We start from the raw sequence: 138139 nt of genomic DNA on the forward strand, positions 1-138139 counted from the left end.
AGAGAGTTGGGCATTCATCCTGTGTTTATATCATGACCCACAGCCTTATTTCATTACCAGCAGGGATCTCTTAAGGCTATATTTAGTTTACAAGTGTTAGATTCAGCAGAATATGTAGAACAGCAACTTTAAAAGAGCCATCACATTTAAAAAAAAAGAAAAAACTACTTAAGAAAGTCCAGACAATTTGTCAGCTACCCAGAGGTATAAAATCACATGAATAAATGACAGGTCTATAAAATTTCCTTGGCATTTTCGGACCCTGGACATTTAATTTATTAAGAGCGTTAGGAACCTTCAACGTATGATGAACCTTCTTTTATCTTTCAGTGATTTAAAGATGTTGTCCTTGAAGGATTCTTTCATTACAGGTTACATGACTATAACTGTGTTTGTTTCCTAAAAAATGCAGCATATTTCATTTCAGTTGTATCCTTCAGCTTTCAAATACATTATTACTAGCACACAAAAAATGATACATCGTCAATGTTACAGATAACAAATACCAAAACTGCCTTTTCTTCATAATTAATTCTTTTCTTCATTTTGTGATGACTAACAAACCATTCGATCTAAGGACTTTAGATGGAAATCATAGCCTATATATTGCTAAAATACTGGCTTGCGCCTTATGAAAACAGTTTGCAATGTCCTTTATCTCTAATTTTTATGTAATAGGACTTGCATCCTGTGATTTTTGGTTTCTAATCACCATCCTTGAGATTTCTGGTATTAATTAGATCATAATTCTCCACAGAAATGAACAGTGAAAAAAATAGCTTTGGTTGTATGAAGAATATGCTATAATCACCAAGTCGTACATCCAGAAGAAAGGTTGAACTTGGCTTCTCTACTGCCTACTGGTACATAACCATAGGTTTGGTGGGCCCCTTTCTTCCCTAGGGATGGTATTATGTACAAAGTTGAGCTAAGCTTCTGACCCCCAGTCAGACCCTATAGGCTTATGAAGTCTTTCTTAGGATTCCAGCATGGAAAGTGCCTGGATGTGCACCTGGAAACATCTGCTTCTTTGTTAACAGATATTTTGTGACCATTGCACTCAAAGCTAAAACACAGGTTCCTTCATCTTCCCACGACAACCCAGCAACTGAGCCCCAACATCTGCAAAGTATACAGACCAGACCAGAAGATCTCCATATTCATCTATAACTGCTTTGTGTATTATTTTCCTGTTTCCTTTACACCTACCATATGTGACATTATCTTAATGATTGTTTTTATTTGGCACAATTTATGTCATGCTCATCTTCTCTTTTTGTAACTTCTAATCTCCTAAATCTACCCTCCTACTGCCCCTATCGAGTAGTATATTTCACACTCTCTCCTACAGCCTTCTTAAAGCCTGCAACATATTCCTCCATCTTCCCACAATTCTGTTTACAAGTTTAAAATTAAAAAGGGAGGAATTGTGGCTGTAGGAGGCCAGGGGGGGTTGGATCAGGAATGTGCAAATATGTAAATAATAGGTTATAAGAAACTATGTCCCTAAAATACATATTTGGTACATATTCATGGCATATACAGGAAAACGTGTATAATTATACAAAACGTGAATTAAGAAACTTGCTTGGAGATCTGGCATAGTGGTCCAAATAAGTTTGAATACTTTTTCTTTCTTGCAAGAGCTTGGCTTTAGATGGCAGTAAGCATGTCTCTAATCCAGTAGAGGGCAGAAGAGGGCAGTAAGCATGTCTCTAATCCAGTAGAGGGCAGTAAGCATGTCTCTAATCCAGTAGAGGGCAGTAAGCATGTCTCTAATCCAGTAGAGGGCAGTAGAGGGCAGTAAGCATGTCTCTAATCCAGTAGAGGGCAGTAGAGGGCAGTAAGCATGTCTCTAATCCAGTAGAGGGCAGTAGAGGGCAGTAAGCATGTCTCTAATCCAGTAGAGGGCACCATCCCTTGGTATCCCTTCACTGCACACTATGCTCAATTGGACTAGTCCAATTCTTTCTTCACCTCTCTTTCTGTTGTTTTCTTCTGCGGAAGATCCTGGTCCATCACGTGTTTCTCTCCGTTTCCACATCAATCTACAGTACTATGTACTGTACTATCTGTACTATCTCTCCCTTCCCCTATACCTTTTGTTTATCTATCTTCTATTCCTTCTAGATTGTAAGCTTGCGAGCAGGGCCCCCTATACATAATGCATCGGTTTGTTTTAGTCTGCCAGATTTAGTTTTGTCATAGCCCTTGAATATATGGACTGTAAGAAGTCCTACATACATTGTTAGTGCTACATAAAAGATAATAATAATAATAACAACCAGGCACTGCCACCAAGCTGAGATGCTAGGGTTGCTCTTTATTACTTTATTGCTAAAGACGACTGCCTGGTTTCTCTGTTCTTAAATCTAACCGTGTCATTGTACCTCATCTTTATCCAGTGCTACACAGACTCACCACCATCTATTTATTACAATGACCAATAATCAAGCATGTGTTTCTGAAACACATTTATAAAGACACAAGGTGTTTACAGTTGTGGCTCTTTGCAAATAGCATCTCATGGAATGTAGCAAATCTAATGGCCATTTACCAGGATTCCGCTTTGTATTATTTTGTTGAGTGATATGGACTTTTTCTTCCTACTTGTTTTTTGTTGGGTTCAGTATTGTTACTGATTGGCACCAAGTATGAACAGGGCTCAGGCTGCTTTTCTATAATTCTGGGGAAATGGGCATGGGAAAGAGCAGAATTAATTTTGTGATGATCTACAGTGCAGCCTCTGTGTGTCTCGATAAAGAGAAAAAGTAGAAATAAATTCACCATCAATAGGAAGCCTTTGGTAAAAAGAGTTGGGGATGAAAACTGAAAAAATGTCATGCGGGGCTTTCTAACCAAATAATAAAGCTCACAGTATCGCATATACGGTTCAGGCTAAATTTGTTTCAAATTGACAAATGAAGGTGACAGTAAATGTGTAGGCGCCTGGCTGCTAGTCACAAGCTGGAAATGTCACACACATAGCTGGTAGGCCAAACATAATGTAATTTAGACTCCCATACTTACAGAATAGGATACAATATACTCAATATTTTAGTGGACCACATATAATTAATTTTTGCATACATATATCATTTTCACATATTGCTGCCTAGCTGACAAATATATGGGTAAACGGGAAAAAACAAGATACCCCTACAAAAACTGAGGTGCTGCTTTACCCGGCCGGGTACACTATAAAGGTACATACATTTTTATTTATTCTCTAATCTTATTCTCTTGTTTTTTTTAGTACATATTTACTTTTTACACCTGGAAACATTTCCTTAAGTGGTATACATACTTATGCAAGTGTTTTTCTACTTGAATCGACCTAACATATATGTTGCTTGTCTTTTTATTATTTCCTTATATATATTTAATTTGTTTAATTAATCAATAAATTACATACAGTATGGTTTTCCTAATATATATATATATATGTCCATTTTTGTTGACATTTCTTTTTTATATACTAGTATATGACATTTTACTTCCTGGTTTTTATGCTGGATGCTTAACTTAAGGATATGCTGCTTTTTTTCACTATTTTGATATGAATTTATACATGTTTTTCCCCAAGGGGTTCGTATAATTAATTTTTCAATTTTCACCGTGGTGTTTGTTACTTTGTAGCGCTGCACACTTTTTTCTTTATTATGCAATAATAAGGAAATCTTTTATATAAGGAAGTCATTATATTTAAAAAATCCCCAGAAGAACAAAATAAAAAGACCCACTACATAGCAGAATAGTGTGAAACTGCTTGCAGGGTTGCTTAAAAGGCCATTATTATTTAGAATGACTATATGCAATGCCTCAGAATAAAAGATATATTCTACTTTCACTAGCCTCGGGAACATGAAAATGGCCAAGAGGTAAAATGCTTGAACTCTAGTGTGAAACCGTAACTCATGATATTGTCTTAGTGAGGCATACGCTTGCAAGGCAATTAATTAAAACCCAGTTGGGCTAATAATGAAATAGGTAAAATGGAGTATAATAAAGTACTATAGTTAACTCTTTTGAGCTCTCACAATGTATGAATTATACATACTTCCTTGATCCTATAGATGGGTAAATGTTTGCAGGCACTCCCTTCCTTCTCTTTATTTCTAAAGCAGTAACCACAATAGGTAGCAATGTATTTGTTGTTTCAGTGTCTATGGCCTTAAATTATGCATTTCAAACTATGGTTGCATCCACCTCTCCCTTAGATACTAAATGGTTGCATGTTTGGGGTTGTGGTCATGCTGCAGTATAAATTTGGGGCAAAATAGATGCTTCCCTGATGGGGTTGCATGATGGATAAGTATCTGCTTGTACTTCTCAGCATTGATGACAATTGACATGCCAGGAATGTCACGGACATACATCCCTTTAACGACAATGGGGTTGAACAAGTGTAGAAAGCAATAAAAGATTGCAGATGTCAAAATTCCAATTTGAAAAATGCACACCTCCCAAAATTGGCCTTTTACCCCCAAACAACCAGACAAACCCATGCATGGGTGGTACTCACTGTACTGAGATGTCTCTGAACACATATTGGTGTGTTGTTTGACAATAACATATACCAGGAGCTGTAAATTCATACTTGAATTACAATGTGTGTGGGGGGAGAAAAAAAAAATACTACCACATATATGGTTTGATGGGGTAAATTAAACTGACTGGCTTCAAAGATGTCCCAAATAGGACATGCCAGCACAATGACCACATGCCCTATTCCCAATTTGAAAAACTGAATTGCGCTTGTCCCAAATGTGGCCTTTTACCAGCCAAACAACCTGACCAACTCGTGCATGAATAGTATCACTGTACTCAGAAGATCTTGCTGAACAAGTATAGGGTGCTGTTTGACAGTAACATATACCATGATCTGTAAATTCATACTTAAAGTACAATGTGTGTGGAAAAAACACCACAAATACATTGCTACCACAAATTTTGACAAAGGATGGTAGTAGAATTAGTGCATCACAACTAGCACATGGGGGCAGAGTGACCGGTTTGAAACAAAAAAATGGTTTTAAAATAGCAATATGCCAATATACTTATTGCCCTATAACTTGCATAAAAAAGCAAAAGATTTTACATATAAAGGTAAATAAAAGTGCTTTTTCACTATATTTTATATTTTTTATAGTAAATTAGATGATATGATCAAAGTAATGGTATCTGTAGCAAGCCTTTCTTGTCCTGAAAACAACAATAAATAAGTGTGGGTTGACTAAATGAGAGAGAAGAAATTTAGAGCTAAACACGAGCAATGCAGAAATGTCAAAAAGTCATTGTCACAAACAAACAACAGCTCTGTCCTTAAGGGGTTAATTCTGACCAACTTACAAGCTCTATTCGGAGAACTGCAGTCCCAAACTTGCATGCTTCAGGATTGCCTGTAAACCCTCATTCTATGTCTATTTTATCTCCACGGTTGACAAAACACTGATTCAAGAGGTTTTTTTTACTTGTATAAACTACAGGAGAATTACAGATGTTCTTAGTATCATGCAAGTGATTTTCAAGAATTTTCCTCCTCATTACATTAGATCTCCTTTTTGTTAAGTTACTGGCATTCTTTGGTGGTAGTTGATTAGATCCGGCAGCCATTGTAGGTGTGGAGAAAAAGAGAGAGGACTTCTGGACAGAAAATGTTCCTACATAGGCTACTATGCTGTTTTACTGGTTTGCGTTCCACTGCGTTCTTTGCTTAATCCAATTGCCAGTTGGAATACATAATAATAATAATAATTACATTAAAACCATTGGTTTCCTGCATTCATTGGCATTTCTTGCTGGTTAAATGAGATTCTCAAAGTAGACCGTTCTTTGAGACGTCCTCTCTTTCCTCCACTGATGTTCTCCACTAGGAGCTCAGAATGTTAGCTGGGTGTGAGTGTATCACAGTGTTCCACCCTCTAAACTTAAACCTTGTTGGCGTTGGGAGGTAAGGAACCTGGTGATATTGGACAAGAAGACAAGAATAGCTACCTCTACCACCCTCTACGACCACAACATCTACGGTTTCTGGAAAGCATCAAATTCCCTAAAGCCCAAAGGTTTTGAGAGTCGTCGAATAACTTCTACCAAAGCTGTGTAGTGGCTGCGCCTGTTCTAAATAAAAGTTACTTCCTGGTATTTAACGTTATACTGTGGATGATAACTCCCACCATCACTGGCCATCATTTGGCTGGCTGAACACGAAGATATTTGGAATTCACAACGACTGGAAACCCTGCAACATTGTTCAGCAACTTTATTTGTCCTGAAAACATAATTTTAATAAGCGATATAAAAAATGGCTATATTTAGCATAATTACAGGAAGTAACAATAGCAATAAAGGCAGGGACCGGATGGCACACAAGAGTTTAACTTTAACCCTTGTGTACCCAGATGACACGCAAGTCTGTATAAGTAATATACTATTATTGTGATTATTTCGATGCAAGCATGGCTAAAGTTTGAATATTATCTGTGGGCAGAAATATCTTTGATGGTCTGGACCATCTAGTTTGTCTTTTTTTCCCCTAGTTTAAAGACTCATACCTTAATCGGTCCTTGGTCTTGTCTTGGATTCAGTAGCCATATGCTTTCATCTTTAAATTCCCTTAATGCGTTAACTATTACAGCTTCTGCTGAGAAGCATTTCCACTTCTCTACCACAGTTTCAGTAAAGTGAATTTCAATTAAAGCCGCTGTTCTCCGAGACTCTCTTTCCAGCGGCTGTAGCATTTGACATTTGGATATTCTTGATATTATTTATTACAACTGTCCAATTTTACTGAGACTGACTGCATACAAGCCAATAATAGGAGCACAGAAAGGATCAGGTCATGCCGTATATGCTGTCAAAACACATGTTGTTCTAAAGCCCAACATCTGTGCGAGGAAATAAAAACGATTTAAAAATGAGGGACTCTGGTCATTCTGGCTCCAAATCTTCATACCAGAGCACACCTGCCATGTATCAGGAGTTTTCATATGAGTGCTAGCCTGCAAAATAATATAGTGGTTAAAAAAGAGATAATACATTATTTTTACATTATTCATATTATATGTGTATATATCTATATCATGATTATATGTGTACATTTTTGTTATAATTATATATATATGTATATGTGTTTATTATGATTTTATGTGTATATATGTTTATTATGATCATATGTGTATATGTTTGTTATAATTATATTTGTGTATACATGGTTAATATCATTATATTTGTGTATGTGCTTATGTGTTTATTTTGATTATATGTGTATGTTTATTATAATAACATATGTGTATACATGTTTATTTTCATATTTGTGTATATGTTTATTATAATTTTATGTGTGTATATGTGTTTATTATGATTGTGTGTATATGTTATTATGATTATAGTTGTGTTTATTATTATTAGATCTCTGTATATGTCTCTCTTGTGATTATATCGGTGTATATATCTTTATATTATTATTAGATCTCTGTATATGTCTCTCTTGTGATTATATCGGTGTATATATCTTTATATTATTATTAGATCTCTGTATATGTCTCTCTTGTTATTATATCGGTGTAATCCCCTGCTCTCCTCCAAGGGATCGCTCCGGTATAACATAAAATACCCCCGCCCCCCCCCCCCCGCCATTCACCAGGGGCAGAGGGCGCCCGGTTAACGCTTTCACTGCCAGCAGGCGTGTAGCACACAGTGGGTGAGCCCGATGCTCGCTCAGTGATCGCTGCCGAGTGCGATGCCCGGTGGGCTGTGAGAGGGTTGCAGCTGCAGCAGCAGGGCTTGTCCCCGCGTACAGTCACAGTGAGCATGTGCAGATCAGCCCCACTCCCGCTGCCTGATACAGAGGCTTGTCTGTGCCATGTTTGTGTAATGTGTGCCTCTGCTGAACGCGATTCACACGCAGCCGGCTCGCCCCACTCACCCGTCTGATGTTTTCTTGCTTCTGTTTCAGTCTTCAGGATAATTCCTTCAGCAGCACAGCTGTAGCGGAGTAAGTGCAACACCGCCGTATTAACGAAGCCATTAATGTGCTTAGTAAACAACGGGGGGCGGCTTAGGCTGCCTTCCCGGTAGCCGTGTTCACATGCATGATGCTGCGTACACGGGTGTTACATGCTACACGGGTATTACATGCTACATGCTAGATGTGTGTGTGTCATGCATCGTGTGATAACTGCCTTTGTTGGGCGGCAGGATCTGTGCTGCATCCTCTGTCTAGTTCAGCAGACAGCAGGTTGTGTACAGCAGGAAGTCAGCGTTACCGGCTCGGTACAGATTAGTCAATTACATTCATATTTCATCTATCTATCTATCTATCTATCTATCTATCTACCACTAAGTATCTATCTATCTACCACTATCTATCTATCTATCTATCTATCTATCTATCTATCTATCTATCTATCTATCACTATCTATCTATCTATCTATCTATCTATCTATCACTATCTATCTATCGATCTATCTATCTATCTATCTATCTATCTATCTATCTATCTATCTATCTATCTATCTATCACTATCTATCTATCGATCTATCTATCTATCTATCTATCTATCTATCTACCACTATCTATCTATCTATCTATCTATCTATCTATCTATCTATCTATCTACCACTATCTCTCTCTCTCTACCTCTATTTATCTATCGATCTATCATTGATCTATGGCATACATGTATATATGGTACATATGCATGTATATGTGTGTGTATATATATATATATATATATGTGTGTGTTTGAGTATATGTGTGTGTATATATATATATATATATATATATATATGTGTGTGTTTGAGTATATGTGTGTATATATATATATATATATATATGTGTTTGTGTGTCTGTGTGCGGACATATATTATAGTCCCCATGCATAATTCACCCATGCTTGTGCCATTTAACCCCCTGCAGTGTTTCTCTGTCACTATCTTTTTGTGTCACTGGAAAAAAGAAAAAAACTTGACTAAGATAAAAATATTCATTATCCACCCACGTCACTATTTTTATTTCATTATAACCTTAGGTAAAATTAGAACTGACAGGTATTATCTTACTATGTGAATATTGCCAAATGTGTTATTACTTGTTTGCTGTGAAAGGTTATATATATATATATATATATATATATATATATATATATATATATATATATATATATATATATATATATATATATATATATATATGCTTAAAAAGAATACATATACACTGTTTATATATATATATATATATATATATATATATTTATTTATTTTTTAAGCTTTATGCATGTGTATTGTATATAACATATTTGGTCCTCATGCCAAAATGTGAATGATCACTAGGCATCACATGGCTTATTTGCATGGGGTTTACCTGGTGCTTTATCATATTAGTTGACAGGTATATCTTTTTTGTGTGATTATATTTCTCACAAATAATTAGATATATATAATACACCTGCTGATATATTTGTTTATGTTTTACAATATTGTAAGCGCCTTTATCCAATATGGGCCAAAGGGATTTCAAAAGTCAATATTCACAAGTCATTAACTGCATTGATGGACCGGTTAATGTCCCAGTCTTCTGACAGTAGAATTGGTAGCTCTGTCATTTGGACTGATCTACCTGTGCCAAAGGAAAAAAAACAATGCAGTGTTCCCTTGCTAGACAGTGGTTCGTAACAGGTGTCGGATTGACCAACTCAACAGCTGGCATGTAGAAATATGAAAGAATAGCTCTGGCAGAAGATGTGCATGAAGATCAGAGTTTATAACCACTGGTCTAGGGAAGCCCTTACCATGACGAGCTGGATCTTTGAAAATATATAATGTATATGAGGCCTTCATTCTTTGATGACACAAGGACTCTAATGCTCAGCCACTCCATGCTTAGTTTTAGAGGTGACCTGTTCTTCATTTGTGGCAGAGGACAAGTCCACTACCAGTCTGAGGCTCCTAATTATTCTTTTGGAATGGATGGAAAATAATCTCAGTAATCCCTCCTGGTTGGACGTAGTAAAGTAGACAGATCAATACTTGTGATACAGATCTTTACTTCTCTGTAGGCTCTCATGGCTTTTATATACATAGTGGATTTGGGTATCACGTCATGATGCTGTATCCTGGTTCTCTCGTTCCTTACAATAGCCTGTTAGCAAAAGGAACAGAGGAAGAGCGATCTGTGTTGGCTATCTTCGTTCTATTAGCGGGATCCCATAACATCTGGGACGTTGGTGAAGCCTCTCTGGCTTAGTGTGATTTTCCTACTGAATTATAGACACACAAATAAACATTTTCCTCCTGTATACAATGTTATATACAGTGATGTAGATTTTCATTGACAAAATGAAAATCCATGTGATATTTTGGGTGACTTTCCCCCGTTCCATAAACATTTATTAGGCTGGGTAGTTAAGACTGAGCAATTCTATTTTTTTACAACAATATTTGCAGTATGATAAGGAGTCAGGGTGGGTAACAAAGCTAGAACACATTCTAATGACTATGTAGTCTATGAACACTTAATTCAGCAAGACTTTTGTTACCATGTTGAGTGATATATTCCCTAAAGACTTTATTAGTGTGTATTAGACCTTGATATACTAAAACAAAAATATTTAAGTTATATGTTTTATTTTGGTTGCTTTTATTTAGAAACAAATCTTAGCAAAGACGTAGCAGAAATATATATTTTCCATTCAGACCCTAAGTAGGTCGTTGCGATCCAAAAAAAAAAAACCCCTAATAATTTTCAGACCATAAAACAAAGCACTTCTCTTTTATGGAATATATTTGGCGTAAGAAGGAAAGTTTATTTTCCAATATTATCCTGTAAAACTAACGTCCTAAAGGTACCCTGTAGTGAAGGGTTGTGCGTAAGCATTTCCCACTTATAATAATTAATAAAGAAATATCTAAGGAAGCGTCATCATGGAATTCTTTTACAACCCATTTGCCTTTGTTGAATGCTGCTGTATATGTAACATATTTACATCTAGCATGCTCTGTGAATAGTTGGCTATTAAAGTAACCCCCCCACTTAGAATCCTACTTTTAAACCTTGGTTCTCCTGGCAATAGATCAGAAATCTCAAGAGCAATTACATCAATCATCCTAAATAGAAAATAGTCTTGGCCCAATAACAGGCAGTTATATCTGAAACCCTTAACTGCATATTTTGTTCCACGTAAACTATATTTCATGTTCTTCTTAGTTCTGATCAGTGCTCCCTTTAAGCTTTTTTAGAGAGCGCACACGTCCAAAAATTGTGCGCACAAGTTTTTCCCAAAAAAGAAAAAAATAATAATTTTTTTGAAACTTTATGCGGCGCAGATATTGTGCGCACAAAATTTTTGATCTGTGAAAATTTTTGCACAAGAGAAATTTTCTGCGCACGCCAACTAAGAAAAATTAGATGGAACATTGGTTCTGATATGTATAAATACACTGCTCAAAATAATAAAGGGAACACTAAGATTACACATCCTAGATCTGAATGAATGACCTAATCGTATGACATACTTGCGTCTTTACATAGTTGAATGTGCTTACAACAAAATCACACAAAAATCCTCAATGGAAATCAAATTTATCAACCCATGGAGGTCTGGATATGAATTCACACTCAAAATCAAAATGGAGCACCACACTACAGGCTTATTCAACTTTGATGTAATGTCCTTAAAACAAGTCACAATGAGGCTCAGTAGTGTGTGTGGCCTGCACGTGCCCGTATGACCTCCCTACAACGCCTGGGCATGCTCCTGATGCGTTTGAGGATGGTCTCCTGAGGGATGTCCTCCCAGACCTGGACTAAAGCATCCGCCAACTGCTGGACAGTCTGTGGTGCAACGTGGCGTTGGTGGATGGAGCGAGACATGATGTCCCAGATGTGCTCAATCGGATTCAGGTCTGGGGAACGGGCGGGCCAGTCCATAGCATCGATGCCTTCCTCTTGCAGGAACTGCTGACACACTCCAGCCACATGAGGTCTAGCATTGTCTTGCATTAGGAGGAACCCAGGGCCAACCGCACCAGCATATGGTCTCACAAGGGGTCTGAAGATCTCATCTCAGTACCTAATGGCAGTCAGGCTACCTCTGGCAAGTACATGGAGGGCTGTGCGGCCCCCCAAAGAAATGCCACCCCACACCATTACTGATCCACCGCCAAACCGGTCATGCTGGAGGATGTTGCAGGCAGCAGAATGTTCTCCACGGCGTCTCCAGACTCTGTCACGTCTGTCACATGTGCTCAGTGTGAACCTGCTTTCATCTGTGAAGAGCACAGGGCGCCAGTGGCGAATATGCCAATCCTGGTGTTCTCTGGCAAATGCCAAACGTCCTGCACGGTGTTGGGCTGTAAGCACAACCCCCACCTGTGGACGTCGGGCCCTCATACCACCCTCATGGAGTCTGTTTCTGACCGTTTGAGTGGACACATGCACATTTGTGGCCTGCCTGAGGTCATTTTGCAGGGCTCTGGCAATGCTCCTCCTGCTCCTCCTTGCACAAAGACAGAGGTAGCGGTCCTGCTGCTGGGTTGTTGCCCTCCTACGGCCATCTCCATGTTTCCTGATGTACTGGCCTGTCTCCTGGTAGCGCCTCCATGCTCTGGACACTACGCTGACAGACGCAGCAAACCTTCTTGCCACAGCTCGCATTGATGTGCCATCCTGGATGAGCTGCACTACCTGAGCCACTTGTGTGGGTTGTAGACTCCGTCTCATGCTACCACTAGAGTGAAATCACCGCCAGCATTCAACAGTGACCAAAACATCAGCCCGGAAGCATAGGAACTGAGAAGTGGTCTGTGGCCACCACCTGCAGAACCACTCCTTTATTGGGGGTGTCTTGCTAATTGCCTATAATCCCCACCTGTTGTCTGTTCCATTTGCACAACAGCATGTGAAATTGATTGTCCATCAGTGTGGATTCCTGAGTGGACAGTGTGATTTCACAGATGTGCGATTGACTTCGAGTTACATTGTGTTGTTTAAGTGTTCCCTTTATTATTTTGAGCAGTGTATATATATATATATATATATATATATATATATATAGTCCAGAAATTGAGATTTGCATTCATGTGTCCCCAAATAATACTTTATTTAACAACCAATTAGCATAATAAGAAGGACCATGATATTGTCCAAAATGTTGATTCAAGTTTTCTTATCATTCTTCTTGTTTTTTTTTAAAACATATTATTTGTAGACCTTTGAGTGCAAATCTCCATCTCTGAACTTTGTATGCATCTGGTAGCAAGCAGCATTTGGGGAAGACGTTATTATTGATTTATAAAAGCTGAGAGCAAGCCTTGTGGATTTTGTATGCATAGATATGTCTATTTACAATATATATATATATATTTATAAATACATAAATCGTAGAAGTAGTTGTAACTTGTTATAATTTGATATTTTCTTGCAGGCAGTGTTTCTGAATCCCGATTGTTACTATAAGCAGCAAATTGCAAATTTTGCCCAGACTCACGTAAACATGGGTTTAGCTTGGTATTTAATTCGTTTTTCAGACTTGTCAGGCGTTTTGTTCTACTATAATAAGATTTAATTTTGGCATGTTTAAGTGAATTATTTATTAGACATTTTTCCTTAACTGAAGGCTGACGTTGCATTATTCAACCAGACAAGATTAAAAGACAAGCCTAAGATTGAGTATTTGCGTATTTGACGTTTTATCCCATTCACTTCTATGGCCGATGAATTTAATCAATAAGTCTAGAGTAGAGGCTATCCCTGTGTATGGAGAAACTGCGTATGTGATAAACAGGACCGGACTGGGGATGACTTAACGGCTCTGGGACTTTAATGCCAGCGGCTACCAAATGATGTACGTGCGGCATACATTCTTATTCTCTTGCACATGCCCGGTGGGCTGGTGGATGATAGGGCTGCATTCTTACCGATACTTCTACTTCAGTCCTGCAGTGTGCGGCCACTGGTTGGATATGGTTGGCCACACACTGCAGGGCTGAAGTAGCAGTATTGGTAAGAATGCAGCCCTATCATCCACCAGCCCACTGGGCATGTGGCCCAGTGTGCCCAGTGGCAAATTGGCACAGGTCTTTAAGCACAGTATACACACTAATTTACAGGATACAGCATAGCACTTTACATCTCCATACTGTTCCCCCTTGCCAATGCATGGGGGACTCTGCCCGATTCTACCTATGCATTTGCCCCTAGGTGAATGCTGCACATGCACAGAAAGTGTTCTCATTGATTTCAACACTCTTCAGACTAAGACAGAGGGCGGGAGCTACAGCTCTGTAGCTGCAGCTTCTACCCCAGATAAGTACTATATTTTTCCATTTTCTTAGGTTCTGATCTTCTTTACTGGGGCTGTCAGGGGTGATTTTTGGCTAGATTTCAACCACCAAAACATATTTATTTCTCTGTTTTATTTTTTTCCCATCTGTTTGTGTATCAACACAACTTAGAGGCGTTATGGTCCCAAAAGAATATTTTTTTTAATATTTTTTTTTGCTTTTTTCTTCTTGTCTGATTGGAAGTTTGATTCATAATTATTTGTAACTGTGAAGGTGTTATTCGGCACTGGGTCTTTTGGGGAGATAAGACATTTGCCTTTTAACCAGCCCATTAAGCAGAAGTGGGCCTGGTTTAGTACCAGAGTTGCCAAGGCCACAATAGACCTCAGAATATGTAAGGGACTAAGATCATAAAAAGCGCCCTTCATCTTTCTTTCTAACACAGTTGGGGCAGTATTGTGTAAAACATACAACAATTGCATTATTAAAAAGGGAAACGGGGGAATTTTGATGTTATTTATAAAAGTAAACCCATTGTATTTGGTTTTATGTTTTATGGCATGCATAAAACAATGGAATAATTGAACAATTCAATTAGCAATCAACAGATATAGTCTGTTTTTGTACATACCCTCATCTGAAGCATGTACCTCATCAGCGTCTTAATTATCCAAACTTTAGCTGATTGCATTCGGCATTTTGTTATACATATTCAACACAGCAACCATATTATGAAATCATAATTCAGTCCCTTTCTGTTTTGGCTCAGCTGTTTCAAAGGTGCCTTTTTCCAGAATTAATCATTTTACACATTTTGCACAGATGCCGATTGTGTAGAACATACATTAATTCTGCAACCAAAACCATTCTAAATAAGTCATAGCAGATTCCTATTAGCTACACCCTGTGTTTGTGATCATTGTTCCATTATTTACATATATATATATATATATATTGGAATGATTATGTCTGTGTGTATATATATATATATATATATATATATCAGGGCTTGACAAATTTGTTATAAATCTAGGAGCCAGCTAAAAAAGTTAGGAGCCAGGACTTTTTTTTGCCCCTGCACCCGCACCCACACTTTGCCCAGCACTCAGTCTCACACTTTGCCCCAGCACTTTGCCCTGCACCCACACTTTGCCCCAGCACCCACACTTTGCCCCAGCACTTTGCCCTGCACCCACACTTTGCCCCAGCACTTTGCCCTGCACTCACACTTTGCCCCAGCACTCAGTCTCACACTTTGCCCCAGCACTCAGTCTCACACTTTGCCCCAGTCTCGAGTTATTGATTGTTAACACTAATCACAGTCCTGCCCAGACATACCCAGGTTCCAGCATGTACTGGCTGACTTGGCATGATAGGAGTACATGCTTAAACCTGGCTTGCTGCCCCCCCTTGTGTATTGATGCTGCACATCACTTAGAGCTCCTCCCCCCACTTACACAACCATGCTATCACACACACTCATTCATAAACTCACTCATGCACCCTCCTTCACCCCTTACCTGCACTGCAGATCTCTCACACGCAGACTTCCATAGGGGCCCTGCTGCTTCTATCTCTGTCTCTCTGCGCGAACTTCTCTTGTCCCGCCCACTGGGAGGAGGAACAGAGCAGTCATGTGACTCCTCTGGTTTCCTGCTTCCTGTGGCCACTCCAGCACAAGAGACGCTGCTTGCACATTAAGAGCAACGCACAGCTAAGCAGTGCGGCCCCTGCAGGGATTATTTTCGGCCGTTTTTTTTTTTTATTTCGGCATTTTGCCGAATGTGTGTTTCGGCCACCGGTTTGGCTCACAAACACCTAGGCGCCCTATGGTGCCCAGGCGCCTGGGATTTGTCGAGCCCTGATATATATATATATATATATATATATATATATAGAATTATAATGTGTGTGTGTGTGTGTGTATATATATATATATATACCGTATTTGCTCGATTATAAGACAAGGTTTTTTCCAGAGCAAATGCTCTGAGAAATACCCCTCGTCTTATAATCGAGGTCGTCTTCTAATCAGACCTCATTCTGCTGGGGCCAGGCTGCTTACCGGGCTTTGGTTGCGAGCAGCGTCGCTCCTACTAGCTGCAGGAGAACAGGAAGCTAGCACAGTCTTCACATAACTCTGCCTCCCCCCTCCTTCCTCTGGGGGCGGGGCCAGAGAAGTTGCTCGCACAGCCGGACCCCTGCAGAAGTCTGCGAGTGGGAGATCTGCAGCTCAGGTAAGGGGGTGGGGGAGTATGTGTGATTAATGGAATGAATGAGTATTTAAATGTTTGTGAATGAGTGTGTGTGTGTGATAGCATGGATGTGTAAGGGGGGTGGTGGTGGTAGCATGGCATAGGGAGGCTGTAATCACACTACTGTCCCCAGGTTCCAGCATGTACTGGCTGCCTTGGCTTGATAGGAGTGTGATTGCTGTTAGCAGTTATATATATATATATATATATATATATATATATATATACCTCCAGAAATGCATTTTAACCCCCTATATGCCACTCAGCCCCATGATATGCCTTTTAACCACCTATATGCCAGAGTGGCATATAGGGGTATAAGGCATATCATGGGGCAGAGGGGCATATAGGGGGTTAAAAGGCATATCATGGGGCACAGTGGCATATAGGAGGGTAGAAGACATTTCTGGAGGCAGAGTGGCATACAGAGGGTTAAAAGGCACCTCAAGGGGCAGAGTGGCAAATAGGGGGGTATACAGCATTTCTGGGGGCAGAGTGGCAAGCCTGGGGGCAGATGTGCATAACTGGGGGGGACAGGTTGGCAAATAAAAGGAAATAAAAATATATATTTTTCTCAATCATAGCTTTTATTAAATATGAAAAAATAGTTTACATTAATATTTACTAGTAAAACGTTTTTCCTATAGGGTAGTCTTATATTCAGGCTTTTTGTTTTGTTCCTAAATTAATATTTTGATTTTGGGGCGTCGTCTTATAATCGAGCAAATACGTTTTATATATATATATATATATATATATGTGCTTTTTGATACCCCATCATGCCCTATTGGATGCATTTACACATCTTGTCAATTAAATAAATCATAAGCACATGCTATATTTTTAAATGCATTTTACTTTGTATTCTGTATTAGTTCGGCAATACATACTAGTCATGTTTGTAAGCCATTTGTAGGACTAAGACAGGAGCCAGCAAACAAGTGGTAAGAGCAAAGATCCTTACACTGATTCATTCATTGACAGCAGTCAAGCTTCTTGCTCGAAATATTGAGTTCTAGATACGTTTCTGTGAATTGGTGAGCTGCTACATAGAAACATAGAATTCGACAGCAGATAACAACCATTTGGCCCATCCAGTCTGTCCATTTTTTCCACATGTAACAACTTAATCAGCCCTTGCTCTTGTCTTATTATTCAGGACAGCCATATTCCTATCTTATATGTGTTTACATTCTCTCATTGTATTAACCTCTACCACTTTTGCTGGGACACTATACCACTTACTTACCACCTTCTCAGTAAAGGAAAATGCCCTGCATTACATCTAACCCTCTAGTTTAAGATGATAACCTATTATTCTGACATTTATCGTGGAATCTGCAAAAAAAAAATCGGCAGGGTGGATATTGTGAAAATCTGCCGCTCACCGAAACAAAATATACTGCGTGACTGATATCTTTCAGCTATTTATAACATTACGTAATTAGTTTTACTTAGAAGGTGAAGCTTTCTCCTCGATGTGAAAGTCATTAGTTGCTGGGGGGTACAAGGAAGCTGTAAAGCTAAAAAGTACAGTTGTTCTGTTGGAAGTGTTTAATGAAACGCACTTAACATGAGAGCGAATTTCTATATGAATTGAATGCAAGGATTAATTAGAAACACAATGGCCCTGTGACATTATCGCAAAAGTCTTATAAAAGTGCCTTTCAGGAGAGCGTTTAGTTCTACCAACAGCTAAAACAATCAAGTGGAAATTGTAACATTTGGACTGTGAGTCACGCGTGCTATGATAACGAATTTCCATTCTATACCCCAAAGAGAGGTTTCGATACTTAGGACCCCATAGGGAGGAGAATTAGTACGTAACAGAAATGAAGTGGAGTACCTTTCCATCAAAACAGCTGGGATTCATCTACTTTCAGATCATCCTTCTACATAATAAAACTTTTTTTTTTACTTAAATCTGTTTTTTTTTCCCCTCTCAAGGAGCGAAGGTGAAGCAACTTCTCTACATGAGGACCAAACTGTGTGTTCCAAGCTCAGGTGAGCTGTCCATGCTAATTATTTCATTGTTAGATGAATATTCATGGATAACCTTCATATACACATTTGATTAAGCAGACTCATTGTACACACGCTGTACACTATATACACATACATTGTACATCTCTTGTATATACATTATACATCTTTCACGCATGTTAAACCTTTGATAAGTCACACATTGTAAGCTTGGTGACCCTTTAATCTAAAACCTATTTGTTACTGTTAAACTAAGCATTGGTCTATCGGACTCAGAACCCACAATAAACCTGGGTTTATTCTCCATTAGTTCCTCCGACAATGTTTCTGGCTGGAGATGGCCAATGCCCTTTACAATAAGTCAGAAATAAAGAAAGCAGATTTAATGGTTGGATCCGTGATCCAGGCAAACGGATGATTCAGTGCTGTATGCACAGGGATAAAGCAATGCTCGTTCTTGGGACTATATCACTTTAATATTAAATATGACAAGGGAATGGATTTGCAAAACAGTAAGCTGTAATGGGGCATGGAAATCCAGATACGTGGTACAGCGCATGTGAAATCATTAATACACAAATGTGAAGAGGGGATAACTGTATCAGAGAAACACAGCCATCAATGGTGCGGTGCAGGTTCCTTCAAACTACTGGGTGTCCCTGGCACATGGCTGTTTCTGCATCTGTGACACATGCGGAAATTCCATTAATATCTCTTGTGATCATGATAGTATCGTACAAGGCTAGATCTTTGATTGGATGAGTTTTTTTATTAGGATAACAAATAATCATAAATTACTTATGCTAGTGTAGGGCTTTAAAATGTACATTTGATTTAAATATTGATTTAAGGAGTATTACAAATAAGTTTTAATTCTATGCAAAAACATATGTATATTTCTTATTAAGGTAAGTTTCTAAAATATCAAACTGCAGAAAGATCAATCATCAATATGCATGAAATTATTGTCAGTATGAAAAAATTCATTGATTCTTTTTTTTGACGAACACTGCTTAGCTGATGTTTCCTAAGGCAGTCTGGTATCCTTGCATGCCCTTCATAAAGTGTGATTTATTGTTTTATAGAACTAGTGTCAGTCACATCTTTTCATATTACGGTATATAAGCCGGTAAATTAGTATGCTTGGTAACTTTGTCAGCGTTCTCCCATTTGTAACACTGTATCACTGGGCCACTTGGCTGGTCATGAGTTTACATGATGCTATTTCAATGGATCACAGGGAATATACATTTGAAGAACACTCACAATAAGAAGGAAACATTTTCCTTGAAATACGAAACGGTCTGTGCCGTAAAGGTGCTTATTTAACTCTTTTCTACAGTGCAGTAGTAGAAGAATCATTCTGCCTAATGCCAAAACTCTTCCCAGAGTGAATTCATCATTTAAAATTGTCCTCATTCATAATTTTTGTTGGAAACCTTGATTGCTGTGTGACCGAAAAGTAGGGATTGATAGAATGTGGCCATAGAAAGTTAAAATGCTTCTTAAAAGTTGCTGTGTTGTGATAAAACCTTCAATAGGAAGAATAAAATGTTTAGTGTAGTAGTATTGTTTAACATACTAGAGAGTGCAACTAACTGGGCCAGCATCTTCAAAAAACTTGACGTTGGTCACTGGTGGATAAAAACTGCCGTTAAAATTTTTAGTTTTATGGCAAATCTCTAAAAACCTGTTATATACTATGTTAAATATTAATATCACACTGGCAGTTTTAATGTATAATTTTTGTGTCAGACCCGCTTTTAAGTCTGTCTCTCGATTACTTAAATAGAGTACATAGCGCGTTGTTGTGTTGGTTCTTATTGAAGCTGTACTAAGTTGTACCTTTTCGTCTGGGCTCATTTCCAGTCATACATCAAGAGACAGGTCCTAAAAATAAAGTATGTTATCAACAATAACATATTGAAGTGTTACATGTTTTTCAAATACAAAATTCAAGCCTTCTTACAGTTATGAAGCAGAAGTAGCTTATCGGACATCTGTTTCTGTCCTGTGTGCACACTTGAGTGGTCAGTAATGGTTAACTGGACTATAGATGTATGCATTTACATGTTAACACGAGCAGAACAACACACGTTTAGTAAAATGCAAGTTGTTTCCATGCAGGCGCCTGTGAGTTACAATTGTGTGAGTTTCATGCAAGGGCATGTGAGTTCAATGGAAACTTCCATATCCGCACTTGAAACTAGGAGACCCGCTTACCCCTGCAATACAGATAAATAACAATTTATCTTAAAAATTGGAACAGGATCCCCAGGTTTTACAAGGGATAGTCTAATGTCCCGGACATCCCCTCTAAAGAATAATGAATATTAAGGTACTCTTCTCCAAAAACAAAAGTGCCAGTATATAAGCCATACGTACTGCTTTTATTATCACATAACGCAAGGTACTTCCTAGTTGTGACAATGAAAAAAAGCACATATCTGACCTCGAAGTTGCAGCCCTGCTGCAGCAGCTGCCCGCCTTGTCCTTGGTCTGATATTTGGAAATCACTCCCATTGAAATCACGTCTGTACATGGGTGTCTGAATAGATCCCGTCCAGAGCATTGGCTGGGCAGCCCTGGAGCTGACTGGAGGTGAGTATATCACATGCATGGAGATGTGTTTGGCCAAATACATCCCTAGCTGGAGGCAGGGGAAAGGCCAAATGTATAACGGAGGATTCTGCATAATCCTCTATTTACTCATTATCCCCTATTTGTCTCCATAACGCTTAAAAGTATAAGACTGGAGAATAATGTTTTAGGCTATATGGCTCTAATTTGCTGTAACCTCCTGGAAAAAGGTAACTACATTTTTAATATTTTGCAGTTTTTTCTCAAGGTGTAAATACTATGAAATCGCACATAGCTGTGAATGTTACTAAGTGCTTCCTCGTAAAAGAGGAAGCCCGGTCTAACCCTTTAAGTGCCAGAGTGGAGGACAGCACATAGCGGTGTGGAGACCTTCTCGTGGCCAGTATAGGTAGAATTTCTATTTAACGCCCCAGTTTTACGTCCCGAGCCAACACCAGCTGAGCAGGAGACCGAGACAGCGAGCCAAAACAGAGCACTGTCTCTGGAAATCTGACACCGATTGGAAGGCATGTAATTGGTTCACTAGAACCTGTTTACTGTATCTCCGACATTCACTTTTTATTTACAGCCAAGAGTAGCCAGAACATTTTATAAAGAAACTTACTTGAAATGTTCTTGCTATGTAATTAGATTTCGTACAAGGTTTCGGTTCTCTATTTTCCACATTTGGGAATTGCCTTTGCATCAATTATGAGCCCAGACGAGACTTGGAGACAAAAAATCCATCAGGAGGAAACCTTCCAAGGAGCCTTGTTGGAAAACTCCTGTAAAAGATTCAAAACATATTCATCACTGAGCACAGCTTTGTCAGAGATAGCTGTGTTTTTAGGGAGACAGAAATAGTCAACATTAACCCTGAAATGATATTTATCACATCTGAAAATTCACTGAGAAGATCATGTGTACCTACAATGTCCTTCTCGCTCACATTTTCATTCAATTTTTGTAGGAATACAGAGAGAGACTTTGTGCGCTAAATATATAAACATTTTCTAAAAATTGGATTCCTCTTTGATTTTTTAAAATTGCTTGAAATTGTGCTACGTTGCCATAGTTACCAAGCCAGTCTTCCAGGAAACAGTGTGTTTACATGGATTTTTCAGTGCCGCTAGAAATAATTGTTAATAGAAGCCATAGAATCCACTCATGGGCAGATGGGATGGGCAGAATGGTTCTTACCTGCCGTCAAATTGTATGTTTCTATATTTTTTAGTAACTCCTCCTTTAATAATATATGAAATTAAAACTAAATTGAAGTTTTAGTAATTTGAAAACTTAAAAGAACAAAGTGAGTAGTAAACTGGCTAAAAATGTGATAAAAGTAATGACTGTTTTCCATGATCCCAAAATGCATGTAGATGTTTAATTCAGACATTATCCTTTTACAGGTTTTCTGTATGATGTTTGGTGTTTTAGGTTTCAGTCCTATTTATTTATATATTTTTAATGGCAGAGATGAAAATAATAAAGAGAATTACCCTCAAAGAACAGCAGAACTGGAAGAACATGCTTCACCGTCGTGGGATGCACAACCTCATGTGGAAAAGAAGGTGTTTGATGGCGCTTCCAGACACGCTGTTGGCATCCTGCAAATAAAAAAGTCGTGGTCAAGCGTCAAGTCGGAAAACGGGAAGGGACATGAAGGAAGTCAGGTAAGAAAACACCATGAAATCTGTCATTTTGTCATGAAACTTCTGTCAAACTTAAAATGTTTGATATAGAAAACTATAAATACACAGTGCTACAGTGCACACACACCTCCACCAAATAAAGAAAATTGCATATAAACACAAAGGGTTAAAATAATAATTAATAGGGTAATACAGCTGCTAGGCTCCTGCCACCACTGTTTTTATTTTGATTTATTTATTATAAATGCATTAAATAAAATGTATTTTTATATAAGCATATTGTGACATTGAGTAATTTTAGCGCTGCCTATTCCTTTTTGTGTATCTTAATTGTTAAACAATAACTTTCTTAATTTTTGGAAGGAAACTAAAATGATTTCGTAATTGGTAAGGTCACTTAATGTCTGTTTAATAGTTCCCTTTTGCTTTGACTTGCATAGTTTTGATTCACGTATTGATTTACAGATCCCGTTTGCATAGTGACAGTGAGCTTAACCCCAAAGGGTACTCTGTTGGCGTTGATTGATTGATAACTTCTTTATGGATATATTTATTTTCTCCGTAATTATCCCTAAGCTTTTACTTTTTGTTATTCCTGCACCTCTACACCTGTAGCTTGTGGCCCATCTAGTGATGGTGATGCAAATCTCACACACAAAAATATATGCAAATTCTTTATACAGGAACCTTTTTGGGTTATTCTACATATTCTGCGATATGCACATGTAACTATACAGTCTCAAATCGTGATGTACTGTGTAGCCTGGGACTGACAACATACAAATATACACACATACATACGCAAGGGCTGCACAAATCCAGTCCTTGAAGGCCGTAAGAGGATAACCCAGCTTGGACATAGACTTCTTACTTCCTCAGTTGAATATGATTAGCTGCGTCTGCATTTAACGTGGCAGAGGCTGAATAAACTAAAATGGAGGACACTGAGTCATTTTAATTGTTCAGGCAAAAGCAGCGTACAGAGAAATAAGCTTTGATTTCACAGAGAAGAAATCATACAGTGATTTAGTGCACCGTACTTAATGCTGCGTACATATTAAAACAAGTAATAGAAACATACTAAAGACGTAGGAGCATAGATTGTGATAACAGAACAGAACCCATTGCCCCATCTAGAAATACTTTATACTTATTTATTCTTAAGGATAACGTAATTCACATCCAAAGCTTCTTCAATCCCCTTACTGTGTTTGCCTATAATGCTTTCACTGGAACGATATTCCACATATCTACTACCAGTGAGGTAGAATTTTCTCACATTAGAGTATAACTCAATAACTCAATAACGCTTGCTCTAGATAAGCTTTGTTATTTTCTTCCAGAAGGGTTTCCATTAATTTATCCAATACAGAAGTAAGAATTACAGGGCTGTAGTACAGTGGCACGACATAGGCCATTTTACAGAATCTACACATGATAATGAATGTGTGAAGAGTTTTTATTTTTTGACAAAACCGTCAAAACTTAATTTTCTGTCAAGTGAGACATGTTTATTGTATTATGTGAAGTTGTCCCATTCAGGGGTTTGTTCTCAGCTAAACTAGCTTTAATAATTATCCAGCAGAAATAATTATCATTAAGAAATAATTTTTTAATTCCTCCCTGTTTTGTTATGTATCCCTATTGTTGAGTTGCTGATTGTTGTTGATTGGTTAAGGCAGTCTTTGCATGGGTTGGTGAGGAGTACAAAGTAGAGCCCTGCGCGGGACTGCTTTTTTAATCCCGCTCCCGCTGATTTTTTGACCAATCCCGCCCGCTTCCGCAATGTGGGTGTTCCACTACCGCCCGCTCCCGCCACATTTGTGGCCAATCCCGCCCACCTCCTTACCTGAACTGCAGATTTCCCGCGCAGTCCCGCAAGGCTGCCCTCGAGCTGCTCCCTCACAGCATCTCTTCTCTTGCTCCGCCCAGGAACAAGGCGGAGTCACGGGAAGTGACGTCACATCAAATGACTCCATTTTGTTCCTGGGCGGAGCAAGAGAGGAGACACTGTAAGGGAGCAGCGAGAAGGCAGCCTTGCGGGAGTACCATGGACGACGGTAGCAAAGCTTTCTGGGAGCTTTTTGTAGTGTCGGCATGGACGATCATGCCACATCACGCTCTGCATAATGTCATACTGGCCATGATCACATATCATGTAAACCATTATGAAAATATGTACCAACAAAAGAGTAAACAAAATAAACAGTGTAAGCATTCACCTGTGATAAAGAGGTGAAACTAGAAGTTTGTGCTTTTCCTATCTTGGTTATTCAAATAAAAAATTAATAAATTATTAATTATTTCTATAATTGGATAGTCCAATCAACCCTAATATCAGACTCGTTGTAGACCAACCAATAGACCAATAATATCTTGTTGACGTTGGTATTTGTCATATGTGATGAGTGGAGTAACGGTGAGAATGTTGTCAAATTAGTTAACAATTATTTATGTAATCATTTCAACTATTTCTCTGTGACCCGTTTGTAAAGACAGCAAAAACTGTAACAGTGGCAAGGAAAAAAAGAATCAAAATAGTATTTTTCTTGATGTGCAAAAATTGCCTATTTTTTTGTGGTTTGCTCATTAAAAACTAAAAAGGTTTGAATTCAGCAGCTGTACGGTTTGCCATTATAAATACGATTTGAAAGGATCCTTGCAGCTGTGTTCTATTTTGCCCTCCAGTATGATTTTCTAAAAAACACACACGGTGTTTCACATCGAAAAAAAAATCTGCTAATTTGATGCTAATCAACCATGAAGAAACAAGAAAATCCCTCCCTAATGCGTCTGCATCCTGAGGGTTGAATTTGGTACCAAGTGATTCATAGAGGAATTTTTTCCGGTTTGACACAGCTTTTCCTTTGAGAAATGCCTATTGATGTGTGTTCTGAGATTTTGTTTTCTTTTGTAAATTTGCACCTGTTTCGTGATTCCACTGAACAAATTCTGTTTAGATACACGCATAGGCAAATCTTCATGGGGTAAAGACAGGGATGAACAAAATGGAGCTAAGGATCCATGCCTTCCCTGACTTGGAGAGGCGCTATCACCATCACATTTTATAGCACAATTACATTTATTTATTAGCACTGCAGACAGAGAGTGTTTTCTGTTTGCCAATCAGTGTAATTATTTTGGAGATAACTAGTTTCAAAGCTTACGTTGAGGAAGTTGACTTCTGTGGCATAAGGTGGCCAGGCTAGCATCCGTTTCCTGTACTAATATTATAATATTCCTTATAATATATTTCTGGGTTTGCATGTATATTATATTAGTATTCTAGCCGTGACTTCCAACGCTATGGTGGGGCTGATTTGGCCAAGTGTGACCAGCCACCTTGCAATAGCCATGGAAGAAGGAGCGTGGGCAGAACCTAGGTGGCAGTGGCCTGAGCCACGCGTCTCTCTTCCCATCTAACGACCAAATACTCTTCTGGAGTCCCGGTAATCAGCTCTTATTCCTGGAGTCTCTGGTCCAGACCGGTAGAGATCACAGGTATGACTATATGACTTGAATGAATGGAGTCGATCTGGTTCCCATTTGAATTTTTCCATTTGCTTATGGAAATTACTGGGGGGAGAGGCAAATATAAGACCAGTGTGTCTAGTTTTTTTTTGTATATCGTACATCTCCTACTCGTTTTATGATAAAACCCCATCGTAAAATAAAGCTCCATCAAAATCCACATTAAATGCTACGGGATCAGTTCTTCCTCTACCGACTTTAACAAGTATGAAAACTGCACCAAAGGAAGTTAAGAAAAAAGTAGCCACTCACAGCCTAAAATACATGAAATAAAATAGGAAAAAGGCATTCACTATTCACATACTTTAAATAAACACTAATCACCCATGACCCGTGAACCAGGTTGGTGCTGACAATTGCTCCTCTGTCTCCAATTGCCCAACGAGCTGTGAAGTGAGGAGGATTTAATAAACCAAGCTTGAGGCTCCAGACTTACAGGCATAGCATCCTCACATTGCCTTTGATAAGAAATGCTGCCCTAATCATCACCCCTTTATTAAAACACTCATTAAACCTTGAACATGTATTAGTTTCTGAAATCTAATCCCACACACTGGACATATTGATATTCTTTCACACATAAAATAAATATCATTATGGAACACAAAATTATCAGCTCCTCACAGCTGTGTTTGCAACAAGATATTACAGTTCCACAGCTTTATTTTAGTTGCCATGAATTCCAAGTGGGAATTACACATATATCAATTAGCCAGTTCAATAGCCTGTAATCAGATTGTACACCCAAAGAATGAGTTAAATACTGAAATATTGCACCTGTGTATACATACTAGTCTAATCTTAGGAGACGTGAACGTGTCCTCTCATCTCATGGTTACTACAATAGAACAGCTGACACTCCTGGACTGGCCATCAAGCACACTGGGCATATACCCGATGGGCTGATGGTCAACAGTGCAACACACTCACCTGATGGGGTGCTGCGCATGTACGTCATCAGGCTGGCCTTATAGTGTCAAAGTCACCCCGTCATCGCCAGTCTTCACCAAACAGTTGATCAGTTTTCATGGGGTGTTTTTTTTTTGCTCTGTTTGGTTTTCTGGCATTACGGTTGCCTTTTTAAATATAAGGGACCAACGTTTTGCTGCAGTATATATTTTTAGAGATTTAAGTTGATCTGTCATCCGCTTGTTTTCTTTTTTTTCTTGGAAGCAAAATAAAATACACTTCTGCCAATGTGGATGTATCTTTTTTTTTTGTCATTTGTCACCCATAGTTTGATTTTGTTCTCTTGTTTGTCTAAGGCTACTTTTTTAGACACAGCTTTAGAGAACAGCATAAGGTTGGAACGCATGAACCTGACCTTTCCGCATAAATACAGGTGTTCATCCACTGTGTGCAGCGCCGTTTTTCTGGGTCTCCGGGTAACTATGGGGAAACTCAGGGTTGCAGGAGCCCACTCCACGCCCACTTCCAATCCAACAATGGTATGTGTCCCATGATGCCAGCGGGACATCAACGGGACAACCCACCAACATCAGAGGGACCTCCTACCCGCATCCCGCAAGGAGGAACTCTAGGTAGTCTCATTTTCCAAGTATAATACGTTTGCATGCATTAAAGCGCACTTGAATCCATGCAGAACTAACTCAAAAATGCATTTGACATAAAAATAGCATTCAAGTAGACCTTTAATGGAATTGAGATGTTTGTGTGCTGTTTTTTTTATTAGTTACTTCTCCTTCACTACTCTTACTTATGACGCAAACCAACTGGCCCCCAAACACATTGGATATATTTAAGCTAGCCCAATTTCCTTTATATTTTATCTTTGCTAGGATGGTTATGGTGAAAACAAGTTCAGTTTCTTAATGCTTCACGATATGTGACTCATGATGTAGGCCAGTGAACGTAAGCAGTTCTCCATCGATCCCAGGAGATCCTGCTCTATACGGAGCTTTGGATGATTTGTTTGGAAAATGTGTTATGACTCATACCAACTATTTATCAAATTATGCAAATTCCACTGGTTAACGAACAGCAAGCAATAATACGCACAGATCCAACTGTAAAAAAAAAGATTATAAAAGACGATAATTTCAAAAGATATTTAATTATTTATTTAGAAACATGTTATCTGAACATGTGCCTAATGCCCTTAGGGGGCAAAAAGGTATTTCCAAATCTGTTTAATTTAAAGTAATTATACTTGGTAGCAAACCATGGCTTTTATTTTGCATATAAATATGGTCTATTCATGTTCAAAGCTTAATTATACTTAAGGATGCTGTGTATTAAGTAAAAATCGATGGTATTCCAGGTAGTGTGGACTTTTCCAGGTAGTGTGGACTTTTCGTCATAGTCGGCTGAGCTGGTTGGAGAGAGGATTTTGCCGTGGCTGGTGTTGCGTCGTTGCGGAGTGTGTTTTCTGTGATTTAATGTGCATTGTAAGTGCCTGGATGGACATTATGTGTCCATTAGAAAGAAACTTCTCTCTTTGAAATTATAGCACATTAGCTGCAAAGCTTCCGGATTCACAATTGATATGCGGAAACATTCTAATTGTTTGACTTTTAATATTTCTTTCTTTTGGTTGCAAATAAGCAATTTGACTGCTTAGGCCATGACAATTTAAGTGTGTAGTTTGTATGACACCATATATATATATATATATATGTATATATGTATATATATGTATATATATACAGATCTTCAGCTATTTCCTACCTTATATTGCAAGATTTGCCCAACCAGGCAACCTCAATATCAACCATTTTTCCCACAAAGACTTATCCACCTCCATTTCTTTATATACCATTACATTTTGCTATTATGTAGGTTATTACCCCCAGTCCCAGTTAGATGTACCCTGTGGGGTTATTAACAGCTTACATCGATACCCCTTGCATAAAATGGTTAACACTACATATAACATCTATGCTTTTACTGAATTAATGAGTCACGTAAACAACCATTCAAAGTGAGTTCATGTTCAAAGTGAGTGGTAATATCACATAGCTGCCAGCTGTCCTGAATTTGTAAGTATAGATTATGGTTGCGAAAATCTGAATATCATGCTGTTATATTGACACCAATATCCTACCATGATGACTTTAACGTTACAGATTCCTTAAATGCATCTTCACGAGTTCACTGTGTTATAGCTTGGTATGTAACGGAGCTCAGATACCTTGCTCAGTAACGTCTGAAAGAAGAACGTGCAAGACGTATTTGTGCAGTTGCTCCCTGCAGGAGTTATTATGCATTTTTGATAAATAATCAGGTTATATTTTTTATACATTCCTGTAGTAGTAGTATTAGACTACTTAACATATGTTAATTGACACTTGTATGTGATGGACCTTCCATCCCTTACGAAAAATTACTGCGGTTTTTTCTGAAGTAATACTGCAGTTTTTTGGACATGAAAAAACTGCAATACTGCACTTTTACTGCAGTATTACTGCACATTTACTGCACTTTTTTTATATTGCAAACCTACAGTTGTACTTCAATGTACCGCAGCTTTATTGCATTTGTACTTCCGTACAAAAATACCTGCAGTACAGTGAAGTACAAATGCAGTAAAAGTGCAGTAAATGTGCAGTAATGTCCAAAAAACTGCAGTATTACTTCAGAAAAACTGCAGTAATTTTGTCGTAAGGGATATGCACTACAGTGGCCAGAAAGGTTCTGATGGAATAAAATGTACAGGACACTATACATATTTACAGAGGACTTCATGGCACTGGTCTTTAATATATATACTATGATGGACTGTCAACAGAGAATAACAGATTTTGGGCACAAAGGGAAAACTTGAGTCACCGGTAATATGTGATGGAAGTCTTTCCCATCTCTGGTGAGTCTCTCTCACTGCCCACATGGTTTTTGTCTATCTCTGTGAGATGTAACACATATTCACTATGTATTCTTCAGGATAGATGCCTGTAATGGACTGTTATTGTATATCAGATTGTTCCTTTGGTGTCTACCTGTTGTCCCTAGAATTTGTTAGATTTGCTGACCCCCTGCTTTCCAATAACTATATAGTGCTTTGAACCCCTGTTTAGAATGCATCTGCCATGCACATATGTTTAAGTAGACACCTTGAACTAAATATTGTGCGACTCAAATAACATAGATCACATTAAATGCGTAGAGGCTTTCTATGTTGTGTGAACCCTATCCTGGTGTCATGTAACCTTATTGCAGATGAAAGAGACTCCTTGCTTTCCTTTTACATTCATTCCTTTCTTTCCAACCACCCGGTTTCTTATACTTCATTCATTTTGATTGACCCCGACTATATTCCAGCTTCTTAAAGTGTCTGGCAGGTTCGTTTGGCAAAGTTCTGTAGCAAAGGCCTCACGTTCCTTCTTTTTCTGGATGACCTTCCTCGTGCTCAGCATTCACAGCTACATAATAATGTGTTTGTGGTCACATTCTCCTGCCGCCCTTGTTATTCCTTCTTACAAGTGCGATGATAATGGTAGGCATATTGTTGGTCAGGCATGCTTACTTGCTGTATTTAGCACTTTAAATGGCAGAGTTTTCCGTCAAGGTGGGAGAATGTATGTATGCTTCCTAAAATAGCTCCAGGCGCCAGAAGTTTTATACGGCTCAGTGACAGGCTTTATTAAATAACCAAAATGTTGGAACAGTTGGAGTGGATAAGCAGGTGCAGCTTCTCTTTAGTACAAATAAATGATGGGTGTTTATTGCATTCTATAAAGAGTGGAGAGTAGAGCCCTGCTCGGGATTGTGAACATGCGGGCAGATCATAGATCATAGAATTATCAGTAACTGGATTACAAGACGAAGCTGCTGTGAGCCTCTTCGCGGTCACCCGGTTATAGGCTGTGGATATAGCCCATGGATAGTAAGCCTTTACTGGCTTACATCATGAAGGAATTGTGATCTGGCCACTGAAAGGGTTAAGATGCATTAAATTCTTTCTGAAGTATGCAAAAGTCTTATCCTTTCATTAAGAAGTTGATTGTCCTTTGCTGTAGGGGAAATTGTAACTAATGTCCCATTAAATTGAAATACAGATATTGCAACGGGGGGGCTAAAGCTTTTACTATTCCTGTAAATCCAGGACAGTTGGCGGATATGAAAGGCCATTTGCAGTCACGTTTTAATTATTTTGAGGTAGCAGAATTACTCGCTGGATACCTCTCTCTCATAGGTGCAGTGTTCCATCTGTTTCCAGATTATCATTGTGGCTGCTATCCAGAGAGATCGTCTTACATCAGCAGCTAAATAAACGTGTGTTTTTGTTCCACTTGCTCCGGCATCGCAAAGCTCATTATTTATCAATCTTTTAGCGAGGAATGTTTCAAACCTGTTTGTTTCTGCAGGAAATCGAGAATGTAATTCCAAGCCTTCCCGAAAGTCGGACTACAAAAGGAATGACATCTAACAATCACCCTCATCATGTAACCGTAAGAGGCACAGCCGATTTCCCGCAGAGGTAAGTAGTTTCCTGTCTCTATTAATCCAAGTTCCAAACCGGATCACAACGCTGTGGGACTGTGGAAGGTGATAAAGTGGACAGATTGCTTTGTTTGTGTGTTCTCCGTCTGAAATGCCAGAAAGACCAGCAAGTAATCAAACTCTCAGAGCTAAGTGTCCTCCACTTGCTTTAGGATTCCGTTTACACAGGAGCCACTGTATAAGTTGCCAGCTGGCTAATTGCATCCTCAAGAGCAGAAAATCGGTTTCAAGGAGGCATGGACCGGAGTACGAATGACAGAGACTGTCTAATAAAATTTGCAATAACAAAAGAACTTGGTGACATCTTTAATTAGATCTATTGGGAAGCAGGTATGAGTTTTGGTATAACCCTGGTCTAATTAACAAATTGATTGGAAGATACCTAGACTCTGGGGTTTATTCGCTAAAGGAAGAGATTGCGGGAGAGTTGTATTCCAGTTCCTTGACTTCACTATACATTATGAACTCCAGCTTCAGGAAGAGGCTGGCTGGCCCTATATAATGTATAGGTATATCACTGAGATTTTTTCTTCTTTCCCGTTGGATTATGCATTATACAGGGGGAACTCAACCCTTCGTGCTGGAGGAACTTTACAGTATTGACCCCTCATAATGAATAGTCAGGTGAGAAAGTGAGAAACCACAACTCTCCTGCAAACTCTGCCTTTAGCGAATAAACTCTATTAAAAAGAAATGTCAGTAATTATGACATTTCTGTGATCAGTGGGATTATTAGTTTCATACCTGTCGATATTTTTACTACTTTTGAGGAAATCCTAAATTATTTCAATTTTTAACCCTAAGAAAATGATTAAGCAAGCCTTATTTACTTATTAAACACATGTTTACCAAAATAGTTCCTTTAAGTGTTTCTCAGAAAGAAAAACTGTGTTTACCTGCCATTGCTCTCTCCTCCATGCCAGAGTTTTTATGTTCTGAACTAGTAAGGGACCTCTGTTAAAATGAGTGGAAATAGAATGGTGTATATGTTGTATGTTTGAAAACAGATGCTCTGTGAGTGGAGATCGTTGCGTCCGGTGTTCTGTAAGAACAAAAATGCTATTACGCTTACACTCGTAAGTTGAGACTCAGGAGAAATAAAGAAAACTAAAAAAAAGTATTGAGTGCATCCATGTTACTCCTTTTACCACTTACAGCAAGGACAAATGGAGGATTGAGGACCCCCAGGGGAAAGGGTATTGCACACATTACTCTGAAGGTGGATCTTTTGCAGAGTGATAAAAATGCATTTCAGATCATCCCACTCCAAAACCCCACTTACTGAAATGAAACACCTGCGTGGGAGAAATATTTAAAGCGCAGAGGGACACATTTTTACAATGTTGTCATTTTTGCTGTATACCAAACTCAAGTGTTTCCCCGTTCACTGCCCCCACAGAATGTACATGAAATGCAGAATATTTATTTGGGTTATTTGAGCCTATAATGGAATTTGAAGTTCCATGAAACCTGTTTTCTCCATGTTAATATGTTCTTTATTGTATTTAGCTGATCTGGATTTTTGCTTATTTGGAAGAAGGGTATCAAAATTATCAGCCATTGTATACATAAAATTATGTTCCAATCTAAATATGTTATTTACTGTTGAAGATTCTGTTTTGTGGACTAGCTGATTCAGGAATTCGTTTGAATCCTCCTCCTACACCATTGTACAGCATGTACGAGGATGCCTACTCACAAAGTTGTCATCCTTGTGGATTGTAGAGTAAACAGCTGAACTTTTTCCAGACAAAGATATCTTAAAGTTTATCATGTGAGTGGCTATGTAGATCACTGTACCTCATTCGCCATGCTTCCTCTTCTGGCTTCCTCGCCATCCCGACGCATGCCCACTTTTCATCTAAGTCTACCATCTTCTCTTCATCATAGTAAGAGGATGTAGGTGTCATTCATATAAACCACTGACCAAGCACTGTTGTTAGGTATACTCAATATCACAGATATGTTTAAAAAGCCTGTACGGGCTCAAAATACATTGTTTTCAATGGGTTTAGGGACCGCCCATTGTCCTTAAGGGGTTAAGCCAAAGCCATTTTAATATGGGATATTTCATATTTAAGTTGAAGTTCATGACTTCAATGACAAGTTTTAGTGCTCTACTGTTTTCAACCAAAACATGTCTATGGAATGTAATAGTGCTGTTTCCAAAATAAAATAGTGTAAAATCTGATAAGAATGACTACCTCGACAAGACAGGTTTTGAATCAATAAACACAGGAGGAGCAGAATGTATTGTTGAATTTTCATACAGAACATGGCCCATTGTAGAGAGAGTGAAATGGGTTCACAGAATTTGGTAAACGACCAGGCCAATGGAATGATGAAAAGAAATAATAAAGAGATACAATGTAATGCAGCATTTGAAGTAAGGATGATAACATCTGGTAGTATCTGTTTATATATTTAGCACTGATGTGCCTTTTAATGGGGAATGGAGTGGCAGGTTATGAGTGGTGTCTTCATGATTCTTGGTGATGACAACATAAAAAATAGGGAAAATAATAAAATATATATCTATAAAAGGATATACTGATATATGAGGAACATTTCCACATCTGAATGCGGTAGAAATAACTCTCAGAAATACTAATTAACCCTTATCGTCCTTCCTTAGTATTAAGAGCACCTAGAGATACGGAAAGGGTTGATGCTGGTTAGCTCTAGCGAGCACTTAATCCTCTGCCTGTGCTTTGCAGATCTAAATTGTATAACGTGCTACACATTTGTTTGCTCCGTATATTTCAAATAATGGATTAGGTTCAGTAAACCAAATAGTGGATTAGGGTTATTTAAACATCTTAAGTAGCTAATGGAATGCTGACTAAGAGAGAGAGAGAATTCCCATGGTGAGCAGTCTAAAGGAATGTATAACTGTGCATTATCAGACTGAATCATCACTAGCGCTGAGCCCATTCAATGTTTACATCCATTTTTTCTCTCCACCACTTATTGTGTTCAGATCCAGACAATTTCCAAGAGTTAGAGAGCTGCATCTCCTGAAATTTTTTTCTGGCCCCCAACTTTTCATTCTACTTAAATGGAAATCTATGGCTGCATCCTAGGTGACACCTAAAAAACATATTTCTGGCTCCTATATCCCATTAGATTTGTCCCTGTATACCAAACATAGTATGACCATAGGTGCATTCTAGAGAATCAATAGTTAAATACCAGATTTTATCTAGAAAAATGGGACAAATAAGGCATTTAATGCCACCAATGAAACTGACTTATGCTAATGTGATTAACAGAAAGACCTAATATAGAAGAAATTAAGACAATATATTTATTTAGAGGGATTTTTGAAGTCTTTATATTCTAAGACCCATTGCGCCTTTGAAAATATTTCTGGGACCAATCGGGGAATATGCCATTGCAATATAAAAGCAGCATATATACATCCAAAATGGGGAACCAATTCTAAATTGTGCTTATTTTCATTAACTGAAGGATGTCATTATTTTATCTGTTGAATTTATAATCTAGTTCCTGAAATATACTTTTGATTCAATTGCAAATGTCTTTGTATTTAAGATTAGAATTTAAACCACCAAACTATCAGATTGTAAACCTTGTGGAAGCAACATCCTTAATACTTCTGTCTTCTTCTGGCTTAGCCATCATCATGTCCCCAGTCTGCATCCACACAAAGGCTCCTATTGACCGCATCATTGATTTGGAGGTATGCCAATCTGCAAAGTTATTTAAAAAGAAACCAGGGATCTGGAATTGAGCATTAAAAATGCCCCCCCCACCTCCAAGTAAAAAGCCCTACTGCATAATAAGATCTTGTCTGGATTGACGGACGGTTCCCTGTCCTTTGAGTTGATTTGTTATCTTTGTTAAAAGTAAACAGGTAGAACATTAACCTTTCACTAAGCAAGGAACTTCACGTTCTATATTGCTATAAACACACATACTCAATCACCACTACCAACAAGTGTGTTGACACCAAACAACATGTGACCACAGTTCAAGCAAATAAGTATTGGATCTGGTTGGAATGCGAGACCTAAGTTTAAGATTAGGATTTACTTTTGTATGCCCTACTATTCTCTCCTGTGACATCCGATGAAGCGAGCGGGATCTCAGCTGTATGTAATCCTTGTAACCCTATAAAATCAATATTCTCTTCAAATAAAGGGCATGCCAGGGTATAACGAAGAAACATGAGCTAATGCTCTTTATCTTATATGAGGACTGTTGTAACTGTTCAAATAAGACTTGTTTTACATTTCTGGTTGGGGAAGGACCGCGTTTGTTTTGAGTATGACATGAAGAACTTGGGGGGATCTGATGCACAAAGCTAAGTAAGGTGTTGTTGGTTTTGTTTTAGTAACCTAAGTAGTTTGAGCTAATCTTAATTAAATTCAGTCAATTTAGTGTCTACTTTCTTACCTCTTTGCATCAAATGAATTATTTATTAAAACATTTGTATATAAATGCTTAAATTATTAACTCGTTTAAGTGCAGTAGCTTTTCTGTTAACGGTCTTTTAGCTGGACCTTCTATTTAGATGTTTTTGTTGGAGGAACCTCTGGTGAAATTAATATAAATGTACTAAATATTTATATGTGATAGCAAATTTATTATCACTAAGGGAACATAATGAGTTTTTTTGAAAGTCCAAAAGTAGTTGAGTTTAAACATTTATTTTGATAATTGTATATATTTTATACAGATATTCTGAGACACCTAGGAGTAGGAACACACCTGGTTGATTTTGGAATTACCTTATCTATGTACATTGCTGGTCTACTACCTTGTAATGTTCCCCTTCTACAGTATACTTTTACCCCTGAGTGTGTCCCAGCTGGTCAGCGCCTACAGCATTGAGTGTTAGTGTTACTCTCAGTTATTTTATACAGATTAACCAGCTGATGGTTAGACCCACATATTGTTTGAACAGTAGCGCTTGAGAAATGTTTTACCGTCCATCTCTTAAGAAGAGCAAAGACAGGTTAATGTATCTAAAATCAGTGACTGCTCATAATTAAACCTAATCTTTTGCTACTCTCATTATTCTTAACCTTTTAATGCAGAGAGCAGTTGATGGTTTCATAGACTGATTAGATTGGGGGGCCACCGATGCCACCAAAGATACCCTAGAAAACTGCTCTGCCAAATCTGTTTGGCCCATTTCCCCTTCTATTTCTAAACCGCCACAAAAAATCTTATAAAATGAGATCTTTTCATCTAACGCCCTGTAATGTTTTGCTTTATGATTTAATTCATAAAATTATTAGTGATGTTTAAATCAGCTGCCATGAGTCCTTTTCTTGCCTCAGTTCCTGAGCTTCTGCAAACAAGTCTGTCCAGTTTTCTCTATATCAGTGCAGCCCAAGTAAATCATGTGTCATGGTTATTCCAGGGATATTTAGATTAAAGCCTTAAGCAACAATGAATGGAGGATCTGGTTACCCTGAGTGTAGAAAATAAAGCCGTACTATGGTGTACTGTTTGAATGAGCAGACTCATTATGACATTAGCATTTTCAGTTTTTCCTCTCCTAAAAAAAGGGAGAATTTTTGGGTGTTATGGTAACTCAGATGTCACATGAGATCACACATTGAACATTATATAATTCTTCCTTGTTTTATTTTTTGATATGATGACTCGGCCAATTCATTCTTTTGCAATAGGCTTATTTTTTAATTGTCCTCGTGGTTATCTTACAGTGTTCCCAGGCGTATCCATTTAACGTACATCTAGCGGTAGACAGGTGTAGCCAGTCTCAGCAATAACACATTCTGGAGAAAGAAACTTAAATATACTAAATATAATTGGTATTTTACATAATTTGTATTGATATATATCAATGTGTACACGGCTAACTTTTTTTTAACAAACTTCCAATTCTGGTGCAAAATTGATTGACTTAATTCTGTATGGGTTATAGGAACAGCCCTGTTATGAGGATCCAGTCAAAAGAAGCTGCTGAACATTTCCAAAATGAGGTAAGAATATCCTACATTGAAAATGTATTTCTGTAGATTATTCTTGCTATATATTAATGTGTTAGTGATTTAAATGGGGGGGGTATGATAAAGAGGAGTTTAGCTTTATGTGATAGATGTTTGGGACATCTGTCTGTTATTTTTTTTATGTTAAGAAGTTATAAAGATTACATTAATGTATTAACATAGGATATTAAAGCTCCTTTTCACGCCGGTGGTTTGGAGGCAGCGAAGCTGTGTTCTCAGTGGATCTCTGTATCCAGTGGCTAGGGGTAAATGTACTTGGAGAGTGTGAATGTGCCCTCCCTGACACCTGCTGCCTGGCTGACCTGCCCTGGTAGTTACCAGGAAATGCAAACACTAATGCCAAGTTGCCAACCAGGGTCTCCATTAACGCAGGTCACTTTTGGGCCTACACAAGTTCACTGGAGGTCTGTGTGGCTGCCAGCACAGACCTCCCCTAAAGCTAAGTCCCTTGTGTCCTGTGCACCCCCTGCTTTTGGAGAGCGCTTGGATATGATGTCATATCCTGTGGCCCAGCAGCAGGTGGCTTGTAGACTGCGTAGGAAATCTTAGAAGAACAGACCTACACTGGGAATGGGTGCTCTGGAGATCTTGTCCCAGGTCTCATTGCCCCTGATGCACACATAGGCTACTTCGTTGGCCCCTTTAAAGCATCATAAAGCCAGCTTGATGTTAGTTACACAGCACTGGCCAGAACCTTTCTGTGCTTTTTCTGTAGCTGTGCTATTGTGTATCAGCAGTTTGTACTGTGCTTGGTATTGTGATAACAGATCTAGAATAATGTTTGTTCACCTGGTTGATAAGGTGGCTGAATGATGTCATTGCACAATTGTTATCAGAGCGCATATTGCCACATTTAAAAATAAAATTCAAAAAACCAACAAACGTCATTCGCCGCTCTCTCCTGTCCTCCTAGCTGTAAAAAAAGATTTCCAAGATGTCCCTAGGTGCCACAGTGTATCAGTTTAGTGAGGTTCAGATGATAATCATGACATCATAAACATACCGTAGCCCATATTACTTAAAGAAAGTGTTATTTATACGTTTAGATCTCGTGATCTTAACACAGTAAAATAGACTGATTTGTGGTCGGATACGTGTTGCCGTTTCTCAATGGCTTAATTTCATTGTGAGACACACGCTCTACCCTAAGCTGTTGAGTCTTTTTGCTCGCTTGGATCAAACAGCGGCTTTGTGATTTTCTGTGGCAGCTGACATTAAACTGAACCCCCCGCTGTGGCACCCTAACCCTACTCCCCGTGATCACAAGCGCTTACACGCAGAGTCGATTGAGAGCTAATGTATAACAATATTGTGAATGGATGCGTAGCGAAGCTGTTACAGAAGTCACACTGCTCTCGTTCCCTCCTGGGCTATTAATGCCATGTAGAGCTTTTATGCTCAGCTATGTTTTCATCTTGCGCTTTTTAAGCAACCATAGGTTGTTAGATGTCAGCATTCTCTGTATTGTGCATGCCTATAAAATATGTGTTTATTTTTTATTTATTTTTTTAGCTTCAACCTTTCATTAACTGGAATGTAATTACAATTTTCCCGGTTTACAAGGAAAGCTAATTTACAATTGAGTATTAATGAAATACCATATTGTTCTTGTCTGATGCGCTCAATGGCTGTAAAACAAAAGAAGCGTTGCATTACGTAATGCAGAAGACCTTACCCTTTTCTTTTCCTGGGCCATGTTTTTTTCCAAACGATGTGTTGTAAACTACAAATCCCATCTTGCTCATCCAGCCTAGAGATGATTAGATGGAAGTGGTAGTCTGGAACACCTGCCAGTACAAAAGGTTGTCTGTGCCTGCAGGTTGTTCTGGTCCCCGGAGTGGAAGGTAATTGGTGACCCTCAGAGGTTTGCATTGAGTCACTGCTCTTGGTGAGGTGTTCCAGATGTACCACGCAGTGTTCTGCATCAAAGAGATGTCCGTGTTACATGGCACGACCGAGCCTGGCTGCCGATGACTGATTGCCTAATAACAAGGAGCAGCCACAGTATGTTATGGCTACAGGCAATGATCAGCGCGCACAGAGCCAAAAGCATTATGCAGCGGATGATTTATTTATGTGATTTGTTGGTAACGTGAGGGGAAGCAGCACAAATATCAGTACTAGGAACAATGTCCATTGTGATCAGTTACTTTGACAGTGGTGTTTTTCTGTTCCCTGTGGTGAAAGCCAAATAGATCGCCTGCTCATTTAACCCTTGGCAGCGTCTCCTGCTGCATCTTGTGAATGTAAAGGTATGGGGCTTTTTCATGAATGGATTTGCAGGCGGGGTCAGTTGTCAGGACATCGTGATGTGACAGGCAATGAATGAAAGGCTGGCGGGGAGAATACAAACCATTGATCAGCCCATTTACTCTCCTTGCCCCCCTCACTATATCAGCTGCATTGATCTGGAAGAAAATGAGGTCATTTTGACGGAATCACCGACTCTCGGTGTCATAAATAATCCATGCACATGAGGAGTCTCAGAGCTGCAGAGCCCACGTGTCGCATTTGCGTAGGAGCTCTCTGGTGGTTCCCTGTTTAAAGGGACGTGCCTGTACCATATACGCAGTAAGAAGCCTGGCTGTATCGTCGCAGGGATTGATTTCCTCTCGGAATATACCTACAGCCAGCCTGATGTTCTGCTTTTGCTTGCAAAATTCATTCTTGAAGCTCCAGGCCTTAGAAACTGATCTGTGTTCTGCTTTCTTGCCAACCCAGGAGGAGGTGGTTCAAGCTCATGGATCAAAAGAGGCAACCAGCTCATTAGTTCAAAATGTGCCAAGCGAAGGTGCCAACCATACAGGTAAGGACCAGAAATATGCTTTATCAGTCATTGTACGTATTTGAGTTGTCTACAATGATCTGTACTTATGTACCAAATTAAACATGATCACAATGGTTCTGAAAATTTCCCTTAAGTCTGAATACAGCAAACCATGGTATACCTGCCAGGAGCATGATAAAAACATTACACCTGGCTGATTTGAAAATGTCAATGATGCCACACTCTGCTATTCTTGGCCCCTTTGTATAATTTGGGGTAACTATAAGAAAGTAATGTGATTAGATCAGCAATTATTAGAACCCACAAATTGTGAATGTATTGCAATGCATTAGAATCACACATATTGCGATTGTGGCTGATAAATAAAAAATGACTTGCCATTTAACTCTGTGGTGACTATGCATAGCTTACCATCGAGGAAGAGTTAAATTACACTTTTAATCCACTTTATAAATAAATATTTCAATGTATTTTAAAACCCTGCCAAAATAAATAGGGTGAAAATATGTAATAGAAACACTCCCAGTTAATATTGATTTTGAATAAAAATATCATGTAGCTGAGAGTGCCCCTTGGTGCAGTTCCACTTGTACACTCAATTAATAGCCATATGAGTATTGTATTATAATTAATATTTATTTATTTGTATGAACTGTACTTCAGATGTTAATTTCTGTGTGTTCTGTGTGTGCCTCAGTCATCCTTCTCGTGTGAAATATGGAATTCTTTTACATTCTAGATGGGAATTTCTAAGAATTACACATTGAATAGCTGAATAGTGCTTTAAGGGTTAATCGTTCATTTAAAAAAAACTATTTACATATGATTGTTCATTTAGCTAAGTTTCACTGACAAGTTTGTTATTCAAATATCACATTTTCCATAATAATAATAATGATTTCTTTTTTACATGTATTTTTGGAAATTAACACATTAAGTTTTCACAGCTAAGAAGTGATATTTTATATTTGAATAACCAAAACAGATGATTTGGTTAAAATACATTTTGGCTTAATGTGCAACAGACATCATGTATTGAGAAGAAGCCGATACAGGCATATTGGGGCCTGCTTTAATAGGAGAATGCATGGGTTCTCGTTGACTATTTTTTCAGCCAGGGATAAAATGGACATGTTTCTTGATACCATTTCTTTAACACAAGAACACTAATTATTAAAATAAATATTAACTAAACAAAATCTTGGACTCAATTTCTGTAGAGTATTTTTGAATTCTGCATGGAGTTTACCTTTTCTGCTTCATCTTGTAGAGTCTTCCCATTTCTCTTGTTTTCATTCAGTGGTAGTCCCCAAGTATTACCCTTGTCTTCCACCCAGTATACCAAATGTACGCTAAAGAAATATGGACTCCCACTAACGAAACTCAGTAGGCCTTCATATCCTTCTGCTGATCTAGAGGAAATGACTAATGCGTATTATCTTCAGATCAAAGCACGTTATCTGTATGATGAAAGCAGGTGAAAATAAGTGTATATCAATAATTGAATAGCTCCTAATGGCTGCAGTCATTAGATTAACGCTGACAAATTATCTGCTATCTTCATACATTTCCTTTGTTCTTGTGGAAATGTATGGTTGATGGAGACTTCTTGTCTTTAATGCCTGGTATGTATCAATGCAGAACAGTTTCAAGTGTCTGTAAGTTACTATTTCAGTGGTTTCTTGGGGTCCTTTCTCTTGAGATGTGGAGCTGGGATCACACTTGTACCTCTGTGTCTCTTAAAATGTATCATTCAGGTTTTAGGTTAACAGTGTGGACAATATGGTCCTTTAGGATACTGTCAGGGAATTCACTACCCACTTCTCGGTTAAGCTTGTTTTCATCTTAAGAGTAACTTGATGAACCCACATTTACCTTCTCTTAGATTTTAATGTGATACTAGCTTCAGTGAAGATTGCTTTGGAATACTGCTGACCGATCATGTAGAAAGCTGTAACACAGTTCCTAGGTTCAGATCAATTATTACAAAGTAACAGTTATTTGCATCTTGCAGTAACTAGCATCTAAATCAATTCGATTTTCTGCAATCTGGGAAGGAGAATACAATGTAGATCCCAACACTTCAACTCTGGGTTGGTAGAATATTATCCTTGAATTAACAGAAACAAATAAAGAATATTATCCAACCCAAAAGGTGGAAAAATGTACAGAAAGGGAATCTTTATCTTAATGGCAGCAATGTATACATTTATACGAAACACTTTCCAGAATCAAAGAAGATTTAATCGAGTTGGAATCTTTAAGAAATTGGATGTATCCAAAAAGAAGGATGAAGCCAAATTATATGGAACAGCGCAAACATATCTAATACTGCAGAGAAGCTAGAGGTGTTATAGACGCACTAAATACATTTAATTGTTGTACATAGCAGCTTCATCAAGGTAAAAACAAGTTGGGTGCTTTATAAAGAGCCACCTCTATCTTACCTGCAGCTTTGTTACAGAATCTTCATATATCTTTTATATCTTTTTCCGGTTTATTCTTTATAGCTGTGTGACAGTGTTCATTTTGGATGGATCCAATTACTTAATAGGTTATGTTTGATGCTTGATTGTTTGTCTTTGTTTCTGTAAAAAGTGTTAGGAATATGTCTGCTGTTGCCATAGATATAGAGATTTCCTCTGTGCAGCTGAACAGGTCATAACGAACATGGATTGAAAATTAATTGAAATGACAATGACCAGACCATAACCGCGGTCAGGAAATACAGTGCTCACAGTGGCATTAAAGAATATCAAGAATACAGCTAGATATTTCATACTTTAATAAAAGCATATTTATATAACTCAAATGGGAGAATTATCATTCTTCATGCCTAGGTAAACTGTAAATAAATTGCATTAAACAGGCGGCAAAACCCAAGGGTCCAAGAGAACAATTACTAGTTACAGTAGTAGTTTTAGGGCGGATTGTGCTGCATAACTAGGGTTTGTTCAGCTCAATGCCAGTAAGACAACAGAAGAAACAAAGTGGCTATTTTTTACCTAGATTGTAAACACTGTTATGTTGGATGTGACAAATATATATAATATGAATTGTTTCTATGTCCCCGTCTGTCTATTGGATCACATTTTCCATACATTATCACTTTATGAGGACCCTTTTAGTCACTGTCTTGTTCTATTCATGTTTTATGCACTTAAAGGGGAAGTGCGTTGAAAAAAGGTTTGATAACAATGCTGTACACAGTAACGTAGTTTAGGATTAAAGAAAACTGGAGGTTGCCTTTGTAGACATTCCCATGATATTTGGGAGACTTCCCCTGCTCAAAGATCACATCGAGCCAATCATTTACGGCAATGCTAATGAGGCCCTGTTTATCTAAAGATGTTCTTTCTTCCATAGACATTTGTGAGTCAGGGAGTCCCTCTGAGAGATTAGGATTGAGGGATTCTATTGTTTACCGCTAGGGAGTATAATAAGGAATCAGGGTGTAGTAGATCTATGTTAACATACAAATGACTAATATGCAGCTGTTTGAAAATGTTATGCAAACAAACTAGCACACAAAAAAGAAAAACAGCACAATATTCTATTAACTCATTTTTTATTTTATGCTACTAATAGGAAATGGTGGGAGTTTAACTTTGAGATTGCATATTCTTCAGTCTGCCATTCCTTCTTAAGAACAGTCCTCTAATGTCCCAAACACTTGCGACTCATCCTAATCTATGTTGGCCCAATACTGTAAATAGTACCACCTTTGACTAAAGACTCAATCACAATCCTTTTCCTTGTATAACACGATTTATATAAAGGGGGAAGCGGAAAAGTGTCCAACGCATGTCTTGGACACATTAGAAGGCCACAGGCTCATGGAGGAGATGTCTGATACGCTCTCTGATACGTAACACAACCATGAAACATGGTCAATATGGCTACTGGGAGCATTTTCATGATTAGATCCAGTTTGAATGATAGCCCATCCCCTCGATTTGGGGGTTTCTTATATCTAATTGTTGACACTTATATGGCACTTTTTAAAAAATCTATTAAAGTATACGTGCCATAAATGATTGTTTAAGAACCGCACGTGAATGCCCCTTCACAAGGTAATGGAATTGAGTGCTCTCTTTTGCGACGTGTTATATTTTATGTCTTGCCAGAAATTCTATATTTTTTTCAAATGTATACAATGGAGATATTTTGCAGGTTAAATAGTTCATTACCAGATAGGTCCCGGTGTCTTTTTATATCTACAGATCCTGTCCTCACAGGTGATAATGTTTTATCAAGCGAGTGAGAGGTGTTAGACGGCTGTAGAAATGGATGCATAAGTTATTTTACAAGCAGAAAATCATTAAATATCCCCAAATGAACAACCATGGAGGATGGTGAATCTTTATAAACTGTAAAACCTTTTAAAAAAACGACCAGTAAGTGGCAACAATGAATCACAGCACCGTACTTTTAAACCTCTTGAGTAGATTTATACTCAGAAACCAGATGAGAACTCAGACGATAATAACGTCCTTTCTGAACTTAAAATAATTGTGTGCCTGTCACAGAAAGTCTTTTTTTTTGTTGACTTGGTCATGCGCTAGATTGTGATTACCTCGATTTCCACTTAGTAACTTTAGTCAAGTGGAGAAATGTAGACTTGTAAGACCTCAGAGTTCCCTTTCAGGGTCAATGGAGGCTCTGAGGACTTCGAAGTATATCTGATACCGCATGTCCTGCCCTGCGTGGCGGCCCACTAGACAGCATCACAAACTGCAACATTTCAAACAAATAACTTTATTTTAGCATTTTGGGTGACCTAATCGAATCTCTCATTGCATGTTTTATGTATTTACCCATAATGTCATGGAAAGAATGGTACATACGTATAAATCCATACAATTCTGCCAACATGACTACTAGACCACAGGTTATTGGCAACATACAGTATTATGAAGAAGCTCAGCAATCAGCCATTAGACCATTTATGCTACATATTCCCGTATGCATGTAACTGAATTGATATACAAGTTTATTAACTTATTATGTCAAACAAGTGCATATTTTGTGTTCTAATATTTTAGAATCAGCCCATCGAGACTCTCAGAGTGATACCGATCACGGCCCCGATGATTCCCGCAGCCTTGGGACCAGCCGTCTGCTGTTTCACATTACAGATGGTGACAATCCCCTCCTGTCACCTCGCTGCTCTATCTTCAGTCAAAGCCAGAGATACAACCTGGATCCTGAATCCGCGCCTTCTCCACCCAGCACTCAGCAGTTTATGATGTAAGCTGCGATTTGTCATTACGCCATATAAATGTTACTGTTTGGGGTTTCAAATGAGACGATAAAGTGATGCAAACATAAGCGCCACATTTCAAAGCACCATTAACATTCCCAAACAATGAATGTCAGCAAATATTAACGTCCAAAAATAATGTAATGTATTAGAAATCTCTAGAAACAAGATCCGAATGAGTAAATGATCAGAGGTCCCTGACGTATAAAGCGTCAGTATACTACACCTGATAAAGTTGGTATTTTTATACATCTGTTTCCTGTGCCCCCACAGTTTAGGTTAATAACTGTATTACAAGAATGACATTTATTTTCAACCAGGTACAGCATTTTGACTCGGGTGTAAAATAACCCATTGCAGCGTAAAATATAGGTAATACTTATTTTAGATATTTGATATAAAATCATATAAAATAGTTTTTTCGATATGATATATGATCTTTGTTTTTCATTGATAATTTTGACTGTGTAGCCACCATTGTACCTACACAGCCAACATATTGAAGCAGTTGTGCGTGTAGTTTTAATGTTAGTTTTAATGATATTGTGATTATATGATTATAGTTTCCCAGTAGAACTGGCTCCAATGGCTTACAAATGTTATTTGTAATTATAAACTGGGGTACTGACAGTATTATGTCAAAATGTTTTTATTGGTGTAATTTAATTGTGTTATTTTGTTATTAATGGTCCTTCCCTGGCTATTGTTGATGCCTAATTCAAACATCAATCACAAAGGTGGCGTTCAGTTTACATATTCATTATACAGGGGCTTCGCTGGAAGCTCACTGGCGTTGGCCCATGTACTGTGAACTCTCCTCCTAGTGAACTGATTCCCTCTTTAGTGAATAAACCTCGATACATGATAGGGTCCCTTTTGAAGCTATGATATAATGCAATAGTAGCATATTTATTGATCATGCATTTTGGAAGCCAAAAAACATTAAAGGGCTTCTTTTTGACAGCCCTTTTCGAACTAATGTATGGTTTGGGTTACAATATTATTATTTGATTTTAGGCCAAGAAGCAAATCAAGAAGTAATTGTGAAGATTCAAAAGAACCTCTAACAGTCGTCCAACTTACCAAACAAATTCAAAATCTCAAAAGGAAAATAAGAAGATTTGAAGAGAAGTTTGAACTGGAAAAAAATTACCGCGTGAGTACATCTCCCCTCTGCTCTCTCATATAACGTGGTTTATCGATAGGAACATCGTCAAAGTTCTACAAGTGACGCTTTTATCAGGACAAAACTGAATGTGACTTAAGGATTTTATTTAGTTTTTTTGTTTGCAATGAAGATCAAGCTGGCTTATTGTATCTTTTATTATTAATAATAATTAATAATGTATTATTTGTATTACAATTGGTTACAAACTGAAACATCATTACCAACATTTCTGGAACGTTTTATATAATTTTCATGTAAACGCACTGCAGCTGAATACCTTTATATCTGTTTTGAGACTTTTTATTTAATATCTGAAACCTTTCGGGGCCACCACCCATCAGTTAAAAGTTAAAGGACAAACATGTATAATGGGGCTCAGCGCAGATACATTTAATATGCTAATAAAATATTATAGTAATAAACGCTGCCTTTTCACTTTGCTTTAAAAAAATGGGGAGGGATACCATCTAGTTACCCAAATAAAGCCAGAAACATTCATTACCTGTTTGTTTATGGTTTTAAAGAAAAAAACACTTGAAATGTCCTACTTTCTTTATTACATCCGATCAATATGATGATTGATCTCTTGATCAAGTGCTGTAGTTCAAATGGTAATTACAAATATTGTAAGAATGAATATATATTTTCTAAAAAAATCTATTTTTTTCACATATTCTTGTGTCCTTGAATTGCTTCCATAACAAATTTGTATTTCCTCTTTTTTTGTAGCCTTCCCACAGTGATAAAACTTCCAATTTAGAAGTCCTGAAATGGATGAATGATTTGGCAAAAGCACGCAAGCAGCTTAAAGGTATTTGGAGACGTACCAAATATAGGGTTCCCAGACCACACAACCAATTCTTAGTATTTTGCATTGCTTTGGGTTTGGCAGCTCTTGTGCCCCTAAAGAGAGCTTGTATTGCATTATGTTTTCTCTAACCAGCACAATACTTTAATTTAGTTCATATCCTTCTTTAATGAAAATAAAGAGCCACGCAGTAAATCATGGGCTTGTGCCAAAGTTCTATCAATGGCCGTCGTAGAGCAATACAATTTGAATTTATAGAAAAAAAGAATTAAACCATGTGCTATCTTTTCTTTTCATAACAAATACTCATTTTTCTAATTGTTCGTTAGATTTCCAGCCTTGCCTTTTGTTTATAGGGACATATGGAAATATGCACACACACACAAGCCGATTCATATTTTTTTTTATATTTTTTTTTTATGATAGAGCTTAAGCTAAAATTGTCAGAGGATCAAAATGTCCCAAGGACATCTCAAAGCAATGTCCGTGAAGAGAGGTCCTTAGCGCCTGTTGTAGTAGAGCAGCCTGGAGCCGCGAGTACCTCGATGTCCTCTGTGGAGGAAACTGTTGAAACCGTCTGGAAAAGGCTGAAGGAAAAGAGACAACTTCTCAATCTCCCAGAAAATCTGAAGGTACAGCATCATATCTTTTTTAACATGTTTATAAAATTGTACTTGATATATTTCACCTCCATAGCAGTTATAGGAATGACGCTTCTTTCCCTTATTCATTGAAATTAATCTTCTGGGTTTTGGCGGTATGATAGGTGCTACATCGCTAATAGTATCGTGGCATGGACATGTTACACGGTCCTATGTCCCTTTTTGATTCTGGCCATTGAACTAACGATGAATTTGACAACAATGCATCGTGTCAATGTGAGAACGTTTTGTGCTCTTGTTATAATGAAGCATTGAAAAATTTTATATAATTATATACTGGGTTACATCACAAGCCTCTCTTCATTTGGTTGTCTGTTCCCAGTATGACCATTCTTGTCACCAAATTCCCAGGGTTTGCGTTTAAAGCAGGTAAGTAGAAAAATAAAGGTTGTGTCTATTTAGAAGACGGCCACTCCACATCTAACCACTACCGACGTACTATCACCTGGGGTGAAAGCTGAAACTGCTCATGCACTTTATGTCATGTTGGGAAGTTCCATGTATATGGTCACAGGTTTTGCTTCCTTTGTGTGACTCTGATCTCAGACTTCATTCTCTATCCTTCATGTTAATGTGCCGGCTTTAATATTCCCCTTCCTAATACAATACTCCATTTTAGTGTATGTAGAATACATACATACTTGTTTTAACAAAAAACAGTGACACTTGTTACTGAAGGCAGAATGTAGCATTTTGGAGGGTACTGTTCAGTCTGTGGTTATGACTGTGGCAGTCGCCCTACCCTTCCTATCATGCACACACACAATATAGTATTAATATCTACCCCCAATGAAAAATGATGACTTCCGTTTTTATGGTACACTGCTGCGAGCAGAAAAAAATTATTTGTTCCTGCCCCCCTTCCTTTTTATTTACCTTCCAGGGCAGAAAGGAGGACTTTCTCCAGGTTTTCTGTACCTTCATCCAAACTGACATGCCTGATTTATCTCCGCTAACAGCCTCAGAAGGCAGTAGAGTATCCAGGTTTATGTTGGCAAATATAAAAACCTCGGACTCATTCTCTGGTGCTCCTTGAGACCTCTCCCAAACCAGCCCTGCCATCTGTATTGTAACAGAGCCTTGGAGCTTTGAATCCGGTGCACGTACCCACCAAAAACCCACGCATGATGAAAGTTTTCATTATGTTAATGCAATTCATATGGTACCGTATCACCTCCAGTTCTGAGAAATTCATTACGATTATTAGATCAGATTATTTTTTTTATCACCTATGAAACTGTATAATGGGTAATGTCCCTCCGAAACTACATTAGTGAAACCAGTCTCTGGATTAAGGTTTTAGCACAGGGAATTTCGCAATCCCTAAAATCACCAATACTAGTAATACGTTACTGGTTTCTTCTAATGTCCATTTCCTTCTAAAATGCTTAATTATCCCCTACCTGCAGACCAACGATTTTATGTAGCATGTATGTGAATAAGTTATATTGATATTTAATGATGATAATAACTGATACAATTTCTGACTCGTCTTGTAGAAAGATATTTTCACGTCTGGGGATCATCCTAGTTTAAATCCATCCATATAGTTTTTCAGTCTCTGTATTCTCCAGATCTGAAAATAATTCACAATGGAAAAAGGTTTAGTGGGTAGAGTTTGGTATAATCTTGGCTTACAATTCTCTGAATTTGGTAAATACTTTAGATCCCTTCCTAACTGTATAAATAACTTTTTTGAATAGGATATGACAAAAAAGCAAATGAATCTGGAAAAAATCAGTCTTCAGAAATGCCTTCTGTATTTTGAGAATATTCATGGACGACCTGTAAGTATTTTGATAGGTATAGAAGTCTCCTTAGAAACTGGGCTGGACAAATCTCAAGAGCAAAGTGGTGGCTCTTAAAATCTTACTACTGGCTAAGGCTTCAAACTTTTTATTCTATTTTACATTAACCAGCGTGGACGCTTCTCTGCCTAACTCTTGAAAGAAATCATGATGGCTCCTATTTTTTGAATCTCGCTTCTTAAGTTTACATGGATTTGTCCAGCCCCGCTTAGAAATACCTCTAGTGATAAAAACACATAAAGATGTATTCTACTCACATTATAATATCCTGCTCATAACTGTTTAACCTGTTAAATCAGTTGCTAAATATTCAAATCATTAACAATAAGGTTATAATCTCGCTGCTATTTCATGAAAGTTTAATTTGCAGCCAGTAAGGAAAGACACACAATAGAAAGATAAGTCCATATATTAACCACCATTGGCTTTCAATGGATTTGTGATGGATGACATCTTCAGATGTCGGTGATATCTTTGGGTTATTTTTATTATAGTTTTTATGAACAATGTTAGACAAGGATACATATATTCTAGCTTGTATACATTAGCTATTGAGTTGTACAGTTTATCTACCCTGAGACTAGTTTTATTAGATGGGCTGAATGGTGGTTACCTGTGTCACATTGTATGTTTCTGTTGTTTCTGTAAACATTTAAAGTGCCAGTTAGGTCAACAATGTTTAAGGACTAAAAGAGGTGAATAAAACATATTTTGGAATTCAAGAGGTTACACAAACAGGTCATATTATTTCTTGTGTGTAAGACATCATAGTAAAAACTAATTATATGAAGTCTTTAAGTCTATGTAATGGGAGATATAGAGGCTCAGGCGACAAATAAGCTTCTCGCCTGGCGTACTATTTGATAGAGCCGCCCTGTCTATTATGTATTGATTGATATTTTCTCCTACTTGTTGTTATAACATATAGAGATCGTCTTGATTCAGTACTGGTGGGATTGTGTGTTATTGTAGTGCACACTGAACACATTTCTTGTTCATGAACATTTTACTTGTTGCCCCATCTTCCCAACAGTCTGTATTTAGAATTTGTTATTCGTGTCTCATGGATATTCTTTTATTCACTTTAATTAATTACCCCAGTGGCTCACAGCAAATTTCTTGGGGGTAATATGGGTTGATTTATTATTTGTAGTGAGATTTTTGATTTTGTCTAGTGGGAGGCTGCTTGTTAATCCCTTCCAGAATAGATTTATTGACAAAAATAAAAGAGGTTCAAATCACATTTGTTATATAATAGTCAGAAACTCCTGTACATTTACTGTCTGTGGACTTGCTGATTTTATTGGAAAGGCCGTTCTATAGAAAGGCAGTGATCCTTAGTAACTGCAATATTGACACGTTTTAGGATTTCTCTTATAGACAAGTAATTATCATTAGTATTGCTCACTATGTGTGGTTCATTCAGACATCGCAGGTACTGAGAACCATTGTCTTACCAACAGCTGGACCTTTTCAACATTCTTCAGCCTGACTACTGAATGATCACTCACTTTTGATGTTTTTCATTTTTTTTTCAAAGGAGACTGACCGCTAAATCGGTTTACTCATAAGTACAGCGTCATCCACTGTCAATGGCAGCTCTATACCTAGGAAACGAACTGTGATGTCATTAAAAGACTCTGTTTTAGGCACCATTTATTGTGGTTCCACCTGAAAAACATTTTTGATGTCATTCACCAAAACAACACAGATGCTATAATGTAAGGGGAGCATACCATATGCAGATATTCAAACTTACTATTTAATATATCATTAACGGTACTATGATATGTTTTAATAAAACACATTTTGTGTACACGATCTTCAGTATATATGGTATGTGAAATAACAACAACAAAAAAAATATTCAATATCCTTTCAGGCTACAAAGCAGGAGAGAAGCCTCATGAAGCCTCTTTATGACCGATATAGGATTATTAAACAGCTGCTGTCCACTGCAACTTTGATTCCAACAATAGTAAGTGTTTGCGACATTTTAAGTGATGGTTGCTTTGTATAGTTGGAAAAGAATCTCTTATTTTAACATTTTTGATATGTTTCCTTATCCTTGTTATTACACCTTGACCTCACCAATTTCAAGAATCCAGCTCTTTGTGTATAGCTGTTATTTCATTGTATCTTTTTGTAAGAATGCACAAAGCTCCAAGCAGTTCATTCTCAATACGATCATAACGATCGGTGTATTGTTCTTTTTTTATCATAATTCAGAACAAGAACATTCTGTGAAATGCCAAGGATGCCGTGATCAATGTTGTATAATTTCTGCATTCTAGTCAGTTTTCAAGGGTCTTGCGAAAAGGAAAAACGACTACCCAAACATAATTTCTGTAAAATTATTTTAAAGGGACAGAAGAATTTAACTATATTTAAAATAATTAAAAGAAGCCCAATTTAAGTTGAATGGATGATGCAATATCCCCCTCCCCCAGTTTCAGGACTGTATCAATCTGTAATGCTCTATTAAGTTTATCAAACATGTAGTTCCCTGTAACATATTATTTGTCCAATAATTGGATTTTTATTTTGTGAATTCGAAACCACTAACACTAAATGACTAACAGTAAGATAAATAACAATATGTCCTGCACTGGAAAGGCAAGGCATTTTTAAAGGGGGGTGTTGAAATAAAAAATCTTGGTTTTCTGTATCAAAAAGCATTGATAGTTCTTAAATTTATGCAGTCCTCAGAGGTATTAGTAGACAAATAAAACCGTTAAACAACAGCGTTTCCCAACTGAAATAGCATTTGATTTGCCTCTCTTTATCTGTAGAACAGGGGTAGCATTTGCCCCCCTGGGCCAGTCCAAAATTGTTCTGATTTGGAATGGGCCAGTCCAGGTTGGACTAGCCTTTTGTGAACAATTTTGGACCTGCCTGGGAAGAATGCAGCGGGATCACATAACGCAGTGTTGTGTGTCTCCGCTGTAAAATTAAGGCTGCTCACAGACTGCAAGCAGCCAGAAAGAAATATACGAGTGAGGTGAGGGGGTGAGTGAGAGGGTAAATTACGTATGTATGTATGTTAGAGTGAGTGTGTATGTATAAATGTTTGTGTGTGAGCATAAATGTGTATGAATTTGCATGAATTTGTATGTGTGTTTGCGAGAATTAATGTGGATGTGTAAGTGTGTGTGAGCATCAATGTGTAAGAGTGAGAGGGACTATGTGTTAGCATTTGTGTGCCAGTGGGTAGGTGAGTTACCGAGTTGCAAGGGGCCAATGGGGCCACTTGGCTTTACCTGCCCCCTAGACCAGAAGGTACCCACACTCTCCTGCTGTAGAACAGAATTAAGACAAAGAAACTCTGTGAAGTTGTTAATCTAGTTATTGCTAAACCTTCTACATTAAACAATCCCTTGGGATTAGTTTGGGATCCTGGTAATTATGGCATGAGCTCGGCGAAATAATAAGCAGGCTGCCATTAAGTCAAACTGCCACAAATATCAATAACCATATCTCAGTGTGAATTAACATTGACATGTACTATAAATATTCTGAAAAGGCAAATACAAACATGTGGGAAAAACAAACCGGTCTTAACGAGTACCTATTTAAAGTGGATTTTGACTAAAATAACTGTTAAACTTGTGTTTAAACATGTTACTATTGTTTTTAGCATGAAGAAGAAGACTCAGATGATGACAATATACAACATGGCAGTTGTTTACCTTTAAAAACAGAGGCAGATGGCACAACAGACGAACAGCTTACATATTCGAGTGATGACCTAGAACCCACTTACGTGTCTCCTCTAGATGAGAAAAGGCCAGTAAGACAACCGGCTCTGTCAATGTCCAACCTGCATGAGGCATCAATGTATGTATTTTCTTTTAACTGCCATACAAAGTGGAAATAGTTTACCTTTCTGCAAATCAATGTGATAGTAAATGCAATTCCATTTTAATAAAATTAGAGCCATAACTCCCCTTATTATCAGTGATTCTAGCGAAGCTGATGAACTATTGACATTGTTCTGGGACTAAGCTACAATACATAAACCAAAACCATAGTTTCACTAACATATGAACATATGTATGGTATAAATGATAATGTTAGTGACAAACTTAATATTTCATTAGGGCATTGAGTGGTAACCAAGAATAACCTTGGTGGAGGGTGCACTTGGCATAACTCCATCAGTAATAAATCCACCCCAATAAATTGGTTTCTTTTACCTTGACTTGGTTAACACTAAGAGGGTGTTAGAATATTGTCAAGATGTATTTGAAATCAAATTTTAAATATTTTGCAATCAGACTTGGTTGTTCTTGTATGTTTTTTGTGTCTGCTTTTACCTCCACTTTCCACCCTTGCATTTTGACAAAACACACAAAATAAATCTCAAGGATAAAGTATTCATGTGACTTTCTATAAGTTCATCTAAACCTAATCAAATCGAAGTTAACTTGTTCAGTTTACTTAAGCAGCTACTTCTATTGTGATTGAGAACATAAAAATTGGAAGATGCCCCAGAACTCATGTGTATGCAGTGGAATCATTTTTACTGTGTTTGAAAACATTTGACAAATATTAGCAGAATTAAATTTATCATTCAATGAGACTCAAATGCATTCATTTTAGGATGCTGGCTGAACATAACGTGAATCGTAGTTCAGCAGTAGCTGGGGAACTTCCCTGTTTTACTTACATTGTCTTTATAGATCTGGCAAGGGCCTATTGCAGGGGCATCCAAAATGCGGCCCGCCGGACATTGAGGTGAGGCCCGCATGAGATCTGCAGCAGTAACTGCACCGCAACCCTGCCGCTCTGAATAGCAGGGGTGCATCGGGTTGGAAGCGCAGCACGAAGGGTGAATTCTGTGCCACCTAAGTCTCCCTACCTTATCCGCCGACCTCTTCCGCGTTCCTGTCTCCTTTTCCGCAGCTCAGCTTCTTTTCCTGCCTCCTCTTATTCTTTTTTCTTCTGTGCTCTTTCTTCGTCTGCTTTTCCCCGTGTTTTCTGTCTTCATGTGCTTCTACATGAACCAGGTCTCCCAGAGTCCTTCCACAAAAGGGCAGAACCTCTGGACACATCCTCTTCCCCCAATTGGGAGAATAGGGGAGATGATGTCCCTGTGGCTCCACCTTTTTGCAGAAGTACTCAAAGAGGAAAGAATAATGAAGTCCGATCTGCTGAGAAAGAGAAGCATTTCTGCACCTCACTTTCTCTGCAAATCTGTATGCATATACATAATGATAGGAGTCATGCTGTACCACTGTCTGTATATTGCTATATAATGATAGGAGTCATGCTGTACCACCATATGTGTCTGGCTCACTATATAATGATAGGAGTCATGCTGTACCACCATCCGTATCTGGATCATTATATAATGATAGGTGTCGCTCTGTATCAACATCTGTGTTTGGCTTGCTATATAATAATAGAAGTCATGCAGTCCCACCATCTGTGTCTGGCTCACTATATTGGGAGACACGCTGTATATTTTCTCTCACTGAAAAATGAGTGCAGCCCATACTCACATACATTTGTGATGAAGTGGTCCACTGCAGAAAAACACCTCTGACATATAGATACTATTTGTGTGGTTAAGGCAGAGGGAAAGATGGGAACACGACTTCTGATTAATATGAAGCTAGTCATTTCAGTATTGCTACCAAATTTCATTAAAACTCTTTTTCCGCCTTTTTCCTTTAGGCCTGAACTTCTTGATCATCTACGGGAGACCAGAGCTGACAAGAAAAGATTACGAAAAGCTTTAAGAGAATTCGAAGATCACTTCTTAAGACAAACAGGAAGGTAGGAGGCATTCACACACACACAAAAAATGGAATGCAAACACTTAATAATCTTTAAAGCTGGTCCATTATTCTGCAGAACCTATTAATTGTAAAGCTGCAGAGAATAAAAAGATTGAGGTGTTAGATTTAGTCTACTTATCTACAAATCTCCTTATTCTGTCTAAAATAAACTTGCTTCTTTTCAAACTGATACCTCAAGACTTACTACAGCACAATGTGAAATGCATGCATTACAATGGTTTGTATCCCCAAAATGTATAAGATTTAAATTATTGGAGTTTAGTTTGCCCTTGTAGCTTGTTCAGTATAAATGTTTAAATTGAATTTGGTTAGTTTATTTATAAATATAAACTTACCTGAGGTTTTCAGACCATGATGGACTGTGTGTGATATTTGTAGTGTATATCTTTCTGCTATAAGCAAGGTATAAGCAAGCATATAGATATATCAGCATACATAACCTAGTTATGGTACTTTTAATCTATCCACCTGCTAGCAAATTGTATAGTACAAAACATATAGTGGCAAGAAAAAGTGAGTGAACCCTTTACAGCATTTATGCATTCATTTCATAATATCTTAAAATATGATATGATCTACATCTAAGTTACAATAATGAACAAACACATCTCTTTTAACTAAAAACACACAAATTATTGTATTGTTCCTGTCCATATAGAATACATAATTCAAACATTCACAGTGTGGGATGGAAAAAGTATGTGAACCCCTCGGCTAGTCACTTCAACAAAAGCTAATTGGAGTCAGGAGTTAGCAAACCTAGCGTCCGATTAATGAATCGGGATTGGAGATGTGTTTTAGAGCTACTTTAACATAAAAAGCATTCATACATTTTTAGTTAGTTTTGCTGCCTTAGGGCCTGGGCAGTTTGCCATCATTGAGGGGACAAAGGATCCTGTATCATATAGCATAATGTCAAGATGTCTGTTTGCCAGCTGAAGCTCAGTAGAAGTTGGGTAATGCAGAAGGACAATGACGCTAAATATAACTCTAGTACAGAATGGTTAAAAAAAAAGAAAATCTGGCTTTTGGAGTGGCCCAGTCAGAGCTCAGACCTTAACCCATTAGATATGCTGTGGAATTACCTCAAGCGAGCTGTTCACACCAGACCTCCTAGGAATATGGCTGAGCGACATTATATATACCCATATATAATGGGTAGACGGGACATAACAAGCAGTATATAACATAACAATTTTACTTGCAGAAACAATGGGTGAGGAGGGCCCTGCTCACACAAACTTATTGCTACCAAAGGTATTAAATCCAAGGGTTCACTTACTTTTCCCACCATCACTGTGCATGTTTATTGGGTGTATTCACTAAAGACATAAAACATTTTCATTGTGTGTTATTGGCTTGGGCACCTGGTTGTCTATACTTGTGATCTGATCACATTTTATGAATTACTGCAGGAAACCAGGTAATTGTAAAGGGTCCACTTACTTTTTCTTTCCACTGTAGATGCAATTTTTCTATATAAAAGACCACAATGTAATTTTTTATGAAATGTGCTCTTTACAAGTTTCTTCCTCCTCCTTACTCTAGTATTATCTCTCTCCACATTTCAGAAGCATTCAGAAGGAAGACCGAATACCAATGGCTGACGAGTACTGTGAATACAAGCAGATAAAAGCTAAGCTACGACTGCTGGAGGTCTTGATCAGCAAGCAAGATGTTGCTAAAACAATTTAGAGTCTGTGAATACTTCTCAAGCAGTGTTCATAGAATAATATAAATTACTGTGTTTCTGCACACCCATGTATGACACTGAAACTCTACTGCACTTTAAATGTTATACACTACCTGGTAGGGATAACAGTAGCAAGAACCTTGATAAAAAGGGATCGCTCCCTTCTTCAGCCTCCAAGAACATCTGCTGAACGCCATTATGGTTACTATTGCATTTGTGAAATCTTAGAACGGGGCGTATTTAATAAGGCTTTTACCATTGATACAGATGTTTTAATTGTTTGTTTTTTAGTTCTTTGGAAATTTAACATCAGTTTTTTTTTTTTAAAGATCTAGAACTGATACCCCAAAACATTTTTCTATGAACTGCTTCATTGTCTGAAGTGCCTTCGATGTGTTGCAGACTCCCTGTATAAAAAGATTTAAAAATTCTATCAAATATTCTATTTCAGATTCTGGAGAAAACTATATTGCTATTGTGTGCAGATTGTATATATTTATTCAGTAATTACCTTCTTCTCGGTAATGAAATGTGGAGTATTTTTGTAATGTTTTAACCATTTGCATGGCAGAGGGATTTGCAAAGAATTGCTTTGCAAGATCGTATTACACCCTCCATGGCACCCAAAAAGCATACGTTCTTACATTCAACCAAAGGTCTAATATGTAGTCAAGTGAAACACATATAACACATACCATTGGATTGCTTTGCACTTTGAACGTCATAGTAAATTTTGTATTTTTCTTGTGTTGTTATATGGAGCCTCATTTATTCCTAAGAGGGCATTTTCATGCAGTTTCATAAACACTGGGCATCCCCACTACCTTGGTCATAGGCTGAGGGCAATAAGAGTTCCAGAATCCACTGAAAACTGCAGGTTTGTTTTATGCAATATAACAGCAAAGTATAATCTGAGCACAGTATAAGTCCCATTTATGTGAAACTGTCTGGTAACAACAGCTTTTTCAGACAAAAATGCATGAATATGCTCCCTCTGTTATTGATTTGGGGGGTTCTACATACTATTGTGTTTCTTATAGCCTAAGGGATTTATAGTACAGGCTTTCAGTAGGTTATTTTATAAATAATCATATAAAATAAGAATCCCAATAAATTTGCACATTTCCAGATTAATTATGAATAAGCATAATGCCCACTGTAGACTGGCAACAATAAATTTGCGTTTTCTCTTTGCACTTTGCTTAAATGTATAATTATTCAATCATACAAGCCAATAATTGCTTATCTATAAACACTGTATAAATAGGGATGCAAACATTAATAGTGACAATGCATCTTCTGTGTTAACAGAATGTTGTCACTTCTTGCATCATAAAGTAAAAAAAAATTATCTACTTTTTATCATAAAACACACTTAATGGCCTAAAGGGAATTTTAAATTGGGTTAGTGTAATTTCACTAGTTAAATTAGTTGAAATAATGTGATATTCACTACTATTCATAAGGTTAGGCGCTGATTATTACTCATTTGCGTGTTTCATTTCTGAAAAGGGTCATATTGGCCCTTTATACCCCCATTTTTAATGTGACAAAATTGTCCATCTTGTTGCTCTACAAATTCTGTTTTCTGTCTTCTGGCTTATCACGCTTTTGTGTGTCCAGCCTATCTGAATAAAACCACATGAATTTATGAAAGTAACATCTGTAATCAGTAATTGAATAAACTGGTTGGGATGATCGCATATATAATTTTAAATCACATCAATGAATAATGCTAGTACAAACATGACGTAATATTCTTTTGTTTCTGATTCTGGAGCATTACCGTTTTTACTGGGAAGCCTGGTAAAATAAAAGCTAAGCCTACACAAAATGTCAAATGTAAAAATATTGATGACAGTGTTTCCATAATTGGATGCAGTTCATATTGCAGCTCTATCATTTAACAGGATGTTGTTACACAGAGCAGGAAGTGAACTGTGCAAAGGAAAACTGCTTCCCCCAGCCTTTAAAAAAATACATTTTTACGTAATTTTACGTATTTTTCTATAATATGGAAAGCTACTATGTTTATGTCTTAATTTTTTGTAGTTTCACATACTGGTTTCCTTTAAAAAAAAAAAAAGTAAGAATATCCCTGGCAATAACATTTGACAAGTTTGTATACAGCACAATGCGTTCTCCACTCCTGAATATTATCTATGCTGAATTCAGGAAAACTTTACATAAAGTTTGTGATATTTTTTATAATACACTCCTTTCCTAGCAAGAAGGGGAAACATTTTGAGTATTCTACATCAGATTTTACAGTACACGAAAGCTTCTCTCATTATAGATTGCTGTCTGGTTTTTTTTTGTTTTTTTTAAAGCAGACATAAGCTTAAATTAAAATATTTTACATAATTTGCACTTTCTGGATAATTTATACTATTTACCCTTTAAGAACGATGATATTCTCTTTTAATATATCATAGTAAAGTCTTATTTCTATTGAAAATGGATCATAGCAACTCATGTTGTCAATACCCCTTTGTCTACCAAGTCCCATGCAGTCACCCACACAGATAAACACTCAGTAACTATTTTTACTATCTTGCTAAGCACTTTTATAAAATTCCTACTGACACTTCTATCTCTCTTTTATCCAAAATGCATGGTTTTAAAACAGTTTATTGAGTGTGAGAAAAAAAAAAGTACCATTTGCAAGTGAAATTATTTTCTTGGAACTTTGTGACGGTTTCATTCTATGGACTCGATTTTTGAACATACTGTATGAATTGGATTTACTTATGTTTGTTTTTAATTAAAATATTTGAAGCAAGAGTAACAAGAACGTATACACAACTATGAAGTTTACAGTCTACACCTTTGATAAGGGAAAACGGTTTATGACATGTATACAGATGCTAATAAATGTGCTCTATATATTCTATATGATTGTAAATATTTTATACAGCGGTACAAATAAAATATTTTTCTATCTTATTTATGATGGTGGAATACAGTATTTTTCCTGTTAGCTAATATCTTTCACATTTAACACTGCCAAGCCACTAGCTGGAAGTGCTGAAATATTCTAGGCATTGAGATTTCAATCATGCTGCAGTTACAACTTTTCATGCTTTTTTTTTTGCGTTATCTCAGTAGTTTTAGTAGATAAAAATGATCGCTATTTAGACACCCCAATAAAGCCGTAATTGATAATTGTTTACCTTGCTAAAGCAGTCTACATAGAGGTTTAGTTACATTTTGGCAAAAGAGCGAAAGGAAAACAAAACGGCATAAATTAGACAATGACGGCAACGTAAGTATGAAAGTTATTAGAGAAAGAAAACGGTTCATAACGGTTAAGAGCAGCATCAACTTCACAAGTAATAAGAATAATAATAATAAAAAAAAGCTATTAACCCATTTGAGTGACATAGTTGTCAAGAGGTGGGTTTGCTCACGTCTCTGGCACTCAGAGGTGAATCCTTTGCTGCAGGAGGAACTACCGTGCAATGCAGTGGAGGTTTCTTCAGGCAGCGAAGGGGTTTAGGGATTAAGAAGTTCTAGATTCAGTGTATGCTTTTGGTGACAGCTGCATTTTGCATGCTTCCAGAGAAAATGTCTGGTAAGAATGAAAGAAGGGAGGGTTAACTGCTTCTTGGTAGGCCAAATGGGCTTTTAACGTCCAACGCTGATATTGCAGGTCTTGCAGCTTGGGTCTTTCTTTGCGTTGGCAGTGGACAAACTCATGAGCTGATGGCCGCTGATTTCTGCGACTGTGCCAATAGAAAGATCCACAGGGTCAGTATAAATGACTTCCAGGATAATATCCTGGGCATGGTGAAATACGAGGCCTTTTTCATCTTCAGTACAGGTCAGGAACTTGTTATCATTGAGGCTTAGCTGAGGAAGGCGCTGCTTGCAGAACTCATCACCTGGAGAACCCGCAGGGGCGATGACGAGGATGACGTAATGGTAGGCAGTGTACATACAGTAGAAGTCACCAAAGTACAGGTTGGTGTTTGGGTTGAAGAGTTTTTCTGCAGGTATCTCCACCCTGTACCTTCCATACGGTGAATCTTGTGGAGGCTTCCCAGTATTAAACTCGGTGTTACAGCTGAAAAATATCCCTTCCAGCTTTGCACTGATGGGAGATCCATGACTGCCACTATTATCTTTTAGAGAGGGCTGCATGGCATTGCCATGGTTCTGGCTGAAAATTAAATAATTCCATTAGACAATCATTTCTCAAAAGAAAATATGACTACAGACCTAATGTCTCACATATGTGTTTCTACTCATATTGTAACTAACATTTCATATATATATATATATATATATATATATATATATATATAAAACACTTTCAAAAAGATGGTCAGCACTCCAGGTCTTTAAATTGACAATTTCATTTTATTCAAAGTCAAGTCGACGTTTCAGTCATTACTGACTTTCATCAGGATGTCCTGATGAAAGTCAGTAATGACTGAAACGTCGACTTGACTTTGAATAAAATTAAATTGTCAATTTAAAGACCTGGAGTGCTGACCATCTTTTTTGAAAGTGTTTTGTATGGAAACTGCTGGTTACTAGCACCGGGCTTGGAATATTTGGAATGGTGTGCAATGGACTCTGTGAGTAAATATATATATATATATATTTACAAATATATATATAGTTAAAATTATTTGCAAAGTTAAAGCGGTGTTTGTTACTTTAACAAAAGTAGGTATCTGAATTCCTCATTAACCACAAATAAAGGCAATGTGCACTGACATCTGTAATCTAGCATATTTTTTTTTGCAAGAGCTTGTAGTGCCATTTTACTGCAACCACTTAAATCACCGAAGTCACAAGTATTGCACAAACTTGCAGGTTAAGAGAAATATTAACAAAACTACTAAATTTAGGCTACACCTGTTATCTTTTAACAATAGCTTTCAAGATCAATATGAAATTGGAGAATGTCTACAATATTGGTCAATTCCATTCTGCCACTCCAATCAAATCAGTTTATGGTGTTTGTCATAGGACTCCTATATAATAGGACTCATTGTTCATGTAGGTTTGGGACACGTAATATATGCCCTGAGGTCTGATGCCCTAGGACGATGCCTAGTTTTGCCTAATGGAAAGGCCAGCCCTGACCTTACGCAAGCCAGATACTGTTTAATGAAAAAATCGTTTTTACAAAATTTCCTTCATAATCATAGTGCTTTTAAAATGTTTTTTTCTTACCGGGTATAGTCAAAGTATTCTTTGTGTTGGTTTCGGTAAAAAACTGAAAATTTAAGCATACGTCCTGCAATTGTCTCTGCTTTCTCCATCAACTGTGTCAGATGGACCTTTGAATAATCTGTAAATATGAGCAATATTTTTATGGGATTTTTGTGACAATATTTTGCAAAGAAATATAGATTTTTTTTTTAACAGAGTCCCCACCTGCAGTGCAAAATTCAATAATTTCACTCCATTCAGAAACAACGTAATCTCCATCCACTTGTTTAGAGGCGGTCTGGACAGCAACAGTATATTCTGTTCTTGGGCTTAAAAACCAGTGACCACGGACCGTCATCGGTAGCGGAACTGCTTTGGCTACCAATTTGGTGGGGACATCCTAAAAATGAAAAAGCAATTCTAATAATAAGTATAGAACCAATCAATAACGTACAACTTTAAAAAAAATAAAATAAACAGGCCATTTTAAAGACATATCCATGCACACATAATTAGATAAGTGAGTGTGCACAACTCTTTGCTCATCCTATGACATCATTGTTATAATTGTAATGTTTATACACCCTTTAAATATCCTACTTTTTTTTTATCTCCGTCCCACAAATCATCCTTGTTTTGTGGTTTCCCACTTTCTAAAATACACAATCCAGGCAATTCCATTGACCAAAATGTTATTATGGCAAATATGGCAGCCGATGATGATGATGATGTTAATATTTTTGTTTGAAAGACCAATACATAAAAGTGTTGCAAACACGGTAAAAAGAAATATATATTCTTGTTCACCTCCTTAAGAATGTCCCTTCAGGAGACAGAGTAATGATCAATAACTGTTTAGTGGCCCACAATATGTACTGATGGAATCTGCTGACTTAGAATTAATGCTGTTTTGACCATCTTGTGATGGCAAACAGCCCGATTTAACCTACCACTCAAACAGATGAGAATTTCAAACAGAAGAAAAGGTAATGTAAAGAACATAAACTGGTTAAGCTCCATACATACATATCAAGACCTGTACAGACCTGACAGAAGAAATTGGTTTAGCTAATCCACTATTAGACTAAGATGAGAAGTCGTCACAAGAGGGAGCTATTCTGTTACATTAACTATTCCTTTGTGTTTGTTTCACACCCGAAAAAACAAAAATGGCTTGGCTGCACCTTTTCATGTATGTAAAGTAAGAGAAGGACGAGAAAAACATTATTTTCAAACAGCCACACTTTTCCATATTGAATGATTCATCTGATCTTTAATGGAACAGATTATTTAATTGGATGATTTCATGGCCATATCAAGTGTGTCTAATGTATGTATATCTTTGCTTTAATTCGGACATGGAATCCAGGATGAAACAATGCTAGTACTTTGGTATAAGGCCAGACTGGCCACTAGGCAAACAGGTCAAAAACCCTGGGGCCAGTGCCTGATGGTGTTGCCCATGTATCTTCATTGTCACTTGTGTGGCAGACCCTGTCCTTAAGTCATATGCTGCAAATGTATAGGAGTGTAGCATGTATCCAGCTAGCTGTAGTGTGCCAGTCATCTCTGGGTATATCATCGTAAGACATTAAACTATTTCATGTAAAGAGACCTTTTCCATTTCTCTATTTGATTACATTTGTAGTTAGGTCTACCAAGCATGGACTATATATATACTATATATATGTAATGCAGGAGACAGTTTAATGTCCTCAGCGTATCGTCCCCAGGCAAATACCGTATTTGCTCGATTATGGGACGAGGTTTTTTTCAGAGCAAATGCTCTGAAAAATAGCCCTCGTCTTGTAATCGGGGTCGTCTTCTAATCAGATCTCAAATGAGGTCTGACTATTAGACTAAGATCCAAATCCCCCGCATCGCTGCAGGGGACCTGGATCCTCCTGTATAGTAACCTCAGCTGCTGCCGGCGTCTATCACCGAGCGCCGGCGAAAGTGCCGGCAGCAGCCGAGGTTGCATACGCGCGTACCTTCCTCCTCCCGGGATAGCCCGCCCAATGCGGGGAAGCAGAGCCGGTTGGGGAGATTGCTCCAGAAGCAGGACCGGGACCCCGCGGCACTGTGCCGTCCCAAAGCAGATCCGGTAGACCTCTTCAATTTTCTGGAGGAGGCGGGGCCTAGCGGGGTCACACAGCGTCATGCCGTAATCCCGTGGGAGCTGCAGCAAGCGCCTGCTGAGGCATCGCGGTGAGTGAAGTGCCTGAGTGGGTATATTAGTGTATGGGTAGGTAAGTGTCTGGGTGGGTAGGTAAGTGTCTGGGTGGGTAGGGAGGTGTCTCAGTGGGTAGGGAAGTGTCTCGGTGGGTAGGTAAGTGTAAGTGTCTCAGTGGGTAGGGAAGTGTCTGGGTGGGTAGGTAAGTGTAAGTGTCTCAGTGGGTAGGTAAGTGTCTGGGTGGGTATATTAGTGTCTGGGTATGTAAGTGTCCCCCTATATGCCACTCTGTCCCATGATATGCCTTTTAACCCCCTATTTGCCAGAGTGGCATATAGGGGGTAAAAAGGCATATCATGGGACAGAGTGGCATATAGGAGGGTATAAGGCATGCCTGGGGGCAGATGTGCATAACTGGGGACAGGTTGGTAAATAAAAGGAAATTAAAAACAAAAAAATAGTTTACATGAATTGTTTACTTACTTATTTATTTACTAGTAAATGTTTTTCATATAGGGTCGTCTTATAATCAGGCTTTTTCTTTTTTTCCTAAATTAATATTCAGATTTTGGGGGGTCGTCTTATAATCAGGGTCATCTTATAATCGAGCAAATACGGTAAATCCTGAAGAACATTTTTGAGGGTGGAGGGTTAGAGGAGAGAAATTTCTCTCAGGAGTACATTTTGATTTTAGTCTAACAGGCATGTGCTTTTTTTACGTATGGAATAGAGAGAAACCTGGGGTTGGCTCACCGGGTAAAAAGAAGCACACAAATCACTGAAGGTTATACCATCAGCACAATTATGACTATAAAGTAAAAATTCTAGAGGTCAATACAATTCCTGATGTTGCAGAAACCTGATGAATTGAAGTACAATTGATTAATAGCTTATATTGTGTTACGGTATTCCCTATGAGGGCTAATTAAGCTAATAATCTTCAAACTGGAGATTTCAAAGAAAATCGCCCCTTTTCACCCGATAAACAGCGTATAGCTTATAGTTGAAATTATGTCAACAGAAGATTGTCATTAATTACAGTCTTGAAAGACTCTCTTCTGGCGCAAGGTCTTGTGTTTCACAAAAGATGGTCTGATGCCAAAGTTTACAGTAGGGGGGGAAGCTGTAATTTAATAGGAGATTTACAGACTTACGGGTATACGTTTGATGTAATAGTTAATACGCTTTTCATTGGCTTTCAAGAGATGGTTGAACATAATATGTATAAGAAAATCATAAGGGAAAGCTAATAAAGTCTTTTGTTACACTTTGTAAGCCATGCAAATCTACTTTTAAGTTCAAACTTGTAGACATCTTTTAAAAAATACGCACCGATGGCGAACTCTGGTTTGATTTCATCATATTATGGATTCTGAAGCAAGTGATAAATACCGTATTTCCCCAATGCATAAGACGCTAACAATTGTTAGCAGCTAACATCAATCACACTCATATCATGCTCAGGCAGCCAGTACATGCACATCACTTTCAGCCTCCCTGTGCCCCCTCCCTGTGCCCCCTACACACAGATCCATGCTATCACACACACACATATATTCATTCATTTACATAAAGTTATTGTACTGGCTGCCTGGGCATGATAGGAGTGTGATTGCGATCATGCCAGGAAGGCAGTACAATAACCTTATGTCTTATACATGGGAGCGTCTTATACTTGGGGAAATACGGTAGATATTTTCTAACTCATTTAAATAGTTGTACCCAAATGTTTATTTACAAAAGTGATACTTATTAGATTTTAAAATTCTTTGAAACATGATTTCCTGCACGGCCAATATAAAAGCAGAACTCCAAGGGAGATTGGGTTGACCAAAATAACATACATTCTAGAGAGGGTTTGGCTTCTTTTTTAAACACCAATTACACATTATTGTGCACCTTAAAATCTCATACAGGTGGTTTTCCAATCAAAGCAATCAAATGTAATAGTTATAAAGAATATTTCTGGTAAAGAGTTTTAAATTTATCACCATAACAACCCTTGGAATTACCCAATCAACAGCAGAATTGTAATAGTGATAAGACCACTTTATATACTATACCGTGCTTTATAAATAACTTAGAGAATGTTTAAAAATAGTCTAATATCCTATATTTATAATTAATATATTATTTTTAAATTACATAAAAATATCCAACTCGTTAGTAAGTGTGTATATGCAAATGACATGCCCAAATATTTGGCATGTATTTCGAGATAAAACTCCCAAATTAAACTACAATTAAAAAGACTATGGTCAAAATAATCAAAACCAACAACTAAAGCATGCTTCTATTTGACATGTAGGATCATTTCCCATTTTATTTATAAAAATAAACTCTTTCTTGTTGACTAGAAAGATCTCCAACAGAAATAAGTATTTTAATCCAAAATCCACCCTGCACAGATGTTTTAAATTAAGCAGATTCCAACTCATCAGCAATGAGATTTGTTTGGTAAGCTGTGTGAAATGTAATTTTTATGCAGTAATAGATATTTATAATTTTGTAAATAATTGTAAAATGTATATTTCTAGTGATATGCAAATACGTGCTATAGAATAGGTGTTTTTAAAAAAAACAACTATACAGTGTTTCTAAAAAAATCATTTCAGAATTATTACTCTGATATAAAGCTGATTAACTTACATACAGTATACAGCTAGAGCTTATAGCCGAATATTATATATATATATATATATATATATATATATATATATACATATATATATATATACTGTATACATGTATGGTCTACAGGCTGAACTCCAAAAAGCTACTGCTTTTAACTTTATCCTCATTAAAGTACAAACAAGTTAGAAGATTCAATACTAGCAACATCCTCCAGGGTAGTGTGTAGCTGTCTATTACACAATTATGGTATAGAAAGTAAGTGATAATAAATCATAGCAAAATGATTTTGTAAGCATGAATTAAGGCACATAAAGTTGTTTCTGTGGGCAATATACAGCTCTCCTGCTGTGTAGATGTTTACACTTCTCTTGCTGTAAATCAGAAAACATAATCTAAATGAAGAAAGTTAGGGTGTTTGTGTGTTTTCTGTGATGTTCGAATCTTTCCCGGAAACTATTTCAGAGAGCCCAGAAGAGTAATTAAGTAGTTGTTTGTTTTAGACAGTTTCAAAATGCTTATAATCTGCTATTTGTTTGGCACTCCTTGTTATAACCACTGTAATTACTGAAAATAATAAATACATTGTGGGAGGATATATGTTTTTTTTGTTTGGGTGATGTCAAACCTTGTCGATATGAAGTACTTAAATTATTTGATCATAGGCTACACCAGGGGTTCTCAAACTGCGGCCCTCCAGCTGCTGCAGGACTACATCTCCCATAATGCTCCTTCAGCTAAGGGGCTGGCTGAGGAGTATGGGAGATGTAGTCCTGCAGCAGCTGGAGGGCCGCAGTTTGAGAACCCCTGGGCTACACCCTAAATGTACCGAAGGGTAGTGGTGGGTCTGCTTTGTTATCAGCCACGTCAGAGAGGATGCCGGAGAGTCCACTGAGAACACCGGTAAGCAACACCCGCAGTGTGATTTTAGATAAAGAGGTATGGGGCTCTTTGATGCTCCTCTTACCACTCACCACTCTGATCATAAATCCCAGTAAAAGAATGCACAATGATTTAAGGGATCAAATGCAAGAAGAAAAGTGCCACCTATAATCTGGACAATATTGTAATATTGGAAATTAGTGTTTTTTTGTTCATCCAGTTCCTACAATATAAGGTACTCCAATTCCAGTGTCGCAACAGACTGGAAATCCATAGTGGATTTTTAAAGTCTAGTCTAGGATCTTGATGAAGCCTGCATAATGTGCAGAACGTGGACATCTAAACCCTCTGATGGCTCACAATCAGGAAGGGGAGGGGAGAGCAAGTGCCCCCAGGGCAAGGAGAGGCCTTGAATCCCTGAGCCAAGTGTGGCATCACCTCCCTAGGCCGGTGCGTGTGTCTGGGGGAGGTTCCAGAGCCTGGCTTAGCTGGGCTTGGCAGGGAAGTCAGTGAATAGTTGGGCTGGTCAGTCTAGGCCAGCAGTTTGAAGCCAAAGAGGTCTCCAATTTGGAGCTAGGCTTTAATTGTATCATTTTTGTTTTGGGGGATATCGGTTATGTACATTTGTAAATAGAATCACACTTCATCAGAATACTGCTGTTTCTGAGCCTTATTGCCCTATGGGACCTTAAAATAAGTAAAAGTCACTTTATTGACCCTCAGATACATGCTTTTGTCACAAAACACGGTCTCACCTACCTCTGCTACAAACCTTGTATGAAGTTGGATGTTGCTTATATCATAGTTTAATCTAAAAAGGGGAACATAAGTATCTGTAGATCTACATGGAAGGAAAGAAAGTAAACCTGGATAATGGACCAGCAGGCTAACACGATGATAATCGTAGACTTTTTGATGTTAGAAGGGATGTTGTGTAAGTGTGTGGGGTCATGTGTGATGTGACTCCACACAAGGCTTATTTATGGTAGTGCTTGTGATTGGGTTCTAAATGCACCTGTTATTCAACCCAAGCTCTATACAGTGATTAATTATTGATGTACAATGACGGTGAGATAGTGACATAGCTCTTTGATCATATTTAAGTTAAGTAATGCCTTTTGACTGATTTGTTTGTCAGTCTTCGACAGACCTGAAATATTAGGTGAGCCTAATTTGATATTATACATGCTAGCCAACATAGTCCATGATATTGATTCTCTATGACCTTAAAGTCGTCTATTGATCTAAAGTCCCCGACCCCGGTATATTTCACCAGGATGTCTTGTCTTACGATTTCCCATGTGAACTATTAAATATTTACACGTTTCTACTATATCCTCCTTCTCTTGTCTTTCATTTAAAAGAAAATTGTAAGTTTGCAACTTTCTTTAGTTAAGGAATTACACATTGATCTTGTACTTTGGGTTGTTGGTTTTTTGTTATATGTATTATAATGTTTGTTTTTTCATTTCTAAGTTAGGGAGCAGGGTTAAACTACAAGCAAGTGCAGAATACAAAAGAAGTGGTGCATAATTAGACAAGACAACATAGCTGAATAACAGGTACATCCAGCAATATGATAATACATGTTTTACAGGTGTTATGAATAACATTCCAAACAATTATAACTCCAGAGGTATCAACCTCAAAAAATATCTCTAGATCACATGTCAATCAAACAAACAAAGGAGTAAATTCTTTCTGTCTGCACATACTAACACCAAACCTCTTCTTATATCATTTTCTCAGAAACCGAACTATAAGAAGTCCTCGAGGCAAGGGAAAATACTTAGCTGAAGATGTGAGGTTTACTACGACTTGTATAGAGATCATGATAACATGTAGAAACTAAAAGAAAAAAAAAACTCTTAAAACATCAATTGTGATGACATAGGAAATCAGGATTAACCCCATCATTAAAAGACGTCCACGCCTCACAGTGTAAATGATGAGATTTGACATATGCCTCCTTTCCATGAATGATTCTACATGCAACCTCTCCCTAGCCAAACAAAGCACCCAGTCCTTCATGATTCAGACATAAGGATAGATTTCTGAAGATGGGTTTAATCTGGCATCAGCTGAAGCAGTCAAAAAAGTGGAATAGTGTAGATATATTTTTGGATGATCCAACAAATTGACAAATCTATAGAAGTGCAGAGAATTGACATCTCATGTTATCTTTAGACTTTATATATTAAAATTGTGGGTCATCATAGAAGAACCTGTTTGCATCTTGGGTCGGAAATAAAGTAATTCAGATTTGTTGGGCTTCATTAGTTGCCTTCTGCTTAAACCTCAGTTCCTAACGGACATACAATCCATGTGTGAAGTAGCATGATCATGGAAGGAAAGATGTGTTTGAGCTTCGACAGTGTATGGGTACCACTAAAGTCCAAATTATATTATCAGATCTTCTACACGGATACAGAAAAAAAGAAGGGTACCTAGAACTCAGCTGTGATGTATGGGAACTGTGGAGGTAATAAGGTGCCAAAAGTGAGACAACGGAGAAAGAGTGGTCAAAGGGAACGGAAATATGTAAGTTAACATATATAGATATATATCAACAGAGGAAGAGGGCAGGTTTCACACAAAATTAAATTAAAAAGTTTTAGTAAAATCTGCGATGTGCACTTTATGCATGCATGTACTGTATAAGTGACTAAGCTATAATTGTTTGATTTGTATAACATTTTGCCAGCATTACTAGGACAGTAGCTATTTTTTTCAGGCAGATCCCACACACCTTTTACATATCTCTTTTCTGTCTCTACAGCTCATTTAATTCTATGTATAATTTAATCTAACATTAAGTTGTACAACATGGTTCCGGGCGCTTTTAAAGAATATGCAAATGAAACAATCCCTGTTCTTTCAGCAGATTTTTTCACAAGTCACCAATTATAAAGGAACTGAAAATAAAGTGTCATTTAGTTACAAGTACTCATTAGAATGTGTTGAGACAGTGTTCTTCATGCAAATGAAAACTCAGTCTGTTCCATGTACCATCGGAAAAGTGTATGAAACATCGAAAAAAGAATCCCTTTGTAGAGATGTAAAAATAGGAATCTTTCCAAGAAATTGTGGTTAATATACAAGGCTTACCATTCTAAATTGTATATAAGCAAAGTAGTACATACAAGACATCTTTTGTTGTCTACAGTTTTTTTTTGGAATATTCCTTTTTTTATAAATTCTACTTGAAGTGATGGCAGTGACTTTGCTTTATGCAAACTGATTGCTAACGAGTGAAATGAAGGAATAAATTAATCATGCCCGGCATGCACAAATCCTGGCATCTGCACAGCTTCTGCATTTAAGAAAAAAATAATTGGACGGCAAGAATTTCATTTTTTAACTATTCCACTTGGACATGGACGTATCAAGAACTGTTATCCGTTGAACTACAGCGCGAATGATCCTTACTCAGCTTTTGACTGACAAACTTGTGGCTATTTGTCTTTCAATTAACCTGCCTAACTCTGGGTTTTCTGGAGAAGGCACAATGCCCTGTTTATTTGATATTACTGAATAATTACAACCAGGATACTGGTTGTATCTGTATCTGTATCTACTGTTTTACTGCTTTTAAATTTGCAATAGGTATAAATGGTGGACATACATCAGCCATCCATTGTAAACACTCACATGTGTGTGTGTGTGTTGAGGACCAGGTCGAGATCCTCTGGCCTACAGCCCAAAATTGGGTTACTTGGTACTAAGGGGCCCAAATTGTGGCAAGAAAATGTCCACCACACCGTTACACCACCACCTGCCTGAACCGTTGATACAAGGCAGGATGGATCCATGCTTTCATGCTGTTTACGCCAAAGTCTGACCCTGCCACCTGTCGCTGCTGGAATGGAGACTCATCAGACCAGGCAACGTTCTTCCAGTCTTCCATTGGCCAATTTTGGTGAGCCTATGCGAATTGTAGCCTCAGTTTTCTGTTCTTAGCTGACAGGAGTAGCACTCAGTGTGGTCTTCTGCTGCTGTAGCCCATCTGCTTCGAGGTTCGATGTGTGTTCAGAGATGGTATTCTGCATTCCTTGGTTGTAACGAGTGGTTATTTGAGTTACTGTTGCCTTTCTGTCACCTCGAACCAGTTGGCCCATTCTCCTCTGACATCAACAAGGCATTTTCTTCCACACAACTGGCACTCACTGGACATTTTCTCTTTTTCGGACCATTCTATGTAAGCCCTAGAGATGGTTGTGCATGAAAATCCCAGTATATCAGCAGTTTCTGAAATACTCAAACCAGCCCGTCTGGCACCAACAACCATGCCACGTTCAAAGTCACTTAAATCCCCTTTCTTCCCTATTCTGATGCTCGGTTTGACCATGTCTACATGCCTAAATGCATTGAGTTGCTGCCACGTGATTGGCCAGTGAGTGTATTTATTTTCTAATTTGTATATATAGAAAAGTGACTGATCCTCTTTAAGTGGAAGATGAACAGATGATGCATTTCTTTTTAACTGGATATCTTTTGGAAAGGTTGCATTGTCCTTAGCGCTTGGCAAAACCAATTAAAACATAATGGCTTAGTGTCTACTAGTGCTAAAGAGACTGTGGAAAAGATGCTTCTGTCAGCTACCGGTATTTTTGAACTATTACTCAGAGGCTGCCAAAAATACATTCTTTTTTTACTTTACAAACTAAGCTCACAGTGGACTTGTCACCTAGATAAATGGATTCTGTATATAGTTTTCTGCCGGACTAAATCTTCTGTAGCAGCAAATTGGTTTCACACAAAAGATCACCATCATCTTTCTTCATTCATCACCTCTTGGGCAAGTCTTTACTTTAAGCCACTAAATGCTCCACAATCACAAAGTTTAAAAATGTCTTTAAAGACACCTTCCTGACGAAGGTGTGGTAGAACTGCTTGACCAGTAGACGGTCATTATATCACCATTTATGCTGTCGTGTTCAAATAATTATTTGTCTTTACCTCATCAAATGTATTAATCAATGGACAACAATAAATGTGGAACTAGTGTAAAATATGAACTATTCCTATCATATTTCAGATACTTTCTTACATTTCAAAATTCTATTTCCATAGATAGAAATTGTAACATTATTGCTATGAATATTTTACCTTATGTTTGAATTTGTTGGAATTCTTGTTCTCCTTCTTGTTAAGATCAATAAAATAGTGTGTAATTCGGTCCTTGGATTTCGCATCCATGTCCCATGAAATCTTAAAAGAATCACATGTGATGTTGCTTATTTTGATGTTGTGAGGGACAGGCAGCTCCTCCATTTCTGCAATGCCGCTGTCTTGAGATTTATTCCCTGCACACACAAAAAAAAAAGCAAAGAAAACATTATACACAAATGTTGTCGTACACCCTGCTTCAATATTTTCTATAATACTGTACGTTGCGTAAATATACATCGTATCAGGTTACAAATTACTCCAAGGTCATTTATTTGTTGTTTATTCATGTTCGTCTGACAGGTGCATTGGAGTGTTAAAACAACAGCTCTCAGTCCTCCGAACAATCAGCCGATGCTCAAAATGGGTATCGGATGAATTGGCATTATTAATCTGCATATTGCCTGTCCAAGTCCACACACATGGCTTTTGTATATATTCAGCACTTTCCATTCATTCCAGTTTTCAAAACCGTTAAAATACATGTATATTACCATGACACACAAAATGTAACAGTATACATGGTAAATGTTATTATATTTAAGCAGGGTGTATTTTTTGTACATTTTAGAAATGTTACATTACTTTCTTTGTATAGTATCCGTGACTATTATGCTATAATACTATATGAACTTGGCCAAACAAATTAATATTTTTTCCTGTAACAATAGTGTTGGGGCTTTATCTGTAACTGATGGATTAATTTGTAATAAACGTTTCTCAGCTCATCGCAAGAAGAAATTGTCTCAACTGCACAAACTTAATGTTGTAAAAGGACTTTTAATATAATATCTTAATAGGTGCATAGAGGCCTTTTATCACTCCCATCACTCCTGTGTTCCAATGGCACGTTGTGTTCGCTAATCCAGGTTTACGTTTAAAAGGGTAATTGATCATTAGAAAGACCTTTTGCAATGATGTTAGCCCAGCTAGAAATGTCCTTCTATTCCATGAAAACCATGAGTGATTCGAATGGTAGTATAGAATATATATATATTGATATACTTATGGAATGTAGGATTTGAGAAGGTCGCAGATCCACTTTAAATAAAAATGAAATGTATGAATGTTTATGGAATGTTTACAGTATTTAATAGTGAAATGAGTGGAGAATTACAGGACAAATGAGAAAGAGAATTTAAAGAAGGAGGAAATGGGGTAAAATAATGTATAATTACGACATCTATCCTGGTTTAGAGAGAGCCGTGGATAGTGAAAAAGTGTCCTGACCAAGCAACAAGTGTTTGAAAGACCCATCATCATGGCCAGTGATTTCTCTGTCATCGGCCATTTGCATTTTCATACATTGGAACGACTATTAACTATTCCTTCGGGTATTTGTGCACTTTAGATACAATTTGTGATTTTTACATTTTATAAGCTGATGTAGTCATTAAAAAAAAACAATAAAAAATGTATATGGAACCTAAAAATATACATTAATTAGCAGGTGATTTACAACGCTGAAGTTGATTAGGCCTTGTAAACTTAGAGTAACTGCTCATCGGGTACCTGCGTAGCATGAGTAACATATCAACACATTTAATGAACAGATTAACTATAATCATATTTATGGTTAATTACCTGATATTTAAAACTGGGTTGTGCAATGTTTACTCACATTTAAAATCAGCAGCAAATGTGAAAAGGGAAATGTTACATTTTACATTTGAACTTCAAAATGCCTGCAATTTCAATTTAAATGACGGGCTTTAATAAGACTCTTTTTTTAATCAAGCGTAGCTAAAAAATTAAGAAAACTTTAGTAACAATACCTTTTACTGTTAAAATTATGATTTCATTTTTTATGCATATTTAAGACTCCATATTGCATACCATTTAGAACATTCATTCTTTAGAGACTTTTGGGTTATGTTCCTTCCCATCGTCTACAATAGGCGTTCTACAGAGCATGTGCGAGAAGTATATCATGGTACGCTTCTTACTTTCAGTAGCGATAGCAAGGGGAGCATTAAATGATACAAAGAACCACAATAACTAAAGAACACAAGTAGTAAAATGGACTAGAATGCATGCATAATAGACTTCGATAGTATGTAACATGAAAATTGAGCTGAGGTGCTTCTTTTAACATTGTAACAAGGTTTTGAGGGTTTTCTGTACTTGTATGCAAAAATGATCACTTATATGCATTTGCTAAAATGTAAATTTGTTCTACTGAGAAAAAAAGGTTGGCACATAAGCTCTAAAAGAAATTTAAAAAATGACTATGCTTAATAGACTTGGTGCAACATCTGTGATTCATTTGCAAATTATTGTATTGTATGAGAAAATTAGCACTTTTGAATAAAATGTATTTTAAACAGTCCCAAGGGGACATATTATTAACTCTAAAATTTACCTTTTCTGTTAAATAAAACAAAAGTATGGTAACTTCCAACGGAGTAGAACTAAAATTCAGTATTATTAATGGGGAAGGGACCTGACATTTTTTCAAATAGGAAGGACTTTTTTTCCCCAAGGGTAGACCATTTTATTACATTGACTCACTTATGTACATTTAGCCAAGCTAACACAAACTTAAATATACTTATTACTCATTACACCATGCACACACACTCATACTCTTTGCCACACTGATCAAAACACAAACTCACTGACCACTCTTAACCCAATTGACCACAACCACACCAACGTAAACTCAACCACTTAACACTGGTGTCCATTCAAACACACCTACCACTCTAATGCACACACTATTCTCAGGCACTCAAAATATACACATCACACATCTCAATCATACACACCACTCTCAGCCATGGGCGTAGGAACCCCTAAAAATCTGGGGGGACAGCATTTCCCCCATCAGATCCCCACTTTCTCCCCATCTCTCACACTATCTACCCCCTCTCCCCCTTCTCACACTTTCTTACTATCTACCCCCTCCCTACCCTCCCTTTTCACACTATCTACCCTCTCCCTACCCCCTTCTCACTAGCTACCCTCTCCCTATCGCCCCCCTTCTCACTAGCTACCCTCTCCCTACCGCCCCCTTCTCACTAGCTACCTTCTCCCTACCTCCCCCTTCTCACTAGCTACCCTCTCCCTACCGCCCCGTTCTCACTAGCTACCTTCTCCCTACCTCCCCCTTCTCACTAGCTACCCTCTCCCTACCGCCCCCTTCTCACTAGCTACCCTCTCCCTACCTCCCCCTTCTCACTAGCTACCCTCTCCCTACCCCCCCTTCTCACTAGCTACCCTCTCCCTACCCCCCTTCTCACTAGCTACCCTCTCCCTACCCCCCTTCTCACTAGCTACCCTCTCCCTACCCCCCCTTCTCACTAGCTACCCTCTCCCTACCCCCCTTCTCACTAGCTACCCTCTCCCTACCCCCCCTTCTCACTTTCTACCCCAGGGGTGTCCAAGTTTTTTCTGCAGTGGGCCACTTCATCGGAATTGTATACGTGCGCGGGCCGCACTAATTTTTCACTGTGAAAAAATATGGCCTTTAATAAGCTATGCAGATTAAAATACAGTTAATGACACAAAACCTTTACTTTTCCTCTCACTGATTTCTGTGCCTAGAAAGTGTTGTGACTACAAATTTTTTCTTAAAAAATGAAATAGTTCTATTTATTCTAGGGATGCACCAAAATGAAAATTCTGGATTGACGGTTCACTAAGCCAACACCGAAAATGACCCCCCACCTTTAAAAATAATAATAAAAACTCACATTTTTTATAAAAGTAGGTAACACACCACAATTGGACAAAAAAAAAATAGCAATATGACCCAGGCAGCCAGTACATGCTGGTACAGGGTGGCTGTAAGTGATGTGCAGACCCCATATTGCTGGCAGCATCAATAGACAAGGGGGACAGCTAGCTAGGTTTCAGCATGTACTGGCTGACTTGGCATGATAGGAGTGTGATTGCTAACAGCAATCACAGTGCCATTATGCCTAGGTTCCAGCACTTACACATCCAACCAGTAAATGCTGGAACCTAGGCATGATGGGACCGTGATTGCTGTTAGCAATCACACTCCTATCATGCCAAGTCAGCCAGTACATGCTGGTACAGGGTGGCTGTAAGTGATGTGCAGACCCCATACTGCTGGCAGCATCAATAGACAAGGGGGGCAGCTAGCTAAGTTTCAGCATGTACTGGCTGACTTGGCATGATAGGAGTGTGATTGCTAACAGCAATCACAGTCCCATCATGCCTAAGTTCCAGCACTTACACATCCATGCTATCACACACACACTCATTCATTCATATATTCATTCATTCACGCATATCACGCATACTCAATCATGCATACTGATTCAAAGACCCTCCCAACCCCCTTACCTGCACTGCAGCTTCTCAATGCCGCTCAACGCCCACTGACGTCATGGGCAGGATAGGCTCCGGGTAGCTGGAGCCCACATGTACCCAGGTATGCATATATGTATATATATATATATATATATATATATATATATATATATATATATATATATATATATATATATATATATATATATATATCTGTGTGTGTGGTATGGGCTAATAAATGAATTAACCAGTAAATTGGGGAGAGGCAATTCTCAACACAGCTCCGATTTAACAACTGGGGCTGATAATGCAAGATGCTTTCTTGAATTTCTTTGCTGAAAAAGCCCATAAGCCTAGCCGACAATCTTATTTTTTCTACAATTTCTTAACAACCCATCACTTAGGAAATTCAGCTGTATAAACTCTTCATTGAAAAAAAGAAAAGTTTTCAGTCTTGGGTTATTTTTTTTGTTAATGGCTTTATAAACACGTTTGTAATTACTTGTAATTGTATATTGAAGCAATCCCATCTCAAATGCAGTGCTACAAATAAATTCTGGAAGATGTCAAGATAAAAGCACTTGTGCTAGAGGGTGGTAAAATGAGCAATGATTTTGTGCATGTAAAATGCTCCTGGTTTATCACCGCAATACGTGTTAATATATTTGTAGGTATACATTATGCCCATACTTATACTAACACTGAAAATGTGCTTGTCACAAACATTGCAGTGAGAAGCTGCTTAATTTGTTGATTGCATCTGCTGTGATGGAGAGATGGTAGTCAGGGGTAGGGAAAGCGACCACTCCAACTCTTCTAAACGCAGCATAGGTTCTACTACATGACTTGTACCATAACATAAAAGAACCCGGTGCTTTCAATGTCCCTAGAAGCATGCAGGAACTTACTATAGCGTATAACAGAAATATACTACAGCATCACTGGGAATTCTTTGGTTTTGACTTGAACTCTCTGGATGAAGCCCTGCTTCCTCAGGTCTCCAGGCCAGTTTATCCTCTTCTCCGGAGAGCAGGAGAGCAATGTTTTATCCAATTAAACTCACTGGCCTCTCCTACACATAGCTAGCTGTCCCCCCCCCCCCCATGGTGCCGCTCCGCTAGAAGAGGGAGAGCTCCAGGTACTTAACCTAGGAAGTTGCCAGGTATGGCTATCAGTTACAGGGATTACAGAGGAAGACAAGCTACTAGATCCTGGTAAGCCTGGGGCCTAGTATCAACAGCAGTCCTCGTGTCCACCATGGGCCTCGGTTGGTCCATGAGACCCAGGCAACATTTTGACAGGGGCCACAAGTTTCAAGACAGTCTTTCCCGATAGATTTATGGAGAAGGAGAAGTGTTTCTGCCTCTCTCCTTCACAAATCTGTCTGAACCTCTTGTGCACTTCTGCAAAAAGGTGCAGCCATGGTGGGGGGGCACCCCTGTTCCTCCAATCGGGGGAGAGGGAGTGCTCGGAAGCTCTGTCCCTTTGCGGAAATGCAATGTGGGAGGCAGGAACGTGGCTGGATTGAGGTGTGGCTGCGGTGGGTTATTGAGGGAATGAGAGAGAGCGTAAGGGAGTGACTGGGAAGATGCATGTATGGATGTATGTGTAAGTTTGTCGAAGCATATATGTGTAAATGTTGGTGTATCAGCATGGCTGTGTCTGTGTGAGCATGGATGTGTAAATGTTTGAATGTGAGCATGGATGTGTGTTTGTGAGAGAGCATGGCTGTGTGTTTGTGTGAGAGCATGGCTGTGTATGTATATGCGTGAGTGCGTAAGTCTGTGCAAATGTGAGAATGTGTGTACAGATATGTGCCAGTGTGTATGCCAGTTACAGGGCAAGCAGACAAAGAAAGAAGAGAGAAGAACAAAAAGAAGCAAGAGAAGAAGCTGTAGGAAAGGAGACAGGGACAGAAAAGCAAGTCAGTGGAGGAGGAAGGGATACATTGAGAGAGCATGGGTAAGAGTGTGAAAGCATAAGATAGTGAATTTATTAAGCATGACATAATGGATGTGGGCGAGGTTGGGGGCATGGTTTCATTCTTGGATCTAGGCAGCACAATGTCTTAGGCCGGCCCTGGTGTCCCCCAACTACTACTATACCACTGTGACCTTTCCCATATAGGTGATATTGGAATACATATAGCTTATATACAATTAGTAGGTATACAACAAGAAAATGAAAAACCTCTTTGCAAAAACTCAAGAACTGGATAAAGAAAAAAATTGGGTTGATCTAATAAACAATAAAAAAAATCAGCTTCTTGGTAAACACAAAAATATAGAAAGATATACATCTATCCATGTTTTCTTAAGTCATCTATGAAAGTGTAGCACCTACACATAAAGTATTTGTTTTATAAAAAAACTAATGAAGCCAACTGTTATTCAAGCCTTCTGTTGTCAGTCTGCTCTAACAGCTTTAAAATAGGCTGTCTAGCCTTGAATGGTTTGATCTAGATTTCTAAGGAGATTATCTAGTGGCAATGTGCTAAACAATGAACAGGAACCGGTACGTCCTTTCTCTGTTGTAGTAAAAATATATAAACGCATTCAACAGGCCTGACCTCAAATTTCATTATTGAATATGGAAATTTGTATGGTCCATTAAACTTTATTGGGTCTTTTTTGACTAGGCCTAATTACTAGTGTTAGTATTTTTTTCAAAAAAGAAAAAACTGCAAAAATGTCTCAATTCTAAAAAAAAATATTGAAAAATATTTTAATCGGCTCTTATTTAAGGGCTCTTTCTTAAAAAAAATTACACATACAATTACACATCCATGCCACACACACAATTACACATCAATACTCACACACACAAAATTACACATCCATGCTCATATATACACTATGTGAGCATGCATGTGTAATTCTGTGTGTGTGTAAGTATGGATGTGTAATTGTGTGTATGGCATGGATGTGTAATTGTATGTGTAAATTTGTGTGTGTGAGCATGGATGTGTAATTGTGTGTGTGTGTGCGTGTGAGCATGGATGTGTAATTGTGTGTGTGTGAGCATGGATGTGTAATTGTGTGTGTGTGTGAGCATGGATGTGCAATTGTGTGTGTGTGTGTGAGCATGGATGTGTAGGTATATATATATGTATAGATTGTAAAAAACTCAGGTGCTGGAACAAGCTTTTTCCTCCAATGCTTCCTCTAGGTGGAAAGCACTACTTTTGATCATGGATATATGTCTTTACTTTTACTTATTCATTTACTTTTTCTTCAAAATATAATGAGATAAAATATAATAGAAACTGTGAACAATTGAGTTGTGCTAATAAATAATAAAAAAATTAGTAATAAAATCTGTCTTTATGTGGAGATCTGCATGGCAAGTGCAGAGGCAAAATAAACCATTACATATTTTTTTCAAAAATAAAAATCCTTCAGATGGAATTATGAAAAGTCTAAAACCATTTTAAATTACGCTGTTAAAGTGTTTGATGTGTAATAGATGTTGCTTCTCTTTTGAAGCAAGAAAGGATTAATCTAGCATGTGGCCAGTCAACAGTGCTTAATCCTGAACATCCAACTGTTATTTTGTTTCAGTAATCCGGAAATCTTTGCAGCTCTGATTATGGAGACCAGGATTATGCAATTTATACATACTACTCTTCTTATTTTATATTCATTAGATATTTTTGGTATTACAGCACCTAGAGTCACCAAAGGCCTACCGATTTCCCTAAGAAATGTGATACGTAACTAGCAGATAATACGTTCCAAGGCACTGAAGGAACAGTCGTGTTCATTTTTTCCATAAAATTTCTTTATGTAAAATATGTTCCTTTCCCAGCCCCTGCTTGTTCAGTGAGTACATTGTCTTTCCCCTTTCAATGTATGTGCTGTAAGAAGCGCTGCGTACATTGTCGGCCTTTTGGCAGGAGGGGGAATGCTTGGGAAAGGTCCTGAGGTGATTTTGAAGCCCACAGAAAATATCTATAATCGGTGTGTCACCATATATATATACCTGTAGGGGGTACATGGTGCACTTTGTTGGTTTAGTTTTGCACATTTAGACCTCTTTATTTTATTTTGCCCGTATGACCCACTTTGTTGTTTACACTGTGCACATGTGACTATTATTATTTTTTATTTGAAAGAATTACGGGATTTTGTACACTGATAATGACCACGATGGAGCTGGATCCACCTGAAGACTCAGCAGTATGGTAAGGACCAAGAAGAGCCAGCCTTCTTGCATGCCTTCAGACAAGGCAGCTCTAAGAGGGGGTGCTCACGTATCCCTTCATGGAGAGTGGCCTTCAAAGATGAAGATTCCCATTGTTGGTTCTCGTTGTTGGCCTTACTTGGGTACTTTGGCATCGCTTTATATTGAAGAACTGAACCTTGGTGCTTCAAGAATAGTTGGAGCAATACAAATTTAAAATAATAATAACAATAATAATATTTCACTGAACCACCCATAGGAATAGGGGTCCTTTTGGTCTTCTGTATTGAGATCAGCCTATTTTACACAAGGTTTTGATAAATAGGATGCACTGTATTAATTTCAAGCAAGCATGAGCCTTACAAGAAAAATGATAATTAACTTACTCAGTTTTACTTTATAAGATTAAATATTTTGCTGTTACTTTAATTGCATAGGTAAAAGACATAAACCCCCTCACCAGATGCTACGTGGTGCGTTTTACTCAATAGAAAACAATGTATGCCATATGGTGCAGGACCCTAGCCGAATATAGTAGAAAAATAACCATCAATGAGTAGAACCATAATATCTATCAGCAAGCTGTATTAGGAGCTGACTATGCATTACCTGCTTTACTGTACGGCACATTTAACCCTTTTGGGAGCTCAAGGCTGAACATTTTGTTGCCTACCCAAAAATAAAAACACAGAATTACACAACATGAATACAAAAACAAGGGTGAGGTGTCGGTAACATGTGAGTGCACCATTATAATATCGTGTTTATTTTAGTAATTCGTAGACTGAATCGAGGCATGTTTTGTTTTCTTACCATATTCTAATTTCAAATGTCTTTTTTTCTTGTCCAGTGGCATGGGTAAAAAGGAGATCACTGATTCCCCCCACCTGGCCTATTAACCCTATAAAGGACAGTCTCCATGGTTTATTTCTGCCTGGCGCCGCATGTCCTTAAAGGAAATGATACCGCAGCTTTCAGCAGTAAGTATGGTGGTGCGGAGAGGAAGACGGCTGGCGCTGCCCTGGGTTAGGCCTATGGCAGCTTGGACGGTAAATACTAAATACGCCACTGCTGAGCACATGAGAGTTCTGCTCATAAATCATGTAACACATGCCGTAAAATGCTGCCTCATATGCTTTTATTAATTTAAACATTAAATAAACTAGACTAGGATATTTTCATATCATTATATCAATAATTACATTTACAGTGAGCCCAGGTATAAAATTGGCACAATAAAATTGGTGTTTAAAATAAAACAAAATTAGTTTATTTTACTAAATTTAGTTTTACAATGCCAAAATTCCTGGACTTAATATAACCTAATGTTAACAAGCAAATCTAAGGCAAATCTTTGAATGGAGAAAGGTCGCTCCTGCAGACCAAGCTAATGGGTTTATTCGATCTAAAGGTGTCAAGTCATTAACACCAATCATTTCCCATTCTTGATACAAAAAGACTCTTCGGTAGTAATCATCGCACACCCACTGTATGTAACCCTTTTTTTTAAAGTAAATTCCAGCTTTCAGGGTATATAATGAATGTTAGCGTATACGTTAGGTGACTCATGCGTGCTGTAAATTAAGCCAGTAATGTCACTCAAAGACAATCGTGTGATTGTAGCAATTACAGGATGTTTTTCACTTTTGTTTGAAAAAAAGTTTGTGTAGGTGGAGTTCCCTTCACGTATTAAATTACAGATGCATTATGCAACTGAAAGAACATGAAAACAAGTTGACTTTTAAGATTCACGACATAAAATGTAAGCTCCTTGCAAAGCTTTAATCGCTGTATTTTACAGGCGGAGCCGGGGAGGCGATGACAAGACGGCCCTGGCACTTTAGGCCAGTGGCCGCCTGATGAGATAAGTGCGGCTGATGGCTGGATACAAGTGGTTGCAATCTACGTCTTTATGCTCACGTTCAGATTGGGCCTGTGTATAGATGTTTGATACAGCTGAAATTTTAAAAAATCTGTGTTTTTCACTATGTATTTTTTTATTTTGTTTTCCAAAAATTTCAAGAAAAAATAGCTTTCACAGGAAAAAACGTTGTTCCTGTGTGTGATCTTCCTTTGCAGATACTACTGTGGAAGCATTAAGATGCTCATAATATTTGCCCAGGAATTCTTTGGAGGACATGAAAAGTAGATGGTCATTTGCTTGTTATTTTATACTTTAGAACCTAGAGTATAAAAAGAGCTAAGTAATGTAGCCTCTAGAGAATATTTACCACGCAGAATTCACAAACTTAATACACACTGGTAGGTTTTACACAAAACCCATAAGCACCTTACCAATCAGAATAAAATGTCCATCATTTGGAGAACAGAATTGATCTAGACAGGTTAGTACATAAATAGATCTGAATATCTGCACTATTTAGCCAAAAGTGCTTGAAGAAAGCCTACCCATTGTACAGCGCTACGGAATTTGATGGCGCTATATAAAACAATAAATAATAATAATAATAAAGCTTAAATTCTCATTATGACGGCAGCTTTTCATAGTCCTATTCCAACTCTTCCTGATGGTGGCAGCACAAGTAATGGACATAAGGGGTAGAACTAATAAAAGACTATTGGAGTTGGGTGCGTCTATCTATGAACTCAAGATGCTTTACAGAATCCTAAAATATTGTATCTAGAAAGCTTTTAAGATGTCTTTAACTATGACATCACCTATGGCTATAGGATGAAATAATTAATGTGCACATGTATTGCATACGTGAGATTTAAAACAAAAACAAAAAACCTGTTAAATCGGCAAAAAAGACCAACTGTAAAAAATTTGTATCTGTGAATATATTTAATATAATACTAGTGATCTAAATCATATGCAATATATTAAAATTATTGTCCTAAGAAATTCATAAAAGCTTTATAAAAATAATGAAATTCATAATTTAACAGATTGGTTAAAATATATACAGCTATTATTCTGCAATCATTTTAGCTCAAACTAAATCTTAGTCTGATCGTTATACAAATTCCCATCATAGCCGGAATATGCTTAAAAACAGCAAAAAAAAGACTATATTGCTAAAATGATGGATCCAGCTGTTTCCGAAAACATTTGAATTAACACCTGGAAATCGAGAGCATTGTATAAATAATTTTAAAAGCCAGGTTGTGTAAAATAGAGTGTATTCATTTGTATCTTTTTTTGTTTTTTTGAATGTAAGACAATGTTGCAGAAGATGCATACCTCTTACCTGATTTGCCTGTGATCTGTAAGTTCCAAAGAGTAAGCAATAGTATCAGAGAAGTCAGTAGTCATCACTTAACCAGAAAAGTCTAAAGTCAGCTCATACTGGAAAGCGTGCTATCAGATATACTGCAGTGAGAATACTTGGCAAGGCATCAGACTTGCTGTGACCTGCACCAGTATTTAGCAACCGCCTCAACTCTTTTAAAATTGATTTTCAGTGGTGATGCTTAAACCTGCAAGCACAAGCTTTCCTTCGCGGAAACCAAGCTGTTTACTGAATGCATTGTATACGAGTGGATAATGACTTCCATATGAAATAAATACATGTAGGTAGTGCCTTGCTACAGGCAAAACATTGTACTCTAGATCCCTCTAGATTGTAAGCTCATTTGACCAGGGTCCTCCTCACCTGTTGTTTCTGTAAGTCAAATTGTTATTTATTTACTACTTGTTATGTCCTGTCTACCTATTGTACACCGCTATGGGATATGATGGCACTATATACGGTAAAACAATAACTAATAATAATAATGCGCATCTATTCTTCACTAGCAAAACTACATTTTAAAGTATTGTCTCAGTATCCTTAAACCCTATGTCACAGTGACTACCATGATGCTCTTCAAGAGATCCGGTCCTTACACATGTCGAAGTGTCCTTTTGTAGAAGGTACTATGCCTTATCCATTATGATGGCCACAGACATGTATAGGTTAAAAGTTAACCTGCTTCAAAGATACCACTTAAGATTTTCCAGTTAGCACACTGTTAGCTATGAATGTAAATGTTTCACAGATTTATTATGATGAGATAGTTAAATAGACAGATAGCCCACGATGTCAGGAATCAGCCATTCACCTAGAACCTGACACTGCCGGATCACCCACCGCTGCTTTTTTTAGAATACTAACATAAAATATTAACATAAAGTATCATGTCCTTTCTGACTACTCCTACAGTTCCAAGCTTTCTTTTCCTTTGCCGATGTTGTCTACCCTGCTGTCTCAGCATGATTTTCTAATAACATAAATGAGTTTTGTTTTGTTTCATTGTAAAATAGATAGTAGCTGGTTCAGACATAAATATTTCAGAAAAATCAATATGGGTTAGGACCTTTTATGTCCGAGCCTCAAGCTTATAGGAAATTGTTTCAATGAGGAATGTAGAAACAAGACGAGGAAGAAAAACTAAAACCAATTTAAAAATATGCAGAAAAAATAAATTTAGTGATACATTAACTCATGCATTCTAAAGCTTGGTGCAATCTTAAGCCTGGTACTAAGGTGGGGCAATGAAGCCAATAAATCAGTCAATCAAAAAAGCACTAAATGTCAAGTTAGAAAGTGGGAGGAATCACGTCTAATGGTTTCCAATCCCCATAATGATAGGACCACAAATTACTGGGTGTAAAAACATGCATTTCAACAAGTAATGTCCTACAAGAGGTTTTGTTAATGATCTACCAGGTTGACAAAAATATGTGACTAAAAAGTGTTATTAGTCCTACCTTATTTGAAACTCTGTTTTAAAAAAGTAAATGTAATACTTTTATCATATCAGTGTACAGTATATATATATCTATATATATATATATGCGGTATATATATATATATATATCCGGCATAAGGGCATTTTTCCACAATTTCATTCATTATGTATCCACAAAAGACTGGCACTACGTGTTAAAATTACTTTTAATGCTACTATGAAAAGGCTGTAGCTGAAGTATTCTACAAAAACTAACAAACTCATCCCACAACTTTTACACAAATTTTAAATTCAGATCCAACTGGTGGTTTTGAGACAACCCCCCCCCACACACATTTCTGGTATGCTATAACAAGGTTTCTTAGCCAGTTATTGTGTGTGTTGAGATGCTTCACTCCGGTGGAAACAGACACAGGAAAAAAAAATCTCTATGCTCTTGGTCATTAGACCAAAAACATAAAAGACACATGTCAGGTTTGCTCATTGGGGGGGGGGGGACTTCAAAGTCATCAGGGGAAGTCACATTGATCCATGGATCAACAACTTTTAAATTACGTGTACCCCTGAATATCCTATCTGGGGTTACTATCTCTATAGGTAGAGCTTTAAGGGCCCCTACTTTAAAAAAGAGGCCACTTCTGTCTGTGGGGTGAAGATTTTCTCATGTGGACTTCAAGTGTATTTGTACATTGTAATGAGGGTCGTCCCTTGCCTATCTTCGACAGTAAATGGGTATAGAGCCAGTGGGAGATACCGTGACATTTTAATTCAAGTGCAATTTTTCTTTAAACACCTGTTGAAGGAAAGGTCTATAATTTAAAGGTAATTTGCTTTCTGAATTGTTTTTCATTCTGTTTATAAAAAATTAAAAAAAAATAAAAAAAAGAATTTTTTTTCTCTTGTATGATTTTCTATTATTTTTTATGTAACTCATTCTTATATTTTATATTTTTTTAGAGTACATAAATTCAATATTTATATTATGTTATCTTATAACTGTAGCTTTGTTCATTTGTCACATGTCATTAATATTTGTTGGGTTTTTTTTGGTGGCACTAGTTGGGAAATCTAAAATTGGTATCTAAAATTCTTATATACAAAATTATATATCTACAAAATGTCCTAACTTTAGATTGGAGGAAAGGGCCATGGTGCATATATAATGCAAACTAAATGCAAATTTCTTGGATGATAGAAAACATTTTCTATTCCGTTATTTACCATTATTAAGAGTTAATTGCCAGATTTATGTTCTTTCACGTTTGGAATTTACTAGTAAATGTTGTTATACTGTAAGTAGCATTAAAAAAAAAGTATCACGATTTTCATAAAACTCGGTCCAATTTATTGATACTGTGCTGGTTAATAATTAAGCCGTTTATTGGAGCTAAAAAATAGCCAGCAGCCAAATTGTTAAAACATTTTGATTAAATTGATAAAAGTCAAGGTGGTCAGGACAAATTGTGCTGTGTACCATTAACTTTGGGTAATTTATTCTAAAATGTATTAATTTTTAACTTGCAGATATGAGGGTCAAAGGCACAAGTAAAATTACCTTATGTACACTACCTTATAGGAAATCTACAAACCTGGGAACTCTCAGGGTTTGCTTCCAAGTCTTGGGGTTTTTACCCAATCTCAGGATGAAGGGGCAGATTCTTAGGGTCACATAGTCTGCAACTGACTCAGTCCAAGCTGTTGTGATCCTATCTATGTTGTGATCATAATTGGTGCTTGAATACAGGTGACGCCATAAGGTGTATCTTTAAATAATGACGAGTCAAGGTTTCCATAAGGACCAGCATTAAAGCCATTTAGCTAACACATTTGTCAAGTAACATCACAGAATCGTCACAATGGCTATTAAAGGGCTGATATTTCAAGGGTCAGTTCATTTAGAAAGTTCTCATGGATGGAAATTGTCTGTAAGCTGCATGCATTTTTATAGTTTTCAGTGATTGTTTTGGGTATATTGCATTTTGCATACTATTTAATTCATTGACATAATATTCATCTAAAATTATGTAATTATGTATTAGTTTGCCACGAAACTTACATTCTTCTAAGTTACTTAAGTCATTAGTCATTGAGGAATGTCAACACTGTTGCAAATGTTTGTATCATCTGCAAAAAGAGATTTATTTTCCTTCTAGACCTTTTGTAATATCACAAAAAAAAATATTTAATAGTACGGATCCCAACCCTGATCCCATGGACCACATCCAAGCCCAAACAGCGCAATTATGATGTTTCTGATCTTGCAAACCATTTACAGATACTTAACTAAGGTTCCTTTTAACATAGTCTCCTTTAATTTCTTAACTACTGATGTAAGACTCATCACTGGTCAGTAGTTGGCTGAATCTTCCAAATAGGTACCAACATTGCCAAAGAGATGTGAGCAAGTAAAGTTTTTTGAAGCGGATAAAATAAAACAATATCACTCGTTAATGCCTTACATGGTGTCCAACATTTCATATGTCCAAAGAAGAACCGTTTTTGTGTGTCATTTAGAAGAATTGTTTTAGGCTATAGAATGCTGTCATACACTCATACCCTTCAAAATCTATGAGTACCCAGGAGAAAAGTATATCAAGGAATTACAAAGTGATACTCGCCAGGTATGCAGCTATGACATGAATGAATGGCAAGGCCCATGCAAAGTAAAATAAATCATCTTCCTAAGCCATGTTTCATTATCATTTTTTACTTCGGATTTTGCCCCTTCCTCTGAGCACACGTCCACAATTCATTGTATACATTCCTACACAAGGGTAGAAAGCAAGAGAATGTGGGGCAGACATTTCCCTAAATGCATTACGGGATTATAAGCAGATAGCTGTGTATAATGCATAGTGTTGCTGATGTTTTTACCCTTTAAAAGCTGTGGGTCCAGAGCAACCCTATTGTATCCGACTCCCCTTTATGTCAGCAGTACCCCCACCTGCATACATCTGCTTGCTAACATAGGAAAGAAGACCATGGCGGAATGAGCCACTAGCTCAGCAATGCAGACTACTTGAATTGTAGCACCAAACCTGTGTGAGTTTCAAATCTCCCCTGGTGAAAGGTTTAAGATCAAAGTGATAATAACCGTGATTTTCCTACCCAGAATTGTGTGTCACTCTCTTTAATCATAGAGGAGTTAGTTCAAGGTCACAGTTATGTCAGTTAGAACTCATTAATAAGTACTGCCAAGAAATCAACATTATTACAGAAACATGCCACCAGTCTTCACCCCACCCTGCTATGCCTCTGCTTGTCCCTCATGTGCATGCTTGGCTGACACATCTTGATTACATATCTATCTTTTGCTTTGTTGGTTGAAAAAAATAACCTGATGCTCTAATCTTGGAAGATTTATAAAATGCTTTGAAACGGATCTAAAGCAATCTATATTTATTTATCAATCGTGACTCCCATTAAATGCTCTATTCTGAATCTAATTTATTCAGAACCCATGCTAACCGATCACATGAACTACTATCAAAATATATGTGGGCTGGTTGTAGGTCTGTATATAATAATGTAATCAGTAGGGGGCAGTATTCAAGCACTGTGGAACCTCGTGAAAACTAGATAAAAATGTTTAGTTCTTTGTGCCTCAGTGTATATGCTCTGTTTTCATAATACCCAAACATACCCAAAAATATATATTTCCTTATCCCATATTGCCACTCCTGCCTCGCCCCTAACCCAGCACCCCTTCAAGTAAATGTTACAAATGCTCAGTAGTTGTTCCTTACATTTAATTTTACATATAAGAAGATAAGAATTTAAGATATAAGAATTATAGGCAAAGCCCGGGTGGAACTAAGTCAGTCTAGACAATTCAACAAAGTCTTCTGGCTTAGTACAAGAATAGATCATTTAAGTCAATTAATATTTTTCAACGTGAGTGATAACACTCACTGCAATCCATACGTTTATAGGTCATAAATGTATTAAAAAAGCTAAGAAAAATAAAAAAGAGCAGAAGACTAATAATGGAAAAAAAAGTAAAGATATTAAACAAATAAAAAAAATGCATACCAAAACTTTTTTTCTTTTCTTTAGAAGACAACAATGAGAAAGAATATAAGCATGGTATAAAAGTATAAAAACTGTATTAAAGCAAAAAACTATCTGAGTAAGCTATAAAAAATGTGATTGCATTTTTACTATGAGGTTTTAGGATAAATGCGTGTCCTGAATTGAATGAAAACCAGTACTGTTAATACCCCATGTGAAACAACCAGTAGTAAACATGTAAAAAACTCCCCATAAACTTCTCAGCATTGGAAGAAATGGATATATATATATAAATATATAAAACAGTGTTTTAGCTCACACATTACCATATACATATATATTAAGAGGATAAATGCATTAAAGGTTACATTGACAAAGCTTGATCATTAAATTGTATCCATTAATCTTACTATTATGTGAGACTGAGGATTTAAAAAAGCTTAGCTGCATGTCTACTTTGGAAATAAGAATTTCTAAAAACTTTCCAGGGTGATTTATCCTGAACCAACCAGCCCACCCCAGGGGTACTGTATAGGAGCGTTAGAGGTCTTTACTCTGCAGCTGGTTCCAACATCCTTTATCAAACGTAAGGAGCTGAAGACTGGTCAGTTTTAACAGTGGTGCGACTTGAACTGGAGTAAGCTCTACAGTTAGGGCAGTAAACCTTAACAATGCACTACCTGCAAAATAGTAGACTGCAGATACTATAAGTAAATATTAAAAATGAAGACGCATGGGTACAATATTAGACGGAAATGGCTGATACTTGGAAAAATAAGCTTGAGTAATCAGCCAAAAGAAAGTTTTTCCTTTCGAGTCAGCAAGAATGTTTTTTTCACGATGAATACATTTAGCATGAACGAAATCCAAATATTGTTAGAATATTAAGCCTAATGTACAACTGCCACTGATGTTTGTTTGACCACTTATAGAAGAGGGGAGTGTAGACTGGATGAAGGATAGTTTTGTTGCATAAATTGTCCTTTTGCTCCCCTAAATTTGCTTCATTTTTAATAAACTGTGTAAAAAAAAGTCTTAATTACATGCAATTACAATACCTTGGATACAATCTTACTCATTCTCTGTCAGAGGGGTGCTTTGATCGTATGTAAATATCCGAAGGCTGCACTGTGCCAAACCTTGAACAAATTGTTCTCATATCTGCATTGCTAATTTATTTCCTCTTAAGCGGATTCCTCTAAGCCACAACTTAATGTTTGAGTTAGCACAGGTTTGACAAACATGTCATAAGGTATAGTAAGGACATGTCAAATGATTAAACTATCCTGGCCACATATATTAAACTAATGGTGATTTGGTAACACGTGGGATTAAATTAATGATGGAACACAACATACAAACAATTCAACATGGATTTAGACTTATGCCAATGTAACATAGTGTTTCTGCTTGACTCTGCTATGCACCAAAGGCCAACTATACCCTTACTCTTGAGATTATGGTTCTTCTGATTGAGTACTTACTATAGATTTTGAAGAAGATGGTCAAATCAGTTTTTTTTTTATAACGAAATCTCCCAGTGATCACTACTTTAGAGTTTCGTGTGCCCCACAGAATTGCATACAATGGGCGTTGCTTGGTAAATGGTGATTAATGTTATTGTCTTTTGAACTTCCAAAGTGAGATGAAACCTTGACTCATTGTCTCTTTCAAGTGTCTGTACTTGGTAAAAGTTGCTGCTACTAACAGTTTTGGGGGTGACCCCTATATGTTCCATGTTGAAATGGTAAGTTGCCTATATAACCACTTGTAGGAACTGTTATATGAAACCCAAGGAGAACTCAAGTGGAACTTCACTCACTAAACATGAAAGCTCCTGGGCTAACCCTTCATAATGCATTGTTAAAACCGCAAACTGGAATGTTATACTTCACTTAAAATCTCTTTTCAATAAAGAAACTCCAGGGGAGGATAAAAACAGGGGGTCTTAGGAGGAACTTCTTTTGTATGCATTATACATACATTTCTGCTTCTAGGTTAGTAAAGCATTTAAATGATGACTGGATATGGATATCTTCTGCACATTGTTTATGGAATTTCTATGTAGTAATGAGAGTGACGCCGGCTAATTATGTTTCCTGATAGGTACACAATAGGCAGTTAAACGTAGTTAATAAGCACTATGGTTTTATATGAAATGAGTCAAAAATAGAAATACTTTGTAATCGAACCTTTATTTAAGACATAGATATTAAAATTGCAAAGAGATGCATTACTTTAATTAACCCTGATTTTTTTTTTGTTTTAATTAGTACGGATAATTTAAACAATGAATATACCAAAAGGGACTACTTTTCTTGAGCGCGCAGTAGATTACCACTGAGATTAATTTAACTTTCAGCTGCTTTATATGTTACTTTCAAATGGATCGTGCTGCTTGATGAAAGGGAATAGAACATTGTTTTAGTGGCAAAGGAATTTTACAATAATTAACACCATGGTACAGAAAGTAAAGAGAATATATACCAACCCGAAATAAGCAGACTGTTCAAGTATTGGATTTGTACAAATCATACAGCGCTTAAAATACATTCTAAAGTCTGTGTGTCCTTAAGTGAGTTCATCATCTCATTGAATAGTACATATTGATTAGTTGCTTCATTTATATAGATGGTCCACCCATGAGGTAAGGAGTCAAAATTTGACAAATTTGGGTCTTTCTCTGTTTCTTGTCCATATGTTAGAAATAAATCTACAAATACAGTTCCACGGTTTATTTAATAAAGCAGTTTGGCAATGGAAATTTGCAGGATAGTTCACTATTATAAAGGCACATTCCCAGTTATATCCTCTGCAAGAAGTTCTAAGCATGCATAGCTCAATCACTGAGGTCGCTCTCATGAAGAATATTACTGATATTAATAAAGGGCCATCCAACCTATTCTTCACTGGAGTTGGCCCTTCAAAGTTAAGTAAGTGAACTTAAAAACTGTCATGTCAACTCCCGCTTCAGTGAATAACCTCAGAGGGGCTTAATTTAACTTGAGATACCAATTTTTATAGAAATTTTAAAATTATAGCAAGGATCCCACCAATATTCTATAAATTCAAGATGGCTATATCTATTATATTTTTATTTAATTGTGTAAGAACAGATGCATATTTTAATAGAAGCAATTTAGCATTTACTGGGTGCACAGGGACATATCCTAAAGTGCTTTAACTGGAAATACAAGTTTCTTTTTTGAAAGAGATTCTAAAATGTTTCCATTTGTTTTAAAAATAAGTCTTACAGATCTAGTAGCGGGATCTTATATACTCTAGATTTAAGGTCTATTATAGAGCCATGGCATGGCTTTAAATGTGAACACAAGTACGGACGGGCTGACCCAGGGCACAGGGGGAAAATTGCCCCCCAGGATATACCAAAGGGCCGCTCTGACCTGGATCAGGCCACTTACGGAAGTGGGAGCGCAGAGGGGTTCTCATAATGCTATGTTATGTGACCCTGCAGTAAAAGTATGTGTGAGAAGCAAGAAAGCTGCTGGTGAGGTTAGGGGGTAAGTACGTATGAGTGCAAGTGTATATGTTAGTGTGTATGTGTTAGCATAAATGTGTAAGTGTATGTTGGGATGAGTGTGTAAGTGTGTGTTAGTGAATAGAGAGTATGTGTAACTGTATGTTAGTGTAAATGTGTTTTAGCATGAGTGTGTGTGTAAATATGTGGGCGAGTGCATATGTGAGGTGGGGGGCAAAGTGCCGTCAGGGCCACTGGGCTTTACCTGCCCCCTGGTATTTAGTATCACATATTTTCTGCTGTAAGCAATTCTACCACACAGCATCAATGAAGATTTTAGTGACTCTTCATATAAATATCAAGAGATTATACATTTCTAAAGAAATATTTGAGATATTCTGCAGTGTTATTTTTGTTAATCATCTAGTCACATTTATACATTTTTTATACATGTATCTTGGTGAGATTTATCTTTGGCATTGCCACACTTTGTCTCTTAAATTATATGTTTATGTACAACATATTTTTTATTTTTACATTTTTCTATTGTTATTATCTTTATAAAAACATACAGTTATCTTCAAGTTATCTGGCAACAATGACAAGCGAAGAAAATTAATATTAAACCAAAACCTGTTTTGGCTTTCTAGGTCATGGATCCATTGACTTAGTAATTTCTAAAGTAGTAAACCCAAAGGTAAACTCAAAGTAGAAAACTCAAGGGTAAACTCAAAGTAGAAAACTCATGGGTATGTTTAAAGATAAGCAACTTCTAACTTGTACTACAGTATTTGGTTATTTCAACAGAACTGGAAGTTTGAGGAACTAAGTAATGGTTTAGATCATGTTTTAAAAATGTACACATTTGAAGATCCTCAATAATTAATGTAGGTGTTGAGATGACTGCATAGAGAATTAGGATGGTGCAGTTAATGTTACATACACAACCATTTCCAGCAGGCTTTGTATGTGACTAGTGTTTAGATTTACCGAGTACAACTTATTTTTTCAATAGTATCCTTCACATTTCATTATATCTAAGTTCAAATCAATATTTTATTGGAAACTTTATCTGGACCCCAGTCCAACCTCACAAATCCAATGAATGAGCTTTTCTGTGAACACAGGGAATAGTTCTTAAACTGTATTCAGTTTCGCTTCTCACTTTCTAAACAACAGACATATGCAAATCAGAAGATGTTATTGAAGCCTACATCTGTGAAACTACCTGCATTTTCTTCCTCTTGTTTGGTATAATATTTTGCATAGTTTTGCATAATGTGTGTGATCATTTACATGCTTTGACTAAGACTCATTGAAAAACAAAACCAAAAATAAACAAACAAAATATAGACATTGTTCAGATTTCCTTTGACTTGTCTCAATTTGTTCCATGATTTTATTGACGTCTATGAACATGTAAAAGTGTGTTAACACCTATGCAGACTTTCTAATATTATGATCTCATTAGCAACCAAACTGTGCGCAGAAGATTTACTGCATTAAATAAAATATGTTTATGTCTGGATTCAATCCATTGGATGTTATGGATAAGTGGGCTTAAGGATTTAATGACCCCCAGCCAAATATCTGGAATGACATAATGCTTTAGCCTGTGGTATCTGTTATAATACTCAATGCATTTTATTGCTAGGATTTTTTCAGATGTTGCCCTACGCCTAAAACATGGCAGCACAACTAGTTGCCCTGTCCTCACCTCTATCCTTTTGAGCACTGAGATATGACATAAAGTCCCTTTAGGGACGTGCTATGGAGCCTCCAAACTTTTTGGCCCATTGAGAAGTGGCAGTACAAGGAGCTTGATTACCCAATAGGGCACTGCTGCCACCCTGAACCTAGGCCATAGCATGACACTGCTTATATTTTAAAATCTTTGCCATGCTATTGTCACAATAGAATTGTTTATTATCAGTAAAATGTCAGCTTGGTTCCAACATCTAGTTGTTATACATCATTTGCTGCCGATGGTTTTGGCTAGCTGCAAGTGGCAAGGGAAAGTTGGCCACTGCCAGGGAATGGACTGAGCTAAATGTCACACTATATAAAAGGTAGCGAACCTCAATCTCAACATTTAAGCTGTAGGTCCATAAGTTCTAAATCACTCCTATCTGTATTATTTGCAAGGAGTCCAATCACGGAATCCAATTTATGTAGTCCTTACCTTCCACCTAACTGGAGGCTGAAATGTTCATGTTTACCTGTCAGCTGTTATCCTCCTTCAATAAAAGTAATCCAAGGACTAAAGAGAAGTGGCCATTTATACTTCCCAGCAGTCTAAGTGCTGCAGGTCAACGAACTAAAATCACCCTACATTAATACAAAATACATTGAGAACGTATTTTGGAAAATAGCCTACTGAATTTGAGTGATGTTAGGTTCATATAAAATAAGTCTAATTTTCACTCACGAGAGAACTTATTTTACAGAATATTGGATCCTTGTTCATTTGTACCTGCCATTCCGGGAGCCTGACTTTGTAGTAAGCAAGATTGATATTAGAAAATGATGTATGTGTATTTTAGTAAAACGCATGAGTCAGGGCTTTGAGAGCCAAAGGAATATTAACATTCTAAGCTGTGCCTCTCATGTTGACACCATTTCCTTCATTCTAAGAATCAAAATGCAAAGCAGAAAGGCTAGAAGACAAGAAAAGACATTTACATTACAATAAACATTTTATTAGCCTTTATAAAATGAGGACAAACGATGAGCAATTCGCCAAGGCAAAAAAAAAATAATTTTGATTTGTTTCAGAAATATAGATAAATGATGTCAGTTGAAAGCATTTGTTTCATTTGGAGAAGTAGAAATAAAAATGCAACTTCACAATTTATTACCCTCATGCCTTTATTATTAGATTAGTAACTACATACACAGCATTATGCTAAGTTGCCTTGAATTCTAAGTTAACTAAGCATAATGCTAAGGCAAATTACATTACCGAGAATACATATGTAGTTCTGCGTCATAAAATTGAGTCTTAAAGCTGCCCTATCCGAGAGGTCTCTGTTTCCAGTCCTATCAGTTACATCTTTTTAAAGTAACTTATTCAATAAATATAAAAAAGAAAATCTTGCTTTGTCTTAACTAATGACTTAAAAGATGTAAAGCAATCTGATGCCAATGTAAGGTGGACAAGTCTGTCAGGTGTGCAGTCACCAAGTACACATGATTGATGACACATGACGTATCAACCAACTGCTCACTCAAGTTCAGCAGGGTTCCCAATTAAGGATTGGAACAATTAAGCAAACATAAACAAAACATTTTTAAATTCCTGTATCATCCTATCTATTTTACTATGTCTGCATTTTATAACAAACCAAATTAAACGATGTATTGGTTGAGAGGTATGGAATATTACCTTGTGCAGGTAAAATATATTGATAAGTTAAGCGAGCTAACCAGATTGGAGGTAGCGTTGACTTTTTGCTACATTCTAAACATTGAATAACCAGCAGATCTCACCTAAGCACAGTGGAAGTGTAACTTTCAGACATTTGTTAATGTAGAGATCAGATGGACACTCCAGACATCAAATGCACCTGACAGCTGAGCATCACCTTTAAGTTAGTTGCTTCTCCAAATGCATGGAACAAGTCAACCCCCCCCCCCCACACACACATACACTATCAGCTCCTTGGCTTTGCAGAACATATGTTTGGCTACATGTCACCTACTTTCCTTGCACATACATGGTATACAGACAACTAACCAACTCCAGCCAAGGCTGGACACAAGAGTTGAGGGGTCTAGCGAGACCCCCTTGCACACAAATACCAAAAGTGGAGTAAAAACTAAACTTCAGAGGAGTCAGCACATTGCAGCTTCTCCTAAAGGTAAATGCTTTTATTAGTATTATTTACACACAAGTAAAATGCATTGTTTGTTGGGGGGCTGTATGGTATAGCCAACTGCCCTATTACATTTCATGACCAATAGAAAATAAATATTGATAGCGTAAATAGATTTTACCAGATGGAGAAGAGCCAATGATTATAAATAAATGTTATTCTGTGTCTTACGCTGCTTATCTGATGTCTGTAGAGAGATGCAGTGGATCTTGCCTTGCATCAAATAATTTAATCGCATAAGCTCTGTGACAGTTTGACTGTACTAGAGAGACATTCTAGCCTCCAGGAACTGGTAGTGCTCTAAATCCCAATGGTAAGAGCTAATTTATTCAAAGCTATATTTTACCAATGCCACAGGACTCTCTTTAGGGAAATGAATGTTTGACATGGTTAAATATGTTTAAAATCGTTACATGAAGGGGATGAATATGCATTATACAAAAAAAAACCATATAATGTATCCTGCTCCTGGTGGTCCAGGCAGGGAGTGGGGAACTAAGAAATCAGAACCTCCCCTTGAACAGAATTATCTTTTATCTGCCTTTCCATTTATCTTTTTATTTGTAAGGAGTGAATGCCAGGCTGTGAAATTATAATGACCCTACTTGGGGATCCGCAGATCAGCCTTTGGAGGTCCACCAATCTTAATGGTGACATGGGTGAATCAGATTTAATGGAACAAAAGACTAGATGTGTATCAAAATAATTATTTTAATAGTAACAAATCCTATATTGGAAATGCCATTTTTTGCATATTGGTTTGCTAATAATTTTAGTAGGACTTATACCAAAACAAAGACCACAACTACAGTGATGCTAATAATGAATTGTGAAGGCCGCTGTCATTGCCAGCTATAAAACATGTTGTGTAACAGCAGGGATAAGGAGTGAAAAATTCAGTTCCAACTGGATTAGAAGCAAGAACTGATACTGCATGTCGTTAACCGGTACACTGATGGACCACAAGAATGTTAGCCATATTGTTAAATACAAACATATAACAATGGCAGATAAAAACCTTTCGGCCAATCTAGTAGACGTGCAAATGGAACAAAAATTATTCGGATTCATTTTTCATTTTATTTTTGATCTATTCATTTGTGGAGGACTTTTGTTTCCTGCCAGTTCGCATTCCCTTTCAGTTCAGATAAAATTCAGAGGGCTTTTTCCATTTGGGAACGAAATTCATTGTCATTCACTCACTCATGCTCTCTTACACTCTCTCATGTTCTCTTACACTCTCACTAACTCTCCCACACTCACTCTCATTCACTCTCCCTCAATGACCTTTTCTGCCAACCCCTTCCATGTGCCTGTCTCCTTTTCCGCAGCTTCTTCTCTTGTTCTTCTGTCTTTTTTCTTTGTCCGCTTCTCCCCGGTATCAACCCTGGTAGCCAGGCCTCTCGGTGCGTTTCCACAAAGGGATGAGCCTCTGCACGCACCCTCTCCCCCGATTGGAGGAACAGGGGAAAGGCCGTCCCTGTGGGGTGCGCCATGGCTATGACCTTTTGTGTAAATACTGTCACAGGCCGGAATGATGCAGATGGATCCACGGAGAAAGAGAACCGTTTCTGCACCTCTCTTTCTCAGGGAATCCATCTGCATTAATTTGGCCTCTAAGAGTGGAGCCAGGGACATGGAAACAGTCAGTGGAGAGAGTAGGGAAACACAGAGATAGAGAGAGTGTGTGAGAGAGTAAAGAAGAAATTAAATGCAAACACAAATTTAGAGCTCCCTGCCTCGTTTTCATTTGTTTTTTTGGGGGTCCCTCCATTTTTTTGGACATTTGTACGCAATAACTAATCTCTAGGGTGCCTTTGTATCAACAGGTTTGAGTTTAGACAGTAGTAGGTAGTTGCAATGAAAACTTACATGAGTGCTTACATGAGAATCAAGGGTTGTTCATTACAAAAAAGAACAAGCTGGTATGAAAGGGCCGGTGATTCAGCTGCGGTCAGATGGAAAATGTTCACAATGTCACAATAAGGCTGTTCGGAACATCACTTTAGTCCACCTATCGAACACAGTGGATCCTGAGGCTTGAGTCTCTTCGGTACACAGATGTCTCTCAATACTTCCTCATGGTTCTGTGTGCCTCCAAACTGAAAGCTCAAAAGCAAGGTTTCCTACATACATTCTGCATGTGTATTCTGCAAATCATACTTTATATTTTTATTGTAAATCTCTATACACTGGAAGTGACGAACCCCCATTATTAATATAACAAAAAATGCAGAAAGTGAAGAGAAAATCCACCAGCTTGTATTGTCAAACAATGGATTTCTCTTCCTCTGTCTACTGAAAAGAGCATTCATAATTTCCAACCCGCTTACTAGAGCTGACCCCAAAAAATGAGGGGCTTTGGAAATTGCGTTAAACTACAGTGCCATTTGGGAAGTGGTGGTTATAATAAGTCATCATAGAGTGTTATATTTAGGTTACCACTATCTTTAAAAGATAGTAGAGCCAGCTACCTTGATAAACAATAGAGGACTAGTTTTATTATCTATTTACCGTTATTCAAAGATATAATACAAGTAACAAATTAAATAAGTAAAACATAACTAAAAATAAAAAATAGAAACAAATAATCCCCTTTATCTAAAGCTTTATGTTCATTTTATCATTGCGTACATTGAACATTGTCGTAATAAAGAATTGGGGCATGATCTATGAGGCAGCCCAACCGATGAACTGTCCTAATTAAAAGATGTCTATAGTAATCATATAGCATATATTGCGAAACACAACAAAATAAAGAATTGAGAAAAATCAATAGATTGGCATCCCCCCCAGATTTGTTGAAAATAAGAGATGTTTGAGCTAAAATAACAGATGATCGACTGCTTGTAATAAATGTATCTTCATTAAAGGAATGATAGGCAATTATTTTGGTGTGAGGTTTAAGATGCTGCCTAGCAACTTTTGCGTCTTTTATTCCCACATGAACAAAGCCAACTTTTGTTTTCCTATGGTCATGTGACACATGCAATGTCATTAACATGCAAAACATATTGGGACTTTTTTACATTCTTTTCAAAGCAGTATACATGGTACATTCTTGGCCAAATCATCTGAAACAACTGCCAAGCTTTACATACTCAAATGAAGAGGTAAAGATGTGAATAGATATGAGCTACCACGCTGTGGTTTGTCAATAATCTCATATTATTCCTGGAATTCTAAAAGCATAAGAAGTTGTGAAAGCTCAGTTAGCCACACAATTGGAATAAGCTTCAACTGAAGTCTATGTCTTTGGTCAAAACTTTACTTATTCAAAACAACCAACATTTGGAATGGTCCTTCTGGAGAAGCTACTAAGAGGACCTTTCTGTCCATCAAAAAAATATATGTAAGATAATTTAGGTTGTGCTATAGCATCCTCTTGCTTTTCTGAGAAAGTGTACTACAAAAGTCGTTTCTCCAAACAGGTCACAACTAGCAACGCAAAAATACTAACCTTGCTTGTTTGTGAATGAGTCAAAATGGTCTTTAATCCATTAATAGCTGTACTTAAAAAAGCATTCATGTTTAAACTGTGAATGTTGTAGCTTTAGCAAAAAGAAATTCATCGATTGTAGGACATTCAAATATGTTTTCCCATGGCATACATATAAATCTGTAATTATTAGGTGCGTATGCTAATTTAGTACGTAGAACTGTAAAGTGGTACATTCCCTGTAAATCACTAAATTCAGTGAGCTTCAACTTTTGATGGTTTAAATACGCCACAGCTAATTGGAACTCTCATATCATCAATGGGTGTAAGACACCACAAGAAATAACTATTTTGACCCCACTCCCCCTTAGATGAAACCGATCCGTTTAACTCAGGACTGATATAATTCTGCAACAGCAGATTCTAAAATTAAGAAACGTTATATACAATATATAACCAAAAAAAATAATAATAGAGAAGCAATGTTAAAAAGGCATAATTTGACAGATATTTATATTTAACACATTTTTATTAACATAAAGTCGCACTGAATGGGACATAAATTTGCAACATCTTTTTAGCAGAAATCCACAAGCAGGTCCACCAATACCCTCTTAAAAAATCCTTATAACATGCACTGCTGGGAGCAGCTGGATATAAACTGACCAAAATCATTTTGTAAGATGATTTAAATACTAGGTTATGGCTACAGATATTCAGGTTATTTAGCATCAGATATTACAAGAATATTACACACGACACATCTCTGGATCGGTACAATGAAGACTTTGGGTGCGGCGATAAATCAAAATCAGTTGTGCTTCAGTATTTCCAAATCGGTGGATTAAAACAGGACGTAATGGAAATAATCATATTTGCTAGAGACGATAGCAGGTAGAAAGGGTAAAGCGATGAAGGATACATTCAAAGTCAGTAGACAAACACGTGCAGAGACAGTACTGACTATTTATTTGAAGGCAACCTTTAGTAACTATAATATCTTGCTTATTAGGGAGAACCGTTATCAGATCAGTACCGGACACAGCATAAGAAGCCAAGATATTTCAAACATCATCGAAGCACTATGTTTGCTTCACTAATCCAGTCATCCTACAGTCCAACTCTGATAACCATTACAGTGAGAAACAATAATAGATGCCTGTGGACGCTAGCCAGCAACCATTTTGCAGAATGTCCCGCAGAAGACGTGTTCATCCAAACACATCTCACTTCGCGTGATACGCCTACCTCCACGTTAGCTCCAGTGCTGTCTCGGGAAAGCTGGAGACGGGGTCTATTCAGACCTCAGCGTGCATGTGTGGAAAGCACTGCCATTAATGTCAATGGTAGCTCAATGGTCAACCATGGAGCAGGAGGGAAGCTTCTTCTGTGTCAATTTTATATATTTTTTTATTCCGTTTTGGATCAATGGTTATTCACATAGTACTTTGATATGCATTTTTCTTTACAGGGGCTGTCAGGTACATTAGACTGTCTTAAAATACAGTATGTTCATGCCTCTGCACAATGAGTTAGATTGCAAACAGCAATGTCTCATATTTGCTTTTAAAATGTATTCTACCTTTCAGAAAAACCCTGACATCCTAGTCATCAATTCCTCTTTGGGTCATATGGAGACTTTTTGGGCCTTATTCTTTCATCACTCCACTGATTAAATCCCATACTCGTTTTTGCAATGAAAGTCCCCAATAGTACATACAATTTGCATACCTGGGTTGTGACATCATGAAAGGGGCGGGAGTACCTGCACATGTCGATGTGCAAGATTTACATAAGGGTGAGGTTAGGGAGAAAGAGGGAAGGGAATTTATATGAATAGACATGAAGTGTACATTGCCAAACATAGACGCCCTGTCCAGAGAAAAAAGAAACTGACCTAGAGACCCCGGGAAGCAGGGTTTTACCTCAAGACTATGGGTCCGATATCACAAAGTCCAAACGACCATTGCTTCTATTCAGCAGATCTAATCTTTAACATTTACTAATTTCAAAGATCTGCTTTACGTTCTATTTGTGTGATTATGCTGTGCAACTAATATGTGACTTTTAATTCTGCTCTTTTATGATAAAAAAATGAGCGAAGGCAGATTTATCCAATCCACAAAAGGAGGGCATACTTTATATTTGAAGGCATTTGTGGCCATATTTTTATAGCAGACATCTTTTAGTAACTTTTGCAATAAAAAAGTACATAAATGTTTATTTTAGGTTTACTCACCAATCAAGTACGGTCTATCTGAAAAATGTATAAATCTAGCCTGACTGAAAGTAATGGGAAATGTAGTGTCAATAGTTGGAATATTAACTAATCCTATCGGCGATACATGTTTGAAATAAACTACTTTTTGTCTGTACCATGCAAACTGTGTCTCTGCCCAGGCATGGACTCAGTGCCTGTGAGGGAGCAGCTGCCAGAGTGAAGGGAAGGAGACCAACTAGAAGGATAGGAAGAGAGCAGCCCCAACCACTCTGACAGCAGGGGGTGTACAGAATTAAAAGCTTTTTTTGCTGCACTCTCCTGTTTTTTCTGCTCTCTATATCTAGTCAACCTACTCTAAAGAGCATACCGTTTCTTGCCCCCCTGCTGCTGCTCCAGTGCGAGAGATCTTAGATGAGTAATAGAGTTATAGACTCAGTATGGAACTCCCACATCTAGTCCGAGCAGACGTCCTATAAACCTTTAACTGTAGGATGGTGAGCAGCATTTTTTGCTACAAATAAATTCACAAACCGTGGCACTCGGGGAGGGGGGGTCGGCCATAAAATGGTTGCCAATCGCTTATATTTTCTGTCTCTTCTGGTGAGATTATGATGCTTCTCAAAAAGTGTTTGGTCTCCTCCCTTATGATTGGAGGTACATTTAACAGCAATTTGAAATATTTTGTAAAATATGTTATAAATGGCATAGAATACGGGAAACAGGTAGACATCCATAGCAGGGCCCAACGTGCCGAACCTCTTGCAACAGACAGACTATTTCCGAAATTTCCACATACAAAATAAAAATGTTAATCCAACATAAAGGCAACATATATATATATATATATATATATATATATATATATATACACACAAAGGTGACATTAAAATATACATTTATGAGATCTAGTTAGGCGCACAATGCAGGTCAATATGGGTGGCAATTTCTGTGTAGTTTCTGCCCTATATTAGAGTCTTTAGTCATATAAAAATGAATTTAACGTTGCTTTTTAGATCATCATTAATCTTCAGACAGAAAGGTTGATTCTCCATCCAAAGATCTTGCAAATTAAGGTTTTTCATGTGACCTCTGCACCAAAGTTGTAATAATGATGCACTCACATATCGCATGCCCAGGTTTGTTGTGTAGCCTTAAAAATATATACACAGATGACAAATATAATATGCATTAAATGTCACAATTGTGACATTTGTGTCACAATTAACGAGCGTAAATTTATTTCGATTTACCAAAAAAAAAAAAAAAAGCTTAACGCAATGCGAACAATAAATTCCTTTAATTCTGCATAGTCATCTAATGAATAATTTACGAGACGAGCGAGTTTGTGAAGTAAAGCCTTTTTGAGACGACCCTACTGTTTCCCATGCCTATAATCACTAATGGTTGGAAAATGCAATATATAATTTTTTTTTTAAAACATTATTTCTGCTCAACAAAGGAAAGAATAAGAGAATTAAAATAAATAATTTACTGTTACACGGTTACAGTCCAGATTTGGGTTTTGAATACATAAACTGCAGATTATTTGTAATATTACTAATAACGTTAATGTCAAAATATTAATAACTACAAAATAATCGACATTTTCTGGAATAAGTATCACTGGAAAAGCATGATATCTTTTTTAATGAATTTATTTTTACAGAGCAACTGAATTCCGCATTAAACAAAAATGACACCCCTTTAAATGGTTTTCAAATGAGCTGCCACTGCATGTTACCAGAAAGAAGAATGAAGGCTGTTGTAACCCAGCCTCAGAGGGAAATTTGGGTTCCCATGCAGTTTCTCCTGCATTACAGCGCAATACGTTCACCTTTTGAGAAAATGCATTTGCTTGAAAAAAAAAACAACACAATTTCACACATCAATGCCGCAAACGGGCACATTTCTCCTTGTTTTAATCGTAAATCAATCTGTCATTAACCCTTTAGTATATCCACATGCCACTTGTATTCTTGTAATAATTGTATATAAATTCCAAACAGCACATGGCAGAGAGACAATGGATCTTTAACACGCATTGGTGAGGCTATATAGTAGAGCGTATAATTCTGCAAATCAGTCCATTTACAACCGATAGTATTTTCTGCACACACACAAAATACACACACAGGTGTGTCAGGGATCTCCCAAAGATCCCAAGTCAGCAACAACAACCACTGAAGCCCATCAGATGTCTCACGTCTGCACCAGACGCGACTCGATGCTTTAATTGCTGGTGAAATAAAGGAATATTCTTTTGAAATTCATATATTCTCATAATGTAGATTCTACAAACAGATCACTTCCCCAGCCCTCCCTAGTATTGCAGATTTGTTTGGAGTTCAGTGCAGAGGATCTGCAATCCAGGTCTCCTTAGCCTAGAATCTTGTAGGTTCGTCTGTCCATGGTGCTGAAATTACAACGTCACCTCCTAACCTCCCTTCCCCCAACAAACCAAGCTCCCCCCTCCCCAATATCTTAAAAAATATGACCACTGCTAGCTCAATGCCAAGGAGGCAAGGTGTGCATGCCTTCAGTGGATCCATGCTATAATACACACATGTAGACTATCATTAATATATGCACCTTATAGCACATATGCTGTTGTACTATAAATATAGAGATTTTCCCCTAAAAAGACCAAAAGCATCTGAAATATTGGGCAGATGGGATGAGTTACGGATGACTGCATGTTGGAAAAGCATCGTCTGAAAATGCTGCAATGCAAATCATCCCCAGAGCCACAGCATGCAGGGCACAGAAGGATCGATAGCTGGCAGTCCCCCCCCCCCCCCCAATACAGCCTGGTGCGGCTACCAAAGCCCCCCTAATGCTGAGCATGAGCCACACTGAGATCTTTTGTTCTGTGGAATCCGCAGACACAAAGATCACCAAATGAATGAATGGGCTTTTAAGAGGGCATTAAGGATAGAGATAGAGGGGCGCGGCACACAAGGGGTTAAAGGAGCCGTCTTACCGTCCCTCTCGCACAGCTGAATAGCCTCCAAGCTCAGGTTCTTTATCATCTCCTCACAGGGACTGTTGGGGCTGCTGATGTGTTGGCTCAGGCGTGGTACCTCCATGTTTTCTCTTGGAAATGTCTTGTCTCCCCCCTTTGCTTGTGTTCTGTGTTGAAAGCCTTGGGAAGATCTCCCGGGGTTGGTTTGATGAAGAAGCCTTAGCTGCGTCTCAGAGGTGCCTCGCAGCGCCTGGGTCTGGCTGGAAGAGGAGGAGGAGAAGCAGGAGGTGTCCAGGCAGTGCTTTTCCTCTCTGGGTGGCTCTTACCATGGGCTGAGAGAAGCAGCGTCACCGTCAGAGCATACGATGAAGTGGAGGGAGAGAAGCAGGGGGAGTGGTGGGGAGGAATTAAAAAAAAAGGGATCAAGTCCAAAACATCTGATCAGTTATTTGTCTCTTCTATTCAGGTGCCCAAATCTGTAACAGAGTGCTGTGAGGAGCCAGGCTGGGGTAGATGTGACTGCCCCCCCCCCCTGTTGTGTAATAGGCTTTAGAGGAGTGCAGTCTCACACACAGACCAGTCCCTTGGTGGATGCACACTGAGGCAGACAGTAGTCATGTTGTTTCCATGGGGAGGTTTAGCAAGACAAATAAGAGCCAGAAGCAGCAGATGAAAGCTGTGCTGCGGGAGACGACTGCTTGGGGTCTTTGCTTTTTTAAATATATCCCACTAGATGAAGCATTCACTGCATTCCAGGCATACTTTCCAATGGAGTATTTGCTGATGATATTCTATTCCAATCTCACAGGGATCTGTCCCCTTAATGCATTCTCATCTCCCAGAAGAGCAATCCTTCTGTCTGAACGAAGACTCATGCAAGGGCATAGGGGCTTTTTAAAGGTAAATGTTCTGCTTATCCCGAAATCCCGAAATACTGATGCTGCAGGTTTGGGAGAATGCGATCAAGGACACAAAATATTTTAGGCTAAGTCTCAAATGTAGCTTACATCAGATATTTACTAATGTAGCCATGTCTTCTTGGTAGGTACAACTTTAGCAGAGTATACATTCCCATCCCCAAAAAGATGGTGACATGAACTAATTGACGGGTTGTCATTCAATGTGCCCCAAAACACCCTGATTATTGAATTATTATTATTTTTTATTATTATTATTATTATTATCTAAATTATTTCTTGTTGTATATAGCCTCATCATATCCCATAGCGCCATACAATGGGTATTCAGCTTTAAAACTGTCAGCACATTATATAAGGGATAGGCTGCACATGGATGACCCAAAATGCTACTGTTTAAAGAAAAAGTGATCGTACAGTTCAATACATATTTTGTTCAGCAAATAGTGACAGTTGCCAGACAAACTAGTGGCAAATAGGTAGCTATTAAAACAGCAACTGCAAAATAGACTCCAAGCATTTTTGGGGGACCAACCCTGGTCCCCATCCAGGACAATCATCTGTGTAGCCACTGATGATATACACGTCGGTACGTATGTTTGTGGTACAGCCTTTTTGGCTTTGTCTTCTGAGAACCATTGGTTTATATCAAGCTACATGTCTGAACCCTTACAGAAAAAAACTTAAATGTTTGCTAAATTAAAAAAATAAAATAAAAATGCAATTGAATATTATAAGGATCATGTCTTCTTTTTGCTGCACTACAATAATGAAAGGGTACTTTTGGATGTTGGCATTAAATATGTTTACATAGGTATAGCATTTATTATATACATTGTATATTGGAATGATAAATGTGTGATGCCCGTTCGGCTGGTACAACTGATGGAAATACTTTGTGACACGTGGAATGCGCTATGATAACAAAAATTATGTAAAAAAGTACAAACAATTCAAATTTTATATTATGGCTATGGAATTATTCTTTTTAGTCTTTATATAGTATGATATATGTAATCAGGATATAAATATATATAAGGGCTGACAAGATATAGCATGGCGTGAATGATATTGCATCAGGAATAATTGCATGCTTTTCTGTTTGTATGAATAATCATCCTTAAAGAATTCTTTTAGTTCTTTAGAAAGTAAACAGGAAACCCTTTGATGTCTCATTCCCAAAATGCTAAAAGAATTCACTATTAGAAATCAGAATTCTCTGAATGAGCCATTTTTCTCTATTTCTGTATTTGGCATTGCATTCTTTCCATGACTTTAATTTAAATGTTGAGCCCCTAGTGCATTAAAGATGCCTATGTACACACTATATGAATGCCTGGTTATTCATCCGTGGCACACTTTAGTTATGATGTTTTGGGATTTTCATGTGAATGCATAACATTTCACTATATACAATAAAACTATAGTTTATGCTATCAGTAATCTGTTCTCCAAACTCTGCACTCTGCATGATGTGCTGAGCAGAGCCATCTCACAGAGATCTATACATGTCCTAGTAGTTTGGCTGCTCTCTGACTATAGGATTCCAGGAGCCATTGGATGGAATGGCACATTATTTGTTTATTGGCATGTGCCTAGGGACCCCTGACCTCTAAAATACCATTTTTCCAAGTTTACTGATGGGAATATAATAATTGCCCACTGAGACAATATTTATAACAAGAAGAAAATGTAACAATGTAATTGATGAAATTAAGAATAACTGACTGATCTGCCACCCAGATACAGGGTGAAAATACATCTTATACACCCTAAAATTCAACATTCACAAATTCAACTAACCAACTCACATAGACTATTTTGCAGTTAGGTAGATGCACCCAATAGTTATTCACTTTAGATAAAGCCCAACACGAAACACCTAGATATTTTGGTTCCTGTGTTTATCTCCGTTACCAGAAGCCACAAATAATAACAGCATTGCTTAAAAAATATAAAATTAAATAAAATAGTAAAAACACCTAAACTTATAGCGCTAGCCATGTTTCTAGATGCAATAGAGACTACTCTAGAGGTAGTCAGGAAGTGATAAGGACAATCTATCAAATAAAAGTAGTTCTAATTGGCAAATAAGATGAGTTATAATACACCAGTGTACTACAAGATGTTAGATAAGGGATGAATAAAATTGCCTATAAAGCTTTGAAATTTTAACTGAGCATGTGATCAAAATGGATAAAGGACACAGGGAGGAGGCCAGTGTCCTACAGAAAATAGACGCAGAGAATATATCCTCACAGGCTAGAAAACGTTATGCCATGTTGTGTTTTAATGTATTTAAACATCAAGATCCTGTGTGCAAAACAATTAAATTAACCATTGAAAGCAATGAACCGTATCATGAAAAACTTTGGAACACAACTTCCAAACAAAAATTGTAATTGGTTGCTTAATTATGGCTATAAAAATTACATTTCCAGATTAGAAATGGTTTCTATATCTGCTTAGAAACATCGAATTTGACACCAGAAAAGAAACATTGGGCAGGGATAGGCAAAGTGCCGCTATAAGAACACCAGTGTGAAAGTCTGTGAAGGTCCTTAGAACATCATTAAATTCTCTACACTAAACAACTGCTCATAAGCACGAGATAGGGGTAGGATCTATCAGCAATGATGAGATCTTTCTTTGGTTATATTTCGCTGTGTACCTGAGTTAAATGAATGTTACATTTGCTGTATGCATATTATCTTTACATTACTGTTGATAAATACAGAAGTACACTTAAAATTGTTTTAATCTTTCCATGTTATGAGATGTTATTTGTAACCAATTCATTAAGCTTATGGTAGGATTCAGGAGGACCAAAACATCACACCAAACATTGTACTGAAATAAAAATTATTTTTTTATATTATATATAGTTAATATATATTTTATATATTGTAGGTATGGTCATTGGATTCATAGCAAGAGGTATACTAATTATGAATGGTGTATAAAATGTGGGTAAACATAACATAGAATATATTCAAGTCTTCCATATTTGTTTGGTCTGTAATATTCTTGTGATATAAAGTAAATTTGTCTCAGACAACAAAGTACATTTCAGCTTTAACAGTCAAAGTAGCTTGAATGTATCCATATTTTTTTTTGCTGTTGAAGTGGGTGAGCAAAACAGCCGAGGGATAATTTAACACAGAAGAAATATACTGAGAATATAAATATGTCATTAAAAAAATGAATGTCGTCAACTATCACGAGAATCCAGACTCGTTCACATTGTGGGAATAAAGCCAGGTCCTACATACAGATGAGACTATCTGTACGTGAGAAACTTTGGCCAATCTCGTGAGAAAAGAACTGACGCTTGGCAGGCTCCGAAATTAGATTTTTTAAAGTAAAAAAAAAAAGAAAAAGCGGAACATATTTGTATGCTATGAATCAACAGCTGTGTTGACTGCAAAGCATTCATCACTACAATAAATTGAAATGGTTGTTTGAAAAGCTTAGTGTCAGGACAGTTATCAAATGTTTCTCATCTACTCTACTTGTACCTTATTTATTAAATCAATGTCGAATGCATCAAGAAATTAAACTAGTTTGAAATGTATTTAAGACAGAAGATTATATTTTGTTCATTTATGGGTAAATCTTGGATTATTCAAGTCTTGGTTGTACTCAATCAATCTAGGCTGGCATCTACAAAATGTTTGTTTAAGTGCTTAAAATGTGATAACTAAGTATCTCTCATCACAAAACCAGAGAGATTTTAGATTACATGTTTAGATTCCATTGTGATCCAATGCTTCTTTGTTACCAAGTCTAACTCAACATTTTAATGGTGCCTAACTAGAAGTCTATTCATAATTGAGAAATATTTGAATTTAATAATTGAGAATAATGAAAGTAAGGTAGAGAGGAGAAAGTACAATTTGATGTACATCTCAATCTACTTTCTGACCATATATTATTGTTAACTTTGCAGACCACTTTTCTCACAATAGAGCAAATTACAAATATTTATTATTAAGATTAATAGTAGCTGTTAAATCGCTATAGCTTACCTATTTTCTCCTGTTTTCACTTCAGAGTCATAACTAGTTACTGCTTAGTTACATGTAATTCCAATATTACACTTTCAGAAAATTTTAAATTAAAAGGATGACTTTTTATTCATGCCTAATTAAACAAAGTTGATGCAAAATGATCACAGGTTAAGGCATGCATATAGTAAACCTTTAAAGTTAAAATAAAATATATACATGCTTGTATAATATGACATTTCTACTTTACATAATGGAACAGTCCATCTTAGTCTGTCAATTCTAGTTTTGTCATACCCTCTAAATTTGCTAAATAAATAATAATGATTCATATCTTATTGACATATTGATAAAAAACATAAAAAGAAAGGTTGTCTACTCATGAAAGGGATATTTTATAGGTGAGTTTAAAGGAGAGTTCTGATTTTAAATCCCTGACTTCACTTGACATTATGATAGCCCAAACCCAGTGAGCTTCTGCTGATGGGAGATCTTGGCTGGTCATGTATTATGTATAGTTAAATCAGTGAGATTGCTACAATGTGTCCTCATCCACTGAATTACTCATTATGCAGGGTCAGCATTAATAAAGTAAGGTCTGATATAGTGTGTCCCAGTGCTGAGAAATATTGGACAACCAATGCTCTCCTGTTCACATTCAATATATACTATTTATGGCGATTATGTCTTCCAGTGCACAAAAAACTTCCTACATACACAGATCACCCATAATATTATGACCATTATGCCTAATACTGGGTCCCCCTTTTGCCACCAAAACAGCCCTGACCAGTCAAGGCATGGACTCCACTAAACCTCTGAAGGTGTGCTGTGGTATCTGGCACCAAGATGTTAGCAGCAGATTCTTTAAGTCCTGTAAATTGCATGGATTTGACTTGTTCATCTAGCACTTCCAACAGATGCTTGATTGGATTGAGATCTGGGGAATTTGGAGGCCCCATACGCAACAAACTGCGATGCACTGTGTGTCCCTACACCTTTCTATCAGAACCTTTGAGCTACACTAGCTCTTCTGTTGGATTTGACCGCAAGGGCCAGCCTTTGCCCCCATATGCATCAATGGGCATTGGTCGCCCATGACCCTTGGCCGTGAGTTCTCAATTTTTATTTCCTTGGACGACTTTTGATAGGTACTGACCATTGCAGACCGGGAACATCACACAAGATCTGCAGCTTTGGAGATGTTCTGACCCAGTCGTTTAACCATCACAATTTGGCACTTGTCAAATTTGCTCAAATCCTTACGATTGCTCATTTTTCCTGCTTCTAACTTTGAGGATGAAATGTTCACTTGTTGCCTAATATATCCCACCCACTGACAGGTGCTATGATAACAAGATTATCAGTGTTATTCACTTCACCTGTCAGTGGTCAGTTGGTTAGTACCAGCTGAGCATCATTACGCCTACCTGAATATTATTGCCTACCATGTCCATCCCTTTATGACCACAGTGTACCCATGTTCTAGTGGCTACTTTCAGCAGTTTAATGCACCGTGTCACAAAGCTCACATCATCTCCAACTGGTTTCTGGAACATGACAATGAGTTCACTGAACTCCAATGGTCTCCGCAGTCACCAGATCTTAATCCAATAGAGCACCTTTGGGATTTGGTGGAACGGGAGATTCGCATCATGGATGTCCAGCCGACAAATCTGCAGCAACTGCGTGATGCCATCATGTCCATATGGGCCAAAATCTGAGGAATGTTTCCAGCACCTTGTAGAAAGTATGCCAAGAAGAATGAAGGCAGTTCTGAAGGCAAAAGGGGGTCCAACCGGTACTAGCAAGGAGTGAGTGTATATGCAAGCACTCACTCAGTGAGTGTATATGCAAGCAAAAAAATGCAAGGTCTCTGAGTTACGCCCCAAGTGAGAATTCTTTTCAACTTTGAGACATATTTCATTGGCACAACTCCCTCCAGTGTTAATCATTGTGAATCAGATGTTTTATTGGCATAGAATGACAATAACAAAATCAACAATAACTATAATTATTATCTTGTTATCTAACATAAACTGTAGTTCATTCTTTTGTTACAATTTCCTGCTGTTTGTTAAAATTGGCAATAAACTACATGGTTTAGTTCTTTAAATATGCATAATTCTCCGGTATTGAAAGCTGGCACTGTGACTGGATTCATATGCCACATTTATGGCGAAACAGTTTTTGACTCTGTCATATTTTGCTTTTTTTCCAGACAGCTGCAGATTAAAGGTGGAATGCTGCAGATTTTGATGAAAAATTAAAGTCCTTTCAAATGTAAAACAGGTGGTTTCAGTCCCAGTAATGGGAACCCACAAGGGCAGAGTGACCATATGTTTAAGAAGGTCAACAAAGATTAGTCTGTTCCTACAGTTAACATTTTCCATGAGTGTCCCCATTTTTTACGAAAATATTTTGTCATCTTACTTAAAGCCCAACATATAATTCTAGGGTTAAACACAGACAAAATACTAAAATAATACCAGTTAATCACACATAAAAATTAAACTCAAACTATTTGAATGTCCATAGAGGTCTGTAAAAAAATGAAAAAAAACAAATAATGAAGTTAATTGTAGCGTAATATAAGGTTAAATACAATAATTTCACACATTATGTTGCTTTAAGAATTTTACAGTTAAACTATGGATCCATATTCATACAGAGATTGTATACGAGGTAGACACATACAAGATGAAGTCTAAGGTCCTTCTACTGTTTAAAAATAGAAGCACATGGTTCTGGTTTTAAGCAACATTTTATTTTTGGGTCATATGATTGTGAAGAGATCACCCAAAGTGTCTAGGTAAACAATTTGCATAGATACACACTCAGTGACGGCCTGCACAGAATTGTCTAGCAATATTTTTTTATGTAAACAGATGATCAGTGTACAAAATGTAAATGTATATTTAGAAATTCTTGGGACACTATGTTATCTTTAGTGTTAAGGCGTTTACGCGTATTTTCCCCCTTTAGACAAAATGAAATTGGGATATTTTTTCCTTTTCCATCAGTAATTTGAAAAATCATCTCTGAAAGACCTTTGTAATTTTTGATGTAAATTAGGATTAAAAAATAATCAACCACAATAATAAAGACAATAGGCAAAAACATAAAAAAATATATTGTTGGAATCTAAGTGACTTTGTCACCCTTGTAGCATATACCTAAACTGTTGTTTATTATGGTCTGTGTCTATCACAATTGTTTTGCAACCACCAAACTGCTTGGCAAACCAGTCAGTTGCCATGGTAATGTAAACGAAGCAGCAATGCCTACAATATAGCAAATTCAATAACTCCCACTTTGCTGCCTGTCTAATGAGCACTCTACTTTGAGGACACGCATGCTCTCCTGCCAGGAGAAGAGAATATTTAACATGGACAGAAATATGTTTTATTTAGGTTTGTTATTTGAAATACTTTAAGCGTTTTGTAACATTGGCTCTTTAACACATGAAGAGAGGACAGGAGGGATACAATCAGTAAGTGAATCCTGTCATAAAGGTATTGTTACACTAGAGGCTTTATGAGGAATTGCATGTAAAAAAGGAAAATTAAAATTAGTGCCAGGCAGAAGCGGAGGTTGACTGTGCAAATACTTTACCGGCTGACAGAGAAGAGGATCCAGGTCCCCTGCAGCTCTGGGGGATTTGGATCTTAGTCTTATAGTCTTATATTCAAGCAAATACGGTATATGTTGTATTTTAAATACAGACAGGGGAAGGCTGGCACCTTCTGGCCCAAGAGGCAGGTGAAGCCAAGAACCTCTATGGGCCCCTTGCCCCCCCAGTAACCTAGCGTACATGTTTAGACACACAGACTTACACACTCACGCTAACATATGCACACATGCAAGAGTACATACTGACAATAACATATCTGTACTCTCACACACACTAATGGTAACATACACTTACACATATACACACATGCTAACACATGTACATTCACTCTAACATACATAGATACACACATACATAAATACTTACTTCCTTAAGCCTTTACCTTGCCCAGACCCTTCTTTCTTGTAGCCAGAGGAGCAGCGCAGCTTAGCGGAGCAGGGCTTGACAGAGCTAGGAGGAGGGCTTTAATATGTTACTAGGTCTGGGGTTGGTTACAGGGTTTAGTAGGTGGGGTCTTTCTGGGTGCTATAAATGGGTGGACATTTTAGGTAACGGTCAGATTTAATTTGAGCTTCTTACCCTCCCTCCCTGAATTTTGGTTTTGCTCTGGCTTCGCTTTGTCACATCGGCGGGGGTGGATTGGTAAGGTGGGGGGTAGAATTGGGATGTTTCGGCTGGTTATGGTTGATTGGTTGGTATTGTTGGTTGGTATGGTAGGTTTCGAGCTGGTCTGTGGCTCAGAACCTGGGGGTGTAGAAGTATCACGGTATGCCCCTACTGTTGGTTTGGTAAGGTTATTGACACCTTACAGGTATGGTGATGTTTATTGTTATATCAGTTATCTGGGGGGTCATTGTCTATGTGTTATTGGCATGTAGGGGAATGTGTAAGGGGTTACATTATGTTGTTTGGACAATGACTTATTGTTTGGTATGTTTTTATATGTTTATTTCATATATATTATATATTTAATTCTGTGGTTGTAATAAAGCTGTGGACAATATTTTTTCCAACAAATCGGTGTTGGGTTGATGGTTGTTTTTTTTTATCTTGTTCCTTTTAGCCCTCTCTGGACGATGCGCCTGTCAAGCTGCTGACACACATACTGCGTGAGCAGGCTTGCTTTTACTGAAGTCAGCCCGCCGCAGTATACAAACACTCTTAAATAGGTTTCTTAAGTGCACTTGATTATACATTGTAGGATTTGAAAAAGTAACACATCCTCTTTAAGCTACTATACACGAACTACATAATTGCTAACTCCATTTTAATACATATATTTAATGTAAATTGTATTCTAAACCTGTCAACTTAATGTTTTAAAACAGTTGCACTAAGTTTCAGAACATAGATTGAACTTAGATGTTGTTATCTGTAAGACACAGCGCTGTGTATTTTGTGCTGAAAAATCCAATCATACTCTTAAAGGTCATAGATGTGAAGGGTGATAGAGCTTTAACTATCCAGACAAAATGTACCGAGAAGTAAATAGGAAACAGTTTGTTTTCTGTTTGATGTTCAGTGATACATTCTAAATGGCACTTTTTGTCTGGGGATGTTTTCTAAGTACTTTTTTTTTATTGTTAAGTACTGGATTCTTTAAGTTACTGATTATTTCAAATAAATGCCAGATACTTTGAAACAATGCGTTAAATAAAAATAATATTAATATTATTTTAACCAATCTGCCCTATAGAACAGTTATTTGTAAGTGAAGCCCACCAATATATAAATTATATCCACTAATGTATTTTAATTATGACAGTAAATAAATCTTGATGTATGCCACTAAACAAAGGCTAACCCATAATATGTAGGGGCCAATATGCCATTCCAAAAACATTGCAGCTACAATTAAAATACCGTATTTGCCCAATTATAGGACGACCCCCCAAAACTTGAATATTAATTTAGGAAAAAAATAAAAAGCCTGAATATTAGACTACCCTATAGGAAAAAAGTTTTACTAGTAAATATTAATTCACATGTAAACTATTTTTTCATATTTACTAAAAACTATTGATTGAAAAAAATGATTTTTTTGTTTTTATTTCCTTTAATTTGCCAACCTGCCCCCAGTTAAGCACATCTGCCCCAGATATGAGTTATATGCCACTCTGGCCCCCAGATATGCCTTTTAACCCCCTATTCTCCACTTTGTCCCCAGATATGCCTTATATACCTATATGTGCCACTCTGCCTCCCTTATATGCCTTTTGACCCCCTATCTGCCACTCTGCCTCCCAGATATGCCTTTTAACCCCCTATATGCCACTCTGCCTACCCGATATGCCTTTTAACCCCCTATATGCCACTCTGCCTCCAGGAAACCATTGAACCCCCTAGGCCACTCTTAACCCCCATGCTATTCTTACCCCCCCATGCCACTCTTAACCCCCCCACCCCGACTTACCAGTGCATTTATGTGTGACCTGTGCTTCAGACTCCCTGGTGTCTAGTGGGGCGGCCAGTGGAGGTCTGTGTGATGTAGACCTCTGCTGCTGGCGGCCAGTACTTTCGCCGGGGCTTCTATGACTGAGCACCGGCATCAAATGACCTTCTGGTCCTCCACCATAGAAGCCCCGGCGAAAATTCCGGCAGCTGCGGAGGTTGTCTGTGTGCATCCAGCAAACGTTCACCGGCTCCAATGTTTTAGGACATACATACCAATAAATGAAATTGGCAAATTTTGATAACATTAAGATTTGCATGAAACCAAATGCACAAGTCTAATAACTGGACTGATCAATAGGTTTAGGTTAAGCTTCTTATGGAAACTTATTCCACTCTGTGGGATGGTTTTCAGTTCAAGCAAACAAGCAATCAGTAATTGTACTATATATATATATATATATATATATATATATATATATATTTACTCACAAAGTCCATTGCACACCATTCCAAGTTTCCCAAGCCTGGTGCTAGTAACCAGCAGTTTCCATAAGATGGTCAGCACTCGAGGTCTTTAAATTAACAATCTCTCTTTATTCAAACAAAGTCGACGTTTCAGTCATTGCTGACTTTCCTCAGGACATCATGTTTGAATAAAGTGCTGACCATCTTTTGAAAGTGCTTTATATATATATATATATATATATATATATATAATTAAATATATTTTGTACATAATGTAAATGAAAAAGTCTATTAACTCTGAGTTGTTTTCCTTTTGTATTTAAACAGAAGTTATCCTTGGGGATTTTAGGAATGCATTGTATGTTACTGTCATTGCTCACAGCGGCAAAAAGTGCTGTTCTCATGCAGAGATATGCATTTTTAATATCTATTGCAATAGACACAAGTTTTTTTTCCAATAAAGCTGACAACATTTTCTTGATGATAATATCATTGGGTTTAATTAAACTATGAAATTTTACATGCGCTATAAACATTTGAATGCTTTTTGGAACATTTTTTTTTTACTTTTCATATTTCCAATAGTGAAATAAGATGGTATTTTTTACTGGCTGTGAAAAAATTGTACATTCTAAAAATTGAACCACTAAAGAAACACTAAAGTAATATTTGACTCTTTCCTTTTTCTTTTATAAAGATACCAACTGAAATATAGGCTTTGGAAAAAATATAGCAATGGTTACAGTAATCATAATAATATAACAATAATCTTACATTTTGAATGTAGGTACTCCTGAAATACTTGTATTGTGGTCATAAAAAATTATACACACATATATATATATATATATATATATATATACATATACTATAAATGCCTCTTAACAGAACTCTTCACCTGCATAATTTCTAGACTTGGGCACCGTTCCTGTATTCTCTTCGGGCGAATATTCGTGGACATTCTTCGTGTTCGTTTTTTCTTCGTTTTTTCCGGGTTTTTATAAGGGGTTAATACGGGGGTTAATCTGGGAGAGACCACTGGTGCAACAGTTAAATGTCCGTACAAACGACCAATAAAGTCATACTCCCTGGATCTCTTTTAACATGGGATTTATTCAATGTGTTGATGTTTTTTAACCCTTTGATTGCCAGATACATGCAATGTATTTTATTTCTCTCAGGTACTGATAAGGGTTAGTCGAGGTCTCAGCTTTTCACTCCCCTTATGTCATTTCCCATGACCTCCCTTATCTGCGGCTTTTTATATTACCGTATTTGCTCGATTATAAGACGAGGTTTTTTTCAGAGCAAATATGTGTGATTAATGGAATGAATGAGTATTTAAATGTTTGTGAATGAGTGTGTATAGCATGGATGTGTAAGGTGGGTGGTGGTGGTAGCATGGCATAGGGAGGCTGTACTCACACTCCTATCATCCCCAGGTTCCAGCATGAACTGGCTGCCTTGGCTTCATACGAGTGTGATTGATGTTAGCAGTTATATATATATATATATATATATATATATATCAGGAGCCTTTTAACCCCCAAAATGCCACTCTGGCATATAGAGGGTTAAAAGGCACATCATGGGGCAGAGTGGCAAATTGTGGGTATAAAGCATTTCTGGGGGCAGAGTGGCAACCCTGGGGGCAGATTGCATAACTGGGAGGGGCAGGTTGGCAAATAAAAGGAAATTAAAAGAAAATATATATTTTTCTCAATCATAGCTTTTATTAGATATAAAAAATTGTTTACATGCATTAATATTTACTAGTAAAACTTTTTTTTCTATAGGGTAGTCTTATATTCAGGCTTTTTGTTTTTTTCCTAAATTAATATTTAGATTTTGGGGGGTCGTCTTATAATCAGGGTCGTCTTATAATCGAGCAAATACGGTACTTATGTCTATGTTAAACATTTGATTTCCAGGGTAAGATCACTTTCTGTAAAACAACGCACTGTTCACTTCGCCAAGTGTTAACTTACGCTCCTGATCACAGTTTGTTTTCTTGAAGTCAAATTCCCAGGACCTTCTTTCATTTTTGTGTACTTGCCTCCTAGTCCTTTTTTGCCTTTATGTATTCACAGCTGATTTTCTTAAAGAAACATTAGTTGAACTTTAAAAAAATAATAATTAAGCTTTTGAATTTCTGTTAAATGTTTCCTTTAGAGAACACAATATTTATAACCTAAATTCACTATAGGACTATAATGCACATCCTTAATGGAAAAATGCAGTATTTGGCAAGATTAATTATGCAAGACAAAATGTATCATTATTTTTTTAATGCAGTCTATTTCAGTTTTGTTGGTGTGTTATTTTCCTTGGTAAATTTGTGAACCATTCATTTGACCATAATTATTATTATTATCTTATACTATCCACAGGCAAGACCTGACCCCTGCCGTTTTTAAATAACATGGTATTTTTGTGTCTCATGCAGTTTTGAAAACATGTTGTCCATCCAAGTACAAACGCCTGGCAACTGTATTTATTCGGGGAATTAATTAAACACAAACACGGCCCAAAAACACACTGACAGTATGGGCTGAATTTGGCGATAGAGAAAAATATGCGTAAGTCCTTCCGTACGTTGAAAAAAAGTTGATGTTAAAAAACCTGTAGCTAAATTTTCCTCTAACACTGAATCCAGCATAAAATCTTCTTTATTTAGTTCTCTGTGTGTACATAGGACATTTGATTTTTTTTTATCTTGATCAGTCTAGGATATTTCTTTTTGAAACATTCTATTTTCACATATGTGAAGAAAAAAGTAAAATCATATACTTTTATACTTTAAACAGGAATGTTCTGTACAATGTGTGCTAATATACAAAAAAAGCAGTTGTCATTATCTATTAGGACTAGATAAGATATTTAAAGCATCTAGATTTTGTATAAATCGTACTTAAAATGTGTTAAATATGGTTAATAAAGTGAAGCTAATTTACATTGAGTAGTCTTGTCAAATGCGTCTGTTCACTAAGAGGTTAAATGATCAGTCAAGTTAAGGGTCAACTCGAAGGGCCAGACTCGACTAAATTTGCATGCAACACCACTTACAAATTCACTAAAATGGGAGTTGTTTGCAAATGCATGTGAGGGCCTACAACTTAACATTTTGTGGGTGAGGACATCCAAGTTCAATGAGGCCTCGCATGGCCTTGCATGAAACTCACAAAATGAACCCTCATTCCAAAAAACCCACAAACAATACAAAATTAACATAAATATTAGAATAAATAAACAAGAAGAAATGGCACATTTGTAAGCAAAAGAAAAAATAGTGTTTGCTAATAAATTTGTTATTTTGGTCAATAAATGAAAGCCTGGACAAATGAATTATTCAAAATTAATGTCTGTCCCTGTTTCACACATCATTTTGCATTATTCTCTGAACATTTCAGCTTATTATGTTTATAACACCATCCCATTCACATTTCCAACGTTTTGATTGACTGTAATATTTAAGGAATTGTGAACTTCTGAAAGGTGAATTATAAAGAATTCTTGTAAAGGGCAAAAAAGAGGCATCTAGGGAACATAATCAGATAACCAAGGAGAAACATGGACACCTTATAAGATTAGAAAGTGGCAAAGAACACTATAATATATATATATATATATATATATATAGACATAAGCAGAACAATAAACTCACAAATGTAACATTTAACAAAGTTTGTTGGTTCTACTCACTCCTTTTTACAGGACACAATATATTCACAATATATTGTTAAAGAGATTAAATCTTTCAACTCACGAGCAGGGCAACAGTATTTTACCATAACGTCAACATGATCATTTGCATAAAGGATAGACCCAACAACAACATACTTGACTCTGCAACATTAATTCTTACTCATAATATTCCCAGTTATATAGTTCAACCGTAGACATTTAACTAACTATGCTTTGCTTTCCCCAAAGCCTTAATTCATTAATTAGAACTCTTGTAGTGTTAAAAGCCATGCCGTTGCCAGACTTGTCTGAAATCCCTTTCCTAGGTTATGTAAGTATTTATAATTCGTCTGATGTGTTCTCCAGGGGTTATGGTGTTAGGTCCTTAACACTAATATCCATTAGAGATTTTATAGGTACAAGAGCAGTTTTGCATGCAAGTTAAAGACAAACACAAGAGAAATTTAGCTTTCATGTATTTAAAAGCCTTACTCCATGAATGATGACCCTTGAAATGTAATCACTGAGATTGCTTCACTTTAAAACTCCATCAATTCACCACTTTTAGAACAAAAAATCCCCATTAAAAACAAAAATTGCATTTGAGTCTCTCTAATCTGAAAATTTAGCAACGCAAGAAGGTGAAAATCAATGTAGAGTATGCCTTTTAAAGTAAGGATCTTTGATTGCGCAATCTCTCTGAAAGATAATCCAGTAAACCAAAAGTGTTCAAGAAAAAAACAGGATGTTAAAAAAAGTCCTTATTGCAATTATGTGCCTGAAGCTGGGTGCCTCTGATTTCCTCCCTATGACCTTTCTCCAAACAAAAAACAATCACTAGATACAATTAATCCATCTGGCAAAATTGTAATGTGGTGTCTATTCACTAAGAAGTGGAGTGGCCAGTTGAGTTTAGGGTTAACTTGATTGGCCAGACTTGAATCCAGTTGCATACACTCATACTCACAAAACAATTCCCATATTAACTAATTAATTAATTAATGGCACCTGCAACCTTCAAGGCATGGACATGCAAAGCCATGAGACAAATGTAAAAACCAAAACACCAAATTATTTCCCATGCTAAAATCCTTTTCAGCACTGGTAATTCATTCTTCTTTGTTTTAAGGATTAAACCTGCCTCTTTTGAACATAGGGGGATATCATCACTTTAATGCATATAATAGCTGTATAGTCCCTTTACATTTTTATGATGTCCCTTTTACAAATGCCTTGGGGAGTTCTTCAGAATCCTCCCATATGTATTTGCCCCGTTCCCCATCGCCCAGATAAATTTTGTTCAGGAAATGTGTTTGGTGGAATACATCTCCCTGCATAAGATATACTCACCTTCAGTCGGCTTCTGCGTGGCGCTGGCTTAGGGAACATTACAGATGAGGGTCTCAGACCCCCGTGCTCATGGGCGGCTTAAGTCAGTGGCAAGAATAACTGGACAATGAAAGAAGAGGCCAACTGTTGTAACAGAGCTGCATCTTCTGTGTCAGGTAAGCACAGGGCCGGCCCGACAATGGAGCCGAGTGGGGCAACCGCTCCAGGCGGCACTTTGCCGCCCCAAGCTCTTTTTTCTTTAAAGCCGAGAAGAGAGAGGGCGCCGAGTGGTTTTCACTAACCAAGTTGTCAGTACCCGCTCGGCGCCCCTCTCTCTCTCTCTCTCCTCTGCGAGCCCTCTAGCTCGGTCTCGGTGCCGGCTTGTAATGCTGAGCGCCAGAAGATGACGTCATTTCCGGCGCTCAGCATTACAAGCCGGCACCGAGACTGAGCAGGGAGACTCACCGCAGGACTGCTGAAAGGTAAGTACGGGGGGGAGAGTAAGGGTAGATAATAGGGAGGGAGGGAGAGGAAGGGTAGATAATGGGGGGGCAGCATTTTAAACTTCGCCCCAGGCGGCATTTTGTCTTGGGCCGGCCCTGGGTAAGCACTTTTCTGTTCTATGTTTCTATAGTAAGGGTGTCAAGGACATTAAACTGTCCCTCTGTTTAACTCATGGTCTTGATTTCAAATCATACTGCAGTTTACCAGTTGTTTTTAACTTTTCGAGTGTGATTTTTATGGTTTTTGGTTTAGGGTGCATGACCCTTTAACCTAGACATTTTGTTACATAGTCCATAGCAGACTCTCGTATTGGAAGTTTAAATATATTTTATGAAGTAGGCCAATCCTGTATCTATTTTTATCCCACACCATAAATTAATAATCTGCTACAAGCCTAAAGAGTGTTGTTCTGACAACATTCACCATCTGGGATCTGTGTGACCATCTCCTGATCCGTATACTAATGTGTCAGCAAGTCTTGATACTTAGAAAATGTACCTTACAAGCAGCAAGGTAACACTGTGAAAAAGTTATATATACGATATCTTCTAATTTCAGGTTTCATAACGTCAGTCTTCTCTTTCACATATCAGCATATTAGCATATAAAGGTGAAAATTTTTTTGTCTTGATTTAACAAAAATAAGACTCTCCACTAAGTTCATATGAACAAGATAGAGGCTAAACAGACTCAATGCAAAATAGACAAAAATAATATTAAATTGTAGTAACAATGTATATCTATTTTGAAATTAGTTTTTTATGTGGTCAAATGCTGTATCTTCCATAGTTATGCAGCTTGGGATATGTGTGTGTAATTCCAGAAGCATAAAATGAAAAAAAGTATTGCAATATAATATAATACATTTTTAAGGACAAGCTTTCAAGAGTATCAACCTCCCTTTATCGAGTTAATACTATAATAGAGTCAAGTATGGTAGGTCTTCTCAACCTTTAACTAGACACACCACTCAACTTCAAGTGTAACTATCCTACACACACTCTTTACTGAGACACCATTTTCTTGTGGAGGTTTTTATCATCTTCTAAAACCAGTTTTACTAAGGTCTTCATTTGAGAGGCAAAGGAGACGGTGAATGGAACTCTGTAAGATATTTATATCGGAAAAGCGACATACTGAATCAAACCTAAGTAGGTATATCATTATTACTCTTTGGAATACAACAGCATATTTCTCAGCACTGAGTGAAATGGGTGATTCTTAGAGATTGAATAAATGTATACGTCATTAAAAAACATTGAGTGCATACCGTACTAAGAAGGTCAATTTGTTGGCCAGGCAGCAGTGCGTGAACAAGGCTTTTATCATTATGGTCATTGATTTTCAGAATGTTCGCATGCATTCTCTCTGGGATAATGTAAGAAATATGAATGTAAGTGTCAAAAGTTGGGGATGGAATATTAGATTGCCTTTAAGCTGCCATCAATACCCACCTAAATAAGGCACACGTGTAATTACAGTCTTACATCATGGTGCACATGTCATAGTAAACGCAGAAGCAAATGTGATCTCACTAATACAAAAAAAATCACTGAAAATGCTGAAATGTGAAAGTTTTTGTACTTTGCAAAAGTGCAGCATAAAATATTTAATAATTAAAATTAATTTAATAATTTTTATAAACAACATTATCCGGAGAACAAGGGAGCATATCAACCATAGTTTTTTCCATGAGAAAAATGTATCCTGACCCCTAGAACTCAAATAAATAAAAATATTGTATATGTTTTAAGAAACCTATCTCGCTTTCTGGAAATGTCCATTTTAAGTTTCTTTGAGCAATACTTATATAAAAAATCTTTTATAATTACTTTACAAACGTTCTGGAACTTTTCATCCCAGGAGGAGAGACAGGCTATTGTCAATCATTCTTGCATTAGCTGCAAAGACTTATTCTGATTAAAGTGACTTCAAAGACCTAAAATTCTAACCCAAACACATAAAACCCAGATGAAGCCTATGCTAACTGCTTTTGGTCATGCACATAAAATAATTAGTATTATACAAGATTAATATATTTTAGAACTAAATAGGAAGATCTGAGCTGAAACACAAATAATACATTTGCTAAAAAAAATTACATTCTAAAATTGGGCGGCTAGGAACTTTAATCTTAATATATGTAACGACAAAAAACCCCATTGACAGCCAATAACCTGTATAATGCTGCTTGACATATACCTAATGGGGTCATGTAGGGGGCACACAGGCCAGTAGACAGATTTAAAGAGAAAGAGAGGTGCAGAAATGCAAAGAAAAATAAACATGAAATAATTCTGGATTTTTACCCTTAAAACATTGACTCCAAATGGTCTCAATTCAGGATTTCATCTTTCTTATAAGGTCCATGTCACAAACATCAAACATTAACATTACACCATATCATATAAATCATTAATATTGACATCTCACACATGAATGGATCAGCTTCCTCATTCCTTATAAGTAAAAATGTCAGCAATACATTAAGGATACAAAATTAATAATCATAACATTCCTGGGCGAAAGTATGCAAACTTTTATTAAGAATAGTTTACATTTATATGATAATAAAATATAGTTATACATTCTTTATATATATTATGAATACTATCAACTGTTATAAATATTATTATACTCTTATATCACTATTATCATATAATGTCATTTAAAAGCATACTGCTTTTTGGGATCTGGATTGTATAGTACACACTCATGTATAACGTATATGTAGCCCTTGGAGGTTAACAATACGTGCCATGTATCAAAAAATAAACCATGCAACCTTATTGCATAGCCCCTAATGGGGGACAATAACATACTCTGAACATACATTAGATGGAATAAATAAACAGAGACGTTGATTGAGTAAATATACCTTTTTTTTTATATACATGTGAAGATTTGTACTATTGGATAGGATTATTAGTACAACACAGTCTGTTAGTTGGTCTGATAATTAAAGTATGTGTCAGGCACCACAGGGATTTGAACCCGCAAACCTGAGGAAGCCAGGTAATTCACCTATCCACTACTCTACCGGGTGGATCTTGGATAGCAGGGTCCTTCTGCCTCTCCTTGGACCATACTTTTCCCTAATGCTCTTGAAACACCTGCCTCTCGTTTGGTCAATTAAGGCTCAATATAAACCAGGCATCAGCCTAACCTGATTGCTAGAGCATTGTGTTCCTGGCCCTGTATACTGACCTACTGCGGTTCTGCATCTGATCCGTTTTCCGTGTATGACTCTTGGCTACTTCAACGATCCCGATTTGTGTACCAGACCCCGGCGTGTCCCAGACGTACCTACCTGTCTGGCTGCTTCCTAGCCGTCTGCCCTGCTGGTGGTAAGTATATCATGCGAAGGAGATGTGTTGCACGGAACACATCTGCATGTAAAGTTGCTGGAGGGTGGGCAAAGGCAAAAATGTATATGAGGGGATGCTATAGAATCCCCCTAATGCAGCTGAAAAGGGGACACCATGGGAATTTAAAAAGTCCTCTCAGCTATCACGTACATTAAAATGTATATGATCCTAGGAGTGTGCCTTTAGTATGATCCAACTTTCCTACTTGGTAATACTACTATAAAAATCGGACAGAATATTAAACTGGTGATAATGAATGTTCATATTTTTCTCTTACTCATTATTTCTTATTATGTTTCATATGAATCATATATTATATGCATTTTGAAAATGGCATGAGCTGAGATATAACACAACAAGCAATTTTATGTGTGAAATTAAAATACAACAATATACGGTCTACATAAATTCATGAAGGCCCATCGATTGATTTAACTCCAAGGAAAGAACATGATTAATGATAAAAAAAGAAAGTGCCCTCCGTGTTGCCTTGTTTCTAAGCAATGTCCCTGTTTTATAGAAATCAGGGACAAATCTTGTGGATATTATTGATTTTCTTTATAATTGAGATGTGCTATGACTCACAAGACTGCAGATGAAATGTCTATGAGGTCATTTTACATAATGGTTGTAAAAAAATGAAAATAATTTCAATATATCTTAATGATTAGTATTTTTTGTGGTGCAACAATAAATATATATAAGAAGATTAGTTCGTAAAAGAGATAAGGGGCTCCTCAGCAACTTAAGAAAATTATTTGAGAATATGGAGTTACTCAATATCTGATCTCCTGAAAGATTATATGATTCTATGTTTTTTTTCAGTATTAGACCATACAAATATAGATCCCATCTTCTCTGTGACCTCCGTGGATACTTGGGAACTCTCAGGGTTTCTGCTCCAGTCTCAGGGTGAACATCTCAGTCTGGATCTGACTCATTCATACTCTACGTTGATCTAATGAAATGTAAAAGTGCTAATTATTGCTTTTGCTACCAGTATGTTATGGTTGCCATACTTGTCTGAATGAATGTCTCTCATGTAAGTATCTTTATATAAAGACAAATCAAGGTTTCCATGAGAACAGGTATTGGAGTCACTTTAATAACGTTTGATGAGTTGCCATATAGATTCTCCATGATAGGCAATTACACGCTTCATATTTAAAGTGTCTCAGGGTCAGATCATTTAAAAATTCCCAGGTTTGCCAATATGGCTATATCCATCACTTTCCATCACAAAACTGGGCTTGAATTTTCATATAAACTTCATAAGAACTATGAAGTTATATCAAGGTAGCTGTAAATTCTTACAGACTTTAACACAGAGATGGGCTTGAGTGTGTGATGTTAAGACCAGGAGCGTTAAACCATAATTTATTGAGACTCAATTTTTATGATCATAGGATTTTTATTCTATACTTTTGAGTGTGGGCTAAAAGTAGTGAAGAACACCTTTAAAATAAAATCTGACTGCAGTTTCAACATTTCATTCTTTTCAATAAAATAAATCATGATAGATAGCCGATCAAGTTACAGAAAACATACCTAAGATAGAATTCATATCAGAGGAAATCTAAATCTTCCACTCTTCTAAAATATTGAACATAAATCACAACTTTTTTGTAAATAATGTTAGCTATGCTTTGACAAAACAATAGACATTCAAGTTAACATTTAGTTGAGTTTATGTTCCCATAACTTTCTTTCTCTGTGTCAGGAAGCTCCCTATTGATACAGTAACCCTTGACTCTTGCATGCTGTGTCATGCATGATTTCTTCTTGTTCACACTGATATCTAAAACTTGCTTTGAATGAGTGACTTTAAGCCTACAATCTGTTGTAATCCACCCCCCCCCCCAAAAAAAATGACTTTGCAGCTATGATAGCCTCTACTCTTCTGGGAATGCTCTTCACAACATTTTGGTGAGTGGGAATTTGTGCCGATTTATCCAAAAGAGCATTTGAGAGGTCAGGCACTGATGTTGGACGAGAAGGTATGGCTCACAATTGGCGTTCCAACGTTGTTCAATGAGGTTAAGCTCAGGGCTCTGTGCGGGCCACTCAAGTTTCTCTGCACCAAACCATGTCTTTATAGAGCTTGCTCTGTGCTCAGGAGCACCGTCATGCTTAAACACAAAAGGGTCTTCCCCAAACTGCTCCCACAAAGTTGGAAGCATACAATGTCTAAAATGTCTTTAGAGTTCACTGGAAATAAGGGACCTAACCCAAACCCTTAAAATAAGACTCAAGCTATATCTACCAAACTCTAAAGTATGCATTCCGGTAGGTTATGTTCTCCTGGCATCCACCAAACCCAGATTCCTCTATCAGATGTCCAGATAGTAAAGAGTGACACTCCAGAGAATATCCCTCCACTCCTCCAGAGCTTATCGGCGGTGAACTTTACATCACTCCTTCCAATACTTGACATTGCCCATAGTGACCTTTGGCTTGTGTGCAGCTGCTTAGCAATAGAAACCCATTTGATGACACTCCTGACTCACAGTGCTTGCGCTGATGTTGCTTTCAGAGGTAGTTTGGAACTCTGTAGTGAATGACGCTACAGAGGACAGGTGATCTATATGCTTCAGCCCTCAGCAGCCCTGATCTGTGAGGATGCCTGGTCTACTGCTTTGTACCTGAACTGTTGCTCCTAGATGCATCCACTTCACAATAATAGCAGTTACAGTGGACCATGGCAGACATATATGTCACAAACATGTAGGTTGCATCCTATGACGTTTAAAGTTACTAAGATCTTTAGTATGACCCATTCTAATCCCTCTTTTTGTCTATGGAGATTGCTGCCTATGCACTTGATTTTATACACCTGTTAGGTATGGGTATGACTGAAACTCAAACCTCAAACTCGGCCCTTGGTGTGTATTAGATTCAGGATAGCCACATGCCTGTCCCATGTGTCACTGTATTAGCCTCTACCACTTCCACTGAGATGCTATTCAACTTATTTGCCTCCTTTTCAGTAAATTAAAACTTCCACACAATATATCTAAGTTCTTATCAGTTTTCTTTATTTTCACATTAGCACCCAAAATGCTTTCCAATATTTCATCAGATTAATTTTTGTCAATTTTAATATCACAAAATTGTGATTTCTCAAAGTAAAACAAATAGGTTTCATAAAGGTCTAGATAACGCTCAAATTGAGACATAATTGAAAACATCTCTGTACCATGTATTGATAATATTTTGCATTAATATGCACGCTGGAGCTAAGTCACCAGTTCACAATGCATGGTTGTTTTTTGCCGATGCGCAAAGATTTAGTGAAGGCATTTAGCCGTGGAAGCTTTTGGATTCTGCTTTGTTTTTTTGGCATGCTCACATCGAGAGCTAAGTAACCAACAAACAGTGGCAAAGCATTCATGACCTTTCAGTAGGAACTGCCTTTGGAGAGAACAGCATGGAAACACAATAATAAATTCTACGGCTGTGAAAAGCTTCCAGAACAGAATGCATTTTTCAGACACAGCTCTACCTTGTTGCTTTTGAACGTGCCTTAAATGTAAAACCAGTTCAGATTTGTCTATTTGTGCTTAATATGACAAATAAGTAATTTAACATGGACCATCGATGCTTGTTTGTGGGCTTTAAAAACACAAATGTTAAAAACATATAAAAGCAAATGTCATCATAAGAGTTTCTGACTCCATAAATAGTGTAGAGTAATGTGTACTATTAGCCATTAACGTTAAGTCAAATTTCTTACATATACCAACTATTTATCAAAGTATTCATATATTATAGCACATGAAAACTTTTGATCAACATAAAGCACACAAATTATTCGTTCTGGAAAATATATATCATATTTCATTGTTTTACAATTTAAACCAGGGGTATTTAATGCCTTTTGGGGCATTGGGACAACCTGTTCTGTAGCCCATATACCCACTACTCTCCCTGTTTAAGCAATTTACAGATCATCAAGTTTATGGGGAAGAATGATAAACTCTGACCTACAGATTTTGCATCTTTTTGATAAAGACCGTCTCTCTGTTTTGCCTATGAATCAACTTTGTTTTCCCCTAAGTCAACATCTCGATAGAACATCCATCATGCCAAAGGTGGGATCTGTAGACCCCATGTCAGATTTCTGCAGTTGGCAATGCTATTGTTTTGTGTATAGCACAAGCCCTTTGGACTTTTTAACAAGCAACATTTCTTATGGTCATTGTCAGATGCACCTTTAGTGGGAAAAGGGTCCCACGTCATAAAGTATTTTATTCTATTTTTTCCAGGAAAAGATTTCCACACTAGAGCTTTTTTATTTTTTTTTTATTCTGGATTGTCACTTTGTAGGAGTCAGGTGGCTTTGTGGAGAACACGCAATGAATATTAATAATGGAATCTGCAAAACAAGACGGAATAGGCAGCAGAACGCAGAGCGTAAGCAGAATAAAATGCTTATAGCATATACGGCAGCACTCACACAGCCAGGCTTATCGTCTCGCTCCAGATATGCAAATGAATCCAGTTAATACAGAATTTGAATGATACATTTAACCCCAAATGTTATTGGAGCCACCTTGTATGTTGAAAGGGAAGTCCTGAAAATTATTTAAAGCCAGATTAGGTCTTCAATGGCCATGGAAAGTTAGCTATAATGTAAATTACTTGGCAATTTAATGTAAGGCATATTCATTTTACTTAACTGCTCATTTTGTGTTTTAGCCAAAAATGTCTTACTCTTAGTAAAATACGATTACACGATATGAATATAAAGTACAGAGGGACATGTTTAGGTTACACTGATTTTTAGCAACCAAGTTCAGGTTTTGGAAAACATATAAAAATAAATGTATGTTACGTACCAAAGGTTACTATGTGTTTTAGAATTTACATATAGGCTTGATTCCTGGTAAAAGAGTATATAGGAAATACTTATGCAAATCAAGTCTTCATAGAATTGCTAGACTACTTCTCTTTTACCCTATACATTTTTGGGGGGTAATTGGTTGATTCCCTTGACTTGAGATCTTTCCTCTAGACAAAATACTTTATTTCTGTAATATTATAATATTATAATAGTGAATGTCTTCTGTTGCTTACTTTGGCATATCAATAGTTTGAAGGCAACTTAAAGCAGTTATAATAATTGTGAAAGCAATTTACTGGTGGGACACACTGTGGGATTGACAGGTGAGATCTAACCTTTATTATTAAGAAGAACTTAACTATGCATGTAATATATTGGGCATAGTTATGTCCTGAATTTATTCACAGAATATTTAATTGGTAGCAAACCTGTATACTGGATTCTTTTAACCAATTTTTTTATTTAGTTTTTTTTTAATTGTAGCATTTACTATTGTACAGATTTCTGCAGTTGGCAATGCTATTGTTTTGTGTATAGCACAAGCCCTTTGGACTTTTTAACAAGCAACATTTCTTATGGTCATTGGTGGTAATGATGGTGACACTGAAGATGATAAAAGTGAAAATGACGATGACATGATTATGGTCACCACAATAATAGGTGCATTTTCTGGAGTCTTCATTGATTTTCTTCACCATGTAGGCTGAAACACTTAATACAACCAGCTGCTTTTATATGGTCATGGTGGACGATGATGATGTGTTTAACTTTTGAATGCAATAATAGTTCAAGAGCAGAGGAACAAATTGCTGTTCCTTATAAGACTGCACGTGACATAGCGCTGTACACTAATTCTACTTTATTATCCTTAATGTCATCCCCACCAACATCGCGCTGTAGAGCTCAAAGCACAGTTCTATGGACACTTGAGGGAAGTATTAAAAATGTCCAGAAAGTTACAGCAACTCAGTTTCTATGACTACCCTTAGAACTTCCTTTTAAGCAATTGATTGAAACCATTTGGCATTGTCATAGTTTCTCTGGTACAAAGCATTTTAAAATGCAGTAGGTTTTTGTCTGTGCAGAAAGTAATTTATTGTTGATTAATAAGGCTTTCTAAGCTGTCTTCAGTTGAAGTGATGGAGGATAGAAAACATTAGCATTGTTATACTGGATCAATGGAGAGTTAGGATGGAATAACGCTAAATAAATGTTGCTTTTTTAAGACTGTTCATGGGCAGACTTTAAAGTAGAATATTTTGATTACAAAACTGAAGAAGGTGAAAATATTACTTAGCCAATGACACTTTTCATTCTGAGCTGATACACATTTGAAATTCCCAATTTGTGATTTCGTAACATACTTTGTCTCATGATATATAAATTGCCCTTCGCTTTAGTCGCTTTATAACCAAAGCCTGACTCCCTGCATCATAGACAACATATTATGGTGATTTGTGTACATCATCCAAGCATACAGACTGAGTATTACAGACGAAGCACTTGTTTTAATTGCAGAGATGAAAAACATTCGAAACTGCAAAAAAAAAAAGACTTGCTACTATACTTAAAAAAATAGTGAAGATAAAACCTCAAAAACTATTTTCAACATATATGTCACTAAAGAATGAGAAATTAAAAGGGTTTGAAAATATACATACCGTATTGGCTCGGATATAGGCCGCACTTTTCCCCCCCACTTTAAGTCTTTAAAGTGGGGGTGCGGCCTATATTCGGGGTCTAGCGCCCGACGCCCGGGACATGCAGTCCCGGGCGCCGGGCAGGCAGCGGGGTTAGGATACAGATCCCCCGCAGCGGTGCAGGGGACCTGCATCCTACTCCCCGATACGCTCAGACAGCCTCCCCTGCCAGCACTTCCCACGGGGGGGGTGCCGGCACGGGAGGTTGTCTAAGCGCATCGTGCGGTTGTCTAACCGCAGGAGGCGTTTTACCTCTGTCCTCCTCCCTCCCCGAGATATGCTGCCACTGTCCTCCTCTGCCCCCCGACTTACCGGAGCTGACTCCCGGGTGTCTTGCGAGGCCGGCGGGGGACATCTACGCAATACGCGTATACAACTTCCGGTTCCGGCACATCCGGGGGGGGGCAGTGGCAGCATATCTCGGGGGGGGGACGGACAGTGGTAGCATATCTCGGGGAGGGAGGACAGTGACAGCATATCTCGGGGGGGGCAGAGTGGCAGCATGTTTTGGTGCTTTTGTTTTTTTTAAAAAGCACCAAACTTTTAGGGTGCGGCCTATATACGGGGGCGGCCTATATCCGAGCCAATACGGTATATCCACAAAAATAATATGTTCAGAAAAGTGTAAATGCCTAATGACTCCATACCCATGGGCTGAACAACATCTCAGGCTCAAATAGATGAAATATTTTACCTCCAGGATACCTCAAGGGAAAGGCTTTTTTTTTACCAAAATGTAGGGTTTGTCCTGTTTGTTTTTTATATGCCCTTCTCTATTCTGTGGTTTGATTTTGATTTTTGATTGTGAGGCTTGGTTTGTCTTGACATTTTTATTTACCTGTCTGTAATGTATTTTTTTATGGTTGTTCAGCTAATCTTTAATTATTTGATATTCATTTTGGAGTTGTTAGGGAACTGCTAAAGATCTAGCACCCTTCACTTTTTTTGGTTAATTTGTTTTGGGATTGCTTTACCAGCCCAGGGAGCTGTAAAAGGAATGGATGTCCGAGCTGTCCCAGTTGAGATCCCCATTGTAGTTCCCGCATGGCGAATCGCAATACTAAACGTTGGGAAGTGGCTGTTCCTGTAAGGCGTCTGGGTGATATTCCCGTGGATGTAACCACTTTTGGTGCAAGTTATCCCCAATTCTGGTGCTGGCTCCACCACTCCTGACTCTTGCCATACCTTCCCAACACAGGTGTCCCAATCGGACATCTGAAATGTGGTATGCTGTGCTGACATGTGTGTACAATGTATTCCAATGGCAACATTACCCAGCAAAATACATTTGTAATTCCTAATTTCTTATACTTTAATCACAGTCCAATGAATTGCATTGACATCTTGTTAGACTTTAGGCATCGAAGATTATACCATAATAACTAATTATATAAAATTAAATTGTTGTCATTATTAGGGTTTTTACTATGTTTAGATTTTATCTATATTTTGGAGTTATGTTTTCTTTTTTAACATATGATTTACACGGTAAACAACATTCTAAAAAAAAAATGTAATTCTAGTTTTTAATAAGTAGAAGTCCCTTATGAAACAATTTAGTGTTATTCAAAACAATGCCTGAGAAAGCCTTTATCACAGTGTCGTTACGCAATGCACAGCTGTATGTCGGGATGATGTAATCTGAGCTCCAGCCAAGACTACGAAAGTCTTAATATTTCTAGAGGACACTTAGGTCATTTTCATAAGTAGAACAACTAGTTATTTGTCTTGGAACTTTTTACAAATGCTGTAACATTATTTATTGTGAAAGCCTGATTGAACGCACAAATAAAATATTTTTGTTACAAGCTGAAATGCCAATGTAATTAGTGAATATCAAGTGATTTTTCTCCCATCAACTTGAAACAAGGCCACTAAACTGAACTCATTATAAGTGGTTTAAGTTTACTGAATTATAAAATATTGGGATAAACATCCCAATTACTTTTATACTGGTCCTGATGGAATCTTTGACTTTAAACTAGACCTAACTAAGTAACATTCATTCGAACAGGGATATTAATCATGATACACTGCTAGCAGAAGCACTAATGAGAAGCCTTGGATATCATCAGATCAATGTAGAGTATGAATGAGTCAGCTTCAGACTGTCACTGCGATTTTTCCTTCAAATTGAGACTGAAACAAACACTCCAAGGCTTTAGTGTCAGACGATGAGACTTCCCAGGTATGTCTATGTGAATCCAGGATCTGATTTGACTCAGAGACATAGTTAAATGGTTGTCTTTACTTAATATGTATTGAACAGAAATAAAGAGGTGAAATTAACTGCAGGTGTTTGCATGCTTTAAGGCCTTCTGATCTGAAGTTATTTTCCATTGATTACAATGTAGTTTTCTTTTAGTGGTAGCAGTCTAAAATCCATGATCGCAATTAAGATTTAGTTAACGAGTTGAATTGCAATGAATGAATTTTCGACCACCATTAATTTCAATGAAGTCTTAGATCTATCGAAATTAAATTGAGTGTCTTGTGTTCTATACAACTTTGCCATCTAGTGGTGAATTATAATAATAACAGTTTTCTTTTTTCAACCTTGGCTTATATCGGTGCCATAAAGGATGGCTGTAGGGGAAGTTGTGATTTCGTTTTGAGTTCTTTTAATGTGCAGCACTCATCTTCAAACCTTAATGGAACCAATATATCACATCTCTTGACAATGCTAAGAAAATAAAGCTCTAAAATTCACATTGCTATATATAATTACATAACACGTTCATTGACTTATTTTTTTAATATCATAATAAAAAAAGTATTTTTGCTAATATTTGTATATTTATACATGTGTTATACAAGACAACTTGCTGAGTTCTTGTGTCTGAAGGTCGATGAATCGAGAACTATCCATTAACATCTTACAAACATATTAGTATATAAAAATAATAAATACGGCTTACTTTATAGCTTAACAGGCCTTAAAATATTAAAAATATTCATAACTCACTATGAATTAAGGAGAGTGTTGTGTTGTATCTTTCAGAGTTAAAAAGAGCTTATCTTATTGATTTACAGACTAGAATCATTCCAAATAGGTCATACTACTTACTAGGTCACTAAATCGATCAAACTTGGGTAAATTTAATTAGTCTTGCTGTCATTCCTAAGTGGTAATGTCAAAACTAAATAAATAAAACATATAATGCATACATAGATCAATACATAAAAAAAAATGTCTGGATTGCTTGGATTTTATAGCAAAAGAAGACCAAAAAACTAAATATTTTAGAAAAGCAACAGCAATAACAAAAAACTATAGCCAACTTAACTTGCATTGGAGAGAAATATAAAGTGAAGTGAAGGGCCTATAAATTATGGACAGCAATGTTGAAAACTGGTTGAATATGTTTGCAAATCAGAAATGGGAGATGATCTAATTAATCCCATCCCCTTTTCCATGTCAATATTTAGTTATTTATTTATCAAAGATATTTAGCCAATGTGTACATCATTCATGCGACATTCTGTCCTTTTAACAACTCTTCATCTGCTAAAACGTGTATGAAGGGAATTTTTATAGCAATTTCTTTCTCAAATTGTATGCTTCTTTTAACAGAGGATGACTTCTGTTAGGAATGCTGATGTTTGTCTTCATAATCCCCAATACACTTACAGGTTGAGTATCCCGTATCTGAAATGCCGGAAGTACTTTGGGATATTTTCGGATAACGGTTCTGTCTTCTCACCTGTGTCCGCTCCATTGTTCAGGTTCATTTTCTCGCAGACCCAGAGAGCTTACAGTCTGTTCAGGCGCCCCCAGAGCACTCCCGCTCCCTTTTCTGGACTGAACAGAACAATGGACCAGAAGCGCTCTAGGAAGTGAGGAGAAGCCTGGACAACGGAGCGGACAGCAGGGAGAACCTGAAAAGGAGAAGAGAAATAATTTACTGACTGCAGGCGAAGCTCTTACTGTCATGAGTATCCCTTGTCTGAAAAATGCAGAATTTGGATCATTTCGGATAAGGGATTTTCGGAGAAGGGATTCTTACAGCATTTATTTTCTGCCTACATTTACTTGAGATGCATAGGCTATATACCAAATCACAAATAATTAAGAAATTAGTTAAATAATTAATCTATGCTGTTTTACGTATATGTGCACTCAAAGTTATGCATTCTGATCTCTAACAGAGCCATAATAATTTATTCTTTCCTCAAATAAGAAAATTTACTGGAAACTTAGCTCTTATAGCTCAAATTCTTTTTATTTTTACTTCATCAAATAAAGGTCACATCTCATTTCTTTTACAAACATAAAACATCAGAATGGCATATACGCCATTTCTTATCCGTTCAAGTTTTGAAGTGTCATATTTGTACAGTCTTCCACAGTCTCTTGGTTTCAGATTACTATAATAACTGAAAAT

General features: G+C 37.3%; 2 protein-coding genes across 2 annotated transcripts; one reads left to right on the forward strand and one right to left on the reverse strand.

Annotated features, from left to right (window-relative positions):
* The first annotated feature begins 7934 nt into the window (after positions 1-7934).
* Positions 7935-57746, forward strand: LOC149299008 (protein FAM13C-like). Its single transcript, XM_089486822.1, has 15 exons — positions 7935-7996; positions 18487-18543; positions 22577-22775; positions 31610-31722; positions 35301-35448; positions 40298-40556; positions 45584-45788; positions 46819-46957; positions 47699-47780; positions 48204-48409; positions 50143-50226; positions 52130-52225; positions 53885-54084; positions 55927-56028; positions 57623-57746. The coding sequence occupies exons 1-15, from the start codon at positions 7935-7937 to the stop codon at positions 57744-57746; spliced, it is 2076 nt and encodes a 691-aa protein (XP_089342948.1).
* Positions 57747-61371: 3625 nt separating this feature from the next.
* LOC149299009 (phytanoyl-CoA hydroxylase-interacting protein-like) lies at positions 61372-107033 on the reverse strand. The gene is made up of 5 exons (XM_089486952.1): positions 106928-107033; positions 73706-73902; positions 63136-63310; positions 62932-63049; positions 61372-61906 (listed from the first exon to the last, which is right to left on the reverse strand). Exons 1-5 carry the CDS (start codon positions 107031-107033, stop codon positions 61372-61374), a joined length of 1131 nt encoding a protein of 376 aa, XP_089343078.1.
* Between the last annotated feature and the right edge of the window lie 31106 nt (positions 107034-138139).

The sequence above is a fragment of the Sceloporus occidentalis genome, unplaced genomic scaffold (assembly GCF_023333645.1).
Source record: "Sceloporus occidentalis isolate IW3139 unplaced genomic scaffold, rSceOcc1.0.p SCAF_30, whole genome shotgun sequence".
In the NCBI taxonomy this organism is placed as follows: domain Eukaryota; kingdom Metazoa; phylum Chordata; class Lepidosauria; order Squamata; family Phrynosomatidae; genus Sceloporus; species Sceloporus occidentalis.

Excerpts from the sequence above, each read along its gene's own strand:
- LOC149299008 (XM_089486822.1), top strand. The coding sequence starts at position 7,935 with ATGTTTTCTTGCTTCTGTTTCAGTCTTCAGGATAATTCCTTCAGCAGC. Across the intron at positions 47,781-48,203 it reads AGCACGCAAGCAGCTTAAAG|AGCTTAAGCTAAAATTGTCA; the intron begins GTATTTGGAGAC and ends TTTTTATGATAG. Across the intron at positions 54,085-55,926 it reads AACCTGCATGAGGCATCAAT|GCCTGAACTTCTTGATCATC; the intron begins GTATGTATTTTC and ends TTTTTCCTTTAG.
- LOC149299009 (XM_089486952.1), bottom strand. The coding sequence starts at position 107,033 with ATGGAGGTACCACGCCTGAGCCAACACATCAGCAGCCCCAACAGTCCC. Across the intron at positions 73,903-106,927 it reads TCAGCTGTGCGAGAGGGACG|GGAATAAATCTCAAGACAGC; the intron begins GTAAGACGGCTC and ends TTGTGTGTGCAG. Across the intron at positions 63,050-63,135 it reads TATTGAATTTTGCACTGCAG|ATTATTCAAAGGTCCATCTG; the intron begins GTGGGGACTCTG and ends TCATATTTACAG.